Source organism: Bolinopsis microptera, chromosome 7 (assembly GCF_026151205.1).
Source record: "Bolinopsis microptera isolate Bmic1 chromosome 7, MBARI_Bmic_1.0, whole genome shotgun sequence".
NCBI lineage: Eukaryota > Metazoa > Ctenophora > Tentaculata > Lobata > Bolinopsidae > Bolinopsis > Bolinopsis microptera.
In genome coordinates, this window is record NC_087078.1 from 1,057,623 (window position 1) to 1,201,801 (window position 144,179).

The 144,179-nt window shown below is 38.5% G+C and overlaps 4 protein-coding genes and 2 long non-coding RNA genes across 7 annotated transcripts; 3 read left to right on the forward strand and 3 right to left on the reverse strand.

Moving 5' to 3' along the window:
* Positions 1-1,293: 1,293 nt before the first annotated feature.
* Positions 1,294-2,848, reverse strand: LOC134818919 (transmembrane protein 184C-like). The gene is made up of 4 exons (XM_063828635.1): positions 2,634-2,848; positions 2,258-2,385; positions 2,033-2,118; positions 1,294-1,461 (listed from the first exon to the last, which is right to left on the reverse strand). The coding sequence occupies exons 1-4, from the start codon at positions 2,831-2,833 to the stop codon at positions 1,327-1,329; spliced, it is 549 nt and encodes a 182-aa protein (XP_063684705.1). The 5' UTR covers positions 2,834-2,848; the 3' UTR covers positions 1,294-1,326.
* Positions 2,849-3,375: 527 nt separating this feature from the next.
* LOC134818088 (transmembrane protein 184C-like) lies at positions 3,376-4,672 on the reverse strand. The gene is made up of 5 exons (XM_063827504.1): positions 4,658-4,672; positions 4,357-4,423; positions 4,043-4,182; positions 3,700-3,852; positions 3,376-3,507 (listed from the first exon to the last, which is right to left on the reverse strand). The coding sequence occupies exons 1-5, from the start codon at positions 4,670-4,672 to the stop codon at positions 3,376-3,378; spliced, it is 507 nt and encodes a 168-aa protein (XP_063683574.1).
* Positions 4,673-7,137: 2,465 nt separating this feature from the next.
* Positions 7,138-74,665, reverse strand: LOC134818918 (uncharacterized). 2 transcript variants are annotated; one of them, XM_063828632.1, is made up of 16 exons: positions 74,642-74,665; positions 53,978-54,135; positions 53,650-53,760; positions 53,462-53,543; positions 53,046-53,131; positions 48,872-49,166; positions 46,521-46,665; positions 32,732-32,900; positions 32,005-32,234; positions 23,696-23,870; positions 14,656-14,824; positions 14,176-14,224; positions 13,719-13,868; positions 11,716-11,906; positions 8,461-8,516; positions 7,138-8,033 (listed from the first exon to the last, which is right to left on the reverse strand). In XM_063828632.1, exons 2-16 carry the CDS (start codon positions 54,130-54,132, stop codon positions 7,952-7,954), a joined length of 2,145 nt encoding a protein of 714 aa, XP_063684702.1. In that variant the 5' UTR covers positions 54,133-54,135; positions 74,642-74,665; the 3' UTR covers positions 7,138-7,951. The 2 variants fall into 2 exon arrangements, with proteins under 2 accessions (XP_063684702.1, XP_063684704.1); XM_063828634.1 differs by having other exon boundaries at positions 7,139-8,033; positions 53,650-53,751.
* A 22,977-nt stretch (positions 74,666-97,642) lies between these two features.
* LOC134818092 (ribosomal L1 domain-containing protein CG13096-like) lies at positions 97,643-98,074 on the forward strand. The gene has a single exon (XM_063827511.1). It carries the CDS (start codon positions 97,643-97,645, stop codon positions 98,072-98,074), a length of 432 nt encoding a protein of 143 aa, XP_063683581.1.
* A 41,488-nt stretch (positions 98,075-139,562) lies between these two features.
* Positions 139,563-140,431, forward strand: LOC134817810 (uncharacterized). Its single transcript, XR_010160574.1, has 3 exons — positions 139,563-139,705; positions 140,002-140,116; positions 140,330-140,431. It is a non-coding gene; the product is annotated as an uncharacterized LOC134817810 (long non-coding RNA).
* A 184-nt stretch (positions 140,432-140,615) lies between these two features.
* On the forward strand, positions 140,616-141,243 carry LOC134817809 (uncharacterized). The gene is made up of 3 exons (XR_010160573.1): positions 140,616-140,708; positions 140,880-140,983; positions 141,154-141,243. It is a non-coding gene; the product is annotated as an uncharacterized LOC134817809 (long non-coding RNA).
* The last annotated feature ends 2,936 nt before the right edge of the window (positions 141,244-144,179 follow it).

The following is a 144,179-nucleotide window of genomic DNA, read 5'->3' on the forward strand; positions in this document are numbered from 1 at the left end:
GGGCACTCCCCCGTTCCGACCAGGTTAGGGGCAGCATTGAAAAAGCGCTTATAAGGGTTTTTAAATTCCGGGCCCTCCCCCGTTCCGACCAGGTTAGGGGCAGCATTGAAAAAGCGATTATAAGCGCTTTTAAATTCCGGGCACTACCCCGTTCCGACCAGGTTAGGGGCAGCATCGAAAAAGCGCTTATAAGCGCTTTTTAATTCCTGCTCACCTGGCCATGGATGATAGGAAAAGTGGTAAAAGCGGTAAAATACCGATGAATTAGCCGTTATAAGCGATTTCTAAAAAAGCGATTATAATCGATTATAAGCGGTTATAAGATGTAATATAGCGTTTTCCTGACTCAATTTTAAAAGCGCTTATAAGCGCTTTATTTGCGCTTTACAAACAGCTAAATTGCACCCCACTTATAAGCGCTTATAATCGCTTATAAATGGTTCAAAAAAGCGGCTACGAATCGCTTATCCGGCCAACCGCTTATCCACCCGTTTTTGGCGCCAATCCTACTGGAAAACCGCTTTCAAATCGCTCAGCGACGCTAGTAAGCGCTTAAAAGCGCTTATAAGCGCTTTTAAATTCAAAAAAGCGCTTTTTTGAATTATGACATCAATTATAGTCGATTATAAGCGATTTTTTTTGAACCGTTTATAATCGTAAAAAAATCGATTATAAACGGTTTAAAAAAAAAAAAGCGCCGAGAAAGCGCTCAATAAGCGATTATCGGCGCCGATCATAAAATATCGTTTATGGAAACTTGCCCTTTATTCTCTCATTCTATTTACAGCAATGATTGTGAACAAAACAAAATAAAAGTCCCAATTACAAGTACAGTTGGGATACAGAAACTAACCAATCAGAACAAAGTATTCACACCACGTGACACAAACTAACCAATCAGAACACAGTATTCACACCACGTGCATACAGATTAATGAATCATAAACACACTACAAAATAATATAAACTACACGTACAAAATAATCCACTATATTACACTGGTACACCGTACACTGTGGTACAGTGTTAAAATTGCTCAACATTTTCAGAACAATAATATTGATATTTAAAAATCTTTAAAGATTATTCAACCCTTTAGAAAAGTAAAGAAGAGTTTATTGTATAGTATTACAGAGATAACAACATTATTCTTGATTTTACGTAATAAAAGCAGAGGTATGCATTGTATGAAGATTATGAATAAAAGTAGCTATGTATGTTATATGTACCAACAAAATAAATTTTAAACTAGTTAGTCAATTATTATTTTGGGTATTTGGAAATTGTAGATCGACTCTGGCTAGTTCTCACTTCTCAGCTTAGTTATCAAATATTCTCGTTATTATCCTGGTTATAGTTTTTAAAAGTGTTCAACTCAACATGTTCTGAAGAAAGTAGAGGTGATCTCTCTGTATGACGAGATCTGTAGTTGTTACGTATTGTTTGTGCACTCACTCCCAACTGATAGGGGGTATAGGTTATTAGTGGGGTAATTAAATAGTTATAGTGGTTCAAGTGATGTACATTAGGTATTGGAATATTTTAACAACCTCAAAACTGAACAAAGTCACAAGTTTGTTTGACAAGCAAAATCGTTCGGTATATGAACGATCAGTTTCCCCTTTCGGGATCGACTTGATTAAATTCAAAAATCGCAGACCGCAGTCGAAAATATTTTACGCACACAAACTTACCTAGCAATTAAATGGTATTTGACGACGTTAAGGATTATTACAAGTTTAGAAATTACTAAGAATCAAAATAATGGTTTTAACAATCATTTCAATAGTTTCGCCATTTTAAACGCAGATTTTATCAAAACAATAAAAACAATCAGCGAAACTTTTAATTTCCACAGTTTTACCGAATTTCTTGACTTTTTACCGCCACCGTAGGCCATTTCACCCAACTAAAATCATAAAATGATAGGAATAAAATGATAATAACTAAAAAATGATATGTACAATTATTGATAAAAGAACATTTAAGATTTCATATTTATAAAATAATAAGATAAAAACGTTTCAATTACCTGTGTTCTGATATCAGTTCTGACGTCTCTGAAGTCAAACAAGTGAGATAGACTAGTTAGAAACTGAGGGGGTGGTATTTCTATCTCTGAGAGGAGATAAAGTGTTAAAATTCATACAGTTAATATCTGGTTACTAGGTTACTATCTGGTTACTAAGTTACTACCTGGTTACTAAGTTACTATCTGGTTACTAGGTTACTATCTGGTTACTAAATCAACGCTTACCTGAGACGTAATGTTTATAAGAGAAGACAATATGATGGGCTATTGAGAATCCGAACATTTCCATACAGATCAGTAAGTTCTGCACTGTCTCCGCTGTTTCTTCTGCTGTGTAGCCGCCTTCATTTTTACTGTAATAAAGTAAATTAAAAATAAATTAAAATAAAAGTAATTAACAGGAATTTATAAACAATCAGTTTGTTTTTTAATTTCTACAGAAATCGTAAGAAAGAAGACATTAAATTATCGATTTTTCAATCCTTTTTTCATGTAATATGGAATGGTGCTTACAATTTAGTAGTGATAACAAGGTATTATAGGTTTAAAATAACATTGTAACAATAAGCTTATTAAAACCTGAGATTATGTTCTAACTCACCTATCTTTAATAATACTGAGGAAGACAAGACAATCCAAAAATAGTCCCTGCCAGAAAGAGAAGAAAACCACTGCCTTAACACAGAGGAATTTAGGAAGAGGTTCAATTCCAGCTAACTCGTGTTTAAGTGCTTGGTAGAAGATAACAAGACAGTACAGGGCCCACATTTGGGCTATGTTATCTATTATTAATGTCCACATCCATATACTACCTGCAAAAAATAATAAATAAAATAGGTTTTTAGTAATTTAGAAATTTAGAATTCGTTTCAAAAATCTATCATTCAATAAACATATATCGAGTAACTGTAGCTCTCTATACTGGGCCTCTTCTTTTCTGCCAAAATTCTATTCAATTTGCTCGTGTTGTGCAAGAAATATGATTTATCTTAGATAATATTGTATTTTGTAGTGATTTGATTAAATACTGAGCAGTGTTCTATCACAATACAACACGTTCATATTAAGTCCCTAATGATTAATGAGTAATGACGTACGTATATATATGAGATGCTTGACAGGTTATTTGAGAAGCTATATTACGGGTTATTTCTAGAAGCTATATTACCGTATATGTACTGGGGAGATGGGATTTTGTGAACCTCTCTATACCGGGATTTTTATATACCATGCACTGTTCCCCCGAGAGGTCGGGTATTATATACAGGTTCTCACTAATAATTACGATAAAAATGAAAGCAGGAACTATAATACTGAAAGCTAATTAACTAAATAGCTAATTACTAACCTATACTGAATTCATTCTTTCCAGAGTGGCCGGCCAGTTCAGCTATCAACATAATAATAGTAGTGATCGGTTTGGAGACAACGTAGACAAACACTCCTCTTTTTGACCATATCACAAACGATTTGCCCTGAAACACAATGATTTTTATAACGTTGCTTGATAAATAGTTGAAAATAAAACACGAACAAATATATTATAACGATCTCAACTTCTTATTGTATATAATGAAAAGGTTGCTTACTGTTGCTAAGAGGCAAAGGTAGTCAATTGACCCTTATATTTACACAGACAATACAAGATAAATAACAACAAGACTAACCTTAGGCCATGGAGGTAGCCTCTGGAAAGGGAACAGCTGTGGTTGTGCAGCCTTGTAATTTAGCAACTGTTCTACATTATAGTGTTCATACATGTACGTTACTAGGAACATCATGAAGTTGTAAATCACATACGACTCATAACACTCTCGCATCTGAAGGAATGTTGTTAGGGTAACAGGGGTGTTAAGACGATTTGTCAATATCTCTGATCTGACCTAACAACATGTAATCATTGTTCATGTCTTTGACTAGACAGTTCTTTAAATATTAATGGAAATAAAATTTCAAACGTCATAAAATAAACCCAAATATGGTTCGAAACGTTTTGGCGTATATACTCACAGCATCTAAATAGATGGTCTGTTTATGTAGTATCATGCCCAGGTAACTAAAGAAACTGTAAACAGGGACCATCATGAGTATCCTGATTAACCGCAGTTGTTGGGGAGGTTGGGAGAAGTTCTTCAGGTGCTGCACAACTCCTGGTAAATTGCCATGGTAACAGCAATGATGTTATGGTAAAAATATCAATGTTGTTCACTGACTTTCAATCGGCTGGCAGCATTATACTTTTAACAACTGAATACTCTTGACTAAACCTCGAATAAAATTGAGGATAAAAACAGAGTAATATCTGCTAGTGCTGTCATGGTTACCTGCAGTAGTGATAGGTATCGTCATGTAAACAAACACCCCAGCCACAAACCAGACAACCACATGTTTCTGAAGATAGAAAATTATTAGAACTTATTGAATAGGAAATACCAATATATCAAGTGTAGAGCGTAAAATCTAGAAATTTCAATGCATATTGAATATTACTCATATTAGATTGTTCTGAAACACAATGTTTTTTGTAATTTCACCTCAGCATGCCTCTTCACGAGCTCGTTAACACTTAGCGGGATAGCAAAACATAATCCCAACATGTAAATGATGAGTAGAATGTAGCCCAACCTGGCCCTCAGCCATCTTGCTGCATACTCATCCCATCTTACAGTTGCCTGGTCACTATCTTCCATTCTATAAAATATTGCACATTAAGAAGCACATAATTATCATAATTAAGAAGCACCTAATTACTTTTGAAGTTGTTACCAAAACGTGATGAGTCTGGTTAGGAACTTATTATAAATAATCAATAACTATAAGTCTCTATTTAAGCTCTTAAAATACTAGTGAATTCTACATTAGGTTTCTTCAATCGAGAGCTTAACTCCTAGTAGATTGCTTGCTCTAAAGACTTTCACTCAGGTAGTGGCTAGTGCAAAATATGTATTGTTAATATTTCATGAAACTCTATTTAACAAAAAAGGGGTTTCATAAAAATTCAATAAATCTTTCAGTACACTCCAATGTAGTCTCATAATTTATCATCAAGATTAACACTTTTGTTTATTTAACACAATCTATTTCTGCTACGATTCCCAGAAGATAGATAGTTTGATTTGACTGAAGTCTTGGCTAAGACAATACATTTAGATTCAATGTAACAAGACGTGACAGTGTAAACCAGTGACACTACATTGTAGTGACTACAATCCTCTTGTAAAGTAACGCTCGATTTTCGAAAACAGAAACGTTTTAGAGTTGCCATGCGCGGCGCACCAAAACTTTTATGCAAATATTTTTGTTTTTTGTGATTTAAAATGTAAAAAAGTTAGTATTCGTCCTAAATTGAACACTTTGTGTTTTAGTTTTAAAAGAACCAAATTTATTCAAACTACAGTCATAATTTGGAAGTCAATCTACGAATACGATTTTGTTGAATATTTATTGTTTATAATGTATAAATAAGCGACACCATTGATTGACGATGTCAATCCGTCGAGATCGTTGCTCTGCGAAGCAAGAATGCTAGTTTGCGCGGCGCGTCGAAGCGGCGAAGTCCTCCAAGTTGCTCTAACCATAGCCCTCTCGCTTGCAGTAGCGCGCGACCGCCGAAGGCGGCAAAGACTTGTGAAACAAGCCCGTCACGCAGTACGCGTAGACACATGGCTATGTGAATCCTCCAAGCGACACCACCAAATTAAACTTTGCTACAAACATTAAAATTCATTACATGTCATTTGGAAATATATTATGTTATTCCTTTGACTTTTACCGGTTACCCAGTATTATAATGCCCTCAGGGACGTTATATGTGATAATGTGTCATGAGGGTGAAAAGTGATAACGCTAAATTTTTCTCAGGGAGCATTATCAAAACAGGTATAGGAACAGCGAGAGACCACTTTCATTTCTCGTAATACATTTCCGGCTCCACAGTTAATTAGTTTCAAAACAAATAACACTGGCGTTCTATATATTAGACACTATATTGTATCATGCGCACGTATCACATTACACCCCTTCCAATCGGACAGTCGGGCATTATAACTGATAATACTCTCTCACTCTATCAGGCCGCGCAAACCCCCTCACTACGTTCGGGTGTTATCATGCGCGGCCCTCAGAGTGAGAGAGCATTATTGCGTTATATTAAGTATTTTACTGTCATAAATTAAATACAACTTGCCGATTATATATATATATTATTTTTTCAGAAATAAATAAAATACATAATATTACTGAGCGGCGCTTAGCTTGTCATTCCGCCGAATCTTTATTGTTTATTTGGCGGAATTATTCTATCTATTTATGTTCGTTTATTGTTTATGAACATAATAGCCTGAGGTCCCCAGGCCAGGTAATTTTGTACTGGGCCGCACATCGATTGTACATTTACAACCTACCTTACTGGGCCGCGCTCAGCCTGTCATTCCGCCAAATCTTTATGAACATAATAGCATGGGGTCCCCAGGTAAATCATCTACCTGACTGATGACACCAGCAACCAGTCGTTCGCGTTTTAAATTTACTAATACCATGCCAACACTTGATAGAGTTTGTAAGAAGTTGTTGAATTAATTTAGTGGGTTTAGCATTAAAATCGAATGCATGATGCAAAGCTAGGATATATAGCGCGCGTCCGCGCGGATCAGATTACAGTGAAGTTAAGGTTGTCGATAGAAAACTTTATTCGTTAGTTTGCTATTCGCGCGCTACTGAGTTGGTTTTGTTCACGCAGTATGGCCTCTTCAAGTCGAGTGATGACCATTTACAATAAATTTACAGCTCTCTGTTCAGGCGACTACTTGAAGTGGAACCGGATAACACGATGCCAGATGACGTCATGAACACCGTGACCACCTGCCAACTCAGGCCGTCAATTCAACCCAGCCCTCATCCCAGAAATGACATAAACCTGTCGAACCACCAAATAATACTACTTGGCAGACCACTTTATGACAGATCACTCAATCACAATATTAGATTCTACTTTTAATACCACACAGCTATAATCTCGTAGCATCTTGTAATACTTGTAATACTTGAGCGTATGACAAATTCAGTTGATAAGTTTGACGTCTCATTTACTAATAGAAACGATGTTTTATTGGAAATAAAAACGTTGAATAATCACAAATATTCGGATTTTGGTTCATATAATAATTTATATGGGGCAGACGCTCGAAAAAACAGGTTTAGCTGACAACGAAGCATTCAGCTGACATTGTTAAAACATTGAGTACAAAAACCCACGCAAAAGCACCATAAAACTAAACCTCAGTTTTAGTGAATTAAGATTTCGGTTTGATGATATTTCGCAGATACCATTCCTTTCAAAGATAAAATGTTTTCCTTCCTAATATAAACTTGCTGTATGAATCATAAATTGTCATAAGGTTTCGGTTCACATCCCAATTATGTAGTCGCTATCAAAAATAATCAACCAAATAATTTAATAAATAGAGCATCGAATTTAATAATATCACACATCAAGATTGGTTCCTTTTCACAAATAATATGTACGAACATTTATACATAAAAAACAAGAAACAAAACGTATAAAACGGCCCATAAATACCATGTCCAATTGGTAGCGCAATCTGGCTAGTTTCAAAATAAATTAATTCCCTACATCAAGTTATTATTAATTTAATTAATTAAAACTACACCGGATTATGCAAACATCGAAGGCAGCAACAGAACGAATTTTAGCTAAGCTTTTACTCAAGGAAGTATCCTTCAAAGTTTAAAATGTACATATTTCACCTAGGGTTCCGGATGATTCAATTAATTAACAAATAAACAATTAATTAACTAATCAATTAACTGATTAATTAATTGAACAATCAGATCATCAATTAACTAATAGATCAGCTGATTAACTAGGTCCAAGACTCTCGATCATGTGGACCCATTCCTTCATATCTTCTCTGAGTTAGCTTGTAAGTAATGTTCTCTGTTATCGTCAGTAGTGATAACGATCACGTGCTTCCCATACGACCTGGTTATTTGATTAATTAGTTAAATATTTATTTAATCAATTAATTGATTAAAAATATGATTACCAGTTTGATTAATCTTAAAAAGGTGTAAATGCTATAAATTCCTTTCTGTGCAGGAATCACGATTCAATAGCCTCCATAAAACATAATATGTTGCACTGATAACAGATAATTCATTCGTGAGAAGCATATATAATACTCGGACAACCTAAATTACTTTTAGTCAAAGAGATCTTTTATCGGATACTAAGTACTCTTCTCGTGGGAGCCAACAATTTGTAAGCTTTTACTCTTTAATGGCTTCAGTAGAGGAAAAGTAATTGTTTAGAGCCGTGTCACGTGACAAGGTGCCGTTACTAAGTAACCGAGCAGGTCACGTGTGAATTACTTGATGTCACGTGACAGAAAGTGGTGGGAAAAACTTACTTTTTGCTGTCCATCTGAATATCAATAATAGAGTTTATCGGGATCAATGATTCAACCTGAGAGGTATTCGTAATTAATATTAAGTATTACATACTTGTCAATACTTAGTGACTAGTGACTAGTGAGGTATATGCTTTGTATGCTATCTAGTTATTTACGTTACGCACAATGCTTGTCCACACTTTGTGTGAAGATACCATGAAACTTCACAATATTCCCCCACCCCTCCCCTATTTGTCAACTTGAGCACTTCACTATGTAAAATTTAAAACTTTCCTCAAAACAAGTGCCTTTATGTAGTTTTAACAGTTCTATACTATACATTTATCACATGCCTTCTCATGCGATATCAAAACTTTCGCCCACGAGGCTTGCCGAGTTAGCGAAAGTTTCGATATTTCCCGAGGCTTGCCGAGGGTTATATCGACATTTTCAATCACGAGGCTTGCCGAGTTTTGAAAATGTTGATATCGCATGAGAAGGCATGTGATTAATGTTTTATCACACTTTCTTTGGAGTCAAATTTGGCCGGGAAAGCAGAATTTGATCAAACGTTAGTTATAAATCTCACCAAAGCAAACTAGACATGTCGAACTTATTTATGTTTATAATGTCCAAGCTATATATAGCTCTCGATGAGTTAGTATTTCAGATATCGAAGATACAATACGTACAATTAAGATCTCACGTGCTCATCACATTTATGACACAGTGAATGCTGTATGCCGCGCCCAATTTGCTTTATACAGATAAGTGATACGTAGTGCATTGAATATTAATATATTTATCGAGCATGGGACTTGTACTTATTGGCGTCTAAAATATTCCGCCACGAGCGCGTTTGATACGTAATTATTATATCCTGCAAATCAATCGATGTTTGGTGATTCTAATACTTTATTTCTATTAGATATTTTTGGAGTCATTAAAACTGTATATGTATGATGTATAGAACATCCGTTTAAGCGTTGATTATACATCACAGTCCTTATCGTATAATCTGTATCTGCGATAAGGTGAAAGAATTTCCTAGTTCTTGTATTTGAATAGAGCTGTGGGCTATTTATCAGTCCACATTATACACTACACACCCTAATTTACATGTACAATATCATCGTCCGTATTGATTCTTGATTGTCTGTTATTTCAGAATGATTTAATCAATGCAACTTGTAATCGTTGACTTAGAATTTTATCGAGTATAGTAGCTACTTAGTTCTTAGTCAGTATTCATCTTTACTTGCCATTATTTGCCATTATCTGCTTCGCTAGAAATCATCTGAACTGGAAATTATCAGAACAGTTGCAATAATTAAATGTATCTCTTCAACATTTTAGAACGCAGTACTCCACCAGCCTATAACCACCCTGGTCATGGCCAGGTAGTTCACCCGTACTGTTACCAATATTGAATTGGTCTAAAGAATGGCAGCACATTAATCATCGGACCTGTTTGCCCTAGTGCCCAGACTGATTTATAACCAGATTAGCTGATTAAGTTACGTCATTCGTCCCTTGATATATTTAGATAGATAATATATTTTATAGGATGTTTTTATTGCACTTATTTGCACTAACTAAAATTTAAACTGGTCCTGGGATAGAATTTTCGCTCTTTACTGTACAGAATCTATAAATCTCTTTATCAGTCTGTTTATAGATCAGCCACGAATTTCGCAAGCTAATCTAGGCGAAACCGGTTTGGAAAAGCCAAGTATAATTTCTGCACAATTTCTATATGGAATATGGCTCAAAGAAGGGATCAGAGGGGGTTAAAATTGAGGTCTGAAATGGCTGAAATCTGGCTTTGTTTTGTGTGTTTTCTTCGTTCGAATTAATCAAACATCGTTTAATGTTTACTGTTTTTTGTAAGGGTGACTGTACTCTGTAGTTTGTTCTGACACTTCCTTTTTAATTTCAAGTAAGCGATTAAGGAAATTAATTATCCTGATTGATTGTATCGCTGACAAGTACCAAAACTTTGTGCAACTTTCAAGTCTGCTTGTAAACTTTGATCTCGTTTTCAGTAACCTTAAGTCATTTAAAGCTCGTACAAGCCAGGGAGTTTTTACTTAGTTTCATCATCCGAAGCCTAATTAGACTTTGAACTATGAAGTGCAGTAAAAAAGGAACAGCTTGAAAAAGTTTTACAACAAAAAATTTTATTTCGCTTGACACATCTCAAACGCAAGGAAATATTTTTAAAACTAATTATAAATACAAATTTTTCCTAATGGTGGAAAGTTTATCTGATCATTGCATTTACGGTCATAGACTACTTCAGGTTGTTGATTTAAATCTTTATTTAAATCAGTACCTCACAGTAGTATAACAGTTGTTGAGAGTGGGCTCCTTGTTCCTATGGGAATATCGGGCTCTCTCAGAGCAACTGATTGATATTTCATGCCCCCGGGTGAGAGCCAGTGCTCCCCATCGGGGCATGTAATATCAATTCTGCTTTCCTGCCAAATTTGGCTCGAAAGTGTGATAATATATTATATAGCACGAGGTTGCAGTGTATCCTGTAAACAAACATAAATATTAGTGGAGATCAACACTCTCTCTCTCTCTCCCACAACTCTCTCAATAGTAATATTGTTAATAAAACCACTGACATGGTGTGTGTCCGACATGGTGTGTGTCCGACATGGTGTGTGTCCGACATGGTATGTGTCCGACATGGTATGTGTCCGACATGGTATGTGTCCGACATGGTATGTGTCCGACATGGAGTGTGTCCAACATGGTATGTGTCCGACATGGTATGTGTCCGACATGGTATGTGTCCGACATGGTATGTGTCCGACATGGAGTGTGTCCGACATGGTATGTATCCGATATGGCATGTGTCCGACATGGAGTGTGTCCGACATGGTGTATGCCCGCCGCCTGACAGGGTGTGCGTCTTTTTACCTGCCCTTGTAGGTACCCCCCTTGACAGGTTTCTTCTTTACAAAGGTACCGACTTATGTAAGGTAACTTTACAAATGTGGCTTCAGAAATGTGGCTTCTTTCAGCTGGACTACTACTTTACTTTCTGCTTCAGTGCTCAATAGTTTAACACCCAAACCCAGTCTCAGCTACTTTATTAAATCTCCTAACAACTTATCTAACAACGGGTTGGTGATTGTTACCTTCAAATCTTATGAAAAGAAAACTACTCGTTTGAAAATGGGCAGTGCATTGAAAGCCACAGAAAGGTTACCAAAACGTTTAAAAACCAAACACGATGTGTAGTAAGTAATTAGTACTTACAGTCTCGACTTTGTAGATAGACAGGTTATTGTTGTCCAGGACTGCCAGCCGACGTTTCCAGGGTCGGATACTCTTTCTTCTGGAGATGCTCTGAGAACTCCGGTTTAGGAAGCCGTACTTGTGAGCCGCATTTCCGGAGGCTTCTGAAATGCTGGCAAGCGGGGAGGCGGATTGGCAACGGGAGGGAGGACCTGGGTGGGAAAGAGGGGTTATCACACTTCAAACAGGAAACGCTTACTAACAATGCCAATAATTATCAGATAACTGTTAAAATAATTAGATAACTGTTAAAATGGACTTTACAAATTTTAAGCTCTGTTGTTGTTGTTTGTAGTCATGTTGTCTTTTTAAATAATATTGACATTTTACTAATCAGCTGGTCCGGGGGGGGGGGGGGCCAATGGCATAAAATGGCATAAAATGGCATAAAATGGAGACTTTTTCTATGGAGAAAATGGAAAAACCCATGAGTAATTCTCCATTTTCTCCATTTTATGCCATGAATTTTTTCTTCGAAATTTCATCTTTAACACCATTTAACACCTAAATTGGACATCCTAACATGTTTATTTACGCTTACTAGGGGCGTAACAAGCTTATGAAAGCTCCTAGTAGGGTACTAGATGCTTATACTAGGTTAGTAGAGGCACACTTCAAGCAAACTCATAATTACTCAAGCCTAGTGTAAAGTCATTTCTACAGGCTACAGCAGGAGTGAGTAATAGGGGAGAGTAATAGGCACTGAGAAGTGAGACCTACATCCTCGAAAGTCGAAACAAGCTCGCACTGCAAAGGGGAGGCCTGCCTTCCGAGATCGCATTACCAGGGGGAAGCCTCGAGTCCAAATTTGTGTATCGAGGGGTAGGTGCAGACTTAAACCGAAAAACCAAAAAAATATTTTCGGCTAATAATGAAGAAGGTAGCATGAAACGTGGAGAAAAGTGGTTTTTAGAAAAACTTTGAAAAATTTTGACTTAGAAAATTTTCGGCCCGAGTCATTCTCGATACGTACCTCTCGTATCGAGAGCTCCCGATTCCGAGCTCGTGTTGCAAAGGGGAGGCCTGCCTTCCGAGATCGCATTACCAGGGGGAAGCCTCGAGTCCAAAATTGTGTACCGAGGGGTAATTTTCTAAGTCAAAATTTTTCAAAGTTTTTCTGAAAATACTTTTCTCCACGTTTCATGCTACCCTGTTCATTATTTGTCGAAAATATTTTTTCGGTTTTTCGAAGTCCACACCTTCCCCTCGATACACAATTTTGGACTCGAGGTAATGCGATCTCGGAAGGCAGGCCTCCCCTTTGCAACACGAGCTCGGAATCCGGAGCTCTCGATACGGGAGGTACGTATCGAAAATGACTCGGACCGAAAATTTTCTAAGTCAACATTTTTCAAAGTTTTTCTGAAAACCACTTTTCTCCATGTTTCATGATACTCTGTTCATTATTGGCCGAAAATATCTTTTTTTTTTTTTTAAATTTTTCTCGAAATTCTAAATTTTTCAGGTTTTCAATGGCATAAAATGGCATAAAATGGCATAAAATGGAGACTTTTTCTATGGAGAAAATGGAAAAACCCATGAGTAATTCTCCATTTTCTCCATTTATGCCATTGGCCCCCCCCCCCCCCGCTGGTCCAACCAATTTTACGGCTACAATCCTCTAGGGTGAGACATGAGGTTGTTGTTATCAATATTGTACTGAACACTGGACTGAATGAAACATAGAACATACAGTGAACATGTTAATCTAAACATTGTACATCAACAAGCTGTACAAACATGTTCTAAACTAATACACTGCGTCTTACTCGAGAATCCTTGAGTAACCATTGAATCAAATAAAGCAGTGTTATAAATGTGTAAAAACCAGTGCCTTTCAACTTTTCAACATACTCTTAACAAACTACACTTCATACATTCGGACAATCATCCGTTAGCAATGTAATCAATACATCAGAGCTATCCGCTACCATGGTAACCAATAACTGTGAGATTCAACCGACCTTTGTGGAGGTATTTCTTTAGTTTATCAAAAGTAACATCCTTGTGGGAGAGGGAGGTACTGAGGTTGAAGTTCTGAGCTTGGAGGGACCTGTTTAGAGATTGTAGTCTGGATAGTTGTTCTGAGAGGTCGTCTATCTTGGAATCTAAACCTGGACAATAAACACGTTAAACATTTTAAATGCTTGTTATTTCAAATTTGATCTAATCATTGGATGATATCCAGATTTCAACACAGTGTTGCTGTGACTGGTTTACAATTACGACTTGTCTCAAATTAGGATAATGGATAATCTAGATTTCAAATAGGCAGGCTGGAAGAAAACAGTCTAGCCTAATTTAATTGCCATTCCAAATATCACATAATATCAGTCTGTGTGTCACACAGCGTTATAATATGTAGACTTTATTATTAGAAACCACTGTATTAGTAACTACTGTTATATCAGGGGGGCTAACCTGAAATGGAGGAGACGAGATCGTCGTTCTCACTCTGCAACTGCTCAATCTGAGGGAGATAATACGTCAGTTCTCAGACTTTCACAGACTCTCACAGACTCTCACAGACTCTCACAGTTTTCAGAATCTCACAGACTCTTACAGTTCGCAAGTTTGCAAACTCTCACAGACTGGAGAATTACCAACCAAACCACAGATCATATACACACACTAAGATTACTGGTTTCAAGTAACGGAGAGTAATCAAATCTAGCAGACAGACGACCAGGAATGTGGTTGGTTGGGGGGGGTGGAGAGAGAGAGAGAGAGAGAAAGAGAGAGAGATGGTTTAGAGAACGGTGTAATCACACACTGCTCGGAAAACATTATCGTCTTGAAGTTGAGCTTAGAGAACAGCCTTTAAATTACACTATGCAGTAGGATTGCTAAGTAATAGCTCTAGAATGAAACACAAAATAAAAGAGAAAGTGAAAGTGAAACCTCCTCGTTCTTGTCCAGCATCTGAGTCCTGAGAACAGCCAGATCACTAACAGCCTCTTCCGCACAAACATCCCTCACTATCTGCCTCAATGTTACACTCTCTGTCTTTACTGGTATCTTTTGTGAACGTTTAGCAAACAGTCTCGCGCTACTCTTTGTTTTCTTTAGTCTGGAGAAGAAAACAGTTTGATTATTATTATTAATGTAATAATAATAGAAGTATGGTTACATTACCATAGCAGATATTATTATTTAAAACAATCTACGCATTCCTGTTCAGACAATTTATAGACCTAATCAAAGAAAGTGAAAGTGAAAGTAAAAGTGAAAGTGAAAGTGAAAGTGAAAGTGAAAGTGAAAGTGAAGCAAGTATTGTTCAGTCTGAACAGGAGAATTGTAATGACATGTATAACAGTGAGAATACTGCGGTATATTGTTATCATGTCCTATAATTAACCTCTTATTATTACTAGGCTGCACATTCATTAGATCAACATAAACTTTCTATTAAATTAAATTTGGATTTGTCTTATAATGTTTTTATACTTAAGAATTCGAGCCCTTTTGAAAGCAGATGAGAATTTATTGAATCCGAAATCGAGAACTTTAAAGCGTTATTGTTATATTAATTCATTTAATTCTTTTGAATTTGATCTTGGTCCTTGAGCTTCTCCAACTAGTTGTGATCTTTCAAAACCCCACACGCGAGTGCTTAGCAACACGCATAGCAACACGCTTAGCAACACGCTTAGCAACACGCTTAGCAACACGCTTAGCAACACGCTTAGCAACACTCCACACGTCCTCTCGTGAGAACGATGTTAATTTTGAGCAGTGTTTATTGTGCCCTTTCTTCCACATATTTCCTTTAATTGTATAACCCTATTGTAGTTGATTTAATCTGATCTTTGCAAGAGCATTCATTGTCTGGTTGTGGGAACTACCAATAAGTGTGGTGAATATTGCCATTATAGTGATGGTTAGATTACAATACTATGATGATAGTACCTTATTTAGCTACTATAATATTATATCAACATGTTTTAGATGTTGATGTAAATAGATTAAGTGAAATAATTCCACCCTTTTCTGGCTTGTTTACTCTTATTAAGGCAGATATTTGATGAACAGTGTATTTAGATGGATGCGCAGTGTAAAAACCAGATATTGACCAGAGCTGCTGACAGACAATAGAGTTAGACAACCTGACTGAAATAATCTTACGGAAAACATTTAATGCTTGCAGTTTATGGTTGATAAATTAAGGTTATTAATTTCCAGATGATATTTATTTAGAGTCACACCGGTAAACGAGTTAATAACGGTAAATGTAAAGTGTTAACAGTAAATCAGCGAAAACTAATCTAAACATTGTTATCTTATCAACATTACACCGTTATGTGTGTGAAGATAAAGTGATGTATACTTATAGTGATTAGTGGTTGGTATTACAGTGATAAGACTAGACTTCCTAGAGTTATATTTTAATACATGATACGAGCCAGATAGTCCACCAAGTCCACCAAGTCCATTGACCGTCTCCAATATAAAGACTGTATTTTCATTATATAATAACCGCGCTGTCTTTATTGACTATGTACAAGAGCTACAACTAAAAAACACGTACTGAGAATTTATTGCCACAAAAAGAAGAAGAATGTAGACTGGAAAGTAGACTGGAATGTGGTCTGGAATGTGGTCTGAAGGGGAAGCCAAGTAAGAAAATAGAGGATCAAGCTAGAGATTAGAAGAGACATATTACCGACAATATCTGTTCACAAGCTCTCACATAGGAGCTCTATAACAGGAGCTCTATTAGACATTTAGACCGTGGATACAAGTGTCGACAAGGAATCTCTGAAAGATAACGACTCAAAGTACTTAAAGGGGAAGTTGGTAAATGCTATGCCCTGTTGACGTATCGGCTCCATTACGGAGCTCACTGATTGGCTCTTTAGTCTTTACTTGCCGCCAAAACAAAAACCAGCTTTCTCACTGTTTCTAAAAGTTTCTACGGAATATTTGGGCTTTACAGCGTACTGAAAGCAAGTAAAAAAGCGCCTGAATTTACAATGAATTAAAGTCTATAAAATAGTAGTAATAGACCTGCTCAACTTATGATAGTGTGATAATTAAACTATATTAAACAATATTAAACAATATTCAGCATACTTAAAGTTATATTCAAAGTAATAAGTAGGCAAACTTAGTATACACCCTAACTTAGAACTATTTATAAAAGCAAAATTATATAACAAGACACTTAGCTGTAGGCTGGTGATATCTTGTTATGTACAACTTCTAATAAAGTGATAATTTATTGTGCAGATGTCGTGACTCTTTGTAGTGCATCGATACTTGCTTTCTTGGAATACTAGTTTCCCAGCTCATTATTTCATATTTGTTTTACATTTTTGTCAACTTTTTATGTAGTATCTATTCGAATCTATTCGAATTCGATTAATTTAAACACTTCTTTTATTCGCCACGGTCATTTGCAGATGTTTTGTTGATATTTTGTTGATGATGTTTTATAGTGATGATGTCCTGTATTATAGTAATATATACTGTATTATAGTGGGGATGTCCTGTATTATAGTAATATATACGACTTAAAGAAAAACGATCTGTTCTATTTTACGTATTACTTTTTAGTATAAATTTGGTTTCCACAAGATTCTGTGACCAGAAATAAACGAGGAAAACTCCTCTTTCCGGAATAATATTACTCGCGCTGTCTTTAAGTACATTTAAACTACATACATTGATGGTCGATGTAGGTGATCACTGACGAGTGATTGCTAGGGGGTCTTGGCACATTAAACCGGTACAGGTATTAAACCCCCGAAACCGGTGTGCCAAGTCATCTGCTGATGATGTTCACATAACATTATTTCCTCTCTCCTTTATTCCTTCCGTCTTTTCTTAAACTTACAGTTCAGTTACTTTATTTCACCAGGTCTACCTAAGGATCAATTATTCTTTGGTGGGGTTTCACTTCTGGTATTGGCTTCATTCCCGTTCCTTTTCCTTATTCTTTATACTTATTTTTTATATAGTTTAATGAGATTGATTAACCTGAAGGCGTTGTTTAAAACATATTATATAATATATTGATTAAGTTTTTTTTAAATAAATAAGTTATTGAGGTTCTTATTAACAATACCCATGGACAATTTAAAATCTTAAATTTAGTTTTCTCATAACATTTAAACATAATGAAAGATACAAACTATCAAAGTGACAGAAGTAAGATGACACGCTGCTGTGATATTATGTTAATATAGAATTGTAAGATAACTCTAATCTCTAGGGATTAGACCAGTTACAGAGATCCCCATTATTAATATCATTGTTTATATCATTGTTGTATCTTTCATTCAAATTTCTGATTGTTTCTGAATAAACTCAGTGAAGACAGATTCTAATGGAAATAAATAGCTGAATAACGTATCGACATTTCTACGTCATACTCATATTCTGAAATAGTGTTAATTCAATTATAACGATCAAGATTCACAGTAAAAATTATTTTACAGTGGATAAATATTTTACAGTTATATATTTTGTTTGAAATAAATTTCGTCGTAAAATTTTTACAGTGAATCTTGATCGTTATAATTGAATCTGTCTTCACTGAGTCTATTCAGAAACAATCAGAAATTTGAATGAAAGAAACAACAAATGTGTTTATGAGACTCAATAACACTACACGAATCCACCAGAATATCATTGTTGTTACATTATTGTTGTTACATTATTGTTATTTTGTTGCAAATGAGGGTGTCACGCAGTTACACCTTCAATAAGGACACGTGAAACTTACTGATGGTGTCCTTACGCCGTAAAGCTAAACAGAAACATTTTATAGTCCAGTACTTTTACCCGCTAATATTCCTGCAAAATATACATGCTACATAATATGTACAGTTTATCTAAAGTAACTAATACAAATATACAAATATACAAATATACATACTACACAATATGTACAGTTTATCTAAAGTAACTAATACTACATAGTACAATGTACTGATATCCACTACTGTACCGGTAGTGTACACTTGTTTAGTGTTTACTTGTTAAATGTTAAACAGTGCACACACCACGACCCTGCTTCATTGTAACTACTGTTTCAGTAGTAGTGTAATAGTGTGCTAGTGCAGTAGTGTGCTAGTGTAGTATGTACTACTAATAGTGTAACTTAACTAGCACGTGTAGTAACTAGTGTAGTAACTAGTGTAGTAACTAGTGTAGTAACTAGTGTAGTAACTAGTGTAGTAACTAGTGTAGTAACTAGTGTAGTAACTAGCACGTGTTGTAACTAGTGTAGTAACTAGTGTAGTAACTAGTGTAGTAACTAGTGTAGTAACTAGTGTAGTAACTAGTGTAGTAACTAGTGTAGTAACTAGTGTAGTAACTAGTGTAGTAACTAGTGTAGTAACTAGTGTAGTAACTAGTGTAGTAACTAGTGTAGTAACTAGTGTAGTAACTAGTGTAGTAACTAGTGTAGTAACTAGTGTAGTAACTAGTGTAGTAACTAGTGTAGTAACTAGTGTAGTAACTAGTGTAGTAACTAGTGTAGTAACTAGCACGTGTTGTAACTAGTGTAGTAACTAGTGTAGTAACTAGTGTTGTAACTAGTGTAGTAACTAGTGTAGTAACTAGTGTAGTAACTAGTGTAGTAACTAGTGTAGTAACTAGTGTAGTAACTAGTGTAGTAACTAGTGTAGTAACTAGCACGTGGTGTAACTAGTGTAGTAACTAGCACGTGTTGTAATTACACAGCAACTTTGCTAACTACCAGCTAACAAGCTCCAACGAGAGTTAAACTTTACCAGTAACTACACTTTACTTTATATTATATATTATACATTTAGTAACGGTTTTAAACACAACAGTAATAAGCTTTGTATGTGACTGACAGTGTACCTGACTCTAACACCTGATAAACACGTGCAGTATTACTGTACCACGTGCAGTATTACTGTACCACGTGCAGTATCACTGTACCACGTGCAGTATTACTGTACCACGTGCAGTATTACTGTACCACGTGCAATATTACTGTACCACGTGCAGTATTACTGTACCACGTGCGTCGTGCAGTATTACTGTACCACGTGCAGTATTAGTGTACCACGTGCAGTATTACTGTACCACGTGCAGTATTACGGTACCACGTGCAGTATTACTGTACCACGTGCAGTATTACTGTACCACGTGCAGTATTACTGTACCACGTGCAGTATTACTGTACCACGTGCAGTATTACTGTACCACGTGCAGTATTAGTGTACCACGTGCGTCGTGCAGTATTAGTGTACCACGTGCAGTATTAGTGTACCACGTGCAGTATTAGTGTACCACGTGCAGTATTACTGTACCACGTGCAGTATTACTGTACCACGTGCAGTATTACTGTACCACGTGCAGTATTACTGTACCACGTGCAGTATTACTGTACCACGTGCAGTATTACTGTACCACGTGCGTCGTGCAGTATTACTGTACCACGTGCGTCGTGCAGTATTGCTGTACCACGTGCAGTATTAGTGTAGCATGACAACTAACAATAATAGAGAACAATAATTAATTGCCAGGACAGAACTTCAGGTATTATAGAGTGTCAAGTTAAGATCATATTAATTGTAATATTTGCACAGGCCACAGTTTAACACAGTATTTAAAAAGAACAGGTGGCAAGCACTTGAAAAACCTAGCTCTTTCTAGCTTCTTTTTGTTAGACATTAAAATATCACGTTCATAAACAGACGTTTTTAAGATTTATCACAGCATGAATTTGGCTATTAATAAATGAAGCATGAGATTTTAGGCAGCGTATTTGATTGAACAAGCTCTAATCACACTGATCACACTAATCACACTGACCTACGACAAACCATGCTCACAGTCACACTGCTTGATCTAGAGCTGCCTCCTCATGTTCCCTCAAATAACTAGATATTATGACTTTATGATAACCAGCTTATTAAATGTGATTTAAGAAAGGTAGCTGCCAAGACGCTAACTATTTCACTAATTATTGAGATATTAATTATTAATATGTTAATTATGCGCATAGTATGTGCATAGTATGTGCATGTAAGCAAGTCACGAATCTAACAAGCACTGTGGTCCGGTTTCTTGTAGCTGATCTAGCTGCCACAGACTCTACATTATTACTCAAATAACTCATCATACTACTACTACTTAATATGATAAGGTTATAACAAATAATAATAATAATATGATAATTAATAAATATTAAAAACAATAATAATTAATAAATATTATGGTATGAGATCTGATCACCTACAACTTAACTTCTCAAAGATTTGTAATAATAGGAACTTGTGGGTTGATTGGTTCTCATTCGGGATTTTCATTTAGAATTAGAAAAAGTCGTTATATTATTGCGGAGCCAGGGTGGGAACTGTCTGCATCTGGCTACAACACTTCCATTACATAATATTAATGATACTCAAATTAGTTGTTATACAGTAGTGTTGAAAGTATAAATAGTGTTGAAAGTATTATATTAATAATATTCTTTGATTAATTTTAATTTATTTGTTTTTTTAAGTTTTTGTACTAGGGTTAATTTTAAATATAATTGTGCTTATGCTTGACTCACTCTGCATTAACAGGCTTAACCGAATATTATTAACCTTTTTACATGCAGTTAAATAATTCGAATAATGGAGTTTAAATAACCAAATAGTTTACTCTAGCAGCGGGGTGTAGAGTAGTAGTACAGTAGTACAGTAGTACAGCGTAATTAGCAACTCTAACAGTTAGTCTGATCCAAATACTCAAATAGTTCTATACTGTATTGAGAACGCCGTATCAAGGAATCAGTAAATGTAGAGGATTCTCAGTGTTGATTTGCAGGTAAATGTAGAAGATTCTCAGTGTTGATTTGCAGGTAAATGTAGAAGATTCTCAGTGTTGATTTGCAGGTAAATGTAGAAGATTCTCAGTGTTGATTCGTGGAGCTATGGTTAAACTATGTCAAATCTTATTGCACGGGTTTACATACACCTTTAACACGGAGTGCGATGTACAACGTCCTAACTCGAACAATTATTTATTTTTGAAGCCCTCACTTACTTTAACAAAACCAGCCTCAACTGAAATCCTTCTTGAAAGATAAAATACAATTATCCCTTCTTTTTTTCGTGTTTTCAAGAACCCACTTTACCACACTGCTCCACACAGCACCATAAATTAGCTTACACAGTCGTTATCTCCCTGCTATCTCAAACCTCCGTCAGTTTTACAGTAAATCTCAGATAAAGATGACCCTTGATGGACCAGCTTGATAGCTCCTATTTGTACTACCATATATGGTATAATTACTCCCCCTTGTGTTTTGATTAGTGCTTAAGACGGACGTAACACGCGCGTCAGCTTACGTAGTCCAGGTGCGAGGTTGGGGTGCGGGGTTGGGGTGCGGGGTTGGGGTGCGCCTCACAAGATACTGACTAATAGCTAATAAGGAAATTAGAATCTAGAAATTAAAACATGATAGAATAATATCGGGTTTTATTTGTAAATTATTGTGTGAAGATATCTTATAAGCTCCATGGAGAAACTGTATCGTATAGTTGTAAAGATATAGTAAATATACAGTGTATGGGCTAGTGGGTCTGCTATAAAACCAGGGGTCAGCATTTTTAACAGAAGTAAAAACATTCCAAATATTTGGTTTGCACACGGAAAAAGGTAATCCAATTAGGCAATTAGTCTGGTGGTGTTACCCAGTCAAGGTGCTGTGAAGTATGAAGTATCTACTAGATTTCTAACCAGCCAATGAGAGGGAAGTATTTGAGCTGGGAACCAATAAGATTGCTTTATTTAGTCACGTGATAAGAGTGTCTGGAGAAAGTAATATGGTAATGAAATTGTATCGTCTGGCGACACATCAAACACTACTCTTTACACTTATTGGGAAATGTGGGACAAAGTGGAGCTGGTTTATAACTTGCTGATAACAATTTCAGAGCCTATTAAAGACCGGTTAATGGCTATTTAATAGCCGATTAATGGCCGCGGTGGTTAATGACCGTCTTATTAAAGGATATTGTTGTTGTACTCAGATACTGAAGCAAATATGGCCCTATTAAATCACCCTGTATATGGAATCATTACAACACAGAAAAGATGCTCATGTCCGACGACTCATGGGAATTTCAAATTTGAAGGCTTATCTTGTCCTAAAAATCCTTAAATAGTCACAAAACTTTACTGCTTCGTCTCGTATTTGGTAACCATGGTTACAGTGTGTAACTAGTGGTAATTTGGTAACCTAGGATTAAAAACTAATGAGGTGGGGTGAAGGAATGCTGGTGTCAAGAGGGATACCCTACAATACCATGTCATCATCAACATTTATAGTAAGCAGAACACAGTTATCATGGAAACAGAACACAGTTATCATGGGATTGCGTTAAAGTGGTGAGAGAATTGTCACTAACTTTACTTAGGCTGGAATATATAATAATAATAATGATGTCGTAATGAACCAACGTCATGTAGTGATGTTGAACTAACGTTGAATGTTACTCAGATCAACTCTTCACTGACCTAGACGTGTCAACTCAAGGGTTTTATAAACCACCACCAGCCTAACAGTATACTAGTAAAGAAGAATCCTCAATAATTAGTAAGAACAAAGAGTTAACCACGTGACATAACCACTCCTTCTGTTTATCAAGAGTTAATATATTATTACAGTTTACACTCATGAGAAGCACATGTATTTGTAATGTCATGTACTGTTGGTAATATTGTATGTACTTGATAGTTTCAAGTTATGTGACTTTGAACTAAAATGAGAATAGAGAAATAGAATGAAAGTAGGATGAAAGTCAATGTTGTAATTAGAGATAAAATTAAAAGTGATAGTAACAATAAAAGTGATCTAACCTGGTGAAGTAAGATTAAAAGTGAACTCCTGGTGAAGTGAGATTAAAAGAGAAAAATGATAGTGAAAGTGAAACTAACCTGGCAAAGTGATAGTGAAAGTGAAACTAACCTGGTGACCCTGTATTCGGGGTTGTTATTCTCGTCTACAGAGAGGTTATTAACACTAGGCCAGGGGGACTCAGCCACGCTGTGCCGGTGAGAGGACTGCTCACTGTCGTTATCTAACAACTCCCTACTGCAGGCGAGGTGAGAGGAGGAGAGGAGAGGGGCTTGGTAAACTCGGTCTGAGGGGACAGAATAGGTTTATTAATTCACCCTGATATTTTTGTGAAATTTTATTTGGAGATAGCAATTGACCAACAAACTAGGGCCTGTGACCGAACTTTTGAGGGGGTTCCGGACTCCGGTTGCCCACCGGTGCCGGGCGCCGGCGGGACAGCCACGCCCATTTTTGGTCCCAATTATGCCAAATCACCTTAACATGCCCAAAATCCAGATTTTAGGTGCTCTACTTGTGGTCCACTGATTAACTCGTACATGAATTTTCATCAAGATTGTACAAAAAATGACTGAGTTATGAGCCAAAAACCATATGCCCAAATTTCACACCAAAATCAGGGTGAACCCCCCTTAAGTAGGTAATTTATCAATTTATTTACTAATTGCTAAATGGCTACTCTTAAAAGGATAGAAGAAAAAGTGAACGCCTTCACTGGTCCATGGCAGTGTGCATATAAACGCGCTCGTTCTTGTGCTGATATTGTTTGGTGTCAGCGAGTTCTACTGTCAGTTGTCCAAAGGAAGAAATGGGAGTATCATCGCATGGGCATTGATATGTCTAGTGCGTTTGACACGATCAAACGCACTACGATTCTTGAACTCCTGAAACTGTGTGGCTGTACTGAGGATGAGCTGAGGATTGTCTGGTTGTTGTTGTCCAACACAAAGCTACGGGTGAAGGTAAATGGAGTTCTTTCAGCTGAGTTTTTAAGTCTCCTTGGAGCTTTCCAGGGTGACTGTCTATCCGGCTGTCTGTTCACCCTTGTCTTGGCTGGTGCTTTGAATGAACTTAGATGGACTATAACAATCAGTTTAGATAGGCCGATCCCCCCGATTACTATTGCTGGCCTTCCACTTGACACTGAATATGCTGATGATGTTGACTTCAATGATGAAGAGGAAGACAACTTGAGAGCTATTTTGCCCCAGGCAACAGCTATACTCGAGAAATGGAACCTCTTTGTCAATGAAGACAAAACGGACTTCACTCATGTTTATTTAGCTAGTACGGGTGAAGTCGACAGTGATGGAAAATTAGTGTCGGGGAATGAAGCATGGAGGAAAAGTATCACTCTAGGGTCCGTCTTGTGTAGCAAAGCTGATATTCAGCGTCGCATAAACCTGGGATATGCTGCCTTTAACAATTACAAGAAGGCCTGGAGTGATAAACTGCCCCTAAACAAACGTCTAATACTGTATAATGCTTTAGTCGTATCGGTTCTTATGTACAACTCATCCTGTTGGGCCGTCCCCAAAATATTCCTTGAAAAACTAGATGTTGTTCACCGCAGACATCTTCGCACTATTTTGAATATAAAGTACCCAGGAGTCATCTCCAACAAAAACTTGTATAAACGCTGCAATGCTGAACCATTGTCAGAAAAAGTGGCCCGTAGTCGGTGGAGAATGTTAGGACATGTTTTGCGGGGTCCTATTGACGGACCAGCGTTTTCTTCCCTCATTTTTGCCATCAATACACTGGACTTACCAGGGAGAAGAGGAAGACCCCAAAGCAATCTTTTCTCGCTGATTGTGCATGATTTATGTAAAAGAAATCTTTATTTGAATAATATCTTTGACCTGCATTATCTCCGTAATTTGAGTTATGACAAGAGATATTGGCGGAAATTGCAATGAAGTTTTTAATTTTTAGTTTTTGTTTTAGGGAAAGATTAGACTCGGGCGTTGTTTTTTTAACTATCCCTTGTTTAGAACTTTGATTTAATAATAATAATAATTGCTAAATAGATTGGATTGCTCTGTATAGTGTCACAGCTCAACTTTTCGGTATTCGGTAACACCGACAAATTCTCCATGTCTATAATAATTGGTCTGGACTATAAAGAACTTCTGCAGTGTGAAGTCCTCCTGAAACCTCAAATCACATACTTCGGAGCTTTAGTACTGGACGGGTTAAGTAAAAGGCGGCCAGTATAAGAAGCCAGTTTAATTGTCGTTATAGTCAGCCAGATGGTCGCTCAGCTGCACAAAAACATGTGAAGACCTTTTTATTTCCCAGGAATTCTTCTTTTTAACTAACTAAGTATCTGATATTTGCCTTGCTAGGACAGTTCTAAATCCATATGAATCTACTAACTAGCTATAGTTCCCTTATTTCAACGAACACTGATTTGAGGTTTTGTAGCTGTAGCTTCTCCCGCATACCGGGATGAGTTTTGTAATTTCGATACCCAGAAGTAAAGTTATGACCCGTTGAAAAATATTGTTTTTATCATAAAATGCTCATAAAATTTCTAACACGCCAATTATTCTGTCACCCTGCTGTATAAAGCCTGTCCAAACAAGTTGTGCAAGTTGTGCAGTGTGAAGCTGTCCTGAAACTTGAATCACATACTACAGTAAACACTGGTTAGTAAGGTTCTTTAACTGCTTTGTCCACATATTATTCACTTGCCGGTATGTCGATCAGCAGTCGTTTATATTTCTACTGTAAAGTTTTGTTGTTCAATTCCTCGTACAGTTACATCGTACAGTACGAGGTGGAATTATTGACGTTTTGCGAGCAAGTTGAGCCGACATAAGAACTAACATTGAATTATTAACTCTCAAAGATATAATGCGCATAAATTTAAACAGTTCTTATCGATACCTCACATTTTTATCAACACCTGTTTATTCTTGTTGTGATGTCTAATGGAGTGGCGGCTAAAAATGATCGAGATCATTCTGTTTTGCTGACCCAATCAAAATACAGACAGTAAATGTTAGAGGATGCCACCGGTCATTTCTGAAGCCTCTTTTATTTGGTAACACTATTCAACACTATTGTATTGTTGCTGTAGTTTAAGAATAGTCGCTTAGCTCCACAATTTGAAGATATCTTTTGAAGACTTTGTGTTTTAACTGAATTACAAGTATCGTTACAGTATCGTTACAGTATCGTTACAGTATCGTTACAGTATCGTTACAGTATCGTTACAGTATCGTTACAGTATCGTTACAGTATCGTTACAGTATCGTTACAGTATCGTTACAGTATCGTTAAAGTATCGTTACAGTATCGTTACAGTATCGTTACAGTATCGTTACAGTATCGTTACAGTATCGTTACAGTATCGTTACAGTATCGTTACAGTATCGTTACAGTATCGTTACAGTATCGTTACAGTATCGTTACAGTATCGTTACAGTATCGTTACAGTATCGTTACAGTATCGTTACAGTATCGTTACAGTATCGTTACAGTATCGTTACAGTATCGTTACAGTATCGTTACAGTATCGTTACAGTATCGTTACAGTATCGTTACAGTATCGTTACAGTATCGTTACAGTATCGTTACAGTATCGTTACAGTATCGTTACAGTATCGTTACAGTATCGTTACAGTATCGTTACAGTATCGTTACAGTATCGTTACAGTATCGTTACAGTATCGTTACAGTATCGTTACAGTATCGTTACAGTATCGTTACTATATGTGTTGCTATAGTTACAGCCTGACTGAGTGACTGTGTTGCTATTAGTCAGGCTGACAACTATTGATGTTCCCTTTAAAGTACTCTGATTTGATGTCCTGTATATGTCACATAGTCCGCGTGACAGTGACCAGTCAGGTCACCGGTTAGCTATCAACCCCTGCTTTGTGAACACAGCCAGCCAGGAGTGGGTGGGTATGTGACTCAGTCAGGTGGTTACCACGTGACTGGAGGGAACCACGTGACTGGAGGGAACCACGTGGTTACCACGTGACTGGAGGGAACCACGTGGTTACCACGTGACTGGAGGGAACCACGTGGTTACCACGTGACTGGAGGGAACCACGTGACTGGAGGGAACCACGTGACTGGAGGGAACCACGTGACTGGAGGGAACCACGTGACTGGAGGGAACCACGTGACTGGAGGGAACCACGTGACTGGAGGGAACCACCTCTCTCGTTGCTAGTGGGCGGGTCAAACCACCGCTAACAATGTTGATACCCGCCGTCAGCTGTCGTCCAGTAGTACTTAGCTTTGTAGGTTAAAACTCGTGAGATCTTAATTCAGTAAATGTTTCAAACTATCAGGTAAGTGACTGCTCGTTTTGTGTGCGCTGGTCTTTTATAGTTAACTTTCTGGGCAGCAGTAGTAGTAGTAGTAGTAGTTATTCATCCTTCGTCATTCCACAGATTTTGTGATTTGTATGTATATTTTACCGAGGACATGATCATGAACATTATTATAATGGCGTATTGAGGTCACACTTTTTGAGATTTACAGGTGTGCGGGTGGGTACTGTATTTTACAAAAACACCGGAAACAGGAATTATGACAGGGTCAGTCACGTGACTAGATATTTACCCGCAAAAGATGAAAGATGCACAGTTTGCAAGGTTTCAAATTTTATTACAGTTATATTGCTATAAAATATAAATTATGTGTCGTACTTTCTCAAATATCCTCCCTGATAAAAATAGAACACAGCAAACATATTGTAACTTGGTGAAGGGGCAGCGTGCGCGGCTGGTAATCTTGAGGTTGCGAGTTCGAGCCTGGTCATGTAGCATTGGTACGTGGGCTAAACTATCCGTTTAAGATACTACTACTACTACTACATACACTGAGTATAGATCACACAATCTGCTGTGTTCTAACATTTCAGAGCTGTAATTACTTGGTAGTAATGTGTAACTTGGAAACATTAATAACCAAGTAAAATAAACGTGAAACTATTTAAAAAACCTGTCTCTTAATAGTTAATAACTTACAGTAAGCTTTACTATAAAGCTTACCCTAAAAAGTTAATCAAAACTAATGAGAAATTAGTCACTCTCTGCTCACTCAATTAAACTACAAAGCTTTCCAATTATCTAAAGTCAAGCACGAAAGCGCCCATCAGCAATTTGTCCAAAACCAGAAACCTAACTCATGAAGGAAACTTGTGTCAGGGGAGGGAAACATGATGATAACCTTTAACCACGTGCTCTTTATTCTTGAGTAGATCTCTTTATCATCTTATTAAACAGCCTTCAAGACTTTATTTTGTGTAAGCTTGGCTTTTCTCTGTGATGCTGCTTTGATGGTGGCGTGAATTAATTCCACTGCTTTTTCACTTTGCCAACTGCTCGTGACTAACGTGATAGTGGAATTTAATTTAGCTCTACCACGTGCACAGTACGGTATGAAAATACCGTTGCCATTCAATGTTGTATGTTGTTGGACATACCACATGTCATTCAAATTAATACAATTCAAGTAAAGATAGACGAATTCTAGAGTGGATTCTTTTGGAGGCAATCCTTTATTCAAAATGATCAAGCGGTTTAATTTGTCCAGACCAGTCAGTGTACATTATTTCGATACAATTCGTTTTGTTTGACTCGATTTGACAGACACATGTCACATAGTCTCTTTTCGGGTAGTCTCCTTTTCTGTTTAACACACGAGACGGTCCTGTATCTCTGTGTATATCTAGATACCAATCTGTGTGTATCTAATATCTATGTGTGTATCCAGATACCAATCTGTGTATATCTAGATACCAATCTGTGTGTATCTAGATACCAATCTGTGTGTATCTAGATACCAAACTGTGTGTATCCAGATACCAATCTGTGTATATCTAGATACTAAACTGTGTGTATCCAGATACCAAACTGTGCGTATCTAGATACCAATCTGTGTGTTAAAGTATGGTCAGTTATATGAGCTAATCGCTCATTTTTGAAATTTCTCAGATAGGGAAAATAAATATTTGTATCGGCTTTCGAACATTGCATCGTAATGACTTTTGAATAGGCTAAAAATGGTCGTAATGGCGACATTTATGTACAACTTATGAAGCAACATATTCCAAAAAACATTATTGGCTAAAAATGATTTTAGCCATGCGCTGACCCAGTTGTTAACTTTTGACAGAAACCTGTTGGACACTTCTGGACTTGTCTAAACTAACCCCAATGAACGCATTTGTCTTGCTCTTGTTTTAATGTCGCTTTGTTCACCATCAATTACGTGATATTACTGGTGATGTCTGCTTAACTTGGCATAAATGCAATAAAAACAGTTCTGAACGTAAAAGCTACCCATTCAATACTTAAATAACTTTTGACAGGATTTATTTTGTTAGCCTTAAGATGGGAGACTCATGTCACTTCATATTGTCTTTTTTCATTTCTAAGGTAATCAAACTTATTTAATAATTGAGTTATCCGTGGGGACACAATATTACTCCTCAAACAATGGTTTGCGTCTATAAGTCTATAAAAGATCATTTTATATTGGCCATCATTGTGTTGCTGTTTGATTAAGAGGCAATCCAGAAATCCTGTGCAGCAATTTTACTATTGCTTTTATCGCTTACTCATTTGTCGTCGTGGCACGACTCGTGCCTGTATGACTTTATTTTATTTGTCAGCAAAAACCACATACAGACTTTGCAGAATGACAGTTTTCTGTAAGCTACATCTTATCTGAAAGTAACAATAAAAGCCAATTACAAAAGCTAAAAGTAAACCCACCGGACACAGTCTGGAGATGTTACAAAAGCTAAAAGTAAACCCACCGGACACAGTCTGGAGATGTTACAAAAGCTAAAAGTAAACCCACCGGACACAGTCTGGAGATGTTACAAAAGCTAAAAGTAAACCCACCGGACACAGTCTGGAGATGTTACAAAAGCTAAAAGTAAACCCACCAGACACAGTCTGGAGATGTTACAAAAGCTAAAAGTAAACCCACCAGACACAGTCTGGAGATGTTACAAAAGCTAAAAGTAAACCCACCGGACACAGTCTGGAGATGTTACAAAAGCTAAAAGTAAACCCACCAGACACAGTCTGGAGATGTTACAAAAGCTAAAAGTAAACCCACCAGACACAGTCTGGAGATGTTACAAAAGCTAAAAGTAAACCCACCGGACACAGTCTGGAGATGTTACAAAAGCTAAAGTAAACCCACCAGACACAGTCTGGAGATGTTACAAAAGCTAAAAGTAAACCCACCAGACACAGTCTGGAGATGTTACAAAAGCTAAAAGTAAACCCACCAGACACAGTCTGGAGATGTTACAAAAGCTAAAAGTAAACCCACCGGGCACAGTCTGGAGATGTTACAAAAGCTAAAAGTAAACCCACCGGACACAGTCTGGAGATGTTACAAAAGCTAAAAGTAAACCCACCGGACACAGTCTGGAGATGTTACAAAAGCTAAAAGTAAACCCACCGGACACAGTCTGGAGATGCTACAAAAGCTAAAAGTAAACCCACCGGACACAGTCTGGAGATGTTACAAAAGCTAAAAGTAAACCCACCGGACACAGTCTGGAGATGTTACAAAAGCTAAAAGTAAACCCACCGGACACAGTCTGGAGATGTTACAAAAGCTAAAAGTAAACCCACCGGACACAGTCTGGAGATGTTACAAAAGCTAAAAGTAAACCCACTGGGCACAGTCTGGAGATATTACAAAAGCTAAAAGTAAACCCACCAGACACAGTCTGGAGATGTTACAAAAGCTAAAAGTAAACCCACCGGACACAGTCTGGAGATGTTACAAAAGCTAAAAGTAAACCCACCGGACACAGTCTGGAGATGTTACAAAAGCTAAAAGTAAACCCACCGGACACAGTCTGGAGATGTTACAAAAGCTAAAAGTAAACCCACTGGGCACAGTCTGGAGATGTTACAAAAGCTAAAAGTAAACCCACCAGACACAGTCTGGAGATGTTACAAAAGCTAAAAGTAAACCCACCAGACACAGTCTGGAGATGTTACAAAAGCTAAAAGTAAACCCACCAGACACAGTCTGGAGATGCTACAAAAGCTAAAAGTAAACCCACCGGACACAGTCTGGAGATGTTACAAAAGCTAAAAGTAAACCCACCGGACACAGTCTGGAGATGTTACAAAAGCTAAAAGTAAACCCACCGGACACAGTCTGGAGATGTTACAAAAGCTAAAAGTAAACCCACCAGACACAGTCTGGAGATGTTACAAAAGCTAAAAGTAAACCCACCAGACACAGTCTGGAGATGTTACAAAAGCTAAAAGTAAACCCACCAGACACAGTCTGGAGATGTTACAAAAGCTAAAAGTAAACCCACCGGACACAGTCTGGAGATGTTTTAGTTACAAAAGCTAAAAGTAAACCCACCGGACACAGTCTGGAGATGTTACAAAAGCTAAAAGTAAACCCACCGGACACAGTCTGGAGATGTTTTCTCATCCTCTGAAACTCCTCGAACATCCGATCACAGGTATCCTGAGTCTTCTCTATATGTTCCCTCAAACTCCTGTCCCCAGAACCACTGTCCACTATGTAACCGTTCTGGTAGAGAGTGGGGGCGTGGTAACCGTTAGTGTACCCCGCTTTTAGCTCATCACAGTGGGGCACTTCGTTGTTGGGGATATCCGAACTAGCTTCCGAGCTGGGGCGATTAGTTGGTTAATTGGTGGTTAATTGGTGGTTAATTGGTGGTTAATTGGCTAATCAGTTGGTTAATTGGTATTTGATAGGACCAAGGTCGTTTCCGTTTTTCAGTTTTACTGTTTGCCAAGGGTACAGTTAAGCACTAACCACTATTTTAACCACTATTAACCCCTTTTAATTAACTTCCCACAACTTCAGTGATAGTTTATAAGTCTATGTTACAGTAATTAAGCATACTTAGCAGTTCTCATTTAATTGTGGGTATGTTTAATTAATTTTTCAGTTAGAGACTAATTCCGAAAACTAATTTTTTAAAAGACGCATCTTAACATAACGTAAAATCTAGTCTTGCCATGTTTTTCTCTGTAGTTGTGAGGTGTTATTATAAAGTTATAAGGTATTATTATGAACTTTTACTAGTTACCACTGGTTACCACTAGTTACTACTGGATAGTTGCCAATAGTTACCACTAGTTACCACAAGTTCCCACCTACCAGTTATCATTAGCCAGGTCACTGTTACTCAAGTGCCACTCTGTCATTTCATCGTACGAGTGGAGCATTCTGTGTCCGACGCGCTGCGGGCCCGGCGCGCACTCCACGCTCCAGTCGCACTTTGCAACACATTCTTGCACGTTTGGGGAAACCGGCTCCGAGCTCACATCTGAAGTTTTGTCAATGTTAAGAGGAGTTTAGTTTAGTTAGTTATTTGAGTTAGGTAACTTATATTAGTTTAAGGTATTCGAGTTATGTAACTTAGTTTTAAGGTATTTGAGTTATATAACTTAGTTTTAAGGTATTTGAGTTATTTCACAAAGTTTAAGGTATTTGAGTTAGGTATCTCAGTTTTAAGGTATTTGAGTTATTTCACAAAGTTTTTAGGAAAGGAAATATATCGTCAGTCTTATTGTATTGTATTCCCACCATTTTGACAAACAGTCAGTATTTATACAGATATAGTACGCGGTTCAGCACATAATGTAAGACTCGTATGATATTATGACACGCTTAGAGAGGTTAAGGCACACTATCTGCTGACACAACAACAGATAACATAAATAATTCTTCTCAATAACACACAGTCACTCCTTATTTTCTCAATTTAATTTTCTGATTTCTTAAATTAAATTAGCTTCCCCACTACAAGTATAGGTTAAATACCACTGGACACGCTGTAATTGTGGGTATGAGATCACATAGGTGTAAAGTTACTGAATACCTACCACGAGCAACCCCCGACTCAGCTGTCAACTGTTTGTGCTGTCAAATTCCTCCTTTATTGACCCGCTTACATCATCCAGCATATTCTCTTGCAGAACTAAGAGCTCTAGCGATACCAGATATAACCTTATACTCGTATAGCTACCATATTGGTAAAGATACCAGATATAATACCTTATACTCGTATAGCTACCATATTGGTAAAGGCCGGGGTATAGAAGAGCGCTGAGATAATATGCCCCGATAAATTGGAGACAATTTATCCGTGTGTTCACAATAGCACGGGACCTTGGAGAAGTTACTGGTTTAACCATTGTAATAAGTGTCGGGTGTAGAACCTTGGTCTAGAACCTCCCCAAGTCTAACCATCTGTTCGCTGATTGGTTCATACCAGTCATGTGTTACAAGTCTGCACGCTGATTGGTTTATACCAGTCATGTGTTACAAGTCTGCACGCTGATTGGTTTATACCAGTCATGTGTTACAAGTCTGCACGCTGATTGGTTTATACCAGTCATGTGTTACAAGTCTGCACGCTGATTGGTTTATACCAGTCATGTGTTACAAGTCTGCACGCTGATTGGTTTATACCAGTCATGTGTTACAAGTCTGCACGCTGATTGGTTTATACCAGTCATGTGTTACAAGTCTGCACGCTGATTGGTTTATACCAGTCATGTGTTACAAGTCTGCACGCTGATTGGTTTATACCAGTCATGTGTTACAAGTCTGCACGCTGATTGGTTTATACCAGTCATGTGTTACAAGTCTGCACGCTGATTGGTTTATACCAGTCATGTGTTACAAGTCTGCACGCTGATTGGTTTATACCAGTCATGTGTTACAAGTCTGCACGCTGATTGGTTTATACCAGTCATGTGTTACAAGTCTGCACGCTGATTGGTTTATACCAGTCATGTGTTACAAGTCTGCACGCTGATTGGTTTATACCAGTCATGTGTTACAAGTCTGCACGCTGATTGGTTTATACCAGTCATGTGTTACAAGTCTGTTCGCTGATTGGTTTATACCAGTCATGTGTTACAAGTCTGCACGCTGATTGGTTTATACCAGTCATGTGTTACAAGTCTTCACGCTGATTGGTTTATACCAGTCATGTGTTACAAGTCTGCACGCTGATTGGTTTATACCAGTCATGTGTTACAAGTCTGCACGCTGATTGGTTTATACCAGTCATGTGTTACAAGTCTGCACGCTGATTGGTTTATACCAGTCATGTGTTACAAGTCTGCACGCTGATTGGTTTATACCAGTCATGCGTTACAAGTCTTCACGCTGATTGGTTTATACCAGTCATGTGTTACAAGTCTGCACGCTGATTGGTTTATACCAGTCATGTGTTACAAGTCTGCACGCTGATTGGTTTATACCAGTCATGTGTTACAAGTCTGCACGCTGATTGGTTTAAACCAGTCATGTGTTACAAGTCTGCACGCTGATTGGTTTATACCAGTCATGTGTTACAAGTCTGCACGCTGATTGGTTTATACCAGTCATGTGTTACAAGTCTGCACGCTGATTGGTTTATACCAGTCATGTGTTACAAGTCTGCACGCTGATTGGTTTATACCAGTCATGTGTTACAAGTCTGCACGCTGATTGGTTTATACCAGTCATGTGTTACAAGTCTGCACGCTGATTGGTCTATACCAGTCATGTGTTACAAGTCTTCACGCTGATTGGTTTATACCAGTCATGTGTTACAAGTCTTCACGCTGATTGGTTTATACCAGTCATGTGTTACAAGTCTGCACGCTGATTGGTTTATACCAGTCATGTGTTACAAGTCTGCACGCTGATTGGTTCAGCGCTGTCATGTGTTACAAGTCTGCACGCTGATTGGTTCAGCGCTGTCATGTGTTACAAGTCTTCACGCTGATTGGTTTATACCAGTCATGTGTTACAAGTCTGCACGCTGATTGGTTTATACCAGTCATGTGTTACAAGTCTGCACGCTGATTGGTTTATACCAGTCATGTGTTACAAGTCTGCACGCTGATTGGTTTATACCAGTCATGTGTTACAAGTCTGCACGCTGATTGGTTTATACCAGTCATGTGTTACAAGTCTGCACGCTGATTGGTTTATACCAGTCATGTGTTACAAGTCTTCACGCTGATTGGTTTATACCAGTCATGTGTTACAAGTCTGCACGCTGATTGGTTTATACCAGTCATGTGTTACAAGTCTGCACGCTGATTGGTTTATACCAGTCATGTGTTACAAGTCTGCACGCTGATTGGTTTATACCAGTCATGTGTTACAAGTCTGCACGCTGATTGGTTTATACCAGTCATGTGTTACAAGTCTTCACGCTGATTGGTTCATACCAGTCATGTGTTACAAGTCTGCACGCTGATTGGTTTATACCAGTCATGTGTTACAAGTCTGCACGCTGATTGGTTTATACCAGTCATGTGTTACAAGTCTGCACGCTGATTGGTTTATACCAGTCATGTGTTACAAGTCTGCACGCTGATTGGTTTATACCAATCATGTGTTACAAGTCTGCACGCTGATTGGTTTATACCAGTCATGTGTTACAAGTCTTCACGCTGATTGGTTTATACCAGTCATGTGTTACAAGTCTGCACGCTGATTGGTTTATACCAGTCATGTGTTACAAGTCTGCACGCTGATTGGTTTATACCAGTCATGTGTTACAAGTCTTCACGCTGATTGGTTTATACCAGTCATGTGTTACAAGTCTGCACGCTGATTGGTTTATACCAGTCATGTGTTACAAGTCTGCACGCTGATTGGTTTATACCAGTCATGTGTTACAAGTCTGCACGCTGATTGGTTTATACCAGTCATGTGTTACAAGTCTTCACGCTGATTGGTTTATACCAGTCATGTGTTACAAGTCTGCACGCTGATTGGTTTATACCAGTCATGTGTTACAAGTCTGCACGCTGATTGGTTTATACCAGTCATGTGTTACAAGTCTTCACGCTGATTGGTTTATACCAGTCATGTGTTACAAGTCTGCACGCTGATTGGTTTATACCAGTCATGTGTTACAAGTCTGCACGCTGATTGGTTTATACCAGTCATGTGTTACAAGTCTGCACGCTGATTGGTTTATACCAGTCATGTGTTACAAGTCTTCACGCTGATTGGTTCATACCAGTCATGTGTTACAAGTCTTCACGCTGATTGGTTCATACCAGTCATGTGTTACAAGTCTGCACGCTGATTGGTTTATACCAGTCATGTGTTACAAGTCTGCACGCTGATTGGTTTATACCAGTCATGTGTTACAAGTCTGCACGCTGATTGGTTTATACCAGTCATGTGTTACAAGTCTGCACGCTGATTGGTTTATACCAGTCATGTGTTACAAGTCTGCACGCTGATTGGTTCATACCAGTCATGTGTTACAAGTCTGCACGCTGATTGGTTCATACCAGTCATGTGTTACAAGTCTGCACGCTGATTGGTTTATACCAGTCATGTGTTACAAGTCTGCACGCTGATTGGTTTATACCAGTCATGTGTTACAAGTCTGCACGCTGATTGGTTTGTACCAGTCATGTGTTACAAGTCTGCACGCTGATTGGTTTATACCAGTCATGTGTTACAAGTCTGCACGCTGATTGGTTTATACCAGTCATGTGTTACAAGTCTGCACGCTGATTGGTTTATACCAGTCATGTGTTACAAGTCTGCACGCTGATTGGTTTATACCAGTCATGTGTTACAAGTCTTCACGCTGATTGGTTTATACCAGTCATGTGTTACAAGTCTGCACGCTGATTGGTTTATACCAGTCATGTGTTACAAGTCTGCACGCTGATTGGTTTATACCAGTCATGTGTTATAAGTCTGCACGCTGATTGGTTTATACCAGTCATGTGTTATAAGTCTGCACGCTGATTGGTTTATACCAGTCATGTGTTACAAGTCTGCACGCTGATTGGTTTATACCAGTCCTGTGTTACAAGTCTGCACGCTGATTGGTTTATACCAGTCATGTGTTACAAGTCTGCACGCTGATTGGTTCAGCGCTGTCATGTGTTACAAGTCTGCACGCTGATTGGTTTATACCAGTCATGTGTTACAAGTCTGCACGCTGATTGGTTTATACCAGTCATGTGTTACAAGTCTGCACGCTGATTGGTTTATACCAGTCATGTGTTACAAGTCTGCACGCTGATTGGTTAAGCGCTGTCACTTTTGGAAACAAAAGTCCTCCGCTTGGGATGGTCACAGTTGAAAGAGGCCGCAGTAAAGTTAAACCAAGTGTCAAATATTACTGATATTGCACTTATTCAAATATTCAATGGGTTTCTCACAATACTTGTGAGCGTTGTGTTAAAAACACACATAGGGAACTTCACTAGAACTTCACTAGAACTTCACTAGAACTTCAATAGAACTTCAATAGTTTGCAGACAGGAAAGTGGACAGGAAGGTTTATAGTTTGCAGACAGGAAAGTGAACAGGAATCAAAGGTTAAAGACAATGACTGCAGAGGAGTGTTACTTCACTGTTGGAATTGTTACGTCACTGTTAAGGCAGTTATGTGACCCATATTACGTTATTTACAACACTTTATGTCCAGGTATTAACATGATATGTTAATAGTGTCTACATTTAATAACAATAATTACAATCTATTATTAACATTAAACTGGTCGTTTTAACTTTTATCAACGCTTAACAATGTAAGTAACAACGCCACGACATAAGCTCATCTCCAGTACCTACTCCCATCAGAAGATGAGGGGCCTCATGTCTAGATATTTTCTGCAAAAACCTAACAAATATGCAGCCCGTCACCAGTCCCCACCTTCTTGTACCCCTAGTTGCAACTTCTATAATTAACATTTGACAGTGACTGGCCGCCACGGCCCAGTAAGGCTCTAAGCTGTTAAAACTAAAAACAGCTTTACTTTGTGGTAGGACCCTTCTACTGCTTCACGGTGATGAAATATGTTAGAGGGGTTGCAGAAGTGCTGATAAATTTAAAGTCTGCGAGATAAGGAACAAGATAGGGACTAGGGGTGAGGTTAGGTTGAAACACATGCTGACATGGTGAGACGAAGCAGTAATAGTACTCTTCTTCACACTCCCCGCTGTCTTGTAGCAGTATCAGTATTATACAGGTTGTGGGTTTGTAGGCCTCCTTAATGGGTGGCCTAATTGTCCGCCAGGCTTTCCTGTTTTCTTGTTTGCCAGGTACTAGTTATCGTCTACAGCCTCCCTGCAGTATCTCCTTACTCCTTACAGGTGCTGCGCGGCTCACACTGCAACAGGGGTTTGCAGTAAATGAGGCACCCATAAAGGTTACATATAGGATACAGTGTGTTGCTTTACTTGCTCTAATTTATCTCATATCTGTGTTAGTAGCGTTCTGTTTTTCAGCCTTGAACTGATAATGAGGAATTTGTTCTAAAAGGCAAATCTAATTAACTGCTATTCCAGTTTGTATATGTCTACTTTATGTGTGAGAAATTTATATGCTCGGTACTATGTCGTGTTAGTTCTTGTATTTTGTAAGGAATTTTTATGAGCGTAGGATATTGCTGACGTTAAAATGAGTTAAAAACGTTTAATAGATTGACAAATCATTAAGTACTTTGTGGTGAACTGCGATAGGCCGTTCATCACAAAGTACTCTAACGTATTCTCCAAACGATACTTTTACACTGCCGAAAGTTTTTGAATTGCTGTACAAAAAAGTTTCGATAAAATAGTTATAAAATATAAGGCATTTTTTCTGTGTGCGTTGAATACATTTCACAGCAATACTCGTCAACAAGTCAACATAAGTTACTATTACTACACTTATGTCTTATATTTTAAACTCTTTATGACGTTTTATGACGAAACAGTCTCCACCTAAACAGCCTCCACCTTGACGGACACTTTACCTATGACTTTATTATGACTAGTAAACATGTGTTAACTATATAATAGTCGGATCAGAACCGCAACCTATTAGTTATTAACTGTTCTTGTTTTGCGGGAATGTTATTCAATTAGTCTTGTGTAATTAAAGTAAAATTCGCCAGTTACATTAAGATAGTATTTTGTCCAACATTTGTTATTATCCAGAAGCCAATAGCTTCAAATGCTATTCAAAACGTGGCTTCACTCTTCAATTATGTTTCTTAGTTGTTATATCAACTAATGAATTAGTAAAATATTTGTAAGATAATAACTTAATTGACTTAACAACTTCCCCTGCACCAGGTAATGTTAATACTACTGCTGATCCTCCCGACAACAATATACTCCAGACGGCTCCAGCAGTGTGTACAAGGTTACCAGCGAGATAGCCACAACCTCACCGACCTCAAGCTCTTTTGGTGCTCCAGCACCGCTATCTCACACTGTTACACGCAGCGAACACGCCTGGAAGACGACCCCCAGCACACCTTTAGTTTCATGTATGGCTGTGGGCTCTGTGCTACAGTGCACACTCCCCCTGACTACCTTGAGAGGGAATGTCAGGAATGTGACGATGACGAGTGTAACACTCCGCACGACTTCTGGAATATGGAGTACGCTGAGTTCCCTAATGAAGACGAGGAGGAGCCGGTGAAGAATTTTGTATCTTTTAGGGAGGGCAAGTCTTTCTCACAGTACGAGGCCATGGCAGAACCCTTTCTATGGGCCCTACCTGTTGCTATTTTAGGGATTGTGCTTTGCTTGGTAGTTTATACTATTGTGTGGGCAAATGCTTCAGCGTGGTACTCTGAGTGCGTCAGATTCATGAATTAACAGATCACAGAGGTTAAAACTTTATCTTCTGGTACGTTCTGAGTGCGTCAGATTCTTCAGCAACTTCTTGTCTTGGTGGCACATCTACATGTTTAGCAGAGTGGTACCCAACACTCCAAGAACCAGTTGTGGATTGACAACTTCACTACTTCACTACTTCAGCCACCATTTTCACAGTCTCCGGACCCTAACACTTCTTAACACGGAGACACGCGCACAGCTCACAAGTCACAACATCATTACTATTTATAACTACATTAAATTGTGTTGATGATGCGTGGAGATTCTCATCTAATACTACTACTATACGTGTTAGCCGGCGGGAAAACTGTTCTGGAATTATTCATTTGGCGGGAAGAAGTGAAAGCAGAGATTTCCCTGATTCTTCAGCTAAGTTTGCCATCAAGACGAACACTATTCTCACAGGCGCCAACAGGTGCTGATTGCTGAACAGTCAGCCAAAATACCATGTCATAATGTAAATATACACTGGATGGTTGGGTGTTATACAGCGCATATTATATAGCAATTTGGAACCCTACGGTTAATGTAAAATATCTGTGTTTTACTGGACAATTGTGTGCTATAACATTTTCACCGACTAGTATACCTTACGACTTTTGTGGGATCTTTATTTATTTATTATCTTTTACTGAATGAATGTTTAGTAACTAACATTGTAATTTAAATGCTTTAAAAAATCCAAAAAAAGTAAGAATTAAAAATTCAGTATTACAAAAAAGTGCAAAACGACACGTGCAAAACAACACGTGCAAAACGACACGTGCATTGCCTCACCATGCCTGCATTGCTTGTTGAGTTTGTTGAGGACCTTACATCGCTCCCAGACCCCGCGAACTAGCATATCACCACGGGCTCGGTAGTTACAGTGCTTACAACGAATAACAACATCAGTTCTCTGCTGCACACCACGGTGGTGGTGGGGTCGCGGTACCACACCACACTTGCACGTGCAGGTGCGTGGTACCACACCACACTTGCACGTGCAGGCGCGCGGTACCACACCACACTTGCACGTGCGCTGTTTACGCACGTGGTCCCTCACACGGGACCAGGATTGACCAATCATTGGTGAAATGGTAATATCACGTGTGCAACAACAGGTCCTTTCACCACGGAGTGATATTACATGCAGTTTACAAGGTTCTAACAAAACACAGCAGTAGATGCGGGATATAAAGATAACTAATTACTATCGTTATATATACCCGACACAAAATAACTGAGCAAAACCAGAAATATCCAACGTCTCTCTGGTGGCTGGTCTGTTAGTGCTTATAAATTGGTGGATGCCAAGCAACAGCTGACGCTACTAACCGATATGGTGCTGAAATGTGCTCAAATTTTGCTACAAATATAAAGAAATATAATAATATTCACGTGGCACATAACAAAGCTAGCTAACAATTACAAGACCCACATATAGCAATGATTTAATACGATCATAGCCCAAATATTCAGGCTCCCAGGTCAATCAGCTCACCGGCAAACAATATAGCCTTGTACATAGATCCCAACCACTCAAAACAAAGACAGATCGTGTCAAAAATAAAAGGGCGGATTTGTCAAATGTGACAGTGAATTCCTTCACAAGATGCTTGCTATAGGAGCCCTCAAATAACTGGAACAAAAGGAAAGACGGCTGTAGCAGCTGAATATTTGAATTGTGATGTGTAACAAGCAGTCAACCACGTGAGAAGAAGTGCTCCTTCATCAATGTTATAGTTGTGAACGTTTCTTGTTTTTGTGACAAACATCACGCAGCTACCTGGCAAGGACACCACACGCTTTATCTCGCTCTCATTCATACTCGTTCTTATAGCGGGCCACTAATTTATTGTTATCGTGTACATATTATCCACATATAATAACAACTGTGTACTCTTTGTTTAGTGCTTTAACAAGCATTATAGTTGGCATGTATCATGCTGAGCAGTGCAGTCTACCCTTAATAGCTACATTATAGGTTACAAGTTACCGGCCTTATTTCAAGTATTTAGTACACCTAAATAATTTCAATATCTTGGGGTGCGCCTAATCTTATATTACCCAAGATCAAAGAGAATAAGCAACTATCTCACTTAGTACAGTTCTCTTACACGCTCACATTATAATACAACTAGATGTTATTATGAAGGAGCAAGATGAGATTACTTCACATCTCATTAGACGATTACACGGGAGAGGATTCTAGAAGATGGGGCAGAGTATTGACAATACACACATCTCCACCAACTACTACACGTGCACACAATAACATACTCCACATATCCACTAATCATACTACACATGAGTATAATAACACACCACGTATAATACCACCCTTACTTAGCACATTATAACACTGCAACATTAACCTCCTACCACCATATTGAGCACAATATTGCAACACAGACGCCCACACAGCCCCCACACGGCCCCCACACAGCCCCCACACAGCCCCAACACAGCCCCCACACGGCATCAAGTACCTTACAGAGGTTCTGTCATTACACAACACGGTTACCTAATATTACTGCAGAGCATTACAACCCTCACAGATGCGGGGGGTGTGGTACAGTAATGACAATGTATCATTATAATAATACGTAAACACACCGAGACACACCACATCAAATGCCTTACAAATGTTAAGCAATGAACTTTTATATTTATCTTAGGATAGATAACATCTATAATAGGGAGAAAAACTAAAATTAAACTTTAATAAAGTATTATAAGAGTTTTTACAGCGATATAAAACTGATACGAAACTAATATAAAAGTACGGCACAAAACAAGAAAACTGTTTGTTAATATGAGCCAGCATTCGTGTTAGTAGCATTCGTGTGTACTAACCAACGAACGGTCCATCAATCAACAATCATTTATGCAAATTATAAAATTAGGCTATATACGAAAGAATTACGGTTACCGTTCATATTATGGGTGTGACATTATCATAATAATTGTACGTCAGATACAGATTATACTATTATAGGCTTGATATATACAGTGAGGCTGTGAGGCGTTAGCAATAACACACACGGTTACCATGACAACGTAATACAATGTAAAACTGGTCAGGATACTACACAGATAACGTTAAAGTACATAATATAATACGGAGTGAATATATCCTGTATAGAGAAGAAAAGGAGGAGTAAAGTCACGAGTACTGGTAAGATGAGAGGAGGAGATTAAGAGGAGTCATCACACAAGAACATGTGACGGGTTCAGCGGACCGTAACACTCAACACTGTAGCGGAGGAGAGGAGTTCACTAACCATCTATAGTAGTACAAATTGAGGGTAAATAGGAGGTAATTGGGGAGCAGCTTCCAAATAAGCAGTTAAACACAAATAACAACACACACCTGGAGTCACTATCAGAATGGGCGGGTCCAAAGTAGCACTCATTCGCCAAGGTCCCTCTAAAACCGGGGATCACACAACTCTACAACTCTACAACTCTACTGTACACTATCACTACACTAGAGGGGCACGGAAATAGAAAGCGGCTAAAGACAAGCGGAGGAGTATATTATAAAGGAGTATTATAAAGCAAGAGAGAGGGGGACAAGACAGGGGGAGTTGCGGCGACTAAGAAAAGTGATGTAAGGTACAATAGTGACATACAGGGTTACAATGTGTTATACAGGTAACAGTTGTAGTGAGCTGTTATACAGGAGGTATTATTGTTAATACATGTGGGGAACTCTTACAATAACAGCGGAACACTAAACCTGATCAACAATCACACTGAACACTACTATAGTATAGAGTACTACTACTATAATATAGAGTACTACTACTATAATATAGAGTACTACTACTATAATATAGAGTACTACTACTATAATATCATACTACTATAATATAGAGTACTACTTCTATAATATAGAGTACTACTACTATAATATCATACTACTATAATATAGAGTACTACTTCTATAATATAGAGTACTACTACTATAGTATCATACTACTACTATAATATAGAGTACTACTACTATCTTACTATATATAAAGCGAGACGATATATATATATATATATATCTGTGCCATTTTACTGACACCACGGCATCAACTTTAACGCGACTTTCCGCAAAAACCGTAAAAGATATACAACTGGAACTTTTTTGGCTGGGTCAAATGCTTTAATGGCCTTCAAATCAGCATGAAAAAATAAAAAATTGGCCAAGGAATAATGATTTTAGAGCCTAAAATTTGGACCCCCAAGTGGTGTCAAAAACGCCAATTAAATAGGTAATAATTATTTTAGTATTTTGAGTCTTGACACCGTTTAGGGTTATATTATACGGGTTCCTGCTAGTAACATAGAGTACTACTAGACTACTGTACTATACTACTTATCATAGAGATAACCAATAACCGTTTATTGATCATGAGGCGGTGTCTTACTCAAACAAGATGACAGTGGCTTCAAAACACAAAATGTAGACTACCAATCAGTGTGACAGCGGAGAATGAGCTTGTATCGTTACAAATGTAATGAATCATTAGTCGGTTTATTTTACCTGGTATTTATATGATTTATTAAATAGTCTGTAGACTTCATGTAAATATCATAGTTTTATACTTCAGCTACGTTAAACGTGCAGAGACTGTAAAGTGTATAAACTTAAGTAAAGCAGACTGTTTAGTCTAAACTACTGTCTACTCACCCACTGTTAATGACGTTGGTTGGTGACGGACGAATACGAGGCTAATTGAGTTGCTGAACTTAACGGTTTTACTACAACTACTAGTAGTTTTACTACAACTACTAGTAGTAAAACTCATCGCACTACTAGTTGGACTGTTGTCAAGTTAAGTAACACAGCGGAGTCACTCAGTTCCTAACTTTACACAAACCGATAAACAAATTGACCACGATTCAAGAGAAAGAGAACCAAATTGGGTCGTAACAGGAGATGGGATTATCTAATATTGGAGGAATAAAGTATCAGATTGTAAACCAGGGCATGAGCTCATAACTGCATAATATATTAGAATTAATACAGTGCTTTCATCAGAACGAGGCGTTTACGCTCGGTGCTCCGTGGTTGCGAGCACTGATGGTTACTGTTGCTTGGTTACTAAAATTACTGGTTACTAGGATTGCTGGTCACCAGGATTACTGGTTACTGTTCTTTATTCTGCCCTCTCTCTCTTAACTTGATAAATACATGATTATGTTAATCAACTTAACAATCCTATCATGACATGCTAAAGGAGATCCATAAACCAGAACCAATTTCGTATATTTTAGTCCAATATTCTTCATTTTTATTTACTAAAATACTATCTAAATCAAGCAGCAAAGTTTCACAGTTTGTACAGTCTTCACAGCAACAGCCAGTAAGATTATAGTTTGTAAGTTGATGTAACAATCCAACATTTTATATTCAGCACAATTTCTATGATTATTGAAAAGTAAAACAAACTACAACAAACAGTCTCACAAATAACGAATGTAACATAATGGGGATGCTTTATTTAGAAATTCTGTAGATAGAGTAGAATTAGAGTAGCATTTTTAGAATTAGAGTAGCATTTTAACATTTCTTATCAGTAGATGTACAGTAACACTTTACTGAGCTAATGAGCAATTTCATATCACACTTGGTTATCAGAACTTAGATACAAGGGTCTGTCAATATAAGGGTCTCATCGAGTAAGACACTTTAGTTCGTCAATATAAGGGTCTCATTGAGTAAGACACTTTAGTTCGTCAATATAAGGGTCTCATTGAGTAAGACACTTTAGTTCGTCAATATAAGGGTCTCATTGAGTAAGACACTTTAGTTCGTCAATATAAGGGTCTCATTGAGTAAGACACTTTAGTTCGTCAATATAAGGGTCTCATCGAGTAAGACACTTTAGTTCGTCAATATAAGGGTCTCATTGAGTAAGACACTTTAGTTCGTCAATATAAGGGTCTCATCAAGTAAGACACTTTAGTTCGTCAATATAAGGGTCTCATTGAGTAAGACACTTTAGTTCGTCAATATAAGGGTCTCACTAAGTAAGACACTTTAGTTCGTCAATATAAGGGTCTCATCAAGTAAGACACTTTAGTCTATATAAGTGCATGATATAGTAACTAAATAGGTATATCTTTAAGGAATGCACCTTGGTAGTGTCTATTTCGTTCTAAATTTAGCCGCTACAAAGGCCGCATGTTAATTGTTTGTAGTTATGTTAATTGTTGTAAGTTCACGGCCAAATTTAGGGGATCACGTAATGTCCCCAAAATATAAAACATAGCTGGCTACATGGCTACATGGCTACATGACATAACTCACCCTCGTTAACTTCGAACAAGTTCTCGAAACCCCCGAACCTCTGGAGCCCCCGACTAGTGCTCTGGTGAGTTGAACCATCTGATCCTCCGAAGAACAGCTCATCGTTCAGTGAGTCTGAACTGCTCATTGTACCATTAGTGGGATCCTGGGGGAGGTATTATAAATGTCAGGTCTCTCCCAATTGTACTGCTAGATGTATTTATCTTTCACCTTACACCATGTTACTAGTTGCAAGACAGTCCCTGATAAGGGCACATAATGTGACTCAGATAGCATGATATAATTGAATTGCTTTTCCGTGACATTCGCCTTTTAGTTCATTATTTTCCTCATATAAGGTGATGTTTCTGATCAGTCTTGGAAACTTCTCCCCGAAATAGAAAGACCAGGTTATCTAATTTAAGATATCTCTATAATTACCTAATAATTAAGTAATTACCTAATTACGTTTACCATCCTCACATCCCCTCTAATAACTACTGCTCGCAAACCCCTGCTTAGTGCTTAGTAGAGCGAAACAGTTAAAGCTTTATCTCACTGTCAGAAGGATAATTAATCTTGTAATTGGTTAATCTTGCTTACAACACCTACTTTATCTCACTGTCAGAAGGATAATTAATCTTGTAATTGGTTAATCTTGCTTACAACACCTACTTTATCTCACTGTCAGAAGGATAATTAATCTTGTAATTGGTTAATCTTGCTTACAACACCTACTTTATCTCACTGTCAGAAGGATAATTAATCTTGTAATTGGTTAATCTTGCTTACAACACCTACTTTATCTCACTGTCAGAAGGATAATTAATCTTGTAATTGGTTAATCTTGCTTACAACACCTACTTTATCTCACTGTCAGAAGGATAATTAATCTTATAATTGGTTAATCTTGCTTACAACACCTACTTTATCTCACTGTCAGAAGGATAATTAATCTTGTAATTGGTTAATCTTGCTTACAACACCTACTTTATCTCACTGTCAGAAGGATAATTAATCTTGTAATTGGTTAATCTTGCTTACAACACCTACTTTATCTCACTGTCAGAAGGATAATTAATCTTGTAATTGGTTAATCTTGCTTACAACACCTACTTTATCTCACTGTCAGAAGGATAATTAATCTTGTAATTGGTTAATCTTGCTTACAACACCTACTTTATCTCACTGTCAGAAGGATAATTAATCTTGTAATTGGTTAATCTTGCTTACAACACCTACTTTATCTCACTGTCAGGAGGATAATTAATCTTGTAATTGGTTAATCTTGCTTACAACACCTACTTTATCTCACTGTCAGAAGGATAATTAATCTTGTAATTGGTTAATCTTGCTTACAACATCTACTTTATCTCACTGTCAGGAGGATAATTAATCTTGTAATTGGTTAATCTTGCTTACAACACCTACTTGAACGTAATGAAATAATCTACTTTAGTACTGGCACTATAGCAGTAACTTAACAACATTTATTGTAACTTAAAGTGTAAAGAGAAGATCTGCAATAATTAAGACCAACCCAAATGTCTATCAATCCCTTATTAGGTACTCGTCTCACCAATGATCTTATTGCTCAGGATTTCAAGTTTGGTATTATACACCTCAACAACTGACGTCTTATGTTATCTAAAGGAGTTCCGTGGCAGTGCCATAGAGGCCCTTACTTAGTTCAGTGGCAGTGCCATAGAGGCCCTTACTTAGTTCCGTGACAGTGCCATAGAGGCCCTTATTTAGTTCCGTGGCAGTGCCATAGAGGCCCTTACTTAGTTCAGCGGCAGTGCCATAGAGGCCCATACTTAGTTCCGTGGCAGTGACATAGAGGCCCTTACTTAGTTCCGTGGCAGTGCCATAGAGGCCCTTACTTAGTTCCGTGACAGTGCCATAGAGGCCCATACTTAGTTCCGTGACAGTGCCATAGAGGCCCTTACTTAGTTCCGTGGCAGTGTCATAGAGGCCCTTACTTAGTTCCGTGGCATTGTCATAGAGGCCCTTACTTAGTTCCGTGACAGTGCCATAGAGGCCCATACTTAGTTCCGTGACAGTGACATAGAGGCCCTTACTTAGTTCAGTGGCAGTGCCATAGAGGCCCTTACTTAGTTCCGTGGCAGTGCCATAGAGGCCCTTACTTAGTTCAGTGGCAGTGCCATAGAGGCCCTTACTTAGTTCCGTGGCAGTGCCATAGAGGCCCTTACTTAGTTCAGTGGCATTGCCATAGAGGCCCTTACTTAGTTCCGTGGCAGTGCCATAGAGGCCCTTACTTAGTTCCGTGGCAGTGCCATAGAGGCCCTTACTTAGTGGGTGAACACGAAGTTTGCCAGGAAAATAAACTAAAAGAAGAGAGAAATACTAACCCTACTCGAAGTTCTGTAATAATCAGTCTCTTCAAAGTTAGCGCCACAATTCTCAATATCTGACTGCGAGGAAGTGAAATGGGTCCGAGTCAACTTGGGGCCAGTTATAACATCGTCATCTGCACACGTGACGTCATCAGAATTAGATATGACGTCATCAGACACTACGTCACCGTGGGATAACTTGACGTTTAAAGAGGTGTGACCCTCACTCAGGTTGGAGAGCTTTGGGGAAGTGTTTAGTTTGTTGTAGCCCGAACAGTCATCTTGATCTGGAGTACCGGATAGTATCGCTCTGAAATAGACAGGATAATTAATATAATAATATTAGTATAATAATTAACATAAATAAATATTCAGCTTAATTTGGAATATTATAGTCTTTAGTTTTGATCTATTTTGGAACACTGTTCATTAAATTATGGTAATTTATTGGCGCACACTTTGACATTTTAATAGATTGATCGGGAATTCAATAAGCGTGACGTTCGATTTTTGTTTTTCTACCGAACTTTGAGCCGTTGGTGATAGGAACTTGTGTAGATCCTCGGACAAGTGACGCAATTCTCTTGGAGGCTTGCTTAAAACATAGTTGAGATCCAACTCCTCTTTTGGGCAGGTTTAAGACATGTATCCAAGGTTCCGTTTTTTTGTGTTAGTTGCTTTCCATATGCTCATATGTGTGGTATAAAGGGGGGGGGGGGGGGTGTCATGTCCGTCTATGTCCGCCTATGTCCTGTCCTTTTTGGATTCTATGAGACAACGGACGTGTTTTTTGGGACATTGGCGGACACGGACGGACATTGGCGGACTCGGACGGACATTGGCGGACTCGGACGGACATTGTCGGACTCGGACAGACATTGGCGGACCCGGACGGACATTGGCGGACTTGGATGGACATTGGTGGACATTAGCGGACATTGGTGGACATTAGCGGACAAACATTTTGAGGACTGAAGAGTACTGAAGAGTACTGAAGAGTACTGAGGAGGATGGCTGAGAAGGATGGCTGAGGAGGATGGCTGAGGAAGATGACTGAGGAGGATGACTGAGGAGGATGACTGAGAGGGACGAGAAGGATCAGGAAGACCCAGGAGGAGGAGGAGGAGGAGGACCCAGAAGGAGGACCTAGGAGGAGGAGGAGGAGAACTGAGGAGGATGACTGAGGAGGAGGAGGACTCAGGAGGAGGACTGAGGAGGACTGAGAAGGAGGAGGACTGAGGAGTACTGAGGAGGATGGCTGAGGAGGATGGCTGAGGAGGATGGCTGAGGAGGATGACTGAGAGGGAGGAGGAGGAGGAAGAGGAGGAAGAGGACTGAGGAGGAGGAGGAGAAGGACTGATGAGGAGGACTGAGGACGAGGAGGAAGAGTAGGAGGAGGACTGAGGAGGGGAGGAGGAAGAGTACTGGGGAGGATCAGGAAGACCCAGGAGGACCCAGGAGGAGGAGGAGGAGGAGGACCCAGGAGGAGGAGGAGGACTGAGGAGGACTGAGGAGGAGGACTGACGATGACTGAGAAGGAGGAGGATTGAGGAGTACTGAGGAGGATGGCTGAGGAGGATGGCTGGGGAGGATGGCTGAGGAGGAAGACTGAGGAGGATGACTGAGAGGGAGGAGGAGGAGGACTCAGGAGGAGGACTCAGGAGGACTCAGAAGGAAGAGGAGGAGGACTCAGGAGGAGGAATTAAGAGAAATGAGAAGGAGGACTGAGGAGGAGGAGGAGGAGGAGGACTGAATAGGAGGAGGAGAAGGAGGGGGACTGGGAGAGGACTGGGGAGGAGGAGGACTGAGGACCGAGGAGGAAGAGGAGGAGGATGAAGAGGAGGAGGAGGACCCAGGAGGAGGAGGACTGAGGAGGAGGACTGAGGAGGACTGAGGAGGACTGAGGAGGACTGAGGAGGATGGCTGAGGAGGATGACTGAGAGGGAAGAGGAGGAGGAGGAGGAGGAGGACTGAGGAAGACTGAGAAGGAGGAGGAGGAGGAGGACTGAATAGGAGGAGGAGGAGGGGGACTGGGGGGAGGACTGAGGAGGAGGATGGAGGACTGAGGAGAAGGATGAGGAGGAGGACCGAGGAGGACTGAGGACTGAGGAGGAAGAGGAGGAGGATGAAGAGGAGGAGAAGGACCCAGGAGGAGGACCCAGGAGGAGGACTCAGGAGGATAAGGAGGAGGACGACTGGGGAGGAGGAGGACTGTTGAGGACTGATGAGGAGGACTGAGGACGAGGAGGAGGAGTAGGAGGACTGAGGAGGGGAGGAGGAAGAGGACTGAGGAAGATCAGGAAGACCCAGGGGGAGGAGGATGAAGAGTAGGAGGAGGAAGCATCTAAATGTTATTTCCATTTTTGTCCGTTTTTGTCCATTTTTGTCCGTTTTTGTCCGCTCTATTTTTTGTCCGTTTTGAAAATATAGGGTACCGAACGGACAAAAAACATGATCCCCCTATAACAGCAAAAATTGAACATTTTATTTAGCAATTTAGGTGTCCATTAATGTCCGCCTATGTCCGCCTATGTCCGCCTATGTCCGCCTATGTCCGTCTATGTCCGCCTATGTCCGCCTATGTCCTGTCCTTTTTGGATTCTATGAGACAAGCGGACATAGACGGACGTGACAACCCCCCCCCCCCCCCCCCCCCCCCCCCCCCTATAAAGCACATTATTTCATAATATGCCTGTTTAGTGTTTATATTGTTAAAAGAACGTTGCCTACTATTTTATCAAAATGCAAGTATGAGTTTGTCGCTCTCAATATAAAAACCATATCAAGGTAGCTCGTAAGATATGAGTGGGCTGTATTTTACGATGGAGCTAACACTCCTAATATGGTATAATTACACCAGCCTCCCATCTCTATTTCTATACCACAGGTTGATTTATCTTGAAGAACATGGAATCTTCTCGACGGAATTCAGCTTGCTAAATTTTGATGATATTTGAAAGACGATGTAATAAACAAATTGCTAAATTTTCGTGAAGCATCGAACATGAAATGTAACGTGTACTGATATATACGGGCTAGTGTAATACTGAAGAGCCGTACCGTCCATAATAACGATATCATATTTACTTAAACATTACATAACACTTCTAGTGCACTTTTACGGCGATATTTCTAGATCTGCCCGGACCAAATGTTTCATAAAGATCTGATCCTTCTTCAGCGTGACAAATTTAAGAATGCCCCGTTCTAAGGCTTCTTTGGCAGTCGACGAAAAGTGAGTAGTTCTACACTAGTTTTATACTTGCAGTGATGATTCGTACTAATAGTGGCCCAGGATCGTACGTGTCACTACAGTTTCTGTTGATATCTTAACATTTACAACGTGTCATCATAACTAGGCTATAATATCCATATAATGGATATTGGCCCTTGGGATGGGGAATTCAGATGAGAAGATGGGTGATGGGGTTGATTTTTTACTGTATTTTTTTAAACACATAAGATATGTCTCTCAAATAATAATAAGATGTGACCGTATTAATAGTGGTCAACGAACAGCAATAATAACAAGCTAGCCCAATAGTACAGTAATACGTCGTTTGGCAGGATCACTGGATCGGTTTCTTATTCAGACACCCAGACCGTGAACTAAACAATTCCGCTGATTTTCAGTGCCATGAATCCTGATTCAGGATAACGACAAAAGAATACTGATAGTGACTATTATTATATATCAAGACTGGAGACTTGAAGGACGGTGGGGATTTTTGCAGGCTTTACTACTTCTAGTTTTCCCCTGCGATTAAGTCACCAAGTGAGATGATGTTTTGATATGGTTGCCAGAAATATTTAATCTTCATCTAACATAAGTGCAGCTATAACTCGAATTAATGTGATAGTTGTATGAGTTACATATTGCCCATCTCTATTTCTTGTAACTAAAGAATCAAAATTAAAAAACAGAGTACAGTACCTCTCCAGGTAACCAGGTAACCAGGTAACCAGGTAACCAGGTAACCAGGTAACCAGGTAACCAGGTAACCAGGTAACCAGGTAACCAGGTAACCAGGTAACCAGGTAACCAGGTAACCAGGTAACCAGGTAACCAGGTAACCAGGTAACCAGGTAACCAGGTAACCAGGTAACCAGGTAACCAGGTAACCAGGTAACCAGGTAACCAGGTAACCAGGTAACCAGGTAATCATGATTTAAAAACAGAGTACAGTACCTCTCCAGAAAATCAGTCTTATCCTCCAGAGGTATTTCTTTAGCTTGGAGATGTTTCTCCGCTGACGTTGAAAAGTTAGCTAATATCTGAGGAAGGTGCTGATTAGGAGAGCGCATTGTAAATGATAAACTGAGTGGTAGAAATAAGGGAACTGAACCAACACAGTGAGCTGTAATTTCAGGGTTTAAAACTTCTGCACAAGTTGAATTTAAGGCAAACCCATCAACAACAATAAAATCAGTGCAGTTTTTAGGTCAACAGCTCAAACAAAACTCGAATGTAACTTCACGATGTTTTTTTCGTATGTATTCGAGGCTTAAAACAGAGGTTTTGGTTTAAGGTAAGTGTTTGTGTGTAAACATATGAAAGATGGAAGCACATTAATTGGGCAGGTTTTAACAAATAAGATAAGTTACTTCTGGTTCCAGCATTGGTGAGACAGCCCCTGATATCATGAAATAGTTGTCTTCAAACACGTGATCGTGATCTCTGTTCTTCCTGCAGGTGAGAGAGTGCTGTTTATCTATTTCGTAAAATCAAATAAATGGGAAATTCAGCAATTACAAAGTTTGCTGTATCAGTACTATACGAAAATAAAACGTACATGTCTTCAATGAACTTTGTTTCCTTGGTATCGTTAAGCTCCACTATTTGGTTATTGAGGTAGCACACTTCCTCACAAAGCTTTGTTATCAACTCGTCTTTTCTGAACGAGCTGTGTACAGTCAATATTTGGAATCAAATAACTCAACAAATGTCAAATAGTTAATTCAGTTCAGGTACCATGATCTTTTAATGATTTCATGTATTTCAGTTTGAAAATGTGACAAGTTTATTGAAATAATCAGGACTGACATTTTTATAACAGTAATAAGAGCAAGGTGACTAAAAATGAGTAAAACACAGTACAACACAATATGGAAATATCTTACCTATGAACCACAGATTTGTCATTCCCATTTAGCTTTGGCGGAGCTGTTATGGGCCTAGGTGGCATATCCTCAATCGTTACAGTGTTTTGTTGGAAACTCTCAAATTTCTGGATTATGTTTGCTATTGTATCTGAGTGATTTTTCTCCTCGTTCATTACCTATTGAATATTAATTGGATTTGAAACATTACCAAAAGAAGATATTTTACAATAGCATTTGGAACCAATATTTTATTGAATTTTGTACAAAATTTGGTAATATCTCAATGTTATCTAATAACATCCATGTAGAGTTCGAATTCTTGTACTGGTTTGGCAAAAACAATGGCAAATCAGTAATTGACACTTAATTAACACCTAAATAATAAATATCTATGTTGTATATCATTGGTTTGATGAAACATTTCAAATTGTGAATGTTTATAAGCAACATTATGCATCTTATTAACAACATAAAATTATCTCAATAGCTTATTATTAATGGAAAAAAATACTCTTAATTAACACTGTTCAAGTGTTCATACAGAACTATGAAATAATGAACCCATGTATCAACAGATGCCTCGTATCTGAATAACATGACCTGATGTGGAACGGCCTACTACACACCTATAATATGTCTTTCCAGGCTGTAAAGCTTTAGTTTAATCGATCACATTCCTTGTGGTAGACACCACGCATCTACTTATCTCAAAATATCTTATACTATTATATAAACAGTCCAGCTTCTGTTTCTACTACTTCTTATGGGTAACCAATAACCATGGGGATTGTGAAATCAAGAAGTCCTGAATGTGGGCCTCTCCTTCTTATGAGGGATTGTACCAGCTCTTATTTGCTAGAAGGGACTTTTCAATTCAATACAAACCATATTCATCCGATTCAAATCAAACCACATTCTTCCAGTACACGGATTGGTTGGCTGCGTATATATACACAGCCAACCCTGTCATGAAATGTTACCGTAGGGTGGGAACATCAGTGTCTTGTTATTTGAGTTCACATGATAAATTCATAAATAGATGTTAGAGTAATAAGTTAATTAATAAATCTTAAAAACATGGTCAGCAAACTGTTATGAGTATCAGCTCATAAACTTGAAAAAGAAACGAATTTCAATAAGATGATATCCACAATAAGGTACTGCAGCTCAATTAATTCTGAAAGAGCGTTTTTCCAAAGAATAATTTCATTTCAACCATCATTTCAATGAGCAGTTTAGGGAAAGCCGAGCCAAAGCTTGACGGCATAATTATATACCTACATTAAGGTTTTAGATGATATATGGCCTAAAGAAACATCTCCATACAATTCGTAATTCAAGCACTAGTGCTTGTCCTATGTGCTGCGACGAAGAGGAGACTGTCTCGCACTTTCTAGGACAGTGTTCGGCTATTGCCCAAATAAGAGGGCTATATTTCCAGGACTTTTAAAAAAATCAAAATCAAAATATAATGACACAAACATCATCACACATCATCAAAAATAAATCTACTAAAGTTAAAAAATTATCTTAAATCTATTGGCCTGGACAACCAAGTTAAAATGAATCTAATTTACATACTTTCCACTACTATATAAGTTGATAAAGCGTTTTTTAGCAACACTATTACCTCTCCATCGATAATATACAACACATCTCCATTATTGTCAACTTCGCAAACCGCACCAAACACGTTATTGTGCCCGAGGAGCTGGACTGTAGACCAGACCGGTGTGACATAACGACTACCCAATACTCTTGTTTTGTCAACTTTTTCTTCCACAGTCCAAACCCAGCTGGTGCTTAAGCGTTCATTTAAGACATATCTCCCCTCATAACACTTACCATCATCCTCCATTATTGATTATACATTTTGATTCCTTCGGCATCCTCCCATAGGACTGCCATAGCCCTAGAAGTAGGCAAAGCATCCACATACTATCCTTTCGTGGGCCAACCATACCCAGCCTCTCCAAAAATGTATAATTATAATTACAATTAAATTGAGCCGCGCGCTGATCGCTGTAAAGAATTGACATCTTTTATAAACGGTGAAATGACAGGCCACAGGCTGAGCGCCGCGCAGCAGTTTAACGGGTGATACTCGTAAAATATCTGTTCCATATATTGTCGACCGTCGGCGAGTCCAACTCGGCGCGCGTCCTGGTAGGTTGTAAACCTACAACGCAGCAATTAGCAATGGTTAGCAGCAGTTAGCAGTAGTTATCAGCAGTTCGCAGCAGTTAGCCGCAGTTCATAGCAGGAGTGAGCAGCAGTGAGCAGCAGTTTTTGTACTTTGGCCCTTCTGTGTACGTCGGTGGATGTTACTCAAATCTAAATTTTTTGAATGTTGAAGTTATAGTGCGCGCCGCATTCTTTTCGAAATATTATTGACCCGAGACAATTGTTACAAAGTAGCGTGCGCTGTTGTTGTCATACGTTGTATGACCCACCGCGCACGAAGTGCGCGGCTCCCCTCGTATCGTCAGGACGATATAGTGAAACGACCGTGGGGGTCGCAACGTGATACAACGCTGTTGACCAATGTTGATGATCTGCAGGCCAGGCCCAGCGCGGCCATAACATTTCTTGTCATACGTTGTATGACCCGCCGCGGCTTCCCCTGTATCGTCAGGACACCATAGTGAAACGACCGTGGGGGTTGCAACGTGATAAAACAACGTGATAAAACATTTCGAGAAGAAAGCGGCGCGCGCTACTTCGAAGAAATTTAGACGAGTAACATTCGTCAACGTGCGCTGGGTCAGTCGTTGAATTGCTCTAACCAGAGCACTTTCGCCTGTAGTATCGTGCGACCGCCGAAACAAGCGCGTCACGCAGTACGCGTATATGGTGGCCGAGGAGGGTCATTTTAAAAAATAAAATATAAACCATACTCACGTGGCCGAGGAGGGTCATTCGGCCGAGGAGGGTCATTTTTTAAAAATGGCCCTGCTCGGCCATGGCCGAGCAGGGCCAAACAATATGAAAAAAATGGCCCTCCTCGGCCATGGCCGAGCGGGGCCAAACAAGAAATGGCCCTCCTCGGCCATGGCCGAGCAGGGCCAAACAATATGACAAAAATGGCCCTCCTCGGCCATGGCCGAGGAGGGTCATTTTAAAAAATAAAATAAAAAACCATACTCACGTGGCCGAGGAGGGTCATTCGGCCGACGAGGAGGGTCAAAACATCGCGCGCGCAATGCGCGTCTTTTACTTCTTAACAATGTCACGCACAGCGGCTTACGTAAACAACAAGACAGCGTGGAATAAGTTTGCATAATCAATATTTCGACTCGAATTATACTATTATAGAACGGACATGTCATTGTCATCATCTTTATACTTGAAATCTTTTTTACAAAATGAAACACAGATGTAAAATAATGAATTTATAAGAGCATTATCCGAGAACCCTTAAACACTGCAATGAAACTCCGCTGAAAAATCTTTTAAGTAGGTGAGAATTTACCTACCATCGGAAAGTTCCAAAATCTGTAGCTAAATCCAAAACGTTTACAATCATACACTCCTTGCACCTTGAGATACGGAGATTGAACAGCGAGACGGAAAATAAACGATGAGACAGATATTGAACACTAGGAGTTGGACGGACATTAAATACAGAGAGAACTATTTAACACGAGATAGAGATTGAAAACTGAAAGACAGATATTAAACACTGCACAGTGAGACGGACAGTCAATACGCAGGGATACGGAGGGAAACACTGGGTCGGTCATCAAACATTGAGGGAGACGGAGAATCGAGAGAGTAAACACTGAGTGACATAAACACTGATGTGCATGATTGTTGAACTACTCAAACTCTTTCCCCATTCAAAACATCAAATAACAAATGCTGTCAGTAGCAGATTGAAAAATAACATTGCATTACTTTAAGATTAAAATTATAACCATTCTGAGCTGCGAAAGTAACATTTGATGATTTGAAAGTGAATTTCAACCCTCCAACAAACTTTAGTAAAATACACGACGTCATATGTTTCAAAAGATTGTTATATTTTAAGCTACCCTTGCTTATTTAATTAACCTCGTGCTATTTGCTAAAGAGAGAATAGCATTAGCAGATCTAGTTCACGTCTTCATATTTTCATCAAGTCTGCGTGATCTGATGTAATTCGATGAAGCCACAAATCTCACAGAGCTACAGAATTCAGTGATCGTCTACAACACCAATAAAACCTGAAAAAAATGGAAGTTATGATATACATTTTAGAAACTCCATTGCAACATATTGCAATAGATCATCTAATCCGGGGTATAGTATGATGTGAAATTTGAAAAGTATTTAATATAAAAGCAAATTGTTTATCTCGTTAGGAAAATTTATCAAATAACCATGCGAATTGTGATAGCGTGCTACGACACCGTGAATGAATAATATAGTGTTCATCGTTTACTCTCAAATCTGGATCCTAATTCTACCAGCTTCACGGAACTCAGAAAATAACTTTCCTCTGCCACTACACGAAGGCCAACGCAGTAAATTTTAATGCTAAAGATATCTTTCTTCAAGAAGCACTCTAAAATTTGGATCAGAATAATAAACAATGAACCTTATGCCAAATTATTAGACGGAGATCGTCTACTGATATTTCTCCGGAGTTTGCAGTTCCACGACCGGAGACCATCTACGGTAATTTTGTTGATACTGTATGAATTAATCTCCGAGAAATTCCCGGAGAGCTTCATCTCCGTCTAATACAGTAGACGGAGCCGGAGAATCATCTCCGGAGATGATCTACGGGAAATGGACCTCCGTCTAATAATTTGGCATAATATCCGGCCATGGAACTGGGGGGTAAACTGTTTTGGAAATATCTGTAAATTTTGAAAATGTTTTTTATAAATGATGGCAACGTCTCGACTAAGACGTTGCCACCTCGACAGTCTGTCTATTGTGTAATCAATTTTACCTAAGTTAAGTCAGAATTCACACACCATCTGTACCTCAAATAGTCCACTGGCAAAATCATTTTCTACAGAACCCATATACTGTTGAATGGACTCTTTTAATTACAGGTAAGACAGATTGTGTCTGAATTATTATCTTTTATTCAGAGACCGTGTAGACTATATAATATATATTAAGTAACTGCAATTATTTCTTGGAATCATTGCAGTTGTGTGATAAGTTCATGTTTTAACTCTTAAGTAGTGTTCGTGGTGATCATATTTTTGGATCCCAAAACTTGGGAAGCACTCAACACACCAGGCTGAAGCAAAACTTTCCCCATTTCACCGTACGAGGTGAGATGATCTAAAAGTATGTACTCAGCTTACAACTTTACTCGTGGGACGAGACGTCCTGACTTGAGCCCCGAAAATTATTGAAATTATATACAGTTAGTAATAAGTATGCATACATAAATATGATACCAAACAATGTACAATGTGGTTTGGCCATTGCTATATATTTAAAATAAAATAAATCTGCCATATAATTATAAAAAATTTAAAAAATAAACCTGAAGAAAGGAGATGGAGAGTACTGAGTAGTTTCACAAACATACATAGAATTAATTAAATGTTAGACAGAATAAATGCAAGCTTGTATCATTTTATTTTATTTCTCTAGCTCCCAAGACCCGTATTTTAGCCGTTCAATCTACTTTTAGTCATCATAACTGTCATTTATTGAAATTTCTTCCTATTGATCGATAATTGTTCATGACTTTTACAACTTTACTCACTCCCGCATATTGTCATTCATCAGATCACTGTATAATAATGTGAACGTCTTTAACTAGAATTTCTCCTTCAAAAAATCAGAACTTGAGGTGCTGAAAAGATAAAGAAAACAAGGAAATCAAAGTCGGGGCCAAACACAATGAACAGTACAGCATTGTAGAGTAAAAAATAAACTCTTTTAAAATTGTGCCCTACAGATCAGTACAATTAGTTGCACTGAACAGGTGGTATACAGTCCACTACAATTTAATAAAATGTCCACTGAAATCAGGAGCACAATAGCACCAGCTCAAGCTTGTTGACAACTTCTATACAATCATCATTGCTAAAAGTCGCCTAGGAATTCATAAAGCTGCAACATGCAGCCAACAATACAGCATGGACCTCAAGTGATTATGACACCGCTATTGATTAAAAATAACCTCCATCAACAAAAATGAGTAACCAGAGTAAGTATCGCAAAACATTCAGAAATTGCCATTAAACTTTAGAACTACCAACAACTATTTACAGAATAAATGTTAGAAAAAAGGATAAAAAGTTATTCAAAAAGTACAACTTGTATGGTGACCTTTATTAAGGCAGTTTTAGGCAAATTTCGAGACTCATCGGGTGATACTGTCCTCTGTGCTTGTGTTTACCGACCAGGGTCATTGACTGATGTATTTTTTGAAGATTTGGATGAGTTTATTGGGAACATATTCATGAAATACAAGAAGTTTTTAATCTGTGGTGATCTTAATATTCATTTGGATGATCATAAATCAAGAAACACGGCCAAACTGACTGAAGTATTGGCCAGCTATGGACTGCATCAATACGTGAGAGATCCAACTCACAACAAAGGACATATTCTGGATGTTGTAATCTCCTCCCATCAGATAGTCAATCCAAAGAGTGTCACAGTAGACTCGCACACCTCGGAAATGTTCCCAAACTGTGACCATTTCCCCGTTACTTTTAGCCTCACAAAAACAGTTGCAAGCAATCTCAACAAGAAAAAAGTTATCACATTCAGAAATGTCAAAGAAATTGACAAAAATTGTTTTGCGGATAATCTTGCTGAGGAATTGGTTACTGTAATGGATCCTGAGGGTCTATCACAAGCTGAAATGCCGTCATTTGAAAGCCGCATCAGCCTATACAACTCTAAGTGCCTAACTGTGCTGAATAACCATGCTCCTCTCCTCACAAAGGAAATCAAAGAACGTAAGTCTGCCCCTTGGTTCGATGGTGAATATAAAGCACTTAGAAGCCAAAGAAGAAAAGCCGAGACAAAGTGGAAAATCTCCGGATCTTTAACTGACAAGAAACACTATGAATCAGTCAGAGAGCAGTGCACAGAACTCTCAGACAGGAAGAAACATGAGTTTTTCAAAGTCGAATTCATAAAGCATTCCTATTCTTCTAAGAGTCTTTTTAGATTTGTGGACACCTTTCTTGATCGGGATAAAAGCATTGTGTTGCCTTCGTCGGAGTCTCTCAAGGACACAGTCGAAAACTTTAACGTATATTTCCAGGAGAAAATAAAGGCAATACGAAATAACTTTGATCATGTGGAGTCTGACGATCAAACGCCCTCTTACTGCGGAGAAAAACTAGCTGAGTTCTCTCCAACTACTCTAGAAGAACTAGAGGAGATAATCAAGGCATCTGAGATCAAGTCTTCTTCAATTGACCCTCTACCTGCAAACATCTTTAAAGAAAACCTTGAGGTTCTACTACCCGTCTTAGTTGACATAGTAAATGCTTCATTATCTTCTGGCAGTATTGATGGCGCTAAACTAGCTCATATCACACCCCTGATCAAGGGCCAGGGATTAGATAGTGATAATCTCAAGAATTACAGACCAATATCTAACCTTAGTTTTGTGGGCAAGTTGATAGAAAGAGTAGTGCTCAGGCGTCTAAATGAACATCTAGAAAACAACAACCTGAACATCCCACAGCAGTCTGGATACAAATCAAAACACAGCACCGAGACTCTGCTTGTGAGAGTTGTTAACGATATACTCATTGCATCTACAGAAAGCAAGGCAACTGTTGTTCTTCTCCTAGATCTCAGCGCAGCTTTTGATACAGTTGACCACTGCAAACTACTGAACATCCTCAGAAATGAGTTGGGAATAACAGGGACAGCTTGGAAATGGTTCAGCAGCTTCCTCACAGGTAGATGTCAAACGATTAAAGTTGGAAATGAGGAATCTTATGAGATAGTGATTAAGTTTGGAGTCCCACAGGGCTCTGTGCTGGGTCCGGTCCTGTTCAACATCTACATTCGCTCTTTGTACTCAGCAGCACATGATTTGAACTTCTCCATCCAGGGTTACGCCGACGATCATCAGCTGTATAAAAGTTTCAAGCCAAACGAGGAGCCCACCGTCCTTATCAACGATGTTCCCAAATGTTTCCAAGAAATTAATGACTGGATGAAAAAACATTATCTACAGCTCAATGCAGGAAAAACCGAGATTCTTGTCTTTGGGACACCGCTTGTTCTCCAGCAGCTGTCTATAGGGGGCGTGTTTGTTAACTCTGAGACGTGTGTCAGGCTGTCACCTGTTGCAAAGAACCTCGGATTTCGTCTCGACTCTCAACTAAACTTTGGTGAGCAAATCAAGCAACTTAAAACATCGTGTTTTCTGAAACTAAGAGACCTTGCTAAGATGAAAACATTCCTCACAACCAAACAGATGGGAACACTGACTCAAGCAATTGTAATCTCATCGCTTGACTACTGCAATGCACTTTACTATGGTTGTAGTCAAGCCTCAATTACGCAGCTGCAGAACATTCAGAACCGAGCATGCCGTCTGGTTTTTGGATTAAAGAAGAGAGACTCAGTCGAGGAGAAGCTCAAATCCCTTCATTGGCTCAAGGTGAAGGAGAGGATTGAGTTTAAGTTATGCTTACTGATTTTCAAAGCAGTCAATGGTGTTGCTCCTGCATATCTGTGTGATCTAGTAACATTTGTTAGTTCGAGTAGCAGAAGAACTTCCTCCTTACACCTACCCGTCGGATCTACAAGATCACACCCAAGAGCGTTTCAGACTGTTGCTCCGAAAATCTGGAACCAACTACCAATTGAAATTAAGACTTGTTCCAATGTTGATCTGTTCAAAACATTATTAAAAACTCACCTGTTTAAGAAAAGTTATGGCAAAAGCGATTAATCGACAATATAATAACTTTATGTTATTTGCTTAAACTGTTTAGGATGCAACCTAATGTCATGATCTTTTTGAACTTATTAGCAATTAGACTGTTAGCTCGCTTCACAAGCATGTCATCTTCGTTCCAAAACTTTTTATGTCCTATGCATACACTCCTTGATAGTTATCTTGATCTAGTATCTTTGTTTCACACAATAGAGCATAAGTTTTGTGGTTTATCCACTGGGCTTAGAGTTTGTGTTTAAGCTACCAAATTTTATTATTATTATAAAGGGTCTCAATAAGAGGTCTCGACTGCCTAGGCGTCAAATCTTGGCAGTCGGTAGTTTTCCTCTGGCCCGGGATCAGCTGACCCTAGGGACCAGAGGGTAAAGGTGTAGAGACTATGTGTATCTACAAATCTTTCGAGGTTGTTTTTACAAGAGACAGGGCTTGCTACGCAAGGGAAGAAAACCGGGAGAAACAATCACAAATTATACAAATAAATATTATAAAACCTAGCAAAAAGAAATTCAAACAATCCTACACTACTACAAATGTTTATTACATACTACAATGTAATACACGATAAATAAATGCTGTATAATCAAGAAACAGGGCTTGCAGGGCAAGGGACGGAACACAGGGACTGGCTACAGAGTGTAGAAAACAGTGATTCAGCAAGTACCCATTGGGTATTGCTGAATCTGACCCACAAAATACCACAATCAATACAAGAATATACAATATTTAAACAAACATCATGTTTATACAAGAAACAGGGCATGCAGAGCAAGAGAAGAAAAATAAGAGAAAAACTCCAACACATGTATACCCCTTAGTCCAGTAAATAACAATAATTACTTGTACACAAAACTGTATAATATGAAATACGTAACAAATACACAGTCTACCCAATATACGGGTTAAAAATTGTATAAACAAGAGACAGGGCTTGCATAGCAAGGGAAGAGATATAAGAGGACCAGGTAAAAAGTGTTTATTACAGTATCCAGTGAAGAATAAACTAAATATAGAGTATCTACAGTGTATTATACTCTCAATAATATCATATGTCTAAGACCATCCTGAGAATTCTGGCTGATCCAAGCAGAGCTGTCTTCTGGAGATTAGAGATGCTCAGATTGCAGTGGACTGCGTCGAGGTGTTTACGAAAGTTAATGGTGATAGTTCCTAATGCGCCTATCACCACAGGGACGATTGTGACCTTTCGTAAATTCCAGTTCTTCTTAATTTCTCTTTTTAGGTCTTGATATTTCAGTATCTTTTCTTGTTCTCTATCCAGGATCCGGGTATCTCCTGGGACTGCAACGTCAATGATGGTTGCTGCGTTGGTTACCTTGTCTATCAGGAGGAGATCCGGTCTGCAGTGTTCGATAACGTGGTCCGACTGGACATGGAAGTCCCACAATATCTTGACTTTTTCGTTCTCCAGCACCTTCTCTGCCCGGTGTTCGTACCACCTTTTACTGCGTGGGAAGCCGTATTCCTTGCACAGACTCCAGTGCAATGCGGCAGCTACTTTGTCATGCCGACACTTATATTCTGTCTGTGAAAGTTTTGGGCACCCATTCAGTATGTGGTCTATTGTCTCGTAATGATTTCTGCAGAGTCTGCAGAGGGGAGAAGAGCCAGGTGTTTTGTCAATCCTGTGCTTCACATAATTCGTCCTAAGTGCTTGGTCTTGGGCTGCTATCAACAATCCTTCTGTCTCCTTCTTCAAGTCTTGTTGAGTGAGCCAGTTCCAAGAGGTTATTATTATTATTATTAAGAGGGAACTGCATTGTTATTAATATTAGATATAAATCCACGATCTACATAAGCACTATTACACTCAGGTACTAGCATAAATTAATGATTTTCTTAGTGAATAAATAGATACATTTACAGTATACGTTAAATTTCGGTTATTCACAAATCACAGGCCGTTAGATTCATTGTCTCCTAGAGTCCTAGTGTAATGTGTAGTGTTTAGCGTGTAAGGCGTAGTGTTTAGTGTCAAATGTGGATGTGTAGTGTTTTGTGTCTCACAGCAACAAATACAAGCGATCATTAATTGTTGGATTAATACGATTATGATCTCAACTTTAATAATCTTAATCATTTAATCAAAACTTGGTTCAGTCTGCTCAGTAATATAAAATACTAGCAATAAATCAGTGTTTCAAAGTTGGTTGAAACTGTGGAGGAAAGCTTGAAGGTATACGATTAAAAATAACTATTATAACTAACCAGGTTACAAGTAAGACAGTCAGTATGTTGCAGACTGCAGAGGTTGAGAGGTACATTAATCAGTCACAGTGTGAACTAAAGCATCTGGCTTTGGTCTGACTTCGTTTTCACCGCACTTAGATCGTTGCACTGCTTCAAATCATCTCCTAAACAGTTAAAAACTAAAGCAGTTTAAACGAATAGTAACGCAAAATATTTTTATTAAGAATGGACCACATTAAAATCAATAAATCTTCGGCTGCAACTTCAAATTGCTACATCAATCAAAATGGATACTTGAAGAGCCATAAAATGATGACATTATACAATAGACATTTTACAATATTATTCCCATTATACCTTGAAAAAACTACACAGGGAATTTAAACATAAATTTCGAGATACAATTCGAAAGGTTCGAATATCCAGACAAGATATAATAATAATAATACTGTTAGGTATCTGTGTGTGCACACAAAAATTCTTAACGACCTACTGACATTAAGCTAGTTTTTTATTGAAGAGTGAAAAATGTTAAACAGTATATATAATATATATATACAATAAATTAAATCAAGTGATGCAATTGGCAGAGCACAAACGTTAATCCTGAGCAATAGATATCGTCTATCCTTCGTAGCTCTTCTCCTCAGGTATCAGGTTGAAGGAGACATTGGATATAGGGGCGGTCCATGCCTTCTTTGGCTTTCCATGTACACCTCTAACTGCTACTAGCACACTCCTCTTTAGTCTTTATATCCATGCTCAGGCGTGTCCTGATGTTACACATCACCTGGCTGTAGTCCTCCTTGGTCTTGGTGGCTATCAACACAGCAAGTCTCCTTATAAAACACTTGGCCTCAAGCTCAGGTGCCATTCCTCCTGTAGTGGTAAATACAGGGAGGACAAAAATGACCCTTTCTTCAATTATTGTAGCACACTGTTCATGCATACTGGTTCTATTTCTCATTCTCGTGCAGAGTGTAGAGCTGTGGCATGGTCTTTCCTTGATATGTAGGCGATTTAGGATTGAAAATACGCATGTCAAAGAAAGTCCTCTCAAATGTGCTCCATACTCCTCTTGCTGATATATCGAGCCTAGCCTTATATCAGCATTGTTGCCCTTTTGTTGGAAGTTGGCTGATTCTATAGGTGTTTTAACAGGGGCTAAATCCTCAGCTCACATCCTTGGTCACCAGCCTAAGGTATTCAGCAACAGAGTCTCTCACGTTGTTATGACGGTAGTTCTTACAGTTGAGGATATGATTGTGATCATTCTTGGCTCCATAATCACAGATTCTTGGGGTGTTAGGGATGTCCCAACCACACCAGAGATGAACAGCATCTCTGAAGTCTTGCTCGCTATAAGCATACCCTAGCTGTTGAATGGGGAGACATGTTAGCCAAGCTCCTGACCCATGTTCTTGTACCAGTTGCAGTGACTCCCTAGTATTCTCATCCACTTCACTCATTATCTCAGCAAGCTCCTTCTTCAAGCGTAATTCTTTAACTAACTTGAGGCTGTTAACTCTGCCCTTTATCTTAATTTTATCCAACTTCATCAGGGATGCTTCCTGGTCATAGATGAGGTCAACCAGCTCCTCCGTTATCTTGAGTGACGTCTGGTATTCCTTTTCCGCGCTCAACGCTACCAACCACCCCTCATCTTACAGGTAGCGCAGACATTCTCCTGTGCGGGTCAGTCACATTCCTACCAATAATTGCCGGAATTTTTTTGCATACGTCTCTCTAGCCTCCTCTCCACCTATCACTGTTCCCAGATGATGCTCCCCATCGCATGTGATCTCTATACCAGTATCTCCAAATAAAAACATGGCTGCTGGTAGTAGCCATTTTGGGCCCTTTAGGATAAGAATAGTCTTCACTTTTTTGGGGAAGTAGCCTAACTTAGGACCGTTCAAACTGAGTAAATCCTACAACAGCCCGAGTTTCTTCAGAGAACCTGCTGCTGCAGAGTCATCCACACACCACGCTTGCATCAATTGTAAGCTAGTAGCCGGCTGTTACAGGCCAGTAGTTATCGGGTATAATCCACGATTCTGTATTACATTACCGATTATCAAAGTTTGGTGTGGGTAACTTCTCTGCAGTGGCTCCTAAGATGTACAAAGGACTTCATGTTACCAGGCAACATATCATTTGCATTGGCTCAATCTTTGGAATCTTTTAAGACTCTTCTAAAATCTTTCCTATTTAGACTGTCCCTTATGCTTTCATCAAAGGTTCAAGGTGCTCCACAAAGAATCAGATCATCAACTAAAGAACCACTTAGACCAAGCAAGGGAGAAGGGAGCCTCAACAAGTTTCTTGAAACTCAGGGAAACTCTAAGAAAACCTGGGAACTTATAAATAAAATTCGTGGCAAACAGAAACGTGATATCAGACCTAAAGATAACTAATCGCAGAGTTATAGCGAATGAATTCAATAAGTATTTTGTATCCCTAGCATCTAACCTTAATGCAGCCTACACAGAACTAGGAGAAATACAAATTAATCAGCTTCCAAGTTTCTGTGACCTCTTACCTAAATCGAGTACAGCTAATATATATCTACATGACTGCTCACCTGAAGAGGTGGCTAAGATCATATCGGAACTTAAGAATGGCAAGGCTAGTGATATACCAGTACATATAATAAAGGCAGTATCAGGTATAATTAGTCCACTACTATCGGTATTGTATAACGAATGTATGCAACAGGGAGTTTTTCCAGACGACCTAAAAGTAGGTAAAATAAGTCCAATACATAAGAAAGAAAATGCTGAGCTTCTTGAAAATTACAGGCCTATCTCAACCTTAGCGATATTTGGTAAAATACTTGAGAAGATCATATTCTCCAGGCTTTACAGTTTCTTTCAGTCGCAAGGATTATTATATGAAAATCAATATGGCTTCAGAAAAAATCATTCCACAAGCCATGCACTTAACTTCTCTGTCGACTACATTGAAAAATCACTAAGAGATAAAAATCATGTACTAGGCATCTTCATTGATTTAAGTAAAGCTTTTGATACAATCTGTCATGATAAACTGCTTAAAAAACTGAATGATTATGGAATTCGAGGGACTGCAAATAAATTAATAGCCAGTTACCTCTCTAATAGACAGCAATATGTTTCAGTACTTGGAGAAGAATCCGAAAAACTGTCTGTAATATTTGGTGTGCCTCAGGGGTCAGTATTAGGTCCCTTGCTTTTCATTATCTACATCAATGAAATATATAGAGTATCAGATCTAGGTAAGTTTATACTTTTTGCCGATGACACCAACATATTTGTTGTAGATAAATGTATAAAAACACTATACTGCAAAGCTAACAAAATTCTTAAACTTGTTCATCAGTATATGAAAATAAATAAATAAATAAATAAATAAAGTCAATTTTTACAGCACAGCAATATATATCTAAATATCAGATCCTCTGTAATCATAATGTATAAAAAAAGGAGCTTTTCTCTGTGCTGAAGGATGAATCAAGGCAGATCATGGTTCTGTTAGCAGGCCACCCTAGTTATGGACAATACATATATATAAAATAATTAAATTATAATTTTAAAATTGTGTCAAGATTGAACTAAAACATAACTCAGGGTAAAATAGACGTATTCCCTTCGTCAAATTAACTATTTACAATACTAAACTTAAACGAACTCCGGGTAAAATAAACGTAATCCCTTTGTCAAACTTGCTATTTACAATAAGTTAATAAATTAATACGGTTGAAAATTATGTCATATTTAATAACAATGTAGCATCAATATAATTGATACAAGCAGGAACCCGTCAAACCTTTAAGACTGGTGTCAAGGCTCTTTGGTGGCCGGATCAGTTTCCTACCCTAAAGTCCCCCAGTGAAAATAATTATTACCTATTTAATTCGCGTTTTTGACACCACTTGGGGGTCAAAATTTTGGGTACTAAAATTCTTATTCCTTGGCCAATTTTCGATTTTTTCATGCTGATTTGAAGGCCATTAAAGCATTTGAATCAGTTAAAAAAGTTTCAGTTTTATATCTTGTACGGTTTTTGCGGAAACCCGTGTTAAAGTTGATGCCGTGGTGTCAGTAAAATGGTGCGGATAAATAAATATATATATATATCGTCTCGCTTTATATATAGTAAGATGAGGAGCATACATAGCAGTGAGAATTGCACATAACAGGAGGACTGGAGGTATGGAGCAATAATGATTGACAGTGCACCTTTCCACTGATGTTCCTAATTTCCTGTAATAGCTTAATAGGCATGGAAATACTTTGATTGCAGGGGATGGATTGGATTCACTTATGTACTGAGATAACTTAACCGAAATAACATAACTGCCTAGATACATTGGCTAGTGTTGGGTGGGATCATGAATTTATCGTAAGAGTTATCCCCTTGGTAATTCTCATCAGTTAGCACCATATTCATAAGAGTTTCTTTGTATAACTTAGAAAATTTCTTAACGTCGTCACACTCTCTAAGGGACTTTGGTAATATGTTCCAGGCCTTAGTTCCTAGATAGTTAAACTCCTTGTGAGATCTTGATTTAGGAGTATAAAGATTGCAGTTTTCTGCCTCACGTGATCCACCAGAAATATACGAGAATTTCCCGATAAAATGCTTTAGACATGTTTCATTGATTATACGGTACATATATGAGCTAAGATGAACCTGTCGTCTCAAACGGAGAGGAAGCCATCCCATATTTTTGTATACATTAACCGACCTCTCTCTGGTGCTTACATCTAGGGCTATTTTAGCAACCTTTTTGTACATGATATCTAACTCTCCTAGTCGTTTTTTATATGTTCTTGACCAGATGGTGTCTAAGTAGTCAAAATGTGGCAACATAAGTGCATTAGCAAACATCTTCCTGAACTTAAGAGGGAGAAGTTTTTTTGATCTATACATAGCACCAATTCTTTTGGATATCTTTTTCTTAATGTTATCAATATGTTCATTAAATGTCAATCTGCTGTCAACTATAAGTCCAAGGTACTTATGGGATTTAGTTTCACAGATTACCAAAGTAAGGTCATCACAAATTTCAACAAGGATGGCATCAAGGTTAGGCTTAGAGTCAAGGATCATTAGTTTTGTTTTTTCATTATTCAGGGATAGTTTATTAGCCTGAAGCCATCTGATAACTAATTTCAACTCTTGTTTGATGTTACCATAGTTTCCTCTAGATATATTGTCAAAATATAATGCACCGTCATCAGCAAATAGATAAGGTTTAGAAAATAGGCATGCATTAGGCAGGTCATTGATAAAAATGCTGAATAGAATTGGTCCTAATATACTTCCTTGAGGCACTCCAGAGTTCAATGAATGTAAACTGCTTATCCTACTCCCAACTCTAGTTTGCTGTAATCTATCTGTGAGGAAGCTCCTAAACCAGCTCAATGCAGTATCTTTTATTCCATAATGCTTCAGCTTTTGAATGAGAATATCATGGTTAACAGTATCAAATGCCTTTCTGATGTCCAGGAAGATAATTGCAGGATGCTTGGCACTGTTCTTAGCAGTAAATATACGATCAAACAGATCTAACATGAGATAAGTTGTAGAGTGATCTTTACGGAAACCATATTGATGCTCTGAAAGTATTCCCTTTTCATCAAGATATTGAGTCAGTTGGGAGTTCACACAAAATTCGATGCACTTTCCAAGAATCGGTAAAATTGAGATTGGTCGATAATTACTAGGATTCTCAATATCACCATCCTTATGGATTGGGGTGACTTTTGCAACCTTGCAGCTGTTTGGCATGATGCCACTGGATAAACTCAAATTTACAAGATGTGTTAATGGAGCAATAAATGCAGGTAAAATTTGTCTAAACACTCTCAATGGTATATGATCATTAGTGGATTTGCTACAAGGGATACTTGCCACATAGTCTAAGATATTGGACTCAGTTATTTCAGTAAAGCTATTCAAGCTGGTCTCGTTGTCAATCTGCTCATTTTGTAGATAAGATAGAAATTCATTTTCATTTTCCAGCTGCACTTCTGCTTGGATCTTTGGACCTATTTCAGCAAAATATTTATTGGTGGTTTCAGCATCAAGATTGTTATTGATATTGTTAGCTTTCACAGGCAGATTTGATGCTGTCTTTATCGTTTTCCATACACCCTTTAGATCATTCATGGCACACTTGGCTTTCAGTTCTGTTGCTAAGTTAGTCTTCCTATTAATTCTAGACAAATAGGTTGAATAGTTTCTCTGCCGTTTATATGCCATCCATAATGAGTCACATTTATTACAGTGTATAAGACCATTTGGATGTATACGTCTGTTCTTGTTGTGTGTTAAAAATTTACGGTAAAGTTTCCCTTTCAATTTCTTACTTTCTAAAAATTCTGGAGATGGCTTATGGATGTAATCACTATGGCACTTAATTTGTTTAATTGGACAGAAGTGATCATAGTAGTGATCAATATGTTCGTTTAAACCATCAACTGCATCATTCAGACTAGTTGAATCTATTATTGGTCTATAATCACAAGTTTCCAAAAATTCTTTAAGAGCAGTAACATTCATTTTGCTGTGATCTCTTATTAGTAACTTCTTGAATTTTGAGGCCTTATGCACATTGAAATCGACAATGAACTTTACGACCTGATGATCTCCTATACAATCATCAAGGACTTTGCAGTCAAGAAACTTGGAGTAAGTGTTTGTTATGACAACATCGATTGTGGTCTTTGTGATTCTGTTTCCTAGTTTAGCAATGCGGGTAATATCCTGAACTACCTGTACCATTCCAAACATTTTCATTGTAATGTCTAATTTCTTATAGTTCATACTGCTGATGTTGTTTTGGTCTACATTTACATCACCCAGCCAAATAACATTCTTACTTCCTATACTCATCATGCAGTCTGTCATATAATCTAAAAATTTGTCAAGAGGACTAAACAACTCAGATCTGTAGAAACAGCAGATGAAAATATTGCAATCTGTAAGATGGATCCAAATAGCCTCGATTTGGTCATATTGCAAAACTAAGTTTAGTTGAATCATTTTAAACTTTATGTGCTCACTGATGAGAATGCCACATCCCCCATGACCGTTGTCGTTAGGACGGTCTTTGCGGATAAAAGTAAAATTCTTGGGTAGGTTTAGACTGGCTGAGTCAATATCCGACTTAAGATTTGTTTCATTCAGGCATAAAACATCTAATTTCTCTTTCCAGATTAGATCTTGGATTTCAAGACATTTTGGCATACCTGTTAGTCCTCCCTGCATGTTGCAATGTTCCACTGCAAGCTTTTTGGCATGGTATGAAACTGTGATTTTACTAATGCACGGGTTAATGCAAGAACTGCTGTGAGAGCATGAAAATTTTTCCAATTTATGCTGCTATAAACTTGTCAGAATAAGATAAATTGCAGAACTGGCAAATTTGTATGAGATAATAACAAAACTTTCTAAAACTTCAATAAACATGAGGAACAATGTGTAATTATCCCTTATCTAGATGAAATAAATGTTAACAATCTTTCTGAAAATTCAAACTTGCTTATGGGCCCAATACTTCAGAAATTTAGCAAGTCGAATAACACCGCTTGTATTGAGGTGACAGTTATCAGATATTTTTGCAGATGGTCTGGCAAAATAAAATTCTTTCCTGAATCCACTTCTATTATAGTTAAATAAATTATGGGTGCTAATGTAATTAAAACAAGAATCTTTGCTACACATATCCTTAATAACCTTATTCAGCTCTGCCACAACATCATTGCGGCCTTTTGTACTCCTGGGAAGAATATTGAGAACATTAATTGTTGCATTCGGATACACTGACTTGAGATAATTTAAGAGATTACTAAAGTCACCCGCTGCATCCTTCAGTGACTTTGAGCCAAAACAGACTGTGTTCACATTATTAGTTCCTGTCATAATATAAATAATAGATGGGGATGGAACAGAGTGTAGGTCAGTTTTTAGTTTATTTAACATTACTTTGGCATCAGCCCCAGGATAAAACAGTTTACTAGCACTAACAGTGGACGATGATAACTTGTCCGCATCAAGAAACCTGAACATAGAGCTGCTTATGAATAGGACAGACTTTTGTGAAGCTTTAGCTGACTGTTTGCAAACTGAGAGTGCAGGTGAAGAAGAGTCTGTCAGTTTGTGTCCTGAATGAGGGATGGGTGGGGGCGGTGAACGCAGACCAAACTCAGTTGACTGAGTGATCCTAGGGGGCTTCATCAGTCTTAGGGTGATGCTGATCCGGGGTTCATCACACATTTCGTCTGGCAGTATCTCATGTTGAAAGTCAGCCTGAGACAATTTGGACATGATGAAGACATCTCCATGCTGAAGCTGCACAGAGCCCACAACTTCATTGCTGCCGTTTGATCTAATTTGCAGTGTTCTCGTCGCACCAAGTGAAATGGTTACAATATCAGAGTGTTCTACAATACATGATTCAGAATCGCTATGAGCTGGCATGAACTCTGCTCCAGTTTCATATAGATTGACGAGAATACTATTGTGTCTGAAATTGGGTAATATCACATTAATGTAGGAGCTGAGTTTAGCAAGGTAGGAATCATTGTGTACACTTTTTGGGTCATGTGTTGCACCTGAATACTCATAGGGAAAGTCACCAAAATAAACCGATTTCCTGTTTTTAAAACCGTGACTGAACTCAAGTTCTTCCATTAATAGATCAAGTGAAAATTTAGAGAATGGACCATCATCTAGTAGGGTAACTGGTTTCACTGGTGATGGGGAACAAGTTACAGATATATTCATTGGCCCCGGTGTTATAGGATCGTAGACAGGGGCAGGGACCAAGTTTGGATATTTGTCTCTGGGCTTAGGGGTGTTGATCCGTGATTCACCAGTAGCAGTAGATACAGGGAGATCAGACACATCATCCTCGTCTGCCATAACCTCGTTAACAACAATCTCACTGATAACAATCTCGTTTCCAACAACCTCCTGTGGAACAACCTTGTCCACGACATCGTTGTCAACAAACAAACTGTCCGATACAACATCTTCCACAACAATGTCATCTACATCAAACGCTTCTACTTGATTGATAACAACGTGTGACTGAGGGGTAATGGTTATGATCTCACATTCAATCTCCTCTGATAAGTTTGGCAGCAAATTTTCACACTTAAAACTCTGTTCTTGTATTTGAGTTTGATCTGATATGAGACTATCATTGTACTGAGCAATGAGATCACTAGTTCTGATAATTTCATTCAATAAAGACAACTTTTTTTCTAAAAAGTCAATCTTGATGTCTTTTGACAGACAATTGTTACAGTTCTCTGATTTTTCAGACTGGAATGAAAAGTTCAAATGTTCTAAAGGGCGCTCACAAGAGTGGAGACTAATGTCTGAGCTCTGATTATTTGACATAGTTATATTATCAAGAGTTCAATGTTCAGAAGCACAATAAACACTGTAAACGCAATACCTTCAGTCCAGATAGTAGTTTTGATGAGAATAGTTTTGATGAGAAGGAGGAGGATGAGTAATCTTCAAGTACACTCACAGCAGTCCTTTGCACGTCAACACTTACGCTCGTCTATCATATCTCATACCTCAAATTATTTGTTATATAGTAGTGTTGAAAGTATTAAAACTTGCTGCATATCAACACAAAGAAATGTTGTTATATCCACTTTAAGCCGAACTGTAGAAATGAACCAGATTCAAACACCAATGAATTAGAACTGACACTGAATAATATAATAATTAAAAAGGTAGAGAAAACTAAGTTTCTTGGACTCATTATTGACCAAAAACTGAACTGGGATGCTCACTTACGAGCGTTAAATAGTAAATTGAAATGTGAGATTGGTAGACTATGTGGAATTAGACGCTGTGTACCTAAAAAACTATATAAGGACCTGTACCACACCCTTTTTGAATCACACCTATGTTATGGAATATCTGTTTGGGGAGGTGTATCAAATAATAAACTAGAAGCCATATTTAAAACACAAAAGAAATGCATAAGAATTCTCTTTGGTGATAATGATGCGTACTTCAATAAGTTCAAAACATGTGCCAGAGTAAGGCCTATCACTAGGGATAAGACCGGTAAAGTTATCAAGCAGATGTTAGGCAAAGATTTCTTTGAACTAGAACACAGTAAACCAATCTGTAACGAGTATAACTTCCTGACTGTCCACAATCTTCATAAGTTGCACTGTTTACTGGAAAGGTTTAAAATTAATAAGTTCCAATCACCAGTCTCAATGTTCTCTTTATTCAACAGGTCACCAAGACGAGACAACTACTTCATCCCACCCACTCCGTCCTCACTATTCATCTATCAATCAACTAGTATTTGGAATCACTGCCGTAAGTCAACGAGTGAAATAGACTTCTCCACTCCTATCAGTATATTCAAGAATAATCTTAAGAAAGCTTTGTTAGAACTACAATCTAAATATGACAGACAACTATGGTGCAGTTACAACTTTGACGCAAATGAATTATCATTGAAATAGGTTAATTAACTAAACTTAATCATATGAGTAAACCACGGTGTTATTGCAAAGAACCATGACAAGGGTATCAGACCTATATTAATCTAAGAGACGAAACAAAACGAATCATCATACAATAAATTTTAAAATCCTGCGGCACAGGATCCTGTTGTTTTCCTACTCTGCCTCTCCCAAACCCCTCTCTCCTTCTCCTTCTTCAGGTTTATTCTACAATTTTTTAAATTAGATAGCAGATATATTTTCTTTCGAATGTAGTAATGGCATTATACATTATTTGGTATCGTATGTATGTTGTGTTTAGTGTTTGCTAACTAGGTATGTGCTATATATTTTGAAGAATTTTGAGGCTCACGACGTCTCGTCCCATGGGTTGAGTTGCAAGCTGAGTATATGTTCAAATCGCCTTACTTCGTATGGTGAAACATCGACAGGTTTGCATTGACCTTTCGGACGAGTGTTTGCCCACCGGGGATCCAAAAATATGATCACCATGAACATTACTTTGACACGTGAACTTATCAAACGACTGTAATGATTCCATTAAATTTTCTTAGTACATTTAGCTAGTTTAGTAGATACACACGATCACAGAATAGAGGAGCACAATTGGGCTCTTTGTTCTGCGACCGTGTTTCCTCGGTGGGCCGACAGGTTTTTGTTGTGTAGTAGTGCTGGGGAAAAAACACGCTTTAAATACAGGGTGGGCCAAAAGTCAGTACCCATACGTTGGCCTTAATAGCTCCGCCGTGTTTTATATTTGAGAGCTGTTGCTTTGCAGATGGCATACTGTACTTACTGGTTCGAGGATTCCGTCGTCAAAATTTGAAATTCGAATATTTTAGACCACGCCCATTCAATATTAAAACACCTATATTGTTTTCTCTGAACATGCTGAACGCCTAATTTTTTCAGAGACGGTAGATTATCAAATGTTGCATATGATCTGAAAACATGAGGCAAAACGGATTAGAAATGACGAAGTTATCAAGCATTTTCTGTATCTCGTTAACAATATTGACTGTGTGATTATGTGACACCGTGATACGACACCTTAATTGGGCACCCTTAACAATTCCCATAATGTTTAACGGGGTAGTTAACGGGGGCACCTTATCACGTGATTAGGTAAACCAATCACCTGATTACACGTAATGAATAAACTCGTTATGCTGCATATCTCGGTCATCTGAGAAGCTACAGTTCTAATTCTTTCAGGACAAACGTAATTCGAATGGCCTAACACAATTCAATAACATTTAGCTTGATCCGACTAACCAAACTATCAAATAAATGTGAAAATGAACCTCCATTTGAAAAAAATGAACGCGAATATTTTTTGAGTTGACAAATTCCTCGAACCAGTGGTGGTACTAAGTCATACCAGAAAGAAGTATTTAAATTGGGCACTCAGTGACTGAGCTATAAAGGCCAACGTATGGGTACTGACTTTTGGCCCACCCTGTATCAATGAATGTAAATATTGTTAATTGACATAAGTGCCACAGTTTATGTGGTAAAAACAAATTTATGGTCAAACATTATATATCGTAGAAGGGCAAATTTGTATAAACATAGTTTTAGTAATATATTTTAGTAGGAAGTAAAGACTTTTAGTTCGGATATTATTTGGTGATATTTTAGTGTAGTAGTTTTAGTAAGTAGTTAGTTAGTAGTTAGTTTATAGTGGGAATCGGGTACAGGTCTAGGGAGGTTAGTGAGTAAGTGAATTATTATAATATCTAGTGTTAATTTATTAACACCTTCTATTTCAGTTTATTTATTATAATTCCGAGTTTTATTTTGTATTAACATTCCATTTTATTGTGTATCAATTAAGGTCAGGAATAGGTTGTAACATGATTTACCCACATCACTAAGCATCTGGATGGATAATTAGCACACAAGGATAAACTGAGCTTTAAACATGACCACCAGCAATAGCATATAACCATAGCTCCAAAATAAATAAATTGCTCTACATAGAAACATCTGGCCTGATCTTATCACATTGTGGTCCCCTGGGGTTCGGTAAAGCCCTTACAGGCAACTGGGTCCTTTTACCAGCCACAATAAAACTAGTCATGCCAGTACTGTCATAAACTGTAACCAACTATTTAAAAATAAGATATCTTTTGCTAGAATTCTAAATTTTAAGCCATAGAGCAATCTTCTCAATTTTAAAATTTAAAAATAACATTTTACCCTAACTATGATGTGGTGGCATTTCATACTTAACTAAAATTCAACATTGAAAGTCAATAGATTATTAGTTACAACAAAATTATAGTTTAAGACATCCATTTTGCATTGTGTTTCCATTATTAGAATTTATGATATGTATTGATTGAATAATTGGTAATAAATTTAACTTTTGTTTTAAAAAAAACAAAAAAAAAAAAAAACATGGCTTTCGACACTACCACTGAAAGACCTCAACTATGTTCTGAACAGGCAGGAGTTCCAAGACAGCATACGCTTAAGGTATGGTTGGAAGATCCAAGGAGTGCCCTCTAAATGTGCTTGTGGAAATGTAAACAGTATCTACCACGCCCTTGACTGTAAACTAGGCGGATACGTGAGCATGCGCCACAACGCTATTAGAGATACTGCTGCTTTCTTCCTCCGAGAAGCAAAGTGTAAAGATGTAAGGATAGAACCAGCACTCCTGACAGTCCAACCAAGCTCCTTCTCAAGAAAGACCAACACCCAGGATGAAGCCCGTCTTGATGTTGCAGCTGTTGGATTGTATGCACCCTTTGAAAGAACATTTTTTGACATTAGGGTCACACATCCTAACTGTGACACAAACACATTTAAGACGCTAGATAAGATCTATAAAGATCACGAGAAAGAAAAGAAAGATTTGTATGAAGAGAGAGTACTTCAGTCAGAGAAAGGATCCTTTGTCCCTCTAGTCTTCACAACCTCTGGAGGTATGGGACCGCTATGCACTGTATTTGTAGATCGTGTCTCTGAGATGATAGCTGACCATAAAAAAGAAGCCAAGAGCCAAGTCAAAAATCATATCAGAACACGATTCAGATTTGATCTGTTAAGAAGTACACTCATTGCACTAAGAGGAATCAGAGGAAGATCAACGGCCCAGCATCTTGAACTGCATGACATCTCCTTCAACCTCATCCCCCAGAAGACGAGCTTTGAGGTCTCCTAGATTTGTTTATGTAAATTTTGATATTTTACTGTACTATTTTATGTTGTATATAATTTTACGGACGAAATGATCCCAGGGGGGACTCCCAACCCACCGCTTCGGCGGGTAGTTGACGCACCTTTCACAAGCAAGAGCCACTTTGGTCTACTTGCTGTGAGGTGTCTCAGCTACATGGGTTGGGGGTCCCCCCTTTTTTTTATTTTTTTAAAAATTCTTTCATCAATGTGTACTCAATATCAATGACAATACGAGAAAACATAGATAGTAATCAAATTAATCGTCGAAAAGATAACTTAATAAAGTGAATAAAGGAGGTTTGAAATGCAACGATAACACTAAAAAATTACTAAAGTATTCTTGTGAAAATTTGGCCGTATTTGCTTTAGCGCTCGATTTTCATACTACGGTGTAAATTTTCGAAAATATGCGCGGCGCACCTAAAATTTGGTTCCATTAAGAATTAATTATTTTGCCAGAATTATATTTGATGCATTTAAATTAGTAGTTATTAGTAGACGTACAGAAATAAATTTCGAAAATATTGTTATAGGTTATAAATTGTAGGTTTACAACCTACCAGGACGCGCGCCGAGTTAAGTAAAACAAAATTTTTTGTTAAGTTATAATGTATAAACAATTATATATTATAATTTATATCATATATTAATAACCTATCAAAATCAAAATGATCGCCGAGTTGAACCCGTTTACGGTCAAATGTTTTTGGTTTTACCAGTATAACATGTTAAAATAGCACTTAAGTTTTCAATATAAGGTCCTAAGGCCAGGCCAGGAAATCTTACTGGCAGCTCGCAGGGGCCTTGGAGCGCGATGTGTAACTGTGCTGCGCCGCGCACTCAATTATGCTTCTCACTAGTGACTAGATCGCAAAATGCGTTATTGTGCCTCGCCGAGCTGCGATGAATTTACATCGTCAATTAGGCACGTACAGCTGTGTAGTAAAAACAATTTAGTAAGCTGCCAGCGTGCAAATTTTGACCGTATGGATTTTATGCCAACATGACACCGTTAAAGCTTGTATCACGCGCGTGGTGACCCCCACTGTCGCTTCACTATAGTGTATCGTATTTGACATCGTCCGTCAGTCAATTCACAATTACGACGTCAAACTTTCCATATCGGTACTCTGCGAATTATGAACAACAAACAAAGCACAAAGCAACTTGTAGCGCGATGCGTTACTGTGCCTCTCCTGGCTAGATCGGCGAGATGCGCTACTGTGCCGCGCCGAGCTGCCATGAATTGACATCGTCAATTAAAAAGCAACAAACGCTTGTCGATACAAAGTGAAAATGATAATTTGCGCGGCGCGTCCAAGCCCTCCAAGCAAAGAAAGTGCTGCTAACTGCTGATCAATTGCTTTATCCAAAGCCTTTTATTTGCATTGCGTGAAATTCGCAGTTAGCACATGCAACATGGTTATGTGAAGCTAATATCAAATATATTACTGCTAGCTGACAACTGCTGCTCACTGCTGTCTAGTCTTGTCGACGTTCTTATTATAGACTTAATATTTGCAGCAAGAATTTTAAGAGTATCACTGGGTAAACCTTAAACCTTTGGTAACCGATGTTGATTCACGATGTCAATCCTCGCATCTCGCCAATATATCTGCATACGGTTGCAAGAAGCATTATTTGATGCGCGCGCGACCCAGTAGTGCATCGCGCTACAACAGCAAACAGCTGTACTGTGTATGTGCTTAATTGACGATGTAAATTCATCGCAGCTCGGCGAGGCACAGTAGCGCATCTTGCCGCGATCTAGTCACTAGTGAGAAGCATAATTTAGTGCGCGGCGCAGCACAGTAACACATCGCGCTACACTGCCTTAGGCCCCTGCCAGCTGCCAGTAAGATTTCCTGGCCTTAAGACCTTATATTAAGTCCTTAAGTGCTATTTTAACATGTGATACTGGTAAAACCAAAAATTTTACCGTCAATGAGTTCAACTCGGCGCGCATTTTAATTTTGATAGGTTATTAATACATTATATTAAATTGTTATTAAATTATTATAATAATTATTAAATTATAACATATAATGATTTATATATTATAACCTATAACAATATTTTCGAAATTCAACTCTCTACGTCTACTAATAACAAATAATTTAAACATTAAATGCATCAAGTATAATTCTGGCAAAATAATTAATTCTTAATGGAACCAAATTTTAGGTGCGCCGCGCATATTTTCGAAAATTTACACCGTAGTATGAAAATCGAGCGCTAAAGCAAATACTGCCAAATTTTCACAAGAATACTTTAGTAATTTTTTAGTGTTATCGTTGCATTTCAAACCTCCTTTATTCACTTTATTAGGTTATCTTTTCGACAATTAATTTGATTACTATCTATGTTTTCTCGTATTGTCATCGATATTGAGTAGACATTGATGAAAGAATAAGGGACAGTCTAAATAGGAAAGATTTTAGAAGAGTCTTAAAAGATTCCAAAGATTGAGCCAATGACATGTTGCCTGGTAACAGGAAGTCCTTTGTACATCTTAGGAGCCACTGCATGCAGAGAAGTTACCCACACCAAACTTTGATAATCGGTAATGTAATACAGAATCGTGGATTATACCCGATAACTACTGGCCTGTAACAGCCGGCTACTAGCTTACAATTGATGCAAGCGTGGTGTGTGGATGACTCTGCAGCAGCAGGTTCTCTGAAGAAACTCGGGCTGTTGTAGGATTTACTCAGTTTGAACGGTCCTAAGTTAGGCTACTTCCCCAAAAAAGTGAAGACTATTCTTATCCTAAAGGGCCCAAAATGGCTACTACCAGCAGCCATGTTTTTATTTGGAGATACTGGTATAGAGATCACATGCGATGGGGAGCATCATCTGGGAACAGTGATAGGTGGAGAGGAGGCTAGAGAGACGTATGCAAAAAAATAAAGTAGAAAAATGGGTGAAGGATGTAGAAGAGTTGTCAGAAATTGCTCTTGATGAACCTCAGGCAGCCCTATCATTGTATACCAAAGCCCTCTGGTATCGGTGGACCATTGTGATGCGCACCATCCAAAACACTATTAATACCTCTTCATCCCATTGGAGAAGTGTACAAGAGAAAAGTTCATTCCGGCAATTATTGGTAGGAATGTGACTGACCCGCACAGGAGAATGTCTGCGCTACCTGTAAGATGAGGGGTGGTTGGTAGCGTTGAGCCAGTAGAGATCGCGGAAAAGGAATACCAGACGTCACTCAAGATAACGGAGGAGCTGGTTGACCTCATCTATGACCAGGAAGCATCCCTGATGAAGTTGGATAAAATTAAGATAAAGGGCAGAGTTAACAGCCTCAAGTTAGTTAAAGAATTACGCTTGAAGAAGGAGCTTGCTGAGATAATGAGTGAAGTGGATGAGAATACTAGGGAGTCACTGCAACTGGTACAAGAACATGGGTCAGGAGCTTGGCTAACATGTCTCCCCATTCAACAGCTAGGGTATGCTTATAGCGAGCAAGACTTCAGAGATGCTGTTCATCTCTGGTGTGGTTGGGACATCCCTAACACCCCAAGAATCTGTGATTATGGAGCCAAGAATGATCACAATCATATCCTCAACTGTAAGAACTACCGTCATAACAACGTGAGAGACTCTGTTGCTGAATACCTTAGGCTGGTGACCAAGGATGTGAGCTGAGGATTTAGCCCCTGTTAAAACACCTATAGAATCAGCCAACTTCCAACAAAAGGGCAACAATGCTGATATAAGGCTAGGCTCGATATATCAGCAAGAGGAGTATGGAGCACATTTGAGAGGACTTTCTTTGACATGCGTATTTTCAATCCTAAATCGCCTACATATCAAGGAAAGACCATGCCACAGCTCTACACTCTGCACGAGAATGAGAAATAGAACCAGTATGCATGAACAGTGTGCTACAATAATTGAAGAAAGGGTCATTTTTGTCCTCCCTGTGTTTACCACTACAGGAGGAATGGCACCTGAGCTTGAGGCCAAGTGTTTTATAAGGAGACTTGCTGTGTTGATAGCCACCAAGACCAAGGAGGACTACAGCCAGGTGATGTGTAACATCAGGACACGCCTGAGCATGGATATAAAGACTAAAGAGGAGTGTGCTAGTAGCAGTTAGAGGTGTACATGGAAAGCCAAAGAAGGCATGGACCGCCCCTATATCCAATGTCTCCTTCAACCTGATACCTGAGGAGAAGAGCTACGAAGGATAGACGATATCTATTGCTCAGGATTAACGTTTGTGCTCTGCCAATTGCATCACTTGATTTAATTTATTGTATTATATATATTATATATACTGTTTAACATTTTTCACTCTTCAATAAAAAACTAGCTTAATGTCAGTAGGTCGTTAAGAATTTTTGTGTGCACACACAGATACCTAACAGTATTATTATTATTATATCTTGTCTGGATATTCGAACCTTTCGAATTGTATCTCGAAATTTATGTTTAAATTCCCTGTGTAGTTTTTTCAAGGTATAATGGGAATAATATTGTAAAATGTCTATTGTATAATGTCATCATTTTATGGCTCTTCAAGTATCCATTTTGATTGATGTAGCAATTTGAAGTTGCAGCCGAAGATTTATTGATTTTAATGTGGTCCATTCTTAATAAAAATATTTTGCGTTACTATTCGTTTAAACTGCTTTAGTTTTTAACTGTTTAGGAGATGATTTGAAGCAGTGCAACGATCTAAGTGCGGTGAAAACGAAGTCAGACCAAAGCCAGATGCTTTAGTTCACACTGTGACTGATTAATGTACCTCTCAACCTCTGCAGTCTGCAACATACTGACTGTCTTACTTGTAACCTGGTTAGTTATAATAGTTATTTTTAATCGTATACCTTCAAGCTTTCCTCCACAGTTTCAACCAACTTTGAAACACTGATTTATTGCTAGTATTTTATATTACTGAGCAGACTGAACCAAGTTTTGATTAAATGATTAAGATTATTAAAGTTGAGATCATAATCGTATTAATCCAACAATTAATGATCGCTTGTATTTGTTGCTGTGAGACACAAAACACTACACATCCACATTTGACACTAAACACTACGCCTTACACGCTAAACACTACACATTACACTAGGACTCTAGGAGACAATGAATCTAACGGCCTGTGATTTGTGAATAACCGAAATTTAACGTATACTGTAAATGTATCTATTTATTCACTAAGAAAATCATTAATTTATGCTTGTACCTGAGTGTAATAGTGCTTATGTAGATCGTGGATTTATATCTAATATTAATAACAATGCAGTTCCCTCTTAATAATAATAATAATAATAAAATTTGGTAGCTTAAACACAAACTCTAAGCCCAGTGGATAAACCACAAAACTTATGCTCTATTGTGTGAAACAAAGATACTAGATCAAGATAACTATCAAGGAGTGTATGCATAGGACATAAAAAGTTTTGGAACGAAGATGACATGCTTGTGAAGCGAGCTAACAGTCTAATTGCTAATAAGTTCAAAAAGATCATGACATTAGGTTGCATCCTAAACAGTTTAAGCAAATAACATAAAGTTATTATATTGTCGATTAATCGCTTTTGCCATAACTTTTCTTAAACAGGTGAGTTTTTAATAATGTTTTGAACAGATCAACATTGGAACAAGTCTTAATTTCAATTGGTAGTTGGTTCCAGATTTTCGGAGCAACAGTCTGAAACGCTCTTGGGTGTGATCTTGTAGATCCGACGGGTAGGTGTAAGGAGGAAGTTCTTCTGCTACTCGAACTAACAAATGTTACTAGATCACACAGATATGCAGGAGCAACACCATTGACTGCTTTGAAAATCAGTAAGCATAACTTAAACTCAATCCTCTCCTTCACCTTGAGCCAATGAAGGGATTTGAGCTTCTCCTCGACTGAGTCTCTCTTCTTTAATCCAAAAACCAGACGGCATGCTCGGTTCTGAATGTTCTGCAGCTGCGTAATTGAGGCTTGACTACAACCATAGTAAAGTGCATTGCAGTAGTCAAGCGATGAGATTACAATTGCTTGAGTCAGTGTTCCCATCTGTTTGGTTGTGAGGAATGTTTTCATCTTAGCAAGGTCTCTTAGTTTCAGAAAACACGATGTTTTAAGTTGCTTGATTTGCTCACCAAAGTTTAGTTGAGAGTCGAGACGAAATCCGAGGTTCTTTGCAACAGGTGACAGCCTGACACACGTCTCAGAGTTAACAAACACGCCCCCTATAGACAGCTGCTGGAGAACAAGCGGTGTCCCAAAGACAAGAATCTCGGTTTTTCCTGCATTGAGCTGTAGATAATGTTTTTTCATCCAGTCATTAATTTCTTGGAAACATTTGGGAACATCGTTGATAAGGACGGTGGGCTCCTCGTTTGGCTTGAAACTTTTATACAGCTGATGATCGTCGGCGTAACCCTGGATGGAGAAGTTCAAATCATGTGCTGCTGAGTACAAAGAGCGAATGTAGATGTTGAACAGGACCGGACCCAGCACAGAGCCCTGTGGGACTCCAAACTTAATCACTATCTCATAAGATTCCTCATTTCCAACTTTAATCGTTTGACATCTACCTGTGAGGAAGCTGCTGAACCATTTCCAAGCTGTCCCTGTTATTCCCAACTCATTTCTGAGGATGTTCAGTAGTTTGCAGTGGTCAACTGTATCAAAAGCTGCGCTGAGATCTAGGAGAAGAACAACAGTTGCCTTGCTTTCTGTAGATGCAATGAGTATATCGTTAACAACTCTCACAAGCAGAGTCTCGGTGCTGTGTTTTGATTTGTATCCAGACTGCTGTGGGATGTTCAGGTTGTTGTTTTCTAGATGTTCATTTAGACGCCTGAGCACTACTCTTTCTATCAACTTGCCCACAAAACTAAGGTTAGATATTGGTCTGTAATTCTTGAGATTATCACTATCTAATCCCTGGCCCTTGATCAGGGGTGTGATATGAGCTAGTTTAGCGCCATCAATACTGCCAGAAGATAATGAAGCATTTACTATGTCAACTAAGACGGGTAGTAGAACCTCAAGGTTTTCTTTAAAGATGTTTGCAGGTAGAGGGTCAATTGAAGAAGACTTGATCTCAGATGCCTTGATTATCTCCTCTAGTTCTTCTAGAGTAGTTGGAGAGAACTCAGCTAGTTTTTCTCCGCAGTAAGAGGGCGTTTGATCGTCAGACTCCACATGATCAAAGTTATTTCGTATTGCCTTTATTTTCTCCTGGAAATATACGTTAAAGTTTTCGACTGTGTCCTTGAGAGACTCCGACGAAGGCAACACAATGCTTTTATCCCGATCAAGAAAGGTGTCCACAAATCTAAAAAGACTCTTAGAAGAATAGGAATGCTTTATGAATTCGACTTTGAAAAACTCATGTTTCTTCCTGTCTGAGAGTTCTGTGCACTGCTCTCTGACTGATTCATAGTGTTTCTTGTCAGTTAAAGATCCGGAGATTTTCCACTTTGTCTCGGCTTTTCTTCTTTGGCTTCTAAGTGCTTTATATTCACCATCGAACCAAGGGGCAGACTTACGTTCTTTGATTTCCTTTGTGAGGAGAGGAGCATGGTTATTCAGCACAGTTAGGCACTTAGAGTTGTATAGGCTGATGCGGCTTTCAAATGACGGCATTTCAGCTTGTGATAGACCCTCAGGATCCATTACAGTAACCAATTCCTCAGCAAGATTATCCGCAAAACAATTTTTGTCAATTTCTTTGACATTTCTGAATGTGATAACTTTTTTCTTGTTGAGATTGCTTGCAACTGTTTTTGTGAGGCTAAAAGTAACGGGGAAATGGTCACAGTTTGGGAACATTTCCGAGGTGTGCGAGTCTACTGTGACACTCTTTGGATTGACTATCTGATGGGAGGAGATTACAACATCCAGAATATGTCCTTTGTTGTGAGTTGGATCTCTCACGTATTGATGCAGTCCATAGCTGGCCAATACTTCAGTCAGTTTGGCCGTGTTTCTTGATTTATGATCATCCAAATGAATATTAAGATCACCACAGATTAAAAACTTCTTGTATTTCATGAATATGTTCCCAATAAACTCATCCAAATCTTCAAAAAATACATCAGTCAATGACCCTGGTCGGTAAACACAAGCACAGAGGACAGTATCACCCGATGAGTCTCGAAATTTGCCTAAAACTGCCTTAATAAAGGTCACCATACAAGTTGTACTTTTTGAATAACTTTTTATCCTTTTTTCTAACATTTATTCTGTAAATAGTTGTTGGTAGTTCTAAAGTTTAATGGCAATTTCTGAATGTTTTGCGATACTTACTCTGGTTACTCATTTTTGTTGATGGAGGTTATTTTTAATCAATAGCGGTGTCATAATCACTTGAGGTCCATGCTGTATTGTTGGCTGCATGTTGCAGCTTTATGAATTCCTAGGCGACTTTTAGCAATGATGATTGTATAGAAGTTGTCAACAAGCTTGAGCTGGTGCTATTGTGCTCCTGATTTCAGTGGACATTTTATTAAATTGTAGTGGACTGTATACCACCTGTTCAGTGCAACTAATTGTACTGATCTGTAGGGCACAATTTTAAAAGAGTTTATTTTTTACTCTACAATGCTGTACTGTTCATTGTGTTTGGCCCCGACTTTGATTTCCTTGTTTTCTTTATCTTTTCAGCACCTCAAGTTCTGATTTTTTGAAGGAGAAATTCTAGTTAAAGACGTTCACATTATTATACAGTGATCTGATGAATGACAATATGCGGGAGTGAGTAAAGTTGTAAAAGTCATGAACAATTATCGATCAATAGGAAGAAATTTCAATAAATGACAGTTATGATGACTAAAAGTAGATTGAACGGCTAAAATACGGGTCTTGGGAGCTAGAGAAATAAAATAAAATGATACAAGCTTGCATTTATTCTGTCTAACATTTAATTAATTCTATGTATGTTTGTGAAACTACTCAGTACTCTCCATCTCCTTTCTTCAGGTTTATTTTTTAAATTTTTTATAATTATATGGCAGATTTATTTTATTTTAAATATATAGCAATGGCCAAACCACATTGTACATTGTTTGGTATCATATTTATGTATGCATACTTATTACTAACTGTATATAATTTCAATAATTTTCGGGGCTCAAGTCAGGACGTCTCGTCCCACGAGTAAAGTTGTAAGCTGAGTACATACTTTTAGATCATCTCACCTCGTACGGTGAAATGGGGAAAGTTTTGCTTCAGCCTGGTGTGTTGAGTGCTTCCCAAGTTTTGGGATCCAAAAATATGATCACCACGAACACTACTTAAGAGTTAAAACATGAACTTATCACACAACTGCAATGATTCCAAGAAATAATTGCAGTTACTTAATATATATTATATAGTCTACACGGTCTCTGAATAAAAGATAATAATTCAGACACAATCTGTCTTACCTGTAATTAAAAGAGTCCATTCAACAGTATATGGGTTCTGTAGAAAATGATTTTGCCAGTGGACTATTTGAGGTACAGATGGTGTGTGAATTCTGACTTAACTTAGGTAAAATTGATTACACAATAGACAGACTGTCGAGGTGGCAACGTCTTAGTCGAGACGTTGCCATCATTTATAAAAAACATTTTCAAAATTTACAGATATTTCCAAAACAGTTTACCCCCCAGTTCCATGGCCGGATATTATGCCAAATTATTAGACGGAGGTCCATTTCCCGTAGATCATCTCCGGAGATGATTCTCCGGCTCCGTCTACTGTATTAGACGGAGATGAAGCTCTCCGGGAATTTCTCGGAGATTAATTCATACAGTATCAACAAAATTACCGTAGATGGTCTCCGGTCGTGGAACTGCAAACTCCGGAGAAATATCAGTAGACGATCTCCGTCTAATAATTTGGCATAAGGTTCATTGTTTATTATTCTGATCCAAATTTTAGAGTGCTTCTTGAAGAAAGATATCTTTAGCATTAAAATTTACTGCGTTGGCCTTCGTGTAGTGGCAGAGGAAAGTTATTTTCTGAGTTCCGTGAAGCTGGTAGAATTAGGATCCAGATTTGAGAGTAAACGATGAACACTATATTATTCATTCACGGTGTCGTAGCACGCTATCACAATTCGCATGGTTATTTGATAAATTTTCCTAACGAGATAAACAATTTGCTTTTATATTAAATACTTTTCAAATTTCACATCATACTATACCCCGGATTAGATGATCTATTGCAATATGTTGCAATGGAGTTTCTAAAATGTATATCATAACTTCCATTTTTTTCAGGTTTTATTGGTGTTGTAGACGATCACTGAATTCTGTAGCTCTGTGAGATTTGTGGCTTCATCGAATTACATCAGATCACGCAGACTTGATGAAAATATGAAGACGTGAACTAGATCTGCTAATGCTATTCTCTCTTTAGCAAATAGCACGAGGTTAATTAAATAAGCAAGGGTAGCTTAAAATATAACAATCTTTTGAAACATATGACGTCGTGTATTTTACTAAAGTTTGTTGGAGGGTTGAAATTCACTTTCAAATCATCAAATGTTACTTTCGCAGCTCAGAATGGTTATAATTTTAATCTTAAAGTAATGCAATGTTATTTTTCAATCTGCTACTGACAGCATTTGTTATTTGATGTTTTGAATGGGGAAAGAGTTTGAGTAGTTCAACAATCATGCACATCAGTGTTTATGTCACTCAGTGTTTACTCTCTCGATTCTCCGTCTCCCTCAATGTTTGATGACCGACCCAGTGTTTCCCTCCGTATCCCTGCGTATTGACTGTCCGTCTCACTGTGCAGTGTTTAATATCTGTCTTTCAGTTTTCAATCTCTATCTCGTGTTAAATAGTTCTCTCTGTATTTAATGTCCGTCCAACTCCTAGTGTTCAATATCTGTCTCATCGTTTATTTTCCGTCTCGCTGTTCAATCTCCGTATCTCAAGGTGCAAGGAGTGTATGATTGTAAACGTTTTGGATTTAGCTACAGATTTTGGAACTTTCCGATGGTAGGTAAATTCTCACCTACTTAAAAGATTTTTCAGCGGAGTTTCATTGCAGTGTTTAAGGGTTCTCGGATAATGCTCTTATAAATTCATTATTTTACATCTGTGTTTCATTTTGTAAAAAAGATTTCAAGTATAAAGATGATGACAATGACATGTCCGTTCTATAATAGTATAATTCGAGTCGAAATATTGATTATGCAAACTTATTCCACGCTGTCTTGTTGTTTACGTAAGCCGCTGTGCGTGACATTGTTAAGAAGTAAAAGACGCGCATTGCGCGCGCGATGTTTTGACCCTCCTCGTCGGCCGAATGACCCTCCTCGGCCACGTGAGTATGGTTTTTTATTTTATTTTTTAAAATGACCCTCCTCGGCCATGGCCGAGGAGGGCCATTTTTGTCATATTGTTTGGCCCTGCTCGGCCATGGCCGAGGAGGGCCATTTCTTGTTTGGCCCCGCTCGGCCATGGCCGAGGAGGGCCATTTTTTTCATATTGTTTGGCCCTGCTCGGCCATGGCCGAGCAGGGCCATTTTTAAAAAATGACCCTCCTCGGCCGAATGACCCTCCTCGGCCACGTGAGTATGGTTTATATTTTATTTTTTAAAATGACCCTCCTCGGCCACCATATACGCGTACTGCGTGACGCGCTTGTTTCGGCGGTCGCACGATACTACAGGCGAAAGTGCTCTGGTTAGAGCAATTCAACGACTGACCCAGCGCACGTTGACGAATGTTACTCGTCTAAATTTCTTCGAAGTAGCGCGCGCCGCTTTCTTCTCGAAATGTTTTATCACGTTGTTTTATCACGTTGCAACCCCCACGGTCGTTTCACTATGGTGTCCTGACGATACAGGGGAAGCCGCGGCGGGTCATACAACGTATGACAAGAAATGTTATGGCCGCGCTGGGCCTGGCCTGCAGATCATTAACATTGGTCAACAGCGTTGTATCACGTTGCGACCCCCACGGTCGTTTCACTATATCGTCCTGACGATACGAGGGGAGCCGCGCACTTCGTGCGCGGTGGGTCATACAACGTATGACAACAACAGCGCACGCTACTTTGTAACAATTGTCTCGGGTCAATAATATTTCGAAAAGAATGCGGCGCGCACTATAACTTCAACATTCAAAAAATTTAGATTTGAGTAACATCCACCGACGTACACAGAAGGGCCAAAGTACAAAAACTGCTGCTCACTGCTGCTCACTCCTGCTATGAACTGCGGCTAACTGCTGCGAACTGCTGATAACTACTGCTAACTGCTGCTAACCATTGCTAATTGCTGCGTTGTAGGTTTACAACCTACCAGGACGCGCGCCGAGTTGGACTCGCCGACGGTCGACAATATATGGAACAGATATTTTACGAGTATCACCCGTTAAACTGCTGCGCGGCGCTCAGCCTGTGGCCTGTCATTTCACCGTTTATAAAAGATGTCAATTCTTTACAGCGATCAGCGCGCGGCTCAATTTAATTGTAATTATGTTTGGCCCTGCTCGGCCATGGCCGAGGAGGGCCATTTCTTGTTTGGCCCCGCTCGGCCATGGCCGAGGAGGGCCATTTTTTTCATATTGTTTGGCCCTGCTCGGCCATGGCCGAGGAGGGCCATTTCTTGTTTGGCCCCGCTCGGCCATGGCCGAGGAGGGCCATTTTTTTCATATTGTTTGGCCCTGCTCGGCCATGGCCGAGCAGGGCCATTTTTAAAAAATGACCCTCCTCGGCCGAATGACCCTCCTCGGCCACGTGAGTATGGTTTTTATTTGATTTTTAAAAATGACCCTCCTCGGCCACCATACGCGTATACACATGGCTATGTGAAGTCGAGTTTAACAATGGCCAACAAAATAGTGCGTCGACGGCGATCATAATTTCTATTTTAACAGTGATACTCTTGTAGCGCGATGCACTACTGGGTCGCGCGCGCATCAAATAATGCTTCTCTTCGGTAGATCGGCGAGATGCACCACTGTGCCTCACCGAGCTGCGAAGGATTGACATCGTGAATCAATGATACTCGTACAATTAACTAGTTAGTGTTAAAGCTCTAACCAGATCAGCCCTCTCGCTTGCAGTAGCGCGCTTGCAGTAGCGCGCGACTTACCTGGGGACCTCAGGCTATCAGTATAATCATATTCATAAACATAAAATATTAGGCGGAATGACAGGCTGAGCGCGGCCCAGTATGCAGTAACGCGCGACCGCCAAATATATTCTATTTGTGAAACAAGCGCGTCACGCAGTACGCACACAGTGTAGCACGATAACTGTAACATGTAAAAATTATGTCAAAATATTCGATATTTACGAGTTATATAGGCATTTTAAGTTGCTACACGGTGCATACGTACGCTCCTACTAAATCGCTCGCCCAAATTTTAAGAAAATTCTTGTGAAAATGCCCTTTAGGCATGAAAGTGATCAAGATCGGTGTATTTTTGGACGCTGATTCCGAATCACCCCCCATGACGTAGTAAGGTTAAAATGCTTCCCTAGAGAGTTATGGGCAAAAAACCGTTTTGGTCACGTGACAGGCTAGTAAAACGTGAATTCGATTATTTAGGGCTCGGGTTAGGGTTGTGGTTAAGATTATGGATAGCTTCGGGGTTATGGTTAGGGTTAGGGTTGGGATTAGGGTTTATGTAAAACCGTTTTGTACGGCTGCAAAACCAAAAAACCAAAGTCACGTGAAATTTTTGGGCGAGCGATTTAGTAAGAGCCGCGTACGTACCTCTCTTGTGCTTGTAGGCTTATAACCTACCAGGACGCGCGCCGAGTTGGACTCGTCTACGGTCCTGGAATAGGATTTTACTAATTCACTCGCCAGCGCGCTATTACGTGTTTTTAATGCCGTGATTTCATTGGTCATGCTCTATAGCGCGCATTATTTGTGACAGCATAGTTGTTTTTACACAATTTGTCCACCGCGCGTGCAATAAACTCAATTTAAGCTCCGATTTGTGACCGAAATGGGCCATAATATGGTTTATGAAACTGTAATATCATTGGTCATTTTTATATCCAATGCGAAATACAAACGAGCGCATTTTTCCTATAATCCATGGCGAGTAAATTAGTGAAACCGGCTCCATTCAGCTCAAACATTGAACCTTGCACTTTTTATATATCTATAAATTTGACCAAAACCCATAATCATGGGTCGAGTGTACCGCTGCCAGTGTCTCTCTTTTCCAAACAAAAGGAAATGATATTAATTTGAGGAACAGTCCGCTAATGCAAATTGATACCGAGAATGAAATCGGTCGCTCGCTTTTTCAAATCAATAAGCTTTATTACAATTCGTGAGCCGTGATCGAATGGAAAAAGCGAGCGACCGATTTCATTCTCGGTATCAATTTGCATTAGCGGACTGTTCCTCAAATTAATATCATTTCCTTTTGTTTGGAAAAGAGAGACACTGGCAGCGGTACACTCTACCCATGATTATGGGTTTTGGTCAAATATCATCTCTTTTTGATTATAATGTCAGGATAATTTACACAGCTAGTCGAAACTTCATTAACAAGGAGGTAATTTCGACGATTTCGAAATTCTGCCTTTGAAAACGTTTCCTTGTGTTTAGTTAGGTATATCTGTCGATAACCGACTGAATATGGCACTTTTTACTCATTCAAGTTGGCATTAAATTCATATATAATGCCATTTAAATATCGTGGAAAGCAGAATATATTCGAAATCACGAATGAGCAAAATTCTCACCTTTCGCACGTGCAAACTTTGAGCGGACGTTACGTGCGCATACAATATTGAATCACCGTAAATTTTTGCGTAGTGGTATTTAATATATAGTTTGATAAGCATGCAAAGTTTCAGAAGATTTCAAAAAGAACTTGGATCACAACGGGACTCCAAAGTTGATAAAAATCGTGAAAATCAAAATTTTTAGTGATTTTAGCTATTTTAAATCAATTTGGGCGTGTCCCCACGTGTGCAACTTTTCGATTTTTAACTTTAAAACTAGCCTATAACACAATTTACACCTTTAAGAAGCAAAATTGAGCTCCACAACCCAAGGGATAGCCCAACACCAGAGAATACTAATTCACAACTTTTGTGTTTTTATAAAATTATTCTTCAAAAAAGCACTAACTTCAATAGCAAATATCTTTATGAAGGAGTAAGGTAGGAAACTTTTCCGGTAGATTTTTAGAATGCTTGAACAATTATCTAAGGTGAAAATGTCCTCAGATTTTGAATAAAATTACTCTTTAATGGTGTAAAATCGATTTGAAAAGTTGTTGTTTTGTCAAAAATCAAGTTTAAAAAACACTTAAATTGATGACGTCATCAAGTGATGATGATGATGATAAATTATTTTTCAATATAAAGTAAACTAAAGTATAAACGATTATCTTTAAAACCTGTGGTTCGAAATGACTGTATCTTTTATACTTTTGAATCTACGGACACTTAAATGTAGGCTACAATTGACTGCAAAAAGCGTCTATATATCTTCACGACAATCTGTTGTAAAACAGGGGTTCCAGAAAACCCACTTCCCGATACTCCTGAAACATGAAATTTTTTTTACTGTCGACTTGGACAAGGTCTAGACGCCCTGAAAAGTTTCAGATCTCTAACTCAATTTTAACATGGTTTTTAAGGCACCTGAATATGGCGATTTTGGGTTTTTTACCTAATTTCGTATAACATGCTGGCGCGTATTTTGCGCAAATTTCTTAAAAACCTCCATATAACTATTTCTTATTCCTGTCATCTTTAACATTGAATCAGAATGTTTTGAACTTAAATGTACCTGCTGAATTACTTTCGAAAAAGTCTTAATGCCTGGAAAACAATAAAGGGGATATAATAGTATAGGGGGTAAATAGTATTGTGAATATAAGGGCGACGGTAATGCTTGCCAGCATTGTGATTTGACCAAAACCCATAATCATGGGTAGAGTGTACCGCTGCCAGTGTCTCTCTTTTCCAAACAAAAGGAAATGATATTAATTTGAGGAACAGTCCGCAAATGCAAATTGATACCGAGAATGAAATCGGTCGGTCGCTTTTTCCATTCGATCACGGCTTACGGATTGTAATAAAGCTTATTGATTGTATAGTACGCCTAACAGTACCTAGAGAATGTACTAGTACTTACTTACAACCCTGAGTCTATGATAGAGAGTACGCCTAACAGTACCTAGAGAATGTACTAGTACTTACTTACAACCCTGAGTCTGTGATAGAGAGTACGCCTAACAGTATCTAGAGAATGTACTAGTACTTACTTACAACCCTGAGTCTATGATAGAGAGTACGCCTAACAGTATCTAGAGAGTGTACTAGTACTTACTTACTTTTGTTAGTTTTGTTAGTTTTGTTGGGTTTAGCGCACTGCAACAGAGTCATCAACTATCTTGACCGCCCCATAGCTCCGATGTTACAGAATCCTTTCGCCATTCCAGGATGGATTTGGTATTAGGGGATGTGTCTCGCTTGACCGGAGGCTGGTCAGGGATCTGCCGGAGCAAAGATGTGAGTTGTATTTTGAAGGATTCAAATTCTTCCAGTAGTAGTAGTAGTAGTACATTCGTGTCAATTTTACAAATAAAGAAACCATTGTTTACAGTCTTGTAGTGGTCACACTGAGCCGAGGTAAACGTAACGCTGGTATGTGACTCAGTGAGTATGTGCCTGGACGTTGGACAGAAGAAACTTTTCTAAATGAATTAGGAGTGGTCCAGCATCGCCCAATATACATCTCCAAGTGGATACTGTGTAGACAAATCAGCTGAGGACAGATGAGCATTCCATTGTTTGTAATGGAATTATCTTAGGAAATCATATCACCTTCTGATGCATCGACCTTCAAATTCTTTAGCATATTGAATCGTCTCAAGTTTTCATTTTACAAAAATGTTTCTAAGTTTTTAGAAAGTTAGAATCGACTATTATATGAAATACTAGCAAATATCTAACAAAGGGAAAGTGTACTTGAAATGCTGCTGCAGTGGACTAAAACGTAAAGTTAAAGACGCACAACAAGCACTATTCAGTGTTACTATGGTAACTAGCAGTGTTTCCTAACAGTAATATTTCCTCTTCTGTTGGTTATAATGTTTTTTACGGTCAGGTCCTTCGTTACTCTTCCATTATCTCTGACCTTGATTCTTTTCTGTGTTCTACCAACACCCTTTATAGGACACTTCGTTCAAGATGTTATAATGACAGACTCCTGAAGAGTAAATTCAGAAAGCTTCTGAAAGACCGACCTAGTATTCTGTACAAATACAGTATACTTGATGTCAGCGACATCCTTGACATCACATTTAACGTGAACAGGTGATCACTGACGAGTGATTGCTAGGGGGTCTTGGCACATTAAACCGGTACAGGTATTAAACCCCCGAAACCGGTGTGCCAAGTCATCTGCTGATGATGTTCACATAACATTATTTCCTCTCTCCTTTATTCCTTCCGTCTTTTCTTAAACTTACAGTTCAGTTACTTTATTTCACCAGGTCTACCTAAGGATCAATTATTCTTTGGTGGGGTTTCACTTCTGGTATTGGCTTCATTCCCGTTCCTTTTCCTTATTCTTTATACTTATTTTTTTATATAGTTTAATGAGATTACTATTCAAATTTTCCAATAATGATTAATTTTAAATCTTATTTTCAAATGATTTTTATATTGTGGCATTTATAATTTTGGTCTCCAATGTATAGTATTCTGAAAAGAAAAGAAGGATAGATATTATAGAGCACTAACGTCTTTGTCACTAGAGGAAGAAGTGGTCTGAGGGAAACAAAATTTATAAACGCGACGGATTTTAAAAATTTGAATAATTGATGGTATTGTATCTATGTGTGTAATTTCCTGTTTCGCTGAAACAGTTATGATCTATGACTATAGTGACTACAAGTTACAAGGTTTTGTCCTGCACCGAGGACGTTAAGGACTTTATCGTGTAAATCAATTTGGGAGCAACCCGTGTTATCAGTACCACGCAGCTGTTGTCATAAGCGTTTAGTCTTCATGACCTGCAAATCACGTCCTATAATATATGTTCTACAATCACTAAGGGAAGCTAATTCCTAATTCCTATGAAAATGATGATTTTGTGAGTTAGCTCATTAGGGGGGATTGCACTCATTGCGGTCTGTTTGGACTGTAGAGAGAGTTCATACTTTCATACGACATTTTTATGCGTGTTTTCAAATATAATAGGCGGATTAATACTTTAGCATTTCTATTGCGATAGTGAAGTCCCGGCCGTAAGCGCGGGTTACACTAGTAATTAAATAATTACAATATTTGTCCCATGGCTCCAAGAAGTCGGCTCCCACATTAGGTGCAGAAAACAATGCGAAACCGGAAAATTAATAACAGAACATATTGCACGGAGAAACCTTGCGCAGTTATAAAATTGAAAGATTTAAATTAAACAAATTTCATTAAAAGTTAGATCTTTTGCGTGATTTCAGGATTTGATTTGATTGGAAGATTGAATTCTATGATTAAATTTTTTAATGGAATCTTATACGTCCTACGACGGTCGACGAATTCAGTACCTCAAGTGGCTAGCTCTATTTGCCTAAGAACTAACCGAGGCCGCTACAGAGTGTTAATTGTATGTTGCCTATGCACCTATTAAACTCCATATTTTTTGTTAATACTATGACCATTTGTAAATCTGCTTTTCAAATAGCACAAGATTTTGCACTAGCGTAGCCAAGCGAAGGAATTTTGAATTTGATAAATCCTTTTTCTGATCATATTGCCCATAAAACTGTAATAGTAATACTTTCAGGATCAGATATCAAAATTACGTAATAACAATTTTGGGCGCTTAACTAAAAATATCGTAAAATGATTTTGTTTAAAAAACGAAATTACCATTAACCAGGTTCGCCATGAAAACCACGTGCCTTCTAGTTCTACTTTTGGTATGTGTGATACCGTACATGCGAGCTGAAAGTGAAGGAGATAACGGAGATGCAGCTGCCGGAGATGCAGCTGCCGGAGATGCAGCTGCCGGAGATGCAGCTGACGGAGATGCAGCTGCCGGAGATGCAGCTGACGGAGATGCAGCTGCCGGAGATGCAGCTGACGGAGATGCAGCTGCCGGAGATGCAGCTGACGGAGATGCAGCTGCCGGAGATGCAGCTGACGGAGATGCAGCTGATGATGACAAAGACGAGGACGATCACCATGAGGACCAAGACGAGGACGATCACCATGAGGACCAAGACGAGGACGATCACCACGAGGACCAAGACGAGGACGATCACCATGAGGACCAAGACGAGGACGATCACCATGGCGACTTTTCAGCTGGTACAGGTGTTAAGATCAGCAGTATTGTCTTCGGTGTTGTGGCAGCAAGGTTCCTTTAAGTTAAAAACAGTTATGAAGATATGTCGTGTCAACGCATCTAAGGACCAATAAGCGTACAATTTCAATTTAGACTTGATCATAGAATTGCTAAAATTTTAAATAAAATAGTTTCAGATTTAAGTAGAATGTTTGACACCCTGTTTACAGTTTATTACCAATCCTATAAGGATAGTATTTACATATTTAGCTCATATATTTAATCTAAAATTTGTAAAAATCATTTTGTCCTGTAAAGTGTAACAAATAGTTTTACTTATCATTAAAATGAAATGAAATGTTCACACAAAATAAAAAGTTCTGTGGTAATCGTTAAGCGGCTAGCGTAAAGTACTATCTATGGCTACGGAACTTTTTTATTCGAACCCAGCTTTTATACTTTTTATTGAATTTTAACTTTCGCAAAATCATGGGCATCTAAAAATCTAACTGAAATTAAATAATTGTTTCCTATTATAAGTATAAATATTAAATATAAATAAAAGTAGAAAATTCTACCATCTGCTTACCTTCGAGAGATGGCGAGGTGGGGGTGTAGGAGTCGTCCCCTTTCCCAGCGCCGGGAGAAGAGGACGGGTGGCCCACCCCGAAACCAGAGCCGGAGACGGTGACCGTCTGCAAATGCTAAATGATACCGAGAATGAGATCGGTTGCTCGCTTTTCCCATTCATTCACGGCTTACGAATTGTAAAAAGTTTCGATTAATTACATCGATCACATACTGTACAAATCTCTTTGGGTTGCTTTCGGGTCGTATGATGTCAAAACTGAAAGTGAAAGTATACTCCAGTCGTATCCGCCTTGGGCCAACACTTTCAGTCTTAGTTAGCTATTTAGCCTTAGGGGTCTCAAGAAAAAAAAATTTCGAAATCAATATTTTAGCTATTTTTGACAGTAAAGAGTAATGTCTATCATCTGCTTTTGTTCCTATCAAAAAATTTTGTTCCTAGCCGAAGTTATCGCTGGTCAAAGGTCAGCGCTCATAAGTAATTGTATTGTGCGAGCGATTTTCTATCAGTATCACGCGTAGTGAAAATCGAGTTTATCTGGCGTAGTGAAAATCGAGTCTAAAAATATTTTTCTCCGACTGTTTTTGATTAATCACCCTGAAACTTTCAAAATATGTGTTAGGGATCATTTAGAAGAGATTGTCCGGGCAGAATTTTGAGGAAGGTCTTTAAAACGTTTTTATTATATTTTGAAAATCTTGGACCTCATCCATGAATAATGTCAATTTCAGACTAAAATATTTAATTTTTGGGAAGGGTGGCTTTTTTTGGAAGGTGCTTCACTATTAACCATATTTTTTATTACTATCATTAATTCAAATATATTTCCAACAAAATTTAGTTAAAAATAACTATGAAGTTTGATTTTGTAAAAAAATTACAGAAGTGGAAAAAAGTTACACTTTCTACGGTACACCCTGTACTTCAAGTAGCGTGACGTAATCGCTGCTACTGCTAGCTTTGTTCAACTGTTATATGATTACTGTGTGACATTACATTTATCAGTACGTAATGATAATGATTAATTATCCGCATAGTAGCTTTTAAAGTGAAGTTATCGGCTCATATTATTTCGCTTGCCCAAAAATGATCTCTTGACTTGGGTTTTTAAGATTTAGTGGGGGCTAAGTTATTGAACTTTTATTAAATTCCACGATGAAAGTTCAGTAAATAATTTAAATTGAATAACTATAATTGGAAGTCATGATTGATGATTTAAGTGTTAAGTTTGAGATTGTCCACCTAGATACAGGACCCTGTTACTTATATAAATAGCTTATTCTATTTTAATTTTAGTACATGGTTATCCGGTTGAAAAAATACGATTGACTAAATGTAAATTTGCAATATCGCCGATTATGGATTTAATAAGGGATCAAAATTATTATTACCCTTAGATGCAGGTAGGAAAAATTAATTATCTAATTGTCTATAATAATTAATTATTTGTAGGTTTACAACCTACCAGGACGCGCGCCGAGTTGGACTCGTCGACGGAACAAATATTTTACGAGTATCACCCGTTAATTAATTATCAGTATCTGTGATAATAATCTCGGCAGAATTGGCGCTTTCCAAATTGTTCCAATTATACGGTGAATTACTGGACAAATAGTTTGTTGACGTGATTAATTTCATTATTTTAATTTTCGATCATTTCATTTTTTATAATTTCTCCGCGTCCGTTGTAATTAATAATTATGACAGTACCGCAGACTTACGTTTTAATAAAAGTCGTGCCACGCGCACGCGCCTTGAAAAATAATTAAGCTTCGTTTATATGATTGAGCACAGTAAATCTCAAAAATGAGAGGGCTGAAACTTTGAACAACAGCTTTGAATGACAGCTACGATTGACGTTTAAAATCTGTAAAACAGTTTAAATAGAGTAACACGTTAGTGACACTGACAATGGCTGTCCTGACGAGGAACTGTAGAAAAAAAATTAGCTGAAAAGAAATAATTCTCGAGAACATTAATTCTCTGTTCCACTTTTTGAAATTGATGTTGTGATTTGTTTCAGCGCAGTTTGAATAACAGTATAAACAGCATTTATAATTTATAAAATCAAAAAGTAGAAAGTACTGTCAAAAAGAAGTAAAGTTCAGCGATTGGAAGGAAAAAGTGTTATCAATAGTTTCCAATCGTATTGAATATAACAAGAAAAACTTTCCTGAAACATTTGAAATAAAAGAAAACACACTGGAAAAAGATGATGTTAAAAGAAGTCTTAAATTGCTGAAAAGTAAATACATTATTTGTAGTATCGACAAAGCTTCTGGTAATTTTTCATTTATTTGTAAACAGTTTTATGTAAAAACTCTTGTCAATGAAATGGGTTTTGATCCTAATACTCTAGAATGTATAGGTAATGATACATATAAACCCTGTAGCGAAGACGAGACTCATTATGTCAATAAAATATCTGAGAGTCTAAAGGAGAGATTTAATGTACAAGTTGAAGATAAAAACTTGCGACTAGCACGCATCTTCTGGAACCCTAAGCTTCATAAGAACCCTTACAAGGCGAGGTTCATTGCAGGTGCCCGTTTTTGCGTTACGAAACAACTTAACGTCCAAGTTAACTGTTGTCTGAAACTTTTGAGGAAATACTTCAAGAAATACTGCGAGGCAATCTACAACAACAGCGGTATAAACATGTTTTGGAGCATAGATTCCTCAAGTGAATTCCTTGAAGCTATCAAAAATAGCGATGTTTATAATATACAAGTATATGATTTTACTACTCTTTATACCAGATTAGACTTGATTGAAGTAGAGAATATGATTAATGAAGTTGTTGATTTAATATTTTCAGACCGTAATAGATATATTTGTATTTCTAAAAGAGACAGTAATACATGTTTCTTTTCCAATAAAACCTATGATTCTCATGCCTGCTTTAGTCAAGATGACCTAAAAGAGGCTGTTAAATTTGTTATTTACAACACTTATGTCGTCTTCGGTGGGATTGTATTCATACAAACCAAAGGTATTCCTATGGGTGGAAATTCAAGTTCCCCTATAGCTGATCTCACTGTTGGCAAAAAGGAATTTAATTATATGAAACGTTTACTTCAGGAAAAGAAAATGGGATTAGCAAAGATATTATCCAATAATAAACGATATGTTGACGATTTATCTATTATTAACTACCTTTACTTTCATAAATTGATTAAAGATATTTATCCTAATTCATTGGAGATGGAGCGAGCTGGTTCCAATAATAAAATCATTAACTACCTTGATTTAAATATTAATATTTCCACAGAAGGACTAGAAATATCAGTGTATAACAAAACTGATGATTTTAATTTTCATGTTGTATCCCTTACATTTCCTCACAGTAACATCCCAACCGAGGTTGGCTACAACGTTTTTTCAAGTCAAGTTCTTAGATATGGTAATGTTTGCACTAGATTGGATATCTTTACCTCCCATCTTCACAAAATATTCAAAATTCTAATTGATAGAGGATATAGCCGTGATAGACTGATTAAAGGCATTAAACGTTGTCTGAGGAAATATGATAACGTTTTCAGGAAGTTCGGTATTCTAGATGACCATAACATTATTAAAGAACTCCCCTAATATCTTTTGATTATTGAAACACGGGTACTAACTCTGCTAAACTGAACAAATTCTGAAACTTAGGTGAATAAGTGTACAACGTGCTAAACCGAAGTTCAGACTGACCAGTGAAAATGGGCGAGCGTACCAAGTGTCATTTTAATTAGAAGTTTTAGTCAGTGATTTATTATTGAAGCTTGTAATTACAATATCTAATGCTCCTATAAATACTTTAATTAATTGTTTGTTCCGTTATTCTTTTTCCTTCCTCTTTAATTCCTTGTCATCCCCTTTAGTTTTAAGATTCTTGCTATAAATGGCTACAGCTAACACTATTAATGCTAAGTACCAAACAACAAGTGGGAGGTGGATCGTTGGTATACCATTAAATCGATTGAACACCGCAATTCCAGTCGCAAGCCTGGGACCACTACTAGCATAGTCACAACATCGACAAAGCTGCCATATAGCCTGACTGACAATTTTCTCGACTGACTGACAATGTTTCTTCTTTTTCCCCATTTAGAATAAAAAGATTAGTACATTTTAGCTTATGATTAATATCATATTTTTACCTATACTTTACCTAGATTAACTATTTAATTTATCGGCAGCGGTCCACTCTACCTATGATTTATTAGTTAATTAGTTAATGTAACCTTTAAGATCAGTGAACGAATTAGGTGATTGGTCCAGTCGTCTTTCTTCTTTACGTCAACGATCTAGATCAGTACGTGAAAGATTCCAAACTTAGCAGCTTTGCCGATGACACCCGAATAGGCAGAAAAATATCAACTTTAAACGACTGCAATCTTCTTCAAGAAGATCTAAACAAAATCATACTTTGGTCCGAGGACAACAACATGAAACTGCACGAAAACAAGTTTGAAATTGTTTGCTATAGAACACCGGCCTCTAAATCACTTTCAGAGGAGCTGCCATTTATGAGTGACATCACAAACTACACCACTCCAAATGGATCAGTCATAGAAAGAAGCCCATTAGTGCGTGACCTATGAGTCAACATGTCCGATGATTACTCCTGCACACCACATATCAATATCATGGTTGACAAGGCACGTCAGATGGCATCTTGGGTTCTTGGAGTATTCAAAAGTTCAAAGACAGGACGACACCTGTTATGCTCCAGCTCTACAAATCCCTGATAAGGTCCAGAGTGGAGTACTGCTGCCCGCTCTGGAACCCACCAAGATCTATGATATTCAGTCTATCGAGAGCATACAACGCCAGTTCACTAGACGGATTCTAGGGCTCAAAGACACCGATTATTGGAATAAACTGAAGGAACTGAAAGTTACAAGTTACATCCCTGCAAAGACACCGAGAACGCTACACCATCACACATCTGTGGAAAGTTTTCCAAGATATATGTCCAAATGACCTAGATGTACAGTTCGGAGAGAATGCCAGACTGGGAGTTAAAGTTATACTCCCTTCTCTCACAAAAAAGCATCAGCCACCTACGACCACTCATTCGCAGTGAGAGCTGGAAGACTCTGGAATGTTCTCCCCATAATTGTCAATACTCAAAAGACTTTGGCAAGCTTCAACACATTTTTTAGACTTCTTAGACACCCTTCTGGACAAGCCCCCTACTCCTGGATACAGTGCAGAAACTCTAACTCGATAATATACTGGTGCAGTCAAGGAGGTGGTCCGCAGATTGCGTGATGGCCGTGAGGATGCCTACTTCTAAACCTCTCAAATCTCAATAGGTAGGATTTGAGAGGATTTGCCGATGAAATCTTAAAAATAATATGTGTCTAGAGCAAAACGCACGATTTTATACCTTACCTTTGATACCTTTGATCTGCTTCGTCGAAACTCGACAGGCCATCAGAGTTGCTGACCACCCCAGAGAGCAGATGCCTCTCGATCGTTACGCCAGTCCAGTATAGAATTGGAGTTCGGTGATGTGAAGCCCCGGATTGGCGGTTTATCCGGCAAGGAAAGCATGAATGCCGTCATATGATGCTTGAAGCCATCATGTTTGAAGACTGCACGTATGTGCGAAGGTATACAGTTCCAGAGTCTGGGACCCATTACACCAAATGATGTTTCATAAAGAGTCTGGTGAGCAGCTGAGCTTTTTGTACGGACAGCTGGAACCTTAGCAAGGGTACCCAATCGTGGATTTACTGTGAACTGTACTTCAAGGTCGTTGGATGTGAAACCATGTAGGATTTTCCACATGTGCATGACAATGTAACGTTCTCTGCGCCTCTGAAGTGACATGAGGGACAGGGTTTTTATGCGATCTCAATAATGGAGATGCTGTAAACCATGGATCTTTGAAGTGAAAGTTCTTTGTACACTTTCAAGCTCCTGAATGTCATACACTTTGGCCGGATTCCACAGAGGAGAGCAATACTCTAAGTGGCTACGGACTAGTGACTTGTATAGTGTTAACATAACACCAGTATTGCGAGAGTGGAAGACACTGAATACCCATGCTGCCATCTTCCTCGCTTTATCACAACTAGATCGTATGTGTGATGTCCAGGACGTATCACTGGATACTGTTATACCGAGATCACGGAGCTGATCCACAGGACTGAGGATAGTACCAGTTGATGTTCTGTATTATATATATATATATTAATCTAAGAGACGAAACAAAACGAATCATCATACAACAAATTTTAAAATCCTGCGGCACAGGATCCTGTTGTTTTCCTACTCTGCCTCTCCCAAACCCCTCTCCTTCCCCTTTCTTCAGGTTTATTCTTCAATTTTTTAAATTAGATAGCAGATATATTTTCTTTCGAATTAGTAATGGCATTATACATTATTTGGTATCGTATGTATGTTGTGTTTAGTGTTTGCTAACTAGGTATGTGCTGTATATTTTGAAGAATTTTGAGGCTCACGACGTCTCGTCCCATGGGTTGAGTTGTAAGCTGAGTATATGTTCAAATCGCCTTACTTCGTATGGTGAAACATCGACAGGTTTGCCTTGACCTTTCGGACGAGTGTTTGCCCACCGGGGATCAAAAAATATGATCACCATGAACATTACTTTGACACGTGAACTTATCAAACGACTGTAATGATTCCATTAAATTTTCTTAGTATATTTAGCTAGTTTATAGTAGATACACACGATCACAGAATAGAAGAGCACAATTGGGCTCTTTGTTCTGCGACCGTGTTTCCTCGGTGGGCCGACAGGTTTTTGTTGTGTAGTAGTGCTGGGGAAAAAACACGCTTTAAATATCAATGAATGTAAATATTGTTAATTGACATTAGTGCCACAGTTTATGTGGTGAAAACAAATTTATGGTCAAACATTATATATCGTAGAAGGGCATGATTTACCCACATCACTAAGCATCTGGATGGATAATTAGCACACAAGGATAAACTGACCTTTAAACATGACCACCAGCTATACCACGTAATCATAGCTCCAAAATAAATAAATTGCTCTACATAGAAACATCTGGCCTGATCTTATCACATTGTGGTCCCCTGGGGTTCGGTAAAGCCCTTACAGGCAACTGGGTCCTTTTACCAGCCACAATAAAACTAGTCATGCCAGTACTGTCATAAACTGTAACCAACTATTTAAAAATAAGATATCTTTTGCTAGAATTTTACATTTTAAGCCATAGAGCAATCTTCTCAATTTTAAAATTTAAAAATAACATTTTACCCTAACTATGATGTGGTGGCATTTCATACTTAACTAAAATTCAACTTTGAAAGTCAATAGATTATTAGTCACAATGAAATTATAGTTTAAGACATCCATTTTGCATTGTGTTTCCAATATTAGAATTTATGATATGTATTGATTGAATAATTGGTAATAAATTTAACTTTTGTTTTATTAACTTTTGTTTTATTATTGGAACTGTTCATGGACAAAAGGAAGCTCATAGAGAGGATTACGTTTGTTGGCAAGATGACATATGTACTCAAACTTATCCTCATGTAGTGCCATGTTGTTTCTTGATGACCATTCAGTGACTTTGTCAAGATCAGACTGAAGCTCAGTAACATTATGTGAATCACTGATGGATCTGCAAATTCTTGTGTCGTCAGCGAAACATCTTAACGTTGAATGCAACACGCAGCTAGCAATGTCATTAATGAATATCAAAAACAGTATGGGACCTAAAACTGTTCCTTGGGGGACACCACTCATAATAAGAGCAATGATAGACATGTGACCATCTACAACAACTTGTTGAGTTCTATTCGTAAGAAATGACTCGATCCAGATGATGATTTTGGGATGAAAACCATATAGCTGCAGTTTTTGATAAGAAGTTGATGATCTACTTTATCAAAAGCCTTGGCATAATCCAAGTATATAGCGTCCATGTCGTCACCATTTGATAACGCCTCGATGATGTCATCAAAATGATGAAGCAGCTGAGTGAGACAACTTTTCCCCGATCGGAAGCCATGCTGTTTGCTATTGAGAAGGTTGTTTTCTTCGAGGTGGGCCACCATCTGTTTTCGTAGAACTCGCTCATAGATCTTAATGACATGAGAAGTTAACGACACAGGTCTGTAGTTTCCCGCAATAGCACGACTGCCTTTCTTGTGAAGTGGAGCAATGTTTGATGTCTTGTAGAACTTCGGCACTGTGCCTGTAGACATAGAATGCTGCCAAATCATGTGTATAGGTTTGGAGAGTGCTTCCTTGCACTTCTTCAGAAGCAGGACTGGAAGATCATCAGGCCCAGCAGCGGCACCCGGCTTAATTTCATCAATAGCCTCCATTATATCAGCAACCGAGAATGCCAACATGTCATCAATGAATGGCTTCTGTAGGGATGGTGACTGAAATAATGCATCATTGATGTTGGTGGCTGAAGGGTCACTGAATACGCAGCTGAATTGACGCTGGAGGATGTTAGCAATCTCTTCAGGATTGGTGCAAGTTCTCTTGGCTTCATTGAAAAGCATTGGAATACTGCGTTTCTGCTTAGAGAACTTTTTAGCATAGCTGTAGAAATATTTTGGATTGCTGTGCACTTTATCTACCGCCTGTTGTTCACGGTAGTTAAGGTCGTGGTTTATAGCGTCTCGCATGTCAGCGTACACACTCGAAATCTGGTTTCTAAGTGACTCCAAGTGAGCTGTTGTAGCGACTGGATTTTGTTCAGCCAAATGCAACCGAAGTTTTAATTTGCGTTTCTTGCGAGACAAAGTATTAACCGGTGAACCCCGCCTTTTGCTAGATGCCTTTTTCCTTGGGCACCCCATCTCACATATCTGAAGAAGGACAAGGTTCAACAGTTCAGGAAATTCTTCCGGATCACAAAGTTCCCATAGTTCACTCCAGTTAACAGAATCAAGGAGATGATTGATTTTGTCATAATCTGCTTTGTAGAAGTCCAGTGACCGAAACGAAGGAACACTGAAATCTGGGGGTACTGAAGGATCTGACCGACATGGATTATGTGACAGAAAGATCTCAAGAAGCTTGTAGTCAGACAAAGGTGTATCAGTCACCGAAACGTGTGTCACAAGATTAGGAGCATTGGAGAGAAAAAGATCAAGGCAGTTGTTCAGCCTAGTAGGTTCCAGAACATACTGACTGAGGAAGTTGTCTGCCATGAAGTCGAAGAGAAGAACTGCCGACTGATTTGTAGCAGACGATGTACCAGACAGAATTACACCGGATTTCCAATCAATCATAGGGAAGTTGTAGTCTCCTAAGAGGCATGTCTCATATGATTCATGTCCAGATATATAATCAGCCATATACTCTAAACATGCTTTGAAACTGGCCATTGGGGCATCAGGAGGACGATAAAGGACACATATGATCATTTTTGCTGTTTCACATTTGCAAAGTAATGCTTGACAGATCTTATCATCAAATGTATGAGAGCTGGTGATGGAGAGGCTTTCGTGAGAATAAAGGAGGACCCCACCACCTACCCTAGTACTTCGATCACATCTAGAGATATTATAATGTTCAATATCTAACTGTGAATCGTGGATATAAGGTTTCAACCATGTTTCAGTAAGGGCAATAAATGGAACAGAAATATGTTTAGATTTCTGCTCTACTTTATTCCGGATGTATGGGATTTTCCATCTGGTTGAGCTGCGAGCACTAGGGTTAATGGATTGCACATTCAGCAAGAGTGCTGATGAAATCGAGCCCATTGAGGAACTGGTGTTGGATTCAGATGCTGCAGGGCTGGAGGCAGATGTGGAAACGTTGGAGTGTGAGTCATCTGGCTTACAGTTGGAAACGGATGCGGGAACATTTGAGCATGAGGCGTCTGGTTTGCAGTTGGGAAGAAGCTGCTGAATTTCGACTCTTGACCTGCTATTTGATTCTTCAGGGAAATTATTTCCGACTGAAAGTTTGCCTGCATCAATTTGAGTAGGTTCTGTATCTCTAAAAAAGAGGTTGAATGTTGAGAGTTGCCGGTCGTTTTTTCCGAAGGCTCGTTGGCAGCAGAAGTACTCTCAGTGCGCCTGTAAAATCCCCGATCTGGACGGCTCTCACCACCTGGATGTTTGCCGTCCTTCTTCCGAGTATCTTTATCTTTGGAGGGTTTTACACGCTTAGTTCCCACCAGATGAACAAGAGCGCATTGTTCTTTAAAACACTGCTTGTGTTGAACCGAGTTTTTGCAGTGCTTTGGGTGGTAGAGCTGACACCCTGAACCTAAACTACAGCCCCCATTAGAATCAGTGCCGAAACGTGTAAACATTTTACAGCGCTTAGGATGAAGCTTGCTGCATGTGGTTTTACCCTGGTGGAGAGTCCGTCCACACTCCATTTATTCCGTGAGGGCATATCCCCATTGTGTAGTCAACACAGATTGTATCATCATCACTCGAATTGATAGCCGTTGGTTGTTGCTGCTGCCGGTGAACTACATCCAGTTTCTTAGATAGTTCATCTGCGTCGATATCCGGCTGTTTATTTTCATTGGGAGTTGCCGTCTGTGAAGGATGGGTTGAAACCGCTACACTAACAGTTGAAGGATTTTGCTAGTACTTAAGTTAAGTTTTTCAAAATTGTCCCATATCCAAAAGAAGATTTGGCATCCTCTCAATTCGCATGGCAGGGTTAGCGGTGCCGTTCGTTACGCCACTGGACCTCGTTAATCGTAATTCCTCAAGAATTCCATCTTTTTAAATCGTTGTTATGGGTGAGTGGGGTCAGCTTAATGTTATTGACATTGCCACGGTTTTTGAAGATTCCGTATATCACTATACCAGGACAACTCGCTGACTTACAATTGTTATGTTTTGATCCTTTAAATTAAAGTTTTAAGTTTAGTTCAAGTTTGAAGTTACTTCAATAATTGTTATGTTTTGATTCTTTAAATTAAAGTTGTTATGCAGTTTAGTTACTTTAATTGGATTTGATACATACATTCTTACTTTTCTTAAGCATAATTCTCATTACCAACTGTCCGAGTTTCAAAATAGAAATGTCTTACTCTATTATTAAGATTGATGACTGATGACCGTTTGATTATAATAATGTATCAGTGTGTGTATTCATAAACTTTCAACCTTTTACAAGGTATTTGGTTATTTTCAAGGTATTTGGTTGTTAGTGAGATTTCCAATACACCAAATCTCCCAATATACTGACTTCTTACAGTTAGTAGTTACATTATGAGTTTTTTTCAGTCATATCAGATATTATGTAACGTTAAAGTGATCAGTTAATTCGACAAATTGGAAAAACGGTATTCTAATGTAGCGGCAATTATTGCTGATCCAATGAAGATGAGGATACTCATTCTTACAGCTTTGTTGTGTTCAACCCTCCAGGGTAAATGTTTAATTACACAACTTTATTATCAAAATTAATTAATTCCTACCTGTATAAAATATTAAAAAAGCAGGTTATGATAAAACATATAATAGTTGATAATTGATAAAACACAATGATTGATAAAACACAATGATTTGTCATGTTAATTATTGCAGGTTATTTACAGCGAGTACAGGGTGAGATTACACCTGTTTCTGTATCTTTGTCAAATCAGGCTAACGCAGATAATGCCATAGACAGGGAAATATCCACTGAAGCTGTTGTTTCGGGATCTGACACCTGGTTTAAAGCTACGTTAGATACGAAATACTGTATCGAAGAAGTGCGGCATTATTACTGGCAATCTCTGTATTATCCATATAACAAGCACATATGCTCGAGAGACACGTGTACCTGTGTAAGTGGTTCTTTCTGTGCTTACTGGCCCGTGACAGTGTACCCTGAGGATGGCATAGTCCCTGACAGCACCCCTTCCGATTGCAAAATTGGAGACACCGTTTTTATAGATGGGCATTCTATCAGCTATATTGACGTAAATGAAATAGTTATCATTGGAAGAATTATTGATCCAGGTGAGATTTTATATCGTGTTCATAGGCTAAGATTTAAGAATTGTTTCACTGGAAACTGTAAATAATAAATAATTTTCTCTGGAGAGTCCCATCATGGAGCTTTATACTTTGTGTGCTCTAAGGTAATATTTGTATACCTTGTGTGCTGTATAAAGGTAATTCCTTGTGTGCTGTATAAAGGTAATTCCTTGTGTGCTCTATAAAGGTAATACCTTGTGTGCTCTATAAAGGTGATACCTTGTGTGCTCTATAAAGGTAATACCTTGTGTGCTCTATAAAGGTAATACCTTGTGTGCTCTATAAAGGTAATACCTTGTGTGCTCTATAAAGGTAATACCTTGTGTGCTCTATAAAGGTAATACCTTGTGTGCTCTATAAAGGTAATACCTTGTGTGCTCTATAAAGGTAATACCTTGTGTGCTCTATAAAGGTAATACCTTGTGTGCTCTATAAAGGTAATACCTTGTGTGCTCTATAAAGGTAATTCCTTGTGTGCTCTATAAAGGTAATACCTTGTGTGCTCTATAAAGGTAATACCTTGTGTGCTCTATAAAGGTAATACCTTGTGTGCTCTATAAAGGTAATACCTTGTGTGCTCTATAAAGGTAATTCCTTGTGTGCTCTATAAAGGTAATACCTTGTGTGCTCTATAAAGGTAATACCTTGTGTGCTCTATAAAGGTAATACCTTGTGTGCTCTATAAAGGTAATACCTTGTGTGCTCTATAAAGGTAATACCTTGTGTGCTCTATAAAGGTAATACCTTGTGTGCTCTATAAAGGTAATACCTTGTGTGCTCTATAAAGGTAATACCTTGTGTGCTCTATAAAGGTAATACCTTGTGTGCTCTATAAAGGTAATACCTTGTGTGCTGTATAAAGGTAATTCCTTGTGTGCTCTATAAAGGTAATACCTTGTGTGCTCTATAAAGGTAATACCTTGTGTGCTCTATAAAGGTAATACCTTGTGTGCTCTATAAAGGTAATACCTTGTGTGCTCTATAAAAGTAATACCTTGTGTGCTCTATAAAGGTAATACCTTGTGTGCTCTATAAAGGTAATACCTTGTGTGCTCTATAAAGGTAATACCTTGTGTGCTCTATAAAGGTAATACCTTGTGTGCTCTATAAAGGTAATACCTTGTGTGCTCTATAAAGGTAATACCTTGTGTGCTCTATAAAGGTAATACCTTGTGTGCTCTATAAAGGTAATACCTTGTGTGCTCTATAAAGGTAATACCTTGTGTGCTCTATAAAGGTAATACCTTGTGTGACGAACTCGTTCACACGCACCAAAAGGAATCTAGCTTTTTCTTTTTGTCTTTACTGGGTCCAGCGACAGACAATTGGTGAGCTGAGCAGGGACCAATATTTGTGATATAAGAAGTATCTCCAGTATCTCCTTCATACTCCTCGTATTTGTAGCTGGATGTTATTGTATTTGCAGATGGCTACTAGGAAACATTCTGGCCTGATAATATAAGTCCCCTATGGCACCCACTAGCACAAAATTAGACTTGCTTTTTAGCAAGTCCACTCTTTTTAAATAGTTTTTAACACAAATATATGTATGCCCCTTCAGGGAAAGTGGAACTGGATTCATTTGTTTATTTGTGCTAATAAAGATAAAAAGAGACCCCTTACAGTCTTTATAAACTATAAGAAAAATAATGTTATTTAGTTAATTAATAATTAAATTCAGTTGTTGACGGAGGCTGGAGCTCGTTCTCATCTTGGTCGTCCTGCACAACATCTTGTGGAACAGGAACGCAAACAAGAAGTAGAACTTGTACTAATCCATCTCCAGGTTATGGAGGAAGCAGTTGTTCTGGATCATCTGCTGAGAGCCAAAACTGCAACACTCACAATTGTCCAGGTATAGAAGACGAAAAAACCCAATTCTAAGTTTGAAAAGTGGTTTTCGCTGCCCATTTTTGTCAATCGTTAAATGGCTACTGAAAACTATAAGAAAGATAATCTTATTTAGTCAATTAAGAATATTATTCAGTAAATGGAATTGTTGTTGTTCTGGAACATCTTCTCAGAGTTAGATTTGTAACATTGTCTAGGCTAACCTGTGAATGATCAATGATACATTCATTTGAAAAGTTTAAATGCAAAAACAAACAGAAAAACTATGATTATGTTATACATATAGAACGTACAAAATAAAATTATATGGAAGAAATGAAAATTTGATTTATTAATTCAGTCGTGACTGCTGTCAATAAAGAGCAGCTAGCTGGTACAAAGGCTTTAATTTCCTGCGCAGTAACTGGTCTGAGGAGGAAGCTAGATGGTGTGAAATGGACCACCTCTAACAACTTAGCTATCGTCTCTGGCCAGGATGGCTATACCTTTGATGAAGGTGGCTTTGATGGCGGTTCTCAAACTACAGTATTGACTATTCCTGATGCTCAAAACATGCTTGATTCAACTTACAACTGTGTAATCACATTCGCTGAACAAGATCAAGAAGATATGACCCTGGTCGTCAATTTGAAAACATTTAGTAAGTTAGCCATATTAGTAGCACAAACTTAATAAATAGCATTAGTTAGGAGTTTGATCAGTAGTAAATACTCATGGAGAACACTGTTTTTGTTAGAATAACTTAAAATTCAGTTTTAATTTCAATGTTTCTTCTTATAACACAAAACAATCTTAGCGGTCAGTTCGGAGGCCAAGTTGGTGACAACTGCTGTAGATCAGACGCTGACCTGTACTATCGGAGACCTAGACGTAGGTGGAACCCCTGTTAATGTGATTTGGGAGGATCCAGCTGATAGGACAGTTTTTGTAACAGATACAACCAACTACGTTGTCAGCCAAGGAACTGTTAATAGTGCTGGTATCCAGTTGGCAGAACTAACCATCAAGGCTGCCAAGCTACCTGAATTTGTTGATCAGCCAACCTTCACGTACAAGTGCTCGGTTTCTTCATCACAGTACACAGAATCACCTGCATCTACAGCTGTAGATGTTGTAGCAAAAATTCTGAAAATGGGTAAATTCAAAATAAATGTGTTTCAAGAAGTTTGAAAACAATTTATGTAAATGGAATCGATTGTTTTGTTGTTAACGCATTTAAAACTGGTATATTAATTACTTTGTGCACAATCCTGGTTTATGATCATAATAATTAACATTATTATTGAGCGGGAACCATTTAAGTGACGCATTAGCGAGTCAAGCTATTCTAACTAAATATTAATTTCAGAGGTAAATGCTGTGAACAAAGAACAGCTAACAGGCACGATTGCAAGGATATCGTGTACTGTTACGGGTTTGACAGAGGAGCTTGGTGTCACAAAATGGACCACTTCTGAGGATGTTGATGTGACGAGTCTAGAAGGCTACACCGTTGTTCCGGGATCGTTGGAAGTAGATACTCAAACTACCACTCTGACTATTCCTGCTGATAAAAACAACAATGATGCAACTTACTGGTGTGTTATCACTTCCACTGGACATGGTTTATCAGATCAGAAAACTGAAGTCAGTTCCAAAGTATTTAGTAAGTATTGTAACTTAAAGTTGTATGTAATGTATATCCTGAAGGTAACGTTTTATTAATATTTAAACTTGTAAAAGTGTCTAGTCCTTGATTGGTGTAAATGTGTGTTTGTACAAATAATTATATATGTATGATAAAGATAATATCCTCTAACATGAACCAAACAATTCAGCTGTCACCTCAACACCCAAGTCTATAACGACCGCTGTAGATCAGACGCTGACTTGCAATATCGGAGAACAAGACAATAGTGGATCCCCTGCTACTGTAACTTGGAAGGATAGTGCTGGACAAGAAGTTGTAAGAACGGATACCACCAACTATGGTTGGAACCAAGGGACGGTAGATAGCAGCGGAAATCAGGCAGCAGAACTGACTATCAAAACTGCAAAGCTGGATGGTTTTAGTAGTCCATCATCAGTCACCTACAAGTGCTCAGTCAAATCTTCCCAATACACAGATTCTCCTGCATCTGACTACGTAGATGTTGTAGCTAACATTCTAAAATTGGGTGAGTTTAGAATATGTCATACTGTTAATCAAGGAAGTTTAACGATTGTCGGACACTCAGTGGTAATTTATTCTAACTAAATATTAATTTCAGAGGTAAATGCTGTGAACAAAGAACAGCTAACAGGCACGATTGCAAGGATATCGTGTACTGTTACAGGTTTGACAGAGGAGCTTGGTGTCACAAAATGGACCACTTCTGAGGATGTTGATGTGACGAGTCTAGAAGGCTACACCGTTGTTCCGGGATGGTTGGAAGTAGATACTCAAACTACATCTCTGACTATTCCTGCTGATAAGAACAACAATGATGCAACTTACTGGTGTGTCATCACTTCCACTGAACATGGTTTATCAGATCAGAAAACTGAAGTCAGTTCCAAAGTCTTTAGTAAGTATTGTAACTTAAATTTGTATGTAATGTATATCCTGAAGGTAACGTTTTATTAATATTTCAACTTGTAAAAGTGTAGTGCTTGAGTGGTGTAAATGTGTGGCTGTGTCGGCCTGTGTTCCGAGGCAATGATACTCCACTGGGTATAGTAAAAGAGTGTTCAAAGGATTAGCACAAGTACATGTAGTTAACAATATATCCTGAGAGATAACAAAGTTAAGGTAACAGTATATAAGCCGAAGGTCCTATAATATAAACTAAAGGTGTAATATATATAGGACTGGAAATATACAGCCTGACATTACTCTCCCCTTAAAAAAATCTACCTCCCTTCAAAGTGAATGCATAAAAACTTTATAAGATCCTATAAGTGCTCAATATTCATATGAAATAGATATATAATAAAGTCTCCCAGGATTAAATTCTCAAATATTGTCAAATAAATTAAAAATACAAATAACCCATGCGCATGGGAATTCAATAGTCAAAATAACTTATTTATAAAAATTGACTTAAAATTAGCAAATTCGTAGAAAAATATAAATTTCAATGATAAATCTGTTTTATCTTTCCATTCAATAATAGAATTGTATCCTTTCAATAACATATTCAAGTTTATAAATTTATAAATTGTGTGACCTATAACTGGTTGATTAGTCTAGTTGGGGGCCTGACTACCCTCCCTGATCTGGTGGTTGTAGTTGTTGAGGGTTCTGTAGGTGGGGATGATGGTGCCGGCTGTGGAGCTGATGGGGCAAATACTGCACTCGTTGGCATGTTGAAAACATTGTTCGCAAATTGTTGCCGATCTATCAGTGGTAAGTTATGCTGAGGGAGACTGTTATCAACATAAACTTTTCCTGCTGGTTCCTGAGGGTTTTGTACCGGAACTGAGCTACCCATAACCATAGAGGCATCTTGCTTCTTGCCTGCAGGCTGAATCTGGTCGTGATGAACTACCTTGGATTTGCCGGAAACGAAGTTTACAATTCCCCAGCACGATTTTCCAATCTTCTTGGAGATCTGGAAAATTTCATCCCATATTGGATTCATCTTGGGATATTCACCATGGTTTCTTTTTAGAAGCACCCAGTCCCCGACCTGGTATTCGTTGACGTTAGTAGTCTTGTTAGCCTGTTTCTGATAGCTTAGTCGAGACTCCTGCTTGTTGAGAGGGATGTTTTGCCTAACCAACCGTGTGTCTTGAGCTTCTTTTTGATTGACACCCAACCTATTGTCGATTGGCAAGTTTGCTGACACTCCGTAAGCAGCCTCGAAAGGAGAGAATTTTGAAGATTTGTTTTGAGTGTTATTAAACATCAATATAGCTTCTGGCAGGAGCTCATCCCATTGAGTAATAGGGATGCCTCTAGATAGACACATAGATCGCAAAATTGTTTTGAGGGACCCAATAGCTCTTTCTGCACTGCCATTACCCGCTGGATGATATGCAGAAGATCGGAGCTTTTTGATTGCAAATTCTTCACATAGTTGTCTAACTTTGGTGCCATCGACATTACTTCCCTGATCTGATTGGAGTAATTTAGGAAGCCCATAGTAGCTGAACCATCTGCACCATAATGCGTCCACGACTGTCTCAGCCCGTGCATTGGGTAAAGCTATTGCTGTCATCAGCTTGGTAAATATATCTGTCACCAAAAGAAAGCTTCCGTTGCCTCTCCTGGACACAGGCATGGATGCTAGATCCATAGAAATCATCTCGAAGATCTTCTCAACCTCTCTATGATCCTGCACTGGTGCTTTAGGCTTAGGTCCATGTTTGCACTGTGTACATGTTCTACAGTTAGAAACAAAGGACTCCACTTGTTTTCTCATACCCCTCCAATAGAACCTTTCAGATAGCATCAGGCAGGTATTATCGATTCCTGGGTGGCCTTGTCCGTGTTACTCTTGGATGATCTTTTGGGCAATCCCCTGAGGTACAATGACTCGGGAGCCTTTGCATAGTAGGTTATTAGAGACTTTCAGGTTCAAGAATTTCCTGAATAAGCCTTTATCCACAATCTTGTCCTGACGGAGTGTTTCTATTGCTTCAGCAATATCTTTGTCTCTCATCTGAGCCTCTCGGAGCAGATTCTCCCCTAACACAAACACTGAAGGGTCTTCTGATGGGGCATCACTCCCCATTATTCTGCTCAAGTAATCTGCATCCTGGTTGTCCGCTCCCTTCAGGTACTTGATGCAGTAATCAAGATTCTCCAACTCTAATATCCAACGGCCGATTTTCCCTCTGGGATCTTTCTGTCTATGAATGTTCCTCAGTGGCTCATGATCCGAATAGAACGTGATCTTTTCATAGCAAAAAGCTTTCCACTTTCTGCTAGCACTTATGATACCATAAAGTTCTCGCTCTGTAGCAGACCAGTTCTTTGTATTCTTCTGGTTAAGGGTCTCGGAGTGATAACCAATGGGTTTGAACGAACCATCCCCATCATACTGCCCAAGCACACTCCCCACTGCAATCTTAGAGGCATCTGTTCTTATCACAAATGGCTTCGACCAATCTGGTATGAACAGCGAAAGAGCGGCATGAAAGGTGGTCTTTAACTTGTTAAATGCAGCTTGTTCTTGACTTGTCCAAACAAACGGGACCTTTTTGTTGTGGAACACAACAAGAAAATTGAGAATAATCTTGTGCGAGGGTAGGGACCCAGATGTCGTTTCTAACCCAAATAAACTTTAAGGAGGCTTCTCATCAGTAGCCGCACCTCCTTACTCGGTTTCTGAACTGGAATTCTATGGGCTTCCAGACGGCCAGACCGAGTATTACCACCCCATCCTTCTAGAGTTCATCACAAGTAGCACCCACCTTGAAGATCTTTGACACCCAGACACACCCCATTGGCGAACAAACTTTGGATATAATCTTACATGCTCCCGAAGGAATCCCTGGTTTATGGTCTTTCTCATCGTCACCAGCACTTTCACTAGAGTCACCAGCCCTTTCACTGGAGTCATCAGCCCAATCACTGAAGTATACAGAAGTATAGTTGTGGAACACAACAAGAAAATTGAGAATAATCTTGTGCGAGGGTAGGGACCCAGATGTCGTTTCTAACCCAAATAAACTTTAAGGAGGCTTCTCATCAGTAGCCGCACCTCCTTACTCGGTTTCTGAACTGGAATTCTATGGGCTTCCAGACGGCCAGACCGAGTATTACCACCCCATCCTTCTAGAGTTCATCACAAGTAGCACCCACCTTGAAGATCTTTGACACCCAGACACACCCCATTGGCGAACAAACTTTGGATATAATCTTACATGCTCCCGAAGGAATCCCTGGTTTATGGTCTTTCTCATCGTCACCAGCACTTTCACTAGAGTCACCAGCCCTTTCACTGGAGTCATCAGCCCAATCACTGAAGTATACAGAAGTATAGTTGTGGAACACAACAAGAAAATTGAGAATAATCTTGTGCGAGGGTAGGGACCCAGATGTCGTTTCTAACCCAAATAAACTTTAAGGATGCTTCTCATCAGTAGCCGCACCTCCTTACTCGGTTTCTGAACTGGAATTCTATGGGCTTCCAGACGGCCAGACCGAGTATTACCACCCCATCCTTCTAGAGTTCATCACAAGTAGCACCCACCTTGAAGATCTTTGACACCCAGACACACCCCATTGGCGAACAAACTTTGGATATAATCTTACATGCTCCCGAAGGAATCCCTGGTTTATGGTCTTTCTCATCGTCACCAGCACTTTCACTAGAGTCACCAGCCCTTTCACTGGAGTCATCAGCCCAATCACTGAAGTATACAGAAGTATAGTTGTGGAACACAACAAGAAAATTGAGAATAATCTTGTGCGAGGGTAGGGACCCAGATGTCGTTTCTAACCCAAATAAACTTTAAGGAGGCTTCTCATCAGTAGCCGCACCTCCTTACTCGGTTTCTGAACTGGAATTCTATGGGCTTCCAGACGGCCAGACCGAGTATTACCACCCCATCCTTCTAGAGTTCATCACAAGTAGCACCCACCTTGAAGATCTTTGACACCCAGACACACCCCATTGGCGAACAAACTTTGGATATAATCTTACATGCTCCCGAAGGAATCCCTGGTTTATGGTCTTTCTCATCGTCACCAGCACTTTCACTAGAGTCACCAGCCCTTTCACTGGAGTCATCAGCCCAATCACTGAAGTATACAGAAGTATAGTTGTGGAACACAACAAGAAAATTGAGAATAATCTTGTGCGAGGGTAGGGACCCAGATGTCGTTTCTAACCCAAATAAACTTTAAGGATGCTTCTCATCAGTAGCCGCACCTCCTTACTCGGTTTCTGAACTGGAATTCTATGGGCTTCCAGACGGCCAGACCGAGTATTACCACCCCATCCTTCTAGAGTTCATCACAAGTAGCACCCACCTTGAAGATCTTTGACACCCAGACACACCCCATTGGCGAACAAACTTTGGATATAATCTTACATGCTCCCGAAGGAATCCCTGGTTTATGGTCTTTCTCATCGTCACCAGCACTTTCACTAGAGTCACCAGCCCTTTCACTGGAGTCATCAGCCCAATCACTGAAGTATACAGAAGTATAGTTGTGGAACACAACAAGAAAATTGAGAATAATCTTGTGCGAGGGTAGGGACCCAGATGTCGTTTCTAACCCAAATAAACTTTAAGGATGCTTCTCATCAGTAGCCGCACCTCCTTACTCGGTTTCTGAACTGGAATTCTATGGGCTTCCAGACGGCCAGACCGAGTATTACCACCCCATCCTTCTAGAGTTCATCACAAGTAGCACCCACCTTGAAGATCTTTGACACCCAGACACACCCCATTGGCGAACAAACTTTGGATATAATCTTACATGCTCCCGAAGGAATCCCTGGTTTATGGTCTTTCTCATCGTCACCAGCACTTTCACTAGAGTCACCAGCCCTTTCACTGGAGTCATCAGCCCAATCACTGAAGTATACAGAAGTATAGTTGTGGAACACAACAAGAAAATTGAGAATAATCTTGTGCGAGGGTAGGGACCCAGATGTCGTTTCTAACCCAAATAAACTTTAAGGAGGCTTCTCATCAGTAGCCGCACCTCCTTACTCGGTTTCTGAACTGGAATTCTATGGGCTTCCAGACGGCCAGACCGAGTATTACCACCCCATCCTTCTAGAGTTCATCACAAGTAGCACCCACCTTGAAGATCTTTGACACCCAGACACACCCCATTGGCGAACAAACTTTGGATATAATCTTACATGCTCCCGAAGGAATCCCTGGTTTATGGTCTTTCTCATCGTCACCAGCACTTTCACTAGAGTCACCAGCCCTTTCACTGGAGTCATCAGCCCAATCACTGAAGTATACAGAAGTATAGTTGTGGAACACAACAAGAAAATTGAGAATAATCTTGTGCGAGGGTAGGGACCCAGATGTCGTTTCTAACCCAAATAAACTTTAAGGAGGCTTCTCATCAGTAGCCGCACCTCCTTACTCGGTTTCTGAACTGGAATTCTATGGGCTTCCAGACGGCCAGACCGAGTATTACCACCCCATCCTTCTAGAGTTCATCACAAGTAGCACCCACCTTGAAGATCTTTGACACCCAGACACACCCCATTGGCGAACAAACTTTGGATATAATCTTACATGCTCCCGAAGGAATCCCTGGTTTATGGTCTTTCTCATCGTCACCAGCACTTTCACTAGAGTCACCAGCCCTTTCACTGGAGTCATCAGCCCAATCACTGAAGTATACAGAAGTATAGTTGTGGAACACAACAAGAAAATTGAGAATAATCTTGTGCGAGGGTAGGGACCCAGATGTCGTTTCTAACCCAAATAAACTTTAAGGAGGCTTCTCATCAGTAGCCGCACCTCCTTACTCGGTTTCTGAACTGGAATTCTATGGGCTTCCAGACGGCCAGACCGAGTATTACCACCCCATCCTTCTAGAGTTCATCACAAGTAGCACCCACCTTGAAGATCTTTGACACCCAGACACACCCCATTGGCGAACAAACTTTGGATATAATCTTACATGCTCCCGAAGGAATCCCTGGTTTATGGTCTTTCTCATCGTCACCAGCACTTTCACTAGAGTCACCAGCCCTTTCACTGGAGTCATCAGCCCAATCACTGAAGTATACAGAAGTATAGTTGTTGTCCAAACAAACGGGACCTTTGACGATGTTAGGCGATTCAACGGGGAACATATCACAGAGTACCCATCAATAAATCTGCGATTGTAATTGGCTAAGCCCAAGAAGCTTTGTAGCTCTTTCCTTGTAGTGGGAGCCGGGAATTCTTTAATCTTAGCCATGTTTTTGGTTCCTGGTTTCAGGGTTTTCCCATCTATCCTGAATCCTAAAAATTGGATCTCTTGGTACGCAAACTCACACTTGTCCTTTCTCAGTGACATGTTGTTGCTCTCCAGCACTTGCAGCAGGATCTCAAGGGTATTGATATGTTCTTCCATGGATGTGGAGCACACAATCAGGTTGTCAACATACGCATCTAGGCCGATTGCACCCTTTTCCTTGCACTCCTCTACAATCTTGTCCATACACCTCTGAAACGTTGCCTGTGCATTCTTCAATCCAAACGGCATTCTCTTAAACTGATACTTTCCCCGGGGTATACTACTTATACTGAATGCTGTTTTGTGACGATGACTCTCAGAGATTGGCACTGTCCAGTAGCCACTTGCCAAATCCAGCTGAGAAAAGAGGGTACACCCAAAGGCCTCATCTACCAGCTCCTCAACAGTAGGCAAAGGGTAAGTATCCTGCACCGTGTTACGATTAACCATTCTGAAATCGACAACAAATCGTTTTGAATTGTCATCCTTCGAGACCAGTAGGGGATTGCTGTTGAAAGGTGAGGAAGATGGTTCTATGATATCATGTTCTATCATTTCTGTGACCTGTGTGTCAATCTCCTTTGACCATTTTGCTGGAATTCTCCTTATTTTGCTCCTAATTGGGCGGTCATCGATACTCTTTATCTCGTGTGTGGTAGCAGAACTGCACCTGGGTGCTCTTGGATTTTTTGCAAACACCTCTGGGAAACTTTCCAAAATACTGCAGAGTTTCTCTCTTGCCTCAGATGGCAAGTTCGGGTTAATGTCATGTCCTCCCTTGTCAGCATTTAGAAAGAATATCCATTTCTCTCCCAAACGAACCTTTGAATTCTTCCAGTCAAACTCAGTGCTGGAAAATTGATTTAGGAAATCTCTACCCAAGATAACCATTTCTTGGTTGGTACTAAGGTTGGTTTCGTGCAGCCATACCCTGTAGTTCTGGCTTTTGTCAGAGGAGAATCTTATGTTGTATTGTGTCTTCGGACCAATCAACTGTCTACCCCCAATCCCCTGCACGGAAGTACTGCTCCCATTTTCAATCAGCACTTTATTAGTCGAAATGATAGAGATTTCTGCCCCACTGTCTACAAGAAACTGTCTAGGATGCCAGCTCTCACCTAACTCAATCTGTCCTTCAACTTTGCTGTCATATAGTCATCTTCTGTCATAATTGTTCCGCTTTGGCGGGAACTTCTTATTCCTAGAGGTTCTCCTGGAGGGGCAACTCTCCTCATCGTGTCCTTTTCCACCACAACAGCTACAGACTCTTTGATAACATGTTGCTTTAAGGTGACCTGTCTTCTTACAGATATCACATACTGGTCTGTCTTTTTTTTTCAAACTTACGATCTGACTGGACAGCATACATTTCAGTATCCTCCTCATCTGTCACTTCTAACCTTGAACGAAGCTGATCCACCTCCTTCAGTAACTCTCGAGCCCATTGAGGTACCTGCTCTTCTTGCTCTACCGGAAATGCAAATGTTTCACTAGTCGAAGCCTCTGAACTTGCTGAATTCTTTTGAAGCTTTTCCATACAGTCTTTGAAAAAACTGGCTACACCGGCTGCATCTAGATCGCTTTTAATTTTATCTTTCTTACACTCAAACAGCTTCTTCCCACCGGGTATGTTTGTTAGAAACCGCATGATGAAGACATCAGATGGGATCTTAGCACGCCTGGCTAACTCGTCCAGTTGGAAGAAATAAGACCGTATCCCATTCATCGAAGTATTAACCGGCAGCAAGTTGAAAAATGTCATGCTTTCGGTGAACTGACATTGTGGGCCATCAATGAGATCTTCAAGGAACGTAAAAGCTGTTTTCACATCTGCCTCTTCTGATGCGGTGAAAGCGAGCTGCTTCTCCCCCTCAGTCCGGTGAATATAAACTGGTAAACATGCAAGCTGCTGTTCAGGTTTAAGGGTTGCTGTAGCCGCTAAGAAAACCTTCTTAAACTGTGCAATTTTCTGGCCTTTAGCCAGATGAGGAATTTCAATTGCTGTAATCATTCTTTGAGGATATAATGTCGGCCTGTGTTCCGAGGCAATGATACTCCACTGGGTATAGTAAAAGAGTGTTCAAAGGATTAGCACAAGTACATGTAGTTAACAATATATCCTGAGAGATAACAAAGTTAATATATAAACTATAATATAAACTAAAGGTGTAATATACAGGGTGTTTCATAAATAGTGTCCTGTTTTTGATTTATTGTCAAATTCAGTACAAATGAAATAACTTTTCAAATTTTGGTTGTAAGTGTAACAAATATATCAAAAAATCATAAAACACAATAAAATTTGATTCAATAATTTATTATCTGCTCGAACCATCGTCCTTTATTGGAGAGCACATGTTGATATCGGGTGAGGCAGTTGTCTACTGCAGACTGCACCGTGCTCAACTGTATTCTCCTTGCCTCTCTCCTGATATTCTGCTTAAGTTCTGAGGTTGTTTTAGGGACTGGATTGCTGTAGACTTTACTCTTGAGATATCCCCAGAGGTAGAAGTCGCAGGGGTTGAGGTCGGGGGAGTATGGGGGCCAGGCAAAGTCTGCATTTCGGGAGATGATCCTCTCCTGAACTGCTTCTCCAACCACGCAAGACTCTCTTTGCTGCAGTGGGGAGGAGCCCCATCTTGCATGAACCAGCACCTATCAAGCACATGCTTTCTCTTAAGAGCTGGCACAAACTTCTTCTTTAACATCTCGACCAAAAATACCATGATACCCGATACCCATCCAAGCTGTGACTTTCTCTCTAGTGATAGGCGACTCAACTGTTGCATGCGGGTTCTCATCTGCCCAAAACCTACAATTTTGGCGATTGACATGACCGCTCAGATGAAAATGAGCCTCATCTGAAAAAATTATCTGTTTCAAGAATTCTGAGTCAGATTCGATGCGATCAGCCATTATGTTGCCAAATTCGGTCCTTTGTTCTCTATTTTTTGGAGTTTGTGCCTGTTTGATTTGAATTTTGTAGGCAAACTTCTTCAGCTCTTTTCTCAAAATTCTCCAAACTGAAGTTGTCGATAACTTAAGCTCCCTACCAAGTGTTCTGGTTGACCTCCTTGGACTGTTCTCCAATTTTTTTTGCACCCTTTTGATATTCTTCTCAGAAAGAGCAGATTTCGGCCTACCCGTACGCGTGTTCTTAATCAGGGTACAATCAGTTTCTAGCTTCTTTACAAGACGTCGTATTGTCCTATCATCAAGTTTGCTGAATTTAGATTTGTTCTTCTTCTGTAGCAGACGCCTAGCACTTGTCACACTGCCTCCACAAATCCAATAAGTCTTCACAATATCGAGTTTTGTTTCTTTTGTGAACCCCATTTTTCTCAAAATTCGACTTTTTGGAACAGAGCCAAAAAAACTAACAAAGTTGAATCGCTGGAACAAATGAGCTTAACAGATTAAATTTGTAAGCTTTATGAACTAATGGCAACCAATAATGGGAATTTTGCTCCTTTATCAAATTTTTTATTGTTTTTTAAAATCAGGACATTATTTTTGAAACACCCTGTATATAGGACTGGAAATATACAGCCTGACAGCTGTACAAATAATTATATACGTATAATAAAGATAATATCCTCTAACATGAACCAAACAATTCAGCTGTCACCTCAACACCCAAGTCTATAACGACCGCTGTAGATCAGACGTTGACTTGCAATATCGGAGGTCTAGACAATAGTGGATCCCCTGTTACTGTAACTTGGAAGGATAGTGCTGGACAAGAAGTTGTAAGAACGGATACCACCAACTATGGTTGGAACCAAGGGACGGTAGATAGCAGCGGAAATCAGGCAGCAGAACTGACTATCAAAACTGCAAAGCTGGATGGTTTTAGTAGTCCATCATCAGTCACCTACAAGTGCTCAGTCAAATCTTTCCAATACACAGATTCTCCTGCATCTGACTACGTAGATGTTGTAGCTAACATTCTAAAATTGGGTGAGTATAGAATATGTCGTACTGTTAATCAAGGAAGTTCAAAGATTGTCGGACACTCAGTGGTAAGTTATTCTAACTAAATATTAATTTCAGAGGTAAATTCTGTGAACAAAGAACAGCTAACAGGCACGATTGCAAGGATATCGTGTACTGTTACGGGTTTGACAGAGGAGCTTGGTGTCACAAAATGGACCACTTCTGAGGATGTTGATGTGACGAGTCTAGAAGGCTACACCGTTGTTCCGGGATCGTTGGAAGTAGATACTCAAACTACCACTCTGACTATTCCTGCTGATAAGAACAACAATGATGCAACTTACTGGTGTGTTATCACTTCCACTGAACATGGTTTAACAGATCAGAAAACTGAAGTCAGTTCCAAAGTCTTTAGTAAGTATTGTAACTTAAAGTTGTATGTAATGTATATCCTGAAGGTAACGTTTTATTAATATTTAAACTTGTAAAAGTGTAGTGCTTGAGTGGTGTAAATGTGTGGCTGTACGAATAATTATATACGTATAATAAAGATAATATCCTCTAACATGAACCAAACAATTCAGCTGTCACCTCAACACCCAAGTCTATAACGACTGCTGTAGATCAGACGCTGACCTGTACTATCGGAGAACTAGACGTAGGTGGAACCCCTGTTAATGTGATTTGGGAGGATCCTGAAGGAACGCCAGTTTCAGTCTTGGATACCACCAACTACGTTGTCAGCCAAGGAACTGTTGATGCTGATGGTATCCAGTTGGCAGAACTCAACATCAAGGCTGCCAAACTGGCTGATTTTGCTGCTGAATCATCCTTCACGTACAAGTGCTCGGTAACCTCGTCTCAGTTCACAGAATCGCCTGCATCTACCGACGTAAATGTCATAGCCAAAGTTCTGGAACTAGGTAATATTCAAATTTTTGTATTTACATGGTAGATGTTATATTTTATAGACGTGTTATGACTTATGGGTTTAAATTAAGATTGTTAAATGTGAATAGCCCCCTTTCTCTACAGTATAAGTTCATTGATTTGCAGGTGTCGATACGGTCAACACGATACAACTATTCGGTACAGAAGCGACGATTTCTTGTACTGTCACTGGTCTGACGAAGGAGCTAGACTCGATTCAATGGACTACTTCTAGCAGTGTTCCAGTAGCAACTAACCAAGGTGGCTATACCGTTACTGATGGCGGGTTTATCACCGTAAACGGTTCTCAAACTATCACTTTAACTATTCCTGGGACTCTGAACATCTTAAACGAGACTTATGTGTGTCTCTTTACATCCAACGAACAAAGGGTCACAAACCAGACTGCTGCTGTCAAATCTCAAATCTACAGTGAGTATGAGGACACTAATTACACTAATTACACTAATTACACTAATTACAGTGAGCATGAGGACACTAATTAGTAATTATTATATGTGTAGCCTTCCTGCGTACTAATATTAGAGATGGGAAGTTTTTACATTTTAGATAAATGGATAGTTGTTTCCATGACGAGTTTGAAAAATCATAATTTGTTAATTGTTTCAACTTCAAGCTCATCCAAATTTCCATAGATTTGTCTTTACAGCCAAATGGAGGATGTCGTGTCTTTACCGGAACGGATATTACTTTGACCTGTCGATATTTTTCTACTGTCTTTAGCGAAGGAGTCTTCTTTTGGAATATTGACGGGAAGAAATGTGAAACTCGTGCCTGCAGGTATGAAATAAAACAATAATGATACATTTAAAAAGGAAACATTGGAAAATGAAAACAGTCTACATTTTTGTAATTTTGTTAGGCTAATGTGAAATAGACAGCATTTTTTAAACTAATAATATTTCAGGAACCCAGTGAACACAGGTTTAACGTCAACGTTGACTCTGAACATTGATAATTCTACTGATGGCGTCTGGGGTTGTTCATTCTCCAAAAAAAGCGGTGGTTGGTTCATTTTAATGGATATTTAAAATTTAAATCATGGAAGGTGATAAGCGGAATGTTTTATATTTGATAACTTTTATCACATTTTATTAAGAAATCTGGATGCATAAGTAAGTGGGAATTTAATTTGTTGATTATCATCAGACGGAACAATGCAGAGCTATGACAAGTTGACTGTTGAGGGGGTCAGTGCAAGTGGCACACAGACTCCTCACTCTGTTTGGGGGACCGCTGGGACTACGTCTGCAGTTACTTGTACAGTCTTAAACGGTCTTACATACTCTAACCTCTCCTACATACAGTACGTTTTCTTTATGTCAGCCTAAATATATTGTAATTATTGACTACACACCATAGTGTTGAACTTTAAACACGGTAAATACACAAGGTCATCTTTGTGGAACTTACTAACCTCATCTGGGTGGCAGCTAGACGGTAAGACTATCAGTGAGGAAGGAGTGACACTCAACAAGAACAACAAGATAGTGAACTTCACTCTGGCGAAGAAAGTCAGGACAGCAACGAATGTTACGTCGATAATCTCCTTCACTCATTCCCAAGTTGCTGTAGGGAGCCTTCAGTGCAAAGCTATGTACAGTACAGGTTTGCTTATATTTTTGGTTTAATCTTACAGCTTTTAGTAACTGTGTGTTTTAAGTTTTTACTCTCTTGAGTGGGGCGATCAAGATTTATGTACGAAGCATGGAAAATTTGGTGTTTAAGGAATCATTTTATTCTAAGAAACTTATTAATTCGGATTTATATCTCCAGGACATGCAATAAAGACACCTAGTAGCAACCTGAATTTGATAACACTAACCTTGAACGTTGAGTGGATTATTATAACACCTTCTGACGGGGCTGTGGTTACTTTCTCTACTTGGTCAGAGTACAAACCTTCCACTACCAACGTTGAGTTTGCAACTGTACGTATCCCCTGTCATAGATTCATCTTTCCGGCAATTCGGTAATGTAGCTACGCACGGTTAAGGCACGGTTAAAGCACAGTTAAGGCACGGTTAAGGCACAGTTAAGACACGGTTAAGGCACAAGCGTTACATAATGCACGGTTGAGGCACGGTCACTTAAGGCACGGTGAACGCTTAACCGTGCCTTAACTGTGCTTTAACTGTGCTTTAACCGTGCATTAACTGTGCTTTAACCGTGCATTAACCGTGCATTAACCGTGCATTAACCGTGCCTTAACCGTGCGTAGCTACATTACCGAATTGCCGACGGATAAGATCTTTCCTTATCTACAGATATCTCTGTAGATAAGGATTGTCATATTCGATAAAGTGACTGACTTAAATATTTTAGATAGATGATGATGAAAACTATGTTTGAAGATTCAAATTTTTGCTTACTAAGGTTCGTACTATTATGAATGTTGGTACATAGCATTGATTGATTGCTATATTATTAATATCATTATTAACCAGTGATTTTTTTCAGGGTATTAGCGAGATTCAGACAAAAGTGGAAAATACGACTGTCAATAGTGATGGGATATTGTTCAAAGAAGTTGTTACATTTTTTAGGTAACTTACGAATAGATTCTAATTTCCGTGCAACATAGATTGTATAGAAAGATTAATTTTTAAAAAGATCTCCATTTCGCACATTTATCGACTTAATTGACCTAATCGCAGGATATCGTCTGTAAAATATTAAGTTCTAAATATTAAAAATAGCTACCTTATTGGACCTTATTTGAACGGACATTAATTGAACGCGGTTCTAGCCTTCATCTTAATATTGTCCGTTCAAATAAAGTCCGTCCGTTCAAGGTCCGTCCAAGTTAAAGTCCGTTGAGATTTTTCCAAAATTATTCCAATGCGAACTCATTTTAGGATATGACAACTTTTTAATTTCAGTCAATTGTAATTTCTATCATCGGATTCGGACTAAACTATATCATTGGATCAATGAAAAACGAGTTATTATACAATTTAAATACTCTAAGCTGAAGACGATTTACACATGTATTTTGAAAGCTCCTGCTAAAACAAACTTTTCGTATCACTTATATGTTTTAAATGATCCCCCCCCCCCCCCCCCCCAGCATACGCTGGTCACTAATGAACACCTGCTCTCAGATCAGGTTCTGCAACAGTAAACGGCAAGGAGGACCTCTCAAAAAAGGAGTATTTGTACAAATACACTATCAATTCGAGGTTGCCTTCAGAAATTTCGATTACCGGAAAAATCTTTCTAATAGGTACTCAGTTGATAACTTACTTTTCTGTATTATACGTGAGTTTTAATTGCAAATGGGAAATTAATTATCAAACGGTTGTTGGGAGGGGGAGAATAGAACTTGCATGTTGATATTATGTTTTAACTTTGAGTTTAATAAATTAAAACGATTTATATCTTGGTATTAGCTTACTCGATCTTTTCTCAACAGGACAGACATTTGTTGACACCGCAACAAAGTGGGCAATCTCCGGGGCAAGGCTAAAGCTCACTGCTTATTTCACAGCCTCCAGCACATCAAGTGTAACCGTTACCTGGCTGCAGCTAAAGGGTGAGATTATAATTAGAACCTTATTTCACGTTAAAGTTTTAGCTCTGTTAAATAGTATGTACTTTGCTTTATCACATCAATAATATGAACCGATTTACCGCAAACCCCGTTTTACCGCGGTTGTTTCCTTCCCCCAAACTCTGCGTTAAGTCAGGGTTTTACTGCACTTTACTTTATCACATCGACTTCCCAAAAGTTATCTATCATCATAAACAAGAATTTCGCCGCGGTAACACCACGCACGATCAAATTTCCCTACTGCCTACAATGTAATTGTTCTACTTTATTGTTATCCCAGAGTTGTGTTTTGCGCACGTGATAATCGTGTATATTATATTAGGCGTGCAGAACTTGAAAAATTCTGCGCGCATCTGAGGTGTCGCCGTCGATCTGTATGTGGTTTGGTTGTAGATCATTTCATATTTTGCGCAATTTTGTTACGTGTTAACGATGCGTACATCAATCATGTCACGTCATATTATTGCATCGTATGCCAACTTTAATGACTGTTATAAAATAGTCTGTATCATCTTAGTTATTATCTAACATAAACTAATACATTTTGATGCTTACTCGAATACTCGACACATCTACAGCACCATCGATTATCGAGCCTTTGATTTGATATAGGATTCTTTAAAAGCATACCACAATCTTGATCTTAGTTGCTTCTTGAATGTAAATGTAAAGTAACATCTTTTCTCAACTATATGTTTTCGCTTTTTACCATTAAGTGTTAATCAACTGTTAAATAATCAGCCACGAGTTTATCAGCTGATATCATAATTTAATTTGTTTTGACTTGCTGAATATTATCACTCGGTAATATATTAAGCTTGTTTCACCAAAATAACACTTATGTTGATGATTGATCCGCTCAGATGACTAATATGCTATATTAATGAATTAGAGTGAATTGTAACCCGATGGAAACCTGTGTAACAGTCGTCAAGCACCAAAATTTTGTTGCTATGGCTGTAATTAATTAACACATAACTGGCGTCGCGCGCGCAAAATAGACTCCTTTTATACACATAACTATAGGGGAGTGGTCTATATTGCGAAGGAGCAGACTTTTGTCATCACCGTAGGACCGTCGGGCCACCTCATATATCCAAACCCGATTACTTATTCCCTACGATCTTTTTGCCTTCGGCAAGAGCAGGGAAAAAAATTCTACACTTGCAGGCGTGAACAGCAATTGGAAAGATCTCGGAACAGGTGCCGGCTACCATAACGTCCTCTCAAAGTTAGACGATCGCAGTGTCATGTCTGCAACCCTGGTCATTGATAAGATAAAGAAATCCGATATCACAGGTGAATGATTAAGGACTCAGTCAAGCAACTAAACCTGTTATTTTTATTTATTTTTTACTTTTCTAAGAATGTTTTGGATCGTTAAAAATATTCAACACGTCCTTCTCAATAATTTAATATTACAATTCACATTGTGAAACACTTGTATTTCAGCATACAAGGCTCGGATTGAAATGCTTGGTTTCGAAGTGACGACGGGTTTGATCACTTTGAAAGCTGTCTCAGCCAATGTGCCAGCGGTCGATTCTGACTTTGAGGGCAAATCTGCATTCTTTCATGTAGCGTTGATATTTGGACCCGAACCATTAAGTGTAATGTTAGTTCATGAACGTAAGTTAAGATGATTTCAGTATCTAGAAAAAAGAGAAAATAGTTTCAATTCAACTACTTGTGAGAAAGTTTTATCAAAGAAATGGTCTCACTCGAGTGCATCTCTACATGTACAACTTCAATGTAATCAACACATTTTTTTAATTCAATATTTTAGTTTTGGTAGTGGTAATATTTGATGCCAAGATTCGGTGGTTCAGGTCGAAGGAGCAATCCCTTAGCATTTCAAAGAATGAAATGTCCACATTTTATTCTAATAGTTTCACTCTTCAGAGAGTGGTAAAGAAGTGTCGGTGAATTTACCAATTATGTCCTCAAGTCCTCTTGAAGTGAACCATGAGATGAAGAAAGCATTTTCCTGTGATGATGGGTCTTACTACTTCAAGTAATATCAAAACTAAAGTTTCATAAAATGTGTCACGCAAACTTAAAGCTACTAATGTTCCAATGGAAGGATGTAATTAATTTGTTAGAAATTAGTTTTTATGTTTGATTGATCAACTATATAATGAGCACGATTCTTCATGAAATTGAATAACTTTTCTTTCAGATTTACGTTCGAGAATGGCCAACAATACACAACAAGCAAAGTGAAACTTGCGATGAAGAGGAGGTGTAGACCCCTCACTAAACCACCAAACACAGTACTTACAAAGGTGAATAATTCTAGAGAGGAAATAACTTTTTTTTTCAAATCTGTCAATCCAGTGCAGCATGAGTTTGTTAATCTCCTTGCTGTTGTCAAGCCCCGTGTCCTTCCGAAGGATGTCAATGTATGTGAGGTGTGGTCTTCCCCTTCGACGATGTCCTTGAAGGGGTTCCCAGAAGAGAAGTTTATGACTCAGAAGTTCTTCATGTCTGGCTAGATGACCTGATTATTCTATATAATGCAAAAATGTCTTATCTTTATGTTTTTCCAGGTTTATTTGTATGTACCGATGTAATAATCTGGTAGCGGAATACAAGAGAAATTAAGATCATGGAAATTCAATTAATTCCTTTCTGTCTTCTGTTTGAAATATTTGTTCAATTCTAGGAGAAAGTGGCTGGCTCAAGCGACTACACGTTCAAAGTTACCTGTGCTGATGATGATCCGACCTATGTGATAATGAACGAGGATAGAACTGAGGCCAGGTGCGATACCACAACGGGAAGATGGGATCACACTGCTCTTACTCCCTGTTGCAGAACCATCAGCCCAACGGATGACTAAATCGACACAGATTGGAAAAATATTATTCATTTATATTTTAATAATGAGCGATTGTTAAGAATAAGACTAAAATATGAATAATTTATCAATGTTCCTAAATCATGACTGTTGCTATGACAATGTTGAATGTTTTGATTTCATTTGATGATAGCTGCCTTTCACAGTGCTGGCAAGCACGAGCGGTGTCTTTATTGGGGGTATACTATGTACCCCCTATACTATTGTACCCCCTTTACTATTATACCCCCTTTACTATTATAACCCCTTTGGTACTCGTCGGAAGCCTCTTTCGTGCACGCGAAGCGTGCACTCCGGCCAGAGGCGGCGGCCGAAGGCCGCCGCCTCCGGCAGGAGTTTTTCAGGCATTAAGACTCATCGGAAGTCGTTCAGCAGATTTATTTTTAGTTCAAAACATTCTAATTTGATGTCAAAGATGACAGGAATAAAAAATAGTTATGTTGAGATTTTTAAGAAATTTGCATAAAATACTCGCCAGCACTGTTATACGAAATTCGGTAAAAAACCCAAAATCGCCATATTCAGGTGCCTTAAAAACCATGTTAAAATTGAGTTAGAGATCTGAAATTTTTCAGGGCGTCTAGACGTTGACCAAATCGACTGCAAAAAAAGTTTCAGGTTTCAGGAGCATCGGGAAATGGGTTTTCTAGAACCCCTGTTTTACGATAGATTGTCGTGATATATACTGATACATACATATATATATATATTATGATTGGCTACTGGGACACGTCATACACACGGTTGGATTGTTAATTCGGTTGAAGTACCTTTACATCCATTATCACCATAATCTGAACATGATTTATTAAAAATTTGCAATATCGAAAACGAAAAATCTGAATAAACTGAAAATTTTAAAACTGAAAGCTGCACTCAATTGATGGAAGGCAAAAATTTACTCATAACTAGCAAGGTAATAACTACAAATGAACAGCAGATTTATAAATCTGCTGATAAAAATTAGATAAAAGACAAGGTAACTGATATATATATATATATATTCAGGGATAGACGCTTTGCCAGTCAATTGTAGCCTGTATTTAAGTGTCCATAGATTCAAAAGTATAAAAGATACAGCCATTTCCGACCACAGGTCTTGCAAATAATTGTTTATACTTTAGTTTACATTGTGTAAAAAAATTATTTGACGTCATAAACACCCCTTGATGACGTCATCAAGTTAACCGTTTTTAAAACTTGATTTTTGACAAAGTATTAACTTTTAAAATTAATTTTAAACCATTAAGGAGTAATTTTATTCAAAATCTGAGGAAATTTTCATCTTAGATAATTGTTCAAGCATTCTAAAAATCTACCGGAAAGTTTTTCTAGCTTGCTCCTTCATAAAGATATTCGTCATTGAAGTTTGTGCTTTTTTGAAAAATTATTTTATAAAAACGTCAATTTTGCGATTTAGTATTCTCTGGTGTTGGGCCATGCTTTGGGTTGTGGAGCTCAGTTCTGCTTCCTATAGGTATAAATTGTGCATTAGGCTAGTTTTAAAGTTGAAAATCTAAAAGTTGCACACGTGGGGACACGCCCAAATTGATAGAAAATCGCTAAAATCACTGAAAATTGCTGTTTTCGTCATTTTCTGTCAACTTTAGAGTGCCGTTGTGATTACAGTTCTTCTTGAAATACTTTGAAACTTTGCATGCTTATCAAGCTATATATAAAACAATTACATGCAAAAATTTACGGCGATTCAATATTGGATGCGCACGCAACGTCCGCTCAAAGTTTGCACGTGCGAAAGGTGAGAATTTTGCTCATTCGTGATTTCCAACAAATTCTGCTTTGCCTCGACAGTTTAATGTCATTATATATGAATTTAATGCCAACTTGAACGAGTATTAAGTGGCATATTCAGTCAGTGATCGACCGATATGCTTCCCTAAACACAAGGAAATGTTTTTAAAGGAAAAATTTCGAAATCGTTGAAACTTCCTCCTTATTAATGAAGATATCAGTTTATATTTCGACTTTATAAAGTACCCTGACATTATAACCAAAAAGAGATGATATTTTACCAAAACCCATAATCATGGGTAGAGTGGACCGCTGTCAGTGTCTCTCTTTCCGAAACAAAAGGAAATGATATTAATTTGATTGACCGTTCTCAAATGCAAAATGATACCGAGAATGAAATCGGTCGCTCGCTTTTCCCATTCATTTACAATTGTAATAGATTAAGAAGAACTATCCAAAGGCAGCTGTACTCGGCAATGAAGATTCAATAAACTTCAGCTTGTTCAATAGGTGATAACTACCACCCTTGTCCCTTACCCCGAAATACTAGGTATCGACCCGAACGCAACCCAAAGAGATTTTTACAGCATCTGATTGATGTAATCAATCGAAACTTATTTATACAATTCGTAAGCCGTGAATGAATGGGAAAAGCGAGCGACCGATTTCATTCTCGGTATCATTTTGCATTTGAGAACGGTCAATCAAATTAATATCATTTCCTTTTGTTTCGGAAAGAGAGACACTGACAGCGGTCCACTCTACCCATGATTATGGGTTTTGGTAAAATATTTACTATTATTTCATTTTTTTGTTTTGTGTTAACTTTATTCTGACCACAGTTTTTTTTCCCGTTTTTTTTCTGTTACCTGAACAGTCTGAAGTTTTGTTTTTTGTAGTTTTCCCTGTGAAGATTTGACATTTATAGATGTAAAAGTATTATAATTTGCGAATAAATTCTTGAATAAACAATATATTGTTTAAATTTTCGTTTCCTATAGACTGTAAGGCAAAATTCAAATTGGTATGTTGGTTGAAGCAAAACTAAAATACAATATGATTTGATTTTTACGTTCAATCAATGTAAAGAAAAAAGCATTCTTATAAAAAAGATGATAATAAATGACAATAATCTAAAATTGCACGTTTATCATTCATTCTACGTTCTCAGTTTCAATGTTCATAAGTTATTCTAACTAAATATTAATTTCAGAGGTAAATGCTGTGAACAAAGAGCAGCTAACAGGCACGATTGCAAGGATATCGTGTACTGTTACGGGTTTGACAGAGGCGCTAGATAATAGCCGAAAAAACGTGATGGGTCGTTTGCGACCCGGACGAGTGGGTCGTATGCGACCATAGCTGCATCTTTTAAAGTAAACGAGATACAGATTAGCTTTTTTTTGGATATATCATTTTTGCTGTGAAGTGACCTAATGTGTGATTCGTCGTAGAAGATTATTTAAAAAGATTTTCTAGAATTCAATCTTCCAATTCAATTGCAGAGCCGTTTGGGCTGGGGTGTTCTCCATACTCCTGAGAATGTGTCCAACCGATGATAACAGCACCGTAATAAGTACTTCCATCTATAAAAACTGTGTCACCAATTTTGCAATCGGAAGGGGTGTTGCCAGGGACTATGCCATCCTCAGGGTACACTGTAACGGGCCAGTAAGCACAGTGAGAACCACTTACACAGCTTCCTCCCTGGATCGGTATGTTCTTTTGTTCAAGAAATTAATTAATTAATTTTCCAGAAAATTCCGATAATAGAGCCCAGCAGACATGGCAGTACGGTGGTATACTTTGGCAAGCGGGGGTATAGCTACGGAAATACTCACCACGAGCCGGCGGACTACCCCGACTGCACCATCATGATTCATACGTCCGTTATGGACAGATTGAAATCCAAAGTACCACATTTCAACACTGATGCCTGCTCCTGCCTCCTAACATACTACCCTGACGGTCCCTACTCACTCTGATAATGAGACCCACTTCAAGAGTGACAGCCAGATATACACTATATCATCATAAAAAATGCTCTGACTCTGATGCACAAGATAACTTACATGCCTGGCCTTCTGCCGTCGTCGATAAAAGTATTATTCCCTTCCGCGATATACCAAAATATGGCACGTCTTATGACGATAATATCAACTGGCTAACAACGTACTCTCAACCGGATCTACGCGCTAATATTTTCTATAAAGGTCCTATATTACTATATTAGCTATTACCGAGCACAACTGCATTAGTCGCATATAACTTGCCCGACCCACAGCGGGGTCGGCGGGCCCCTTCGTTACGCCACTGGTGTTATGATAGAACTACAAAGCTCAGGAAACAATTATTGTTAATGAAGAATGGCCACTTTTTCTGTTACATAATTTACCCGGGCTACGTAAATCAACAAAATCAGTCACACAACATATCAACTACCGAGAATTACCTGAGGAATAAGTAAAACTAGACGATTAGCACACTAGTAGTAGTAGTACTAGTAGTAGTCACTATCAACCATATGCCACATTTTTCACTGCCCATTCACTGTCATGATAGCGCCTGCAGGTGCTGATAAGACATGAGCTCATTTACTTTTCTTTATTTTAAAAACGGTTCAAACAGAGCACTATACAGATCACTATACTATCGACTCTGCCCTGCTCACTAATTGTTAATTACCAACACAGGTAGCTTATAAAACAGTGCGTGTGATTATTTTTCGTATCAAATCAAATTATTTTTCACTATGTTTTTGATAAATAAATCATGATATGCAAGTTTTAATTTTAAATTTTTTGGTTTTTTTATAAAAAATAAACGATAAAGGTTACGTCATAATTTTCAGCTCTCATTTTCACTTATATAATATATCAAATAAAATTATATTGTTATGCTTCATATGATTTTGTAAACATTGGCCGGTGTACCAAAAACCGGTCCCCAAACAAACAAACAAGGAAACCCTGTGCACACAAATCAGTATCTTACAAAATCACAAAATAACCATAAATATCATTTATAGATTGAGTAAAGGTATCATCTCAATAAGTCAATAATATCACAATTCAATTTCAAGAACGCAACGTCATCTATCTAAAATACAACACTTTTAACGTTAAATTGTAGCCAAAAATTCATTTACACTCTTTTTTAACCCAGCTTTTACTATTAAAGCGGACACAGTGTCACATCCAAAATAAATGACGTCACGATCACTTCAATGTGAAAGACTTCACGAAGATGACGGGTGAAGTAAATTTCACTATATAGATTATTGTAAGACGTTAATACTTTCAACACTACTAGATAACAAATAATTTGAGGAGAAAAGTGAGGGAAAGATGATAGTTTGGCCAGTAATACTTGTATAAGTCGCCAATGCACAATCTAAAGTTTGTGGACCTCAGTTAAGCCTTTCACTTGTTAATACATAGCCTAATAAACACCATGCCATAATAATGTGAATTTCCAAGCATCATGGAAGTGACTCCCCAATTCAAATTTATAATATTATCTGCAGCTTCCGCTGTAATTGTAAAGTTAGGTTACGTCATGAAAACTTCGTGCAGACCTAGTGACGTCATGGCAACCTCATTACGTCATGTGACCCCACGTATCCTGTTCAGTGTTCACTGCGTGATACCCGTTGTAAAGTTGTAATAAGGTTTTAGTAATGGTCCCAGAGTCCAGACCCAAGTTCCCTCCGTTCTGAAAGAGATATAAAGATTTACACCTCTATAACAGAGAACTGTATAAACCAAGAAATAGCTAAATTCGGCCAATGTTAAACTTCGGCCGAAGTTGGTTCACATGTTTGGGACAGGGATAGATAGTTCACTATATTTACAATTTTTTTTTAATTTGAAAATTCAATTAATTATTATATATATAAATCAAGCGTTACATTTCAGCCATGCAAAATTACAATGACATATTTTGATATACTTATTGATAAATGGTACTGCAATATAAGTTGCCCAATGTTTGGCCGGATGACAACTAACTAAAAGAGAAAAATAAACTTGATTACATAATAATTAATTCGGCTGAACCAACACATAGCAAGAGCCACATTAACGTTGGGGCCGTCGAATTGGGTGTGTGAATAATAGGTGTCTTAGCTGTCATAGCGGGCCCCTTACTATCACAAACACGTAAACCAAATTCAGCCCAAGTCACAGCCTACACTGATTAATAAAGAGTTAAAGAAGACAAGTAGTTAATTAAGAATCTATATTGAATATTCATGAATGTAAATGCTATTCCAGGTCGGACTAGCTTGTGTCGACGGCAGAATGGCAACAGTTATATGAAAATTTATTTATTCTTTAAATTTGAGTTTTAAATTTGAGTTTCACTAATAGTTCATAACAGTTACACTGACTTAAGTTAGAATCCGGCATCTGCAAGTTGGAGAACAAACTTTATGACTAAAGCAACTCGATAGTAAGATTTAAATCCACGATAAGACCCCGGTAGTAAACTTTTAATCACTCACTAAACCATGGTGTGATTAATTTGTATTATAGTGGCCCTCATCAGAGCTGCGAACATGAAAGTACATATTATTATATATATATAATATGTATATAATATGTATATATTATGTATTATGTATGGGTTTGCGTCTATCGTTGTAGTGAAATCTGCACCGAAAATATCACAGCCGTCTACTAGCTTGCTATTCAAGTTAAGTACATGTTGATGCTTAATAAACTGTATATAATAAATATAATAAAAACTGCAACACGTCCTGTTGAATCCTCATCATAACTAATTTTGTTTTGGAAAATAATCTGCTGAAAACTTGTTATAAATGTAATGTATATACATTATACATCCCTGATCCATCCTGATAACTTCAGGGTGTAATTAAAAGACACAATCAGGAAGAGCTACAGAGGGCCCTTCCCCCGTAAATTGTAACTTCATCTTTACAACATGACTGTAGTGACGTGATAAAACAAAATTGTGAGTTGAGTATAGTCCCCTCCCCACCAGGCCATAATAACTTCCTTCAGGCTTTGACAACATGTTGAAGAGAGAGCACTGTTCAGTAATATAACACCGCGCGGCGACCGCAGTGATCTAATGAAATGGCACATTATCTAACCTCGTGATATGTAACTCAATAGCCAAAGCACTCTCCAACGGGTCACATGAACTGCACGTGACTCATTAGATCATGGTCTTCCGCAGTTGTAGCTGTAGAATCTACACCCATAATTTTGTTGAGGAGAGTTCGTTGTTACTCAGCTTTAATCCTTTTGATTTCGTATAAGCTTACACTGAACCCGGCCTGATTATTGATTTGTAAACTTGTTTTAATCGACGCATCTTTGTCGGCGAAACATTTATATAACGTTTTGGCAGGTACATGGAAGTTTTATATTAACGTAAACGTTGTTGCCAAGTTATAAAACTCATATATATTTTTGGCCTAGTTTGTATAATGTATATAATAGTAGTTTTTATCATGAAATACATATGTAATAAGCGATCAACAACATAATTCAGAAAGTAAAACCAAGGCTGATTTTAAGCTAGGATTATAATATCTAAACAATAAACGGAAAGCTAAGGGAAGCTATAACAGCCATCATAACTTGTGATATGTTCCTACTTCAATTTTTGAGTACCGTTGTTTATTGAAAGCAGTATTTTTTCAGTGGCTGAATTAAAGAAAAATTTCAAATACGATTCTGAGAAGAAGACTATTTCCTAAATCCTTATTGTGAGCTATATCTTGCGAAGGCTCTATCCTACCCGGCCCAAGGTTATCAGGTTTGTGGATGTTTTACACAACTAAATTTGTGGATGTTTTACAGTGTTCACATAACTATATTTTCCTTCCATATTGGTTCTTAATTAGTTAATTAATTGGTTGATTAATTTGAAGGAAATTTAATATATTAGTATCATTTAATAATACAACAGCCAGCACGCTATTTTAAAGTTAAAACTATAAGTTTAGAAAACTTACGTGGGGTATATCAGATTTCGGTGAACAGAAGTAGAAGATCATAACGACTTATTCAAGAAACTACTTCCTAACTTTAGTCAATCCTGTGAAGACTCTATACTACCAGCTATATTATCAGGTTTGTCAATGTTTTACAGTGTTCACATAACTTAATTTTCCTTCCATATTGGTTCTTAATTAGTTAATTAATTGGTTGATTAATTTGAAGTATCATTTAATAATACAACAGCCAGCACGCTATTTTAAAGTTATAACTATAAGTTTAGAAAACTCACGTGAAGTATATCAGATTTCAGTGAACGGAAGTAAAGGGTCATAACGACTTATTCAAGAAACTACTTCCTAACTTTTGTCAATCCTGTGAAGACTCTATACTACCAGCTATATTATCAGGTTTGTCAATGTTTTACAGTGTTCACATAATTAAATTTTCCTTCCATATTGGTTCTTAATTAGTTAATTAATTGGTTGATTAATTTGAAGTATCATTTAATAATACACCAGCCAGCACGCTATTTTAAAGTTAAAACTATAAGTTTAGAAAACTCACGTGGAGTGTATCAGATTTCAGTGAACAGAAGTAGAAGATCATAACGACTTATTCAAGAAACTACTTCCTAACTTTAGTCAATCCTGTGAAGACTCTATACTACCAGCTATATTATCAGGTTTGTGAATATTTTACAGTGTTCAGATAACTCAATCTTCCCTCAGTATTCGTTCTTAATTAGTTGTTTAATTGGTTGATTAATTTGAAGGAAATTTAATAATACAACAGCCAGCACGCTATTTTAAAGTTAAAACTATAAGATTAGAAAACTCACGTGGAGTTTATCAGATTTCAGTGAACGGAAGTAAAGGGTCATAACGACTTATTCAAGAAACTACTTCCTAACTTTAGTCAATCCTGTGAAGACTCTATACTACCAGCTATATTATCAGGTTTGTGCTTACCCTGAAGCTGTACTAACTATAGACAACTTTCCAATCAAAAAGGTTTCATCCGCAAAATTTCTGGGTGTTATAATTAAAGAGAACCTATCATGGGAAGATCACATTAAAGCTCTTAAGCGAACTCTAAATCATTCCACATCCACTTTATGTAGACTTCGCTGCTCCCTTCCAGAATTTCTACATCAACAACTATACTATACTTTGTTTGAATCCCATCTTTCCTACTGTATATCTGTATGGGGTGGGGCAGCTAAGCAACGTATAAGCTCAATATTTACTGCTCAGAAGTACTGTCACAGAGTACTATTTGGTGATAGGCTGGCGTACCTTGATAAGTTTAAGACTTGTGCACGTACTAGGCCTATAGGACACCAGAAACTTGACCAAAAATTTTTCATAAAAGAACACACCAAACCGATATTCAAGCATAATAATATTCTAGCTATACAAAATCTCTATACATACCACAGTTACCTCGAGCTCTACAAGATAATGAAATTCCGTGCTCCAATATCCCTATATGAAGGTTACACATGTTCGTCGAGGAAACCCTGCCTTCTAATCTGTCAGGTAGACCCACCTGACAACCACAACACTAGGTCAACCAAAATTTTTAACATTTTAACCCCAAAGTTCAGAATGACTGACTTTACTACTAGTGTAATGTGCTTGCGAGGAAAACTTAAACGTGCGCTATTAGCCAATCAGCATAACCACGCCCTGCTTGATTGGACCGTAAAAGATTTTGACTGCACAAATATTATTTTCCAAACATTATAACTGGCTGGTCACACACATCTCAATTAAATTCCCCTAGGCTACTGTTTTCCAAGTCTTGTCCTGTGAATAAAGAATGTGTGAGAAAGTATTAATAAAATAAATGTATATTTTTTGAATTTTCTAAATCTAATCTGAGAATGAAGTATAAAGAAATTTTTAATTAGCACTGTATAGTTTAAGATATTTATAGCTTATTATAACCATTGATACAAAGGCCATAATCCTTTCGCCAGCTCTTTAATATCCACCTTGAAGCTACATTTTATAGTCCTTGACTTCACAAAATAAACTAAAGCATGTTTTAGTGTAGGCTTTTATGTCACAAACAGACTGCAACCTATAGTATCAACTATAAACAGAACCCCTAATGTCTACTAAAAAATTTCTTCTAGTCCTAATATGAGCCTTGTCTCTAAAACCTAACTGAACTAGCGTTCGGTGTGTGCAAAAGCTTTCAGGCACGCGCATTCCTTGCCCCGTTAGTTACCTGTCCTTCCAAAACCAAACTAGCAGTCAAGGACAAAAAGTCATACACCAAATGGGCATTAATATTTTACAGTGTTCAGATAACTCAATCTTCCCTCAGTATTCGTTCTTAATTAGTTGTTTAATTGGTTGATTAATTTGAAGGAAATTTAATATAATATAGAGGCCTCTGTATAGAGGCCGTTTAATAGAGACCGTATGGTGGCCGTATCGAGGGCCGAGGCCATATAGTAGCTGTATCGTGGCTGTATAGAGGTCATTTAATAGAGACCGTATGGTGGCCGTATCGAGGCCTTATATGTGGCTGTATCGTGGCTGTATAAAGGCCGTTTAATAGAGACCGTATGGTCAATGGTGGCCGTATCAAGGCCATATAGTAGCTGTATCGTTGCCGTATTGTGGCTGTATAGAGTGTAAGGGAAGGTTGCCCCTTTTTAAAAACACTGCCCGGGGTTCGGGTTTTTTTAGCCCCCCGGGGCGTCCCCTTTGGGCCAAACCACTCAAGGGGAACTTGGGGGGGGGAAATTTAACTTTGCTTTAGTAAACTTTGGTTTTTGTCAAAAAAAGACTTGAAAAGTTCAAAAATTAATAATAGTAATAAAAAAAAATTTAAAGGAACGTTTACCTTTATCAAAAGGAAAAGATGAAAAAAACGTCCCAAAATTGTAAGTTCCCCGTCGGAAACCCCTCCTGGAAAACCCCGTTCAAAAAAACCCACGGGCAGGGAGTCACCCGAGCAGTTTGCAAAAGGCCTTTGGGCTCTGTTTTGGACAAATGACAACACCAAAAAGCCCTTAAAAAGAACTGACTCATTTTATCCAAAACCACCCCTCTGTGTGCCCTAAGTTATACACTTCCCGTTTGGAGGGGGCGTATTTTACTTTACAATGGTTTTTAACTTTAAACTCAGGCTTATTTGTAGCAACAGCACATAAAGGGGCCCCCCAAAAAATAGGGTTTCAGCTCCCCCTGGGAAGGCCAAAATAAATTAAGAATAAATAATAAGTTGCTTTAACAAAGATACACTACAAAGGGGGCCCTTTAATTGAGACCGTTTGGTGGCGATCAAGGGGCCCCTTTTTAGCGGCCCGTACGTGGCCCCGTTTTTGAAACCGTTTTTTGAACCGTTTTGGGGGGCCGGGTTTTTAAGGGTTATTGGGGCTGGAAAAGGGGAAAATTTCCAGTTTTTGACCCGTTTTTGGTGGCCCGTTCAAAGGCCGGGTTTTTGGTTTTTCGGGACCCCATCGTGGCTGTAAAGAAGCCCCGGTTTTTAAAAAAAACCCTTGGTGGCCGTATCGGGGCCCTTTAAATGGCCCTTTGGGGCCCCGGAAAATTTGGGAAATTTAATAAGGGCCGTATGGGGCTTTTATCAAGGCCGGTTTGCGGGGGTAAACGTGAAACCCTACCCGGGCCCGTATAAAGCCGTTTAATTTAAAACCGGATGGGGCCTTTTCAAAGGGGCCCCCTAGGGCCGGGGGAGAACCTTTTAAAAAGGGCCGGTTTTGGTGGGCCTATCGGGCCGTTTAAGGGGGGTCGTGGGGTTTTTTTATTCAATAGAGGGCCGTTTTTGGTGGCTGATCAAGGGCCCTTGCGGGTTTAAACGTGACCGTTCGTGGCGATAAAAAACCCTTTAATAGAACCGTA

Coding starts and splice junctions, on each gene's coding strand:
- LOC134818918 (XM_063828632.1), bottom strand. CDS start 54,132: ATGAACGAGGAGAAAAATCACTCAGATACAATAGCAAACATAATCCAG. Junction 32,901..46,520: donor CTTGTTCGAAGTTAACGAGG/GTGAGTTATGTC, acceptor ACAAAACTTCAG/ATGTGAGCTCGGAGCCGGTT. Junction 8,517..11,715: donor CTATCTACAAAGTCGAGACT/GTAAGTACTAAT, acceptor AATACCTCTCAG/GTTGAATCATTGATCCCGAT.
- LOC134818092 (XM_063827511.1), top strand. CDS start 97,643: ATGCGAGCTGAAAGTGAAGGAGATAACGGAGATGCAGCTGCCGGAGAT.
- LOC134818919 (XM_063828635.1), bottom strand. CDS start 2,833: ATGTGGACATTAATAATAGATAACATAGCCCAAATGTGGGCCCTGTAC. Junction 2,119..2,257: donor TTATAAACATTACGTCTCAG/GTAAGCGTTGAT, acceptor ATCTCCTCTCAG/AGATAGAAATACCACCCCCT. Junction 1,462..2,032: donor GAACTGATATCAGAACACAG/GTAATTGAAACG, acceptor ACCCCCTATCAG/TTGGGAGTGAGTGCACAAAC.
- LOC134818088 (XM_063827504.1), bottom strand. Junction 4,183..4,356: donor GATACCTATCACTACTGCAG/GTAACCATGACA, acceptor GCAATTTACCAG/GAGTTGTGCAGCACCTGAAG. Junction 3,853..4,042: donor AGACCATCTATTTAGATGCT/GTGAGTATATAC, acceptor ACATTCCTTCAG/ATGCGAGAGTGTTATGAGTC.